The sequence below is a fragment of the Saccostrea cucullata genome, unplaced genomic scaffold (genome assembly GCF_032062105.1).
Source record: "Saccostrea cucullata isolate Sc308-1 unplaced genomic scaffold, CSIRO_AGI_Scuc_v1 ctg1655, whole genome shotgun sequence".
Taxonomy (NCBI): Eukaryota; Metazoa; Mollusca; class Bivalvia; order Ostreida; family Ostreidae; genus Saccostrea; species Saccostrea cuccullata.
Window position 1 is genome coordinate 102511 of NW_026930901.1, and position 144179 is coordinate 246689.

At 33.2% G+C, this 144179-nt stretch overlaps 1 protein-coding gene across 1 annotated transcript; it reads left to right on the forward strand.

Moving 5' to 3' along the window:
* Positions 1-30373: 30373 nt before the first annotated feature.
* Positions 30374-119967, forward strand: LOC134230510 (uncharacterized). The gene is made up of 17 exons (XM_062712347.1): positions 30374-30476; positions 33971-34219; positions 35514-35587; positions 35737-35833; positions 40957-41117; positions 63846-63920; positions 64975-65062; positions 71612-71842; positions 72280-72451; positions 93240-93337; positions 95258-95434; positions 96121-96200; positions 110236-110440; positions 110733-110907; positions 114964-115088; positions 116266-116351; positions 119872-119967. The coding sequence occupies exons 1-17, from the start codon at positions 30374-30376 to the stop codon at positions 119965-119967; spliced, it is 2292 nt and encodes a 763-aa protein (XP_062568331.1).
* Positions 119968-144179: the final 24212 nt, after the last annotated feature.

Consider the following 144179-nt stretch of genomic DNA (forward strand, 5'->3'; position numbering starts at 1 on the left):
TAATCTGATATTATGTAATATTATTAATTTAAAAACTAATTTTATGGGGTGGGATGGAATCGGCATGTCCATATGAATTACATATTAAAACCTGTCGGACATTAAATCTCAACCAAAAAAAATTTGTTTTTAAAAAAAAATTATAGTAGATAGTGCAGACCCATTCATCTCTTGGTAGTAAAGAGTAGACAAGCATTCAGTTAAAGATTAATTAATGAGTTCAATGTTAGAAGGCTAGCTGTCTCAGTCGCTCTGATTAAGCTGTACCCTTTGGGGATTAGACAGAGGAACTGTTGGTCATTTGATGGCCAGCCTTTTCTTTTCAAAATTAATTTGGTATAGATTAAGTTGTTAAGACTAATTTGATGATGGGCATTTGACAAGGTCTAACACAACCAGCACAGAAATCTATCGGTGATGTAATATTTATTATAATTGATGCCTACATCACAGGGGATGGATAAATATTTTAAGGAATGGAAAAATCATCAAAATCTTAGAATCAAGGTTGATGTGATTTTCTTGCACCTAAACTGTTCAAGAAAATTGTGTAATTTTTTGACGGGCGTATCATGCTGTGGCGCGGCACTTTATTTTTTGCTTTTCGTGAAGGTTAAATGAAAACACAAACTCAAATTACATGTATTCTCGAGTTGATATTCCAATTGCCTGATCGCGTTATGTCAGCGCAAGCGGCAAGATAAGTTTTTTTGTTGGCACAACTTGTTGAATTCAATTTATTGTAATACTCAGATTCACCTTTAACATTAAGGGGTTTCATATAACAGTTGTCGTCGTTTCGTTTTTGAAAGAGACATGTCTCTGCTTTCTGATCACACTCCACATCGCCTGCCGCCATATTTAACCTTGAAAAGGGCAAATAACTCTTTTTGTAACAATTTATAGCATATCGAACCCGAACCGGTATTCACAAAAAAATACCGCGATACGTATTAATATATATTGTGAAGATCGAAATCGGGATACACCGGTTAACCAGTAATATCGCACAGCACTATAACAAAACATGTTGTTTTAAAAATTGGTTAACGTAAATTCTGTTTAATCAAATGGAATGAAACTTCACACTTCAACAAAATGTTTTTGTTTACGAAAATGAGTTGATCTATAATCTTGTAATAATAATATGACGATGAGGATGATGTCTACGTATTTTTGAATGACCCTCGTATTATATCATCGTATCGGGAATATTTAAATTGAAGTTCAAGCAGTTTCAACATATACAGACCAGATTCTGGAATATATATCTAAAGACTAGTATATATATTCAGTTTTTATTTATTTTATCTTTGACTATTCTTTACATTCAAAGATAAAAACAAGCTAAAGTAAAAAAAAATATATTACATATTTAGAATATGATCTTTAAAGGAGAGGGTTGGCTATTGTATGGAACCCATTATTACTTACAAATCAAGAATAGTAGCACATGGACAAATGCCAAGGTAAGAATAATTGGGATGTCTGTTATCATACAACCTGACATAAATAAATGCACGTGCCTCAGATTCATGCAGTTTTTTTATTATGCCATCCCATCAGTCAAATGGAAATTAAATAACTTTGAATAATAATAATAATTTGAAATTTTCAGTTTGATTGTGAATTGTTAGGGGCCCACTTGGTTTCCATAGAAACGGAATAAGAGAATACGTGGTTAACAGAAACCTTCCTGCCAGCCTGGGATCCTGGTACTTTTTTTCTTTAAATAAAAAATTATGTCCTGCTGAGTTTGTAACACAAGATTTGATTGGTTAGCAAGCCAGGGGCCCGTTTTATAAAAACTCATAAATTGTAAGACGTTCGATTTATCGTAGGTCCATTTTTTATGCATATCGTGACTCCTAAATCGCAAATTTCCTCGTTAAGTAATATCGAAACTCTTTCGGGCTTGGAGGTGTGATAATAATCTTGGATACCGTGCGAAACCAAACCTGTCCCGCCGACGATTTATTTCAGAAATGGCAAAAAAAGATAAAGGAGTGCAAGTGAAACCGCTTCGTAAGTGGATGGGGTGTCAGAAAGAATTGACACACTGTAAATGTATTATATTTATCGCGTACGATATTTGGCGGAAATTGGATTTAGAACAAGTTAGCTTGGATTTGATTTAGCGCATATCTCTATGTTCTTCTTTATAGATATATTTGCAAGACATTTAGCATAGTACTTGAATTAGCGGATATTGCGCCAAAAACGCTAAAAAGAATACGAAGCCAAATGTAATACCTTTACATTAATAGAGGGGGAAATTTTCTGTCTTTCTAACAATAGACAAAAACATAAGTATGGGGGGATTGGGAGAGGTAATAAAAAGTTATTCACTGGTATTCCCAGAATATTTCACCAATCTTACAACAATTTCATAACATATTTATTGAGAAAAAAAAATTATTTGAATTCTATCAATTGTTTAAAAAAAAATTTTTTTAATTTGATTCCTGTATTTAAATTATAAATATGATAAACTTGACTTTAATAGTTTTATGTGCATAATGTTTTTTGTAAATATTATTCGCGGGTATGTTAAGGCAGCATATAAAAATCATTTCTCGGGAAATATAGACTTCAAATTTTCAGGAAAAATTAAGTTAGATATTTCATCAAAACCGCTGATAAACGTAAACTATTATTAATTATCATACCTCTACTGTAATTACTCTATATAAAATTAATACCAAAAAACTGTCTATTTCCCCAAGAAGAGACTATTGCCCTCATCTGAAGACTACTCACTGGAAAATCAGAGCTACTCCCTGAGACTACTCCCTCATGAATATTTATTAGTAATTTTCACCAATAAAAGTGTTCAGTGGGCGGAGCGTTTTAGGAATCTCGAGTACATGACATCATGTAATTAGCAATGTAATTATGACGTCAAAACATTTCGACATGCGATGTCAAAATCATACTTGAATTTTAGCAACAAGAAGACAACGATAATTCTTCGAAATGTCAGTGAAAAATATTTTAATTGTTTTAGGACACGATATATTACTTTTCAAAGCGAGGGCAGCGAGGCGGCGCGAAGCGCCGCTCGCGTAGCGAGCTCAATAGACTAACGTGTACGAACGGAGGAAATTCGGGTTGAAATCTGCACATTGTTCCAAGAAATTTTTATCTCACCGCGTGAAAAAATTCCAAACTCCCAATAATCCTTTGTGGTGCATAGCAACATGGTGGCTAAAAAATAGCAACAACTTACATGAAAAAATTACAAACAACGATTTAATGCCATAAAACTATCGTTTGCGTCCTAAGTCAACGGGGCTTTTTATCTGACGTCATACTTTCGTCACTTCAATGACTCGGGTATTTCCGATTTTGTCGGAAACTTCCGAAAAGTTCTGAATCTTGGTCCCGATGCCTGGGAAATGATTTCTATTTTTATCCTTGCAAGTAAAAGCTGTGTAAGCTAGTACACTTAAAAATAAATAACTGCGCTCGCCCCAACGGTTGCACCGTAGAACATATTAAAATCTGTTAAACCGCATGCATTTGTAATGATGTCTCTACAGTGTTTTTTTTTTTAAATGTCGGAAAATCTGGTAAAAAAATTAAATCACTTATGATTGTTTCTGTATAATAAAACAGTTATGGAATGGGAACTCGGGAAATAGCAAATCTATGATTCTCCTTGGCAGGAAACTATTTCCTCCCTCGGGGAACCATAAATTTGCTATTTCCCTCGTACCCATTCCATAACTGTATATTATTATACCTCTACTGATTTTTCCCTATATAAAATTAAGTGATTAGATCTGAACAATTCCCTAGAAATCGCTGTAAATCGACTAATCGCCGTGCGTTAGTTTTTTTAACTAATCCCTCAGTCGAAAGCTAGTCATGCTAATTCGCGGTTCTAGATTTACATTGTGACCTCATAAAAGAGCGACGCAAAAACAGAACGCTTCGTGACGTATTTCATATAACAAAACGCAACAAAATAAGACGTAAGTAACAAAATGCGATGATTGCATTAGAATTATGGAATTACTGTCTTCTAATTTGGTATTTGCGACGAAATAATGATTAGTAATTCTGTTAATCAATATTTTATTTTTAAAAAGGTGATCTTTACAATTTAAATTTGAATCGGTATAATAAAACAGTTAAAGTTTATCATTGAGGGAGTTAGCAAGTTTGCAGTTCCTCTCGACCAGGACTATTTCCCTCGGCGCGCTGCGCCTCGGGAAATAGTCCTGGTCTTGGGGAACTGGAATCTTGCTAACTCCCTCAATGATATACTTTAACTGTATACTATTGCATAAGGATGTCTAACGCAAAGACGTGCATCGCCAACACGGCATCACGTGACTTCTATTAGTAGCAAAATGTTCCTTGATAAAAAAGCTAACAGCAGGAGCGTAGCAACCGGGGGGGGGGGGGGCAGCCCTCCCCCCCCCCCCACTTTTTTCCCCAACCTTACTTATACTATAGGAAATGTTAATTGAAAGCCTGGTTGGCCCCCCCCCCCCACTTTTAGACTTTTAGTGATGTACCGAAAATGTAGTATTAGAATTGGTACTAAAAGTAGTTGACACTGAGAAAAAGTTTACCCCCCACCCCCCCACACACACACACACACACACAATAGGATTTTCGACTTTCGGCAACTTTTTCCTTTTTTTTTTTGGTTTTGCTTGTCAACTTTTTCAGGTAAGTAAAAAAAAATTGTCTGGCTGCCCCCCTCCCCCACTTTCAAAAACGATGCTACGCCACTGAACAGAACAACAATACCCCAGAGTTTAATAATTTCTTTAAGTAAATAATATAGTTGAAAAACATCTATTTTTCCTAAAAAGTACTAGAATCCTACTGTCCTGTCAGTAAAATAATTTTTCCACATATTCGCACGACACCTTTCCCGCTGTTTAGAATTTTATACATATGAACCGAGATGTTTCGTAAAACCATGCTTAACTAGGGCTAAACAGCACTTTCCAAGTTTTTTACAAGGCAAACTTTCCATATACACAAATTTTATGTTTTGAATTATCCAGCTTATTGTTGTTCTGTTGCATTATTTTTAATTTGTCACAACTGACAGAGGAAAGGCCGTCCGGGATACGTATATAGCTGACTGTCTTCGAAAGAGAATAAAATTAATGAAAATAAATTAGCATACCTCTTTTATTAACTGAATTCCATATGAATTTTATATAATATTCTCGATATTCGCTTTTAAACTTAACTTTACATATAATTGTAAATGCCGTCTTCGCCAAATTCTCTTTACACGACATGTTTAATTTCCGGTAGTAGACTTTAATTAAAATGACAGATATAGCATAACAAAATGAAAACATTATGTTTTTGTTAATGTTTAGAAGTTTCTTTTCATTTTCTATAGTTAACTTACAACCGTTACTATAAATACCAATTTTACGAAAACTTGTGTTCTAAAATTGGCATCATCTCGCCTACTATGACGTCATAATGTATCACTTATTTAGTCAAGGTAGAATATTCTGTATGCTTTCTTATTATAAAGCTAATAAATCGTCTCTAGTAAAATACTTCCAAAATCCAGAGAATTTTAGCGTTCAATATCTTGACGTTTTATTGAACGCTAACTTTGTATTACGTATATGAGTATGCCCGAAACATTCCGAATACGAGCGTTCAATATCGAACGCCCCCGTTGTAAACAAAAAATGTCGTCTGGTCAAATTCTCTAAGCTAAATTAAAGAAAGGAAGTGGCATCTAGGTAAGATTTGTTAATTTTTCACAAAAAAATGAAATTATTTATCAAAATATAGTACGTATTAGACCCATTAAAATCTAAATAAGCAAATCATATCGCTCGGTAGGGTCGTCGGAATGATGCGTTATTGAACGATAACAGGACAAACGTTAATTTGAATACCGATACAAAAATTCATTAATTTGAGGGGTTTTTGTGTTGGCATAATTATTATAAATTATGTGGAAATGTTTTAGCTATATAATAAAAGAGTTACTGAACTTATATTGGTGAATATTGGCACTCGTTGGCTGTTCAAATGCACTCGCAAGCTCGTGCATTTGAACAGCCAACTCCTGCCAATATTCACCAATATAAGTTCAATAACCCTATATTACTGAATATTTTGATAATGTTTTAGGAAACATCCGTTGAGTTTTGAAGAATTTTGTAGAAGAATTCGTCGCTTATAATATTTCCTACTTCTTAAATTAATTAAGGCGAGCAATGTAATTTTAACCTAAATGTTTAGAATGATTGAAGCGGGGGTTGGGTTACCTTTGACCATGTTGACTTATTTATTGATTTTTTTAAGTCTCACAAATTAAACAATGTGTGATATAAAAAACTGAGTAGTGCACATTATACTATGTCTTTAAAAAATCAAAGTTTATGTAATGGGAAAAAAGAAAAAAAAGCGACAGACCAGACTGGGATTCGAACCCGGACCCCCTGACTCTCCTGTAAGTTGTTCTTCCATTTGTGCTATCTGGTCAGCAATCCATAACTTTTGATCAACAAACACATAGTCTATTAGATTGTTTCTGTCTCGAATACTCCCAATCCTCTTCTTTTGGATTGTTTCTGTCTCGAAGCACTCCCAATCGTCTTCTTTTGATTGTCTTTTTCTCGAAACACTCCCAATCCTCTTCTTTTGAATTGTTTCTGTCTCAAAGCACTCTCAATCCTCTTTTTTTTGCATTTTGTCAATAGATGCAATACTAGTAATAAGATAGCTCGACATTTGCACATACGCGTGCCCATTTTTGATATTCGTCTATTACAAAGTTAAATTAATTTCTTCACTTCAATTAATAACTTTCAGTGGAATGTAATGAATGGTGGAAGTGCTGTTTACATTGGATAGGTGCGAACGATATTGAACAGGAGGGGAGATTTGTCTTGACAGGAAACAACCGTGACGTCACTTCCTTTTCCAACTGGTACCCGGGTGAACCAGATGATACCGCGGGACAGGACTGTGTACATCTGTGTCGCAAGGGGGTTTGGGAAAATGCCGGCTGTGGTGTTATGAATTCATATATTTGTGAATAGTTTGGTTGTTAACAATTATCAGATAAACCATGGATAAAGTTTTCAAACATTAGCGAAAAAGACTTTTAAAAGTACAAGTTGTGTTAATAGTTGGATTGTCAACAATTCTCAGATAAACCATTGAGAATGTCTTCATACATTGATGAAAAAGATCAAAGATCTACATGCTGTTTGTACATAAGCAAAATGATTTTTTTATATACGAAATCAAAACAATTATCTGTAGAAATATCAACCAAAAAATTTAATATGGATTAATGGATTGATTTATTTTGTTGATTTATATCTCGTTTGCTAATTTTTAAATCTTCTTTAGAGTACCTGGCAATAAATAATTGCTTCCTGTATTTTTCACCGACATAGGTCAGTTGCGGCCGAGGTTAGATATTCCGAGCAGAAGTGAAAAATTGTAAGAAGTGTTTTTAAATTTTAAACTGGTTGAATGTTCTGAAATTCCAATACATGTACATGTTTATAATAAAGAAATATCCTCAAGAGAGCAATACATTTACTTCATTAAAGAATTAAACATTCTAAGCTCAATTGCAAGGTATCCGACCCATAGTATATTGACTATTGAGTGTGTGGCAGCAGACCCATCAACTTAATACTAAGCCTCAACTCTAAACCTTTAAATCTTCCTCTTGAAAACTTAACAGGTTCTGTCGACAGCAAAATCCCTCAATTTGATATTCAGTTTCATTTCTAACGTTTTCACTTCACTCTAATTCATACCCTCACCCTGAAGTCACCGATACCACATAAAATTGAGTTTTCCTAATCTGAATTTTGAATAAATACTCAAAAATTTAAGTATATCTCTATTGCAAATTTAAAATCTTACATGTACCTAAGGCAAATAAAATGTCGGAAATGCGTAGGAGACGACGAAAGACCCGAATGTAAGATAGTAAAAGTTATTTTAAATCTCATGTTACTATACTCACAGATGACGGACTTTACGGTCGTTTTCCATTACGTCAGCCTTCAATTATCTATTAGTTGATTATGATAGAACAAAAACGAATAAACACCACAAAAAAATCAAACCTTACCTCCACTGTTGGAGCTTTTGCTTTATGTGTGTTTTCTGGGTGCTTTCCATATATTGATTGGTGACAGGATGGACGTTTGTCATTGTACATTCGGTAGATGCCGTCTTTCGCCGACCCAGGCCATCAACGACATTCGGCATGACTTTTTTTTAAGATCGCAGGTAATAAGTCAATCAGCAACTCTCTACCATCGGCTTACATTCACCTCTGTCTTTTCAGGGGCGTAGCAACAGGGGGGGGGGGAGGGGGGCTGCCCCCCCCACTTTTTCCCCCAACCTTACTTATACTGTAGGAAATGTTAATTGAAAGCGTGGTTGCCCCCTCCCCCACCTTTAGTGATGTACCGAAAATGTAGTATTAGAATTGGTACTAAAAGTAGTTGACACTAAGAAAAGTTTACCTACCCATTACGTAATGGGGGGTGGCACGTGCGAACTAAATGTAGAACGATGAACAAGTATTTATTTATTTTACTAAAGTAGAACGCACAATACTGTCGTGTTTAAGTTTGTACTCTTTTTTTCTGTTTAGGTAAAAAAAATAATAAATTTAATTAACTTAATAAATTGACGTTTCATAGCTATGTTCGGTATCGAAACCAGTATAATGATTTTACAGTAACATGGAGCTTTTTATTCGTCAAAAATTATTCAAGTCGTTTAGCTGGTATCCAGCCGAATTACATAATCTTTCAACAAACAATCGGAAACTCTGTGAAGCACCTGTGTGTAGAAGAAATCGCCTGAGGCTATCCGAGTGTGTACGGTAGCGTTAAAGAAGACAATAGGTGTCACTGCAGCATTATACTGAAGAGCACTCGCCGGATTTCACTGGAAGTTAGTTACGCAACATTACGGCGACAGGTAGACTCTTCTGCAACCCAGCTTGAATTTGAGAAATTCAACACCAACACATACGTAACGTAAATATAAAATCCTTCAACCTCTTCTTAGATTAAATAAATCATTTTTTTAAATATACCGACGTAAGATAAATGAAAAAGAAGAATGATGTGAAAACCAACTGGGAAAAGACACAAACTTTTTAAAGATTTAAGCAAAAATAAATTCAATGTTTTGTAAAAATTACTGGTTCCTGATATTTTGTAAAGTCGTGTTAGTGTGGGTGTGGGACAGTGAAGTGAGGAATTTGTTTGATTACCAAATCAAATAAAAAATAGTTCATAGTATAATTTCTTAACTTTTCTTTACTTTATCAGTAATTAAGAATAATTAAAGATCAAAATGTAAACCTATAGGGTTTAGCAGAGACATATTGTGTGAACATTTTAAACTTAGACAATATTAATATCATAATCATTTTTAGTTTTTAGCAGTTAAAATAAAATGAGATAAAGGTTTATTAAATCAGAATGGATATTATTAGTGACGCAGATTCGGAGACTATATAATTGGAAAAAGGACTTTAATTTTGTAAACAATTATTATCTTGTCAAAACAAATTGGATTTTGTTGTTGTTCAAATACACTATAATTTGGTAGATCATTTTGTAATGAAACTGATCCGAATAGACCAATCAAGCCCATCGATAGTAACTAATAAAATTTGAACGGAAATACAATGGTATTATTAAGAGTTTTGACTAAGAGCAATAAAATTGGGAACTTTGAAGTAAATAAGTAAAAGAGCTTAAGGCTAGAACTCCTGTGGTGCAGAGATGGGGACTGAGCTCATAAATATTAGTAATGAGTGTTTACCTGTATTCGAGGGTGGTGCCATGTTGGGGTTCATAGGTAAACGGACAGACCTACGGACAAAGCGTAGGTGGTTAGTGATGGTGAATTATCCAATGAAATACATTTTTATATCTGGGACCATGGATACCCACTGAGCACAAAATACCCTGTTTTAGTCAGAAAAGAATATTCCCGGTTTTATTCTCAAATTATTACACCTCTTTGGCATTTTATTATTCTGGGAATCATTATTTCGGACTTTTGATAAATTTTGCTATTTGGAGTTCAGTCTTAAAACTCTTTACATTTTGGGACGGATCTAGTGGAAATCATTGTGCATTGGTCTATACGAATCACCTTTCAAATTAGAAAACTATACGATCACGGAAAATTGTAAATTGAAACTATTTAATAAACTTTTGAAATCGACGCAAGAGTTGTCATTGGCTTACATCCTACAAGTCAATTTGGTGCTCGTTGACCAGGATTCTGCGAAGTTCTGAAGACTAGAGACGTAAAGGTGAGACAATTTCTCTTGATACTTAACTTTTTAGATGACCACGCAAAAATATTTGTTAATTTTATAAAATAAACATCAAAATTCTAAATTAAAAAGAAATTTCTACAATGGCAAAGGCGCCAACACATCGAGAACAGCTTGATAAAGCTTTAAATGAATTATCAATGCGCAAGGCGGAAACTGAAATGTTAAATTCAAAAAGTTTGGATGAAGAAAATAAAACATATGAAAGTTCAGGGTACTTTCCATATGGGGGCAAAAAGAACGAAGATGATGATGATAGAAATTTAAAACAATGGATGACTTCAATTTTGAACCACGTTAAATCATTAACCGCGGCTATTTCGGTGCCCATTAATCAGGTTATAACCTATTTTGAGGGGGATCCTGTAAAATTCAAGCAGTGGATTAAAGATATTGAGAAATACGCAAAAATGTCAAACATGGCAAGTGAAGATATTCCAAAAATCGCGTATGTAACATGTAAAGGGTCTGTTGGGGACTTTGTTAAGAGATATTTGGCAGAAATTGAAGTTTCGGGTGAATTACCTAGTTGGAATGATTTAAAACATCTCTTAAAGAATCGATTTGCAGAAATTACTGACCCTCAACACGCATTGGCAATTATGAGAAAAATGAGACAAACTTCCAGTGAGAGTGTGCAAGTATTTGCCGAAAGGCTTTTACAGGTAGCGGAAGATGCATATTCGCCAGAAAAGAATGACTGCACTTAAGCTATGAGAGTTGGATCCCGATGTTTTGCGCAAAATAAAATTCCAAATTTCATTAAATTTATGTTTTATAGGTATTAAACAATATCTTAAGAGCAGGTTTTAGTATATTATATTACCTGAAAGTATTAGATATTGCCGAGCGACACTAGTTTTTGAGACGGGGGTCTAACAGTTTTGTCTCATTTCTATTGTTATTCATATGTATACCAGTTTTCAACGACATTGTTTACATCGAGCCGCAACTTGGCCATTTTTCTCATTTGCACAGAATGTGTATTTTAACTAAAACTTATACATATCCAAAGGAAAATGTTGGCCAAGTTGCGGCTCATATCTAATTTTAAAAAAAATGTACCCAAACTTCGCTCGAGTTAGCTACTAAATTAGCAGGTCACCGAGTGTCAGCCCATGTGACCCGTTTGATATTATAATCACTTTTCTCACGTGACATTCAAGTGTTCGATACGCTTTCATTGTGTCAGTCGTTGCATGGAAAATTCTTTTTTATCTACATTCCATCTTCAAAATACTGAAGATCATTGTGTACATTTTATTAGCGTTTTAAAGTTTACGTTGACCTCTTTCACTATAGTGTTTTTGTTCGAGGTATTTTTAAGGAAAGAGGTATTATTTTGGTGATTATATGCTGTACATTTAGCATTGGCGGATCCAGAAATGTTGAAAACGGGCCAGTTTTAGGTCAGGGTTAGAGCCCACATGCAGTCACACCAAAAAACATTGATTTATCTAACATTGCGTATTTTTGGACGCAAAAAGGGGGCCCGAGACCCCTCTAAATCCGACAGTGTATAGCGATGTACATAAGTAATATTTTGGCTTGGGTGTATTATTAAAATCAAGGTAAGTACATTTGGAGCTAGTTTTGGGTGGTTGTTGTAGCTCTCCGTAATTTATTAGGAAGTTTTGCTGACGGACGCATATATATTTTGGGTTTTCCCGGCCACAGCAAAAACATGGACTTCGCCATTAAAACCATATGGGAAGCGGGGGATCATTTAGTGAGCTCATTGCTTACAATACCTCTAGTCCTAATATACTATATCCAAAGTTCCTAATTTCATAGCTCATATTAAGATATGAAGAATTTGAAGAACTGTGCATTTCAGTTGAAAGGTCTTGATGGGACTATTCTGATCAATGCCATTACAAAACAATTGATGAAATTATGGTTTATTGTAGCAAAATCACGATACAATTTAATTCAACAAGAGAAGTAAAAGTTTTTTCCCAATTATAAGACACTGTTAATGGCAAATCATTAACATCTGAGCTGGTTAACTAAATTTTTTTTTTATTTTTACGTTATTAATAAGTCCACAATTATTATTCAAGATGATTAAAATAAAGTGAAAATGTCATTTTATTTTAAATACACTGTAGGCACGAATTAACACATAATTATTTTCAGATTTAGTTAATTCGCTGCTTGACAGCAAACACATGAGCAGTGAGATTTTAAGCATTCCAACTTTAAAAGAAAATTAGCTAGATAAAATTATGTAGTGCTTGATAATGTAGAAGCCGAAAGAAATCCATTTTAATGCATTGTCCTTTGTACTCTGAATACCGATCAAAACTTTTTTGAAAATTAACTCTGCCAATAATCAAAAGGCATGGTCATATATGGAACTGTGTGTACTTATTTCAAATTATCCTATAGACGGGTTGCAAAGTATTTTTCATTAATGCGAAGACAGTCCATTATGTTCAGAAAATAAAAATGTATTTAGTGTCATTTTCATCTACCAATAATTCTTAAAACAGACACTACCAATTGCAACCATAGCGTACAAAATGCAGATATATTTATCACAGTTGTGTTTATTTTTATGAACTTTTTGTTTTTCTCTTAATGTTCTGCTCTCTATTTTCTATATAAATTGTATTTCGATTTTGTGTTTAAAATGGCATATAAGCCTGATCGGCCGGGTATTGATTGTTTTTATTACATAAAGTCTGTAAACAAAATAATTTAATAATTATGTGCATTTAATGCCATATATGCCACTATAAAAAATTACAGTAACTTCCTTACTTTACTTACTTACGTGGATACAAATTAATGAAATTATATGCATTGTTATAAATAATTTTATATTTTGTACACAATGAACACAAAACCGCCTTTTAAAAATTTTCATATATAATATAGATTTCATACGAAAAACCATGTGCTTATGATACATTTCCATGCGATTTAAATTTCTCCGCCCCTTTGCTGCGACCTTAAAATCGAAAGCGGTCCAGTTCAATTTTCCGGGATTCATGGCTTAAACATGTTCTTTCCAATAGCGTTGTATGTAATTATAGAAATGTAAATGACTGTAAAATCGAGACATATATATCGAAAGCATATACATGCACTAAATCATTTATTAGCTCAGCGATACATTATAATCAAAAGTTCAAATGGGTAGCCAAAAAGGTTCCAAATAACGTCCTTAAGTGCAGTCATTCTTTGGAAAATCAAATTGTTCAAAATCAGTTGGTAGACATATTTTGTGATGGTTTGCTGTTTGATTTTGTTAGAATGAAATTGTTAAGGGGAAATCCTAAAACTCTGGAAAACGCGGTTCAAATGGCAATGCATGAACAAAATTTGCGCAAACGGTTGGCATTAAGAACAAGTGACACTCTTTATGAATTCTCTTCGCATGAGCCTTTGATAAATAAATCAATTCCAAATTTGTTTGAAGATACAAATTTTACAAAAGTTCCGTCTCGTGAAATTGAGCCCATGGAAGTAGATCACTTCCGCAATCAGCGTTGTCACAGATGTGGTAAGGTAGGGCACAGGGCACAATTCTGTCATGCACGAATAGGTACGAACAGAAAAAATATTGGAAATCAAAGAAATAGAACACGCGTAAACGAAATTTCAAAAACAACAAACAAAGGGGATTACAATTTGCAGTGTTGGAATTGTGAAAATTATGGTCATATTAGCAGATATTGTCCTCAGAAATATTCTGGCCGTTTTGATAGGTCGTTCAGGCGCAGGCCCACCTATTACTCTTCAAAAAGAAACTCAGCCCATCAGGAAAACTAAGACACTCTCTTCATGTTGAAGCCGATGGAGAGGGAAATAAAAATTGTGGTAGAAAAAATGTATATAAGATTTGTTTAACTGGAAATCCAAGTTCTTGTATTATGAAATTGGGGAAAGTGAGATATAGAGCATTAGTAGACACCGGGGCTGAGGTGTCGCTTATTAGTAGAAAAATGTATAATTATCTAGTGTCCAAACCAACTTTAAATAGGAAAGAAAAACCATATTTACAAGCTGCAAATGGTGAATCACTCTCGGTGATAGGTAGAGTAGACTTAGCATTTTCTATGAATGGGTTACGCATGAATCATAAATTCTATGTCACCGACGGACTCAATCGTTGTGTCATTTTAGGACGAGATTGGTTAAATGCAAATGGGGTCAGAATATATTTTGATTTAGGGTGTTTGAGAGTCGAAAAAACATATGTAAAATTAGAAGAAGATCTCCATATATCATCTTTGGTGCGAATAAATAAGAAGGTTTTAATAAAACCGCAAACGGCAGTTGTGTGTTATGGAAAATTAAACCCCGCCTTTCCGAGAAAATATGGAGGGTTGATAGAGATTAAAAATTTACACGATTGTCTAAATGAAGAACCCGGTTTAATTTTAAAAGAATCAGTGGGTGAAATAAGAAACACGTGCAAGGTGCCAATTATGATCATAAATCAGTCTAACCGCGCGTATCAATTGAAGCCCGGAAGCGCTGTAGGTACAGTTCGATCTGTTGACAAGAGCGAGATAAATGCAATTAAAACAGCGGGGGAGATAATAAACAACAGTCTAGATTTAAGCGAAGTAGATGCGCCCGAGAAATATAAATCCTATACGACGCAAATTGTACAAAGGAATAAAGATTTGTTTGCTAAAAAGGATAGTGAGTTAGGGCACACTAAAACTGTAACAATGAAAATAGAAACTGGTGACCACCCCCCAATTAAAAACAGACCTTACAGAACTCCGCTTAACAAGAGACAAATTATTGATAAAGCCATCGATGAAATGCTTGATGCAAAAATCATACAAAGATCACAATCGCCTTGGTCTTTCCCTTTGGTAGTAGTTGGAAAGAAAGACGGAACACAAAGAATGTGTGTTGATTTTCGGTCATTAAATAAAATTGTAAGACCAGCATCCTATCCACTTCCGCTAATAGATGATATCCTAAGTTTATTGGATAAATCTAAACATTTTACTACATTAGATCTTAAAAGCGGATATTGGCAAGTTCAATTAGATGAAGAAAGTAAAGAAAAAACTGCATTTGCTTGTCATAAAGGTTTATTTCATTTTAACAGAATGCCTTTTGGTTTAAGTAATGCACCCGCAGTATTTCAAGAACTTATGAATATTGTTCTACAAGGATGCGAAAAATTTGCCACTGCCTATCTCGACGATGTTCTTATTTTTTCGAAAACACCCGGAGAACATCAAGCCCATATAGAGGAGATTTTTCGGAGAATTCGGCAGCATGGTCTTAAATTAAAATTAAAGAAATGCAAATTTTTCCAGGAAGAGACAGAGTACTTAGGTTTTGTTATAGGCCCGGAGGGGGTTAAACCTGATGAAAAGAAAATAATGGCCATTAGAACATTACCAGCACCAACTACGGTTAGGGAAGTCAGAGGGTTTATTGGCATGTGCAGTTATTACCGAAGGTTTATTCCCAATTTTTCAAAAATAGCGGAACCTCTCATAGATCTGACAAGAAAATATGCAAGGTTTAATTGGGACAAACAATGTCAAATTGCATTTGATTTTCTTAAGGAAAGTTTAACTGTTGTACCCTTATTGGCATACCCGGATGTAAATAAACCGTATGTACTTTACACTGATGCTAGTGACAATTGTATTGGGGCGTGTCTTACCCAGCAAACTAACGAGGGGGAGGAAAAACCCATATATTATCTATCACATAAACTCAGTAGTACTCAGACTAGGTGGTCCACAATAGAGAAAGAGGCGTTTGCCATTCATTACGCGTTACAAAAGTTAGATCATTATTTGCATAACGCTACTTTTACTATAAAAACTGACCACAAACCATTAAAGTACATATTAGATGCCCCCATGCAAAATAAAAAGATTCAACTTTGGGCATTAAGTATAGCAGGTTACAATTGTAAAGTTATGGTGGCATATCTCTGCCACTTGTGTGCAAGTTATTTTTCTATCAAATATGTCGACATGCAAGATAAATATGTTGACATGCAAGATAGTTATGTCAACATGCAACATAAATATGTTGACATGCAAGACAATTGCAATCAAATAAGTATTATAAAAAAATCTTCAAAAATCTCAAATATCGCCCACATGTGACATCCAACATGCTAGATGCTACTTATTTATGTTAACGTGCAAGATAAATATGTTGACATGCAACTTATTTATGTTGACATGCAACTTATTTATGCTGACATGCAACTTAGTTATGTTGACATGCAAGATAAATATGTCGACAAGCAACTTATCTATGTAAACATGCGACATATTTATGTTGACATGCAACTTATTTATGTTGGCATGTAACTTAGCTATGTTGACATGCGAGATAAATATGTTGACATGCAACTTATTTATGTAAACATGCGACATATTTATGTCGACATGCAACTTTTAAGTTGCATGTCAACATATTTATCTCGCATGTCAACATCCAAGTTGCATGTCGACATAAATAAGTTGCATGTTAACATAAATAAGTTGCATGTTAACATATATAAGTTGCATGTCGACATAAATAAGTTGCATGTCAACATAAATAAGTTGCATGTCAACATATTTATCTTGCATGTTAACATAAATAAGTAGCATTTAGCATGTTGGATGTCACATGTGGGCAATATTTGAGATTTATGAAAATTTTTTTATGATTTTTATTTTATTGCAATTTTCTTGCATGTCAACATATTTATGTTGCATGTTGACATAGCTTTGTTGCATGTCAACATATCTATCTTGCATGTCGACATATTTGATAGAAAAATAACTTGCACACAAGGGGCAGAAATATGCCACCATATAAAGTGGAATACATTGAGGGTAGATTTAATTGCTGCGCAGATTTACTAACCAGGCTTCCGTCTGTAATTAGTAGGGAAAATGAAGAGAAAAATGATGAAAACAATGAACCAGATGTAAATGACAATGCTTTTGAACTCAATGTGATTAATTCAATCAGAATTGAACCCAAGAAATTTGCTAGTTGTGAATTTTCGGTACCTGATGATTTGGTAAAACCATTTTTAGAATTACCAGAGGGTATTGATGTTAAACAATTACAAAATTCAGATGAGCAGATTACGAAATTGAGGGAAAAGTTTAGAAGGGGAAAAGCTACTCAATTGGAAGAAAAGAAATTTATAGAGATTGATGAAGTGCTTTATTATTTGTCAGATGGAGATTCAGAGTCACCAAAATTGAGATTATTCATCCCAGCGGAGTTAGAAGAACTTACTCTAAAACAATATCATGACAATTTAGGGCATATGGCTGTTGACAAGACCTATGATGCGATAAGGCAAAAGTACTATATTCCAAATCTATATAAGAAATTAATCAGTTATATAGAACAAAGTGTAATTTGTCAGACTAGGAGTGCTAGAAAAAGTCAACCTCCTGTGCCTAAGACCCAAATTAGACATGTTTTTGATTACTTTCGTCTTCCCTAAAGACTCGACAAATCGTTATTTATTTGTTAATATTTCCTACCTTCTAATTTTGAATTGTAATACCTCCACCCAGTTTCGTAATCAGCTATAGTCACAGAATCACATGTTTTATATAGATGACACTTCTTTGTCTGGAAGTTGTGGCCAAGACAGTGACAGTTCTGACCACACATAGCGGAACACAGCGCGAGAGAGTCCGAATAGTGTACTGACAGAAGAGAGTCATAAAATACTTTGTCATCTAAGCCAGTGTCCGCGAAATAATGAGACTGGAAGCGTGTGGCCCTTGTCCACGTCAACACAGAGCACAGAATAAGAGCGGTGGTGAATCCTAGCATTACTGCTTAAGATTATGTATAAAATCACCATAACTTACCATGCAAACGGACGATTTAGTCTCGAAGCCGACATTTATCAGACAATCCACTGAATAATACATTAACTTAGCTGTTAGTAAAACTTCTACCCGGTAAATGTGTATTTATTATTAACTGATTAAAAAGAATCGTAAAGGAAATATATATTGATTTTTCATGTATTCCAGTATTCAAGCAAGTCACACGGTAACATCCCCACCACACCCCACCCCGCTTGAATGAATGAAATTGAATGCTACGTTCACAGATTCGTTATTTCATAATGTCATTGAGTACCATTTATTCAGTGATTTTTCTACACCGAATTTAGGTCCAAATATCGGCCCTTTCCGCTCTAAAAAAAATACAGATTTCCTCCAATTTTCAACTGCTTTTCCCCAAAATTAAAACTTACTGTTTTGGTTATTTTAATTTTTTTATGTACGACATATCTAAAATGGAACGCTATGGTGGCAGGGGATAGTTTTTTCTTATACCAAACATATGTCGAGGGAGTACACATATACATGCGATCCATAAAAACATGTACATCGGGACAGTTTTCCAGGGGCTAATTAATTACACTACAAATGCCCATGGTTCACAAATAAGATCAAAAAATTACATGTAATCTGCCTATAAGAGTGCACCTGTACCAAAAATAAACCACGGGACTTCCCAAATCTTGGCTTATTTTCCCGCGATTTGGGCCTCAGTTGCACTTATAAAGCCAACCCCCTAGGCCCGAACGACCAGGATGAAACACCCCGTGGTCTTTAAATCAATCTATGCCCCAATGAACATTCACTAATTGATATGAGGCCAATCACCTTTCCTCTGGGATAAACACCTTCTTCTAAGACCCACTGCTTTTCAGCTGAATTTCCTCTGCAACTGACTACGTGTCTTAGTTTCACATTTACAACTCTGTATATGCTAAGCGTCATAGTGATACCAATATGTTGCACATCGTTTTTTTTCACCAAACACTCTGCTTCACTGCAAATGTGTTCCATAATTATTTCTGCTATTTTTGTACGTAAACTATCACGTCAAACAGGATTATTTCAGGTATTTTTTAAAGAAAATTGACTGGGTCTTCAGCACAAAACTATCCCCTGCCACGCAGCATTGTTAAGGCTGAAATAAGGGGGCGGGGCCTAATTTATACGGGAAATGTCTACTGTGACATCACACAAAAATACACATGTAGTCTTTTTCCTCCTAAAACCAGAAAATGAAATAATTTGCAACTTTAAACTGTTTTAGCATAATAAACAACAAATAAACTTATCAATGCATTAAAAATAGCTGCAAAATAAACATCCCACACAGCAGGTTGTAAACAATTCACTGATCGCAACGAACTTGTCGACATGACTTCATTACGTATTTCATGTGCAGTTAGATTGATTTTCTACTGTTTAATGTCCCTCTCCAGAATATTTCACTGATATGGAGACGTTAGAGGCAGATCAAGTATTCTTTTACAGTGAAAGTTTTATTGATAAACTCATGTGATAATAAAACACCCTTTGAAAAATAAATTCAGTTCTTAAAAGTTATGCGCATGTATTTTTTGCTGATTTCCTCATAGTACATGTAAGCCTTAACAGTGCTGCACACCTTTAACTTTCCAAATTCGCTTTACAATTAAGATAACTTTCCATTTTTAAAAATTGCAAACAATTTTATGTTAAAATATACTAAATATGTCTTATTTCAATGAAAAATAAAAAAAAAAAAGTTTGAGGCAAGAAAATGACCACACCAATTGTCGGCCAATGCAGCTACATATCGAAAAAATAAATGAGAATTGCAGGCCTTGATGAAATGTACTCACATGTAACATGTAATGATTTGAGAAGTCCCAGTTTTCCTCTTAATTGATTGAATTTATACATTTATAGCATACTTGCCAAAAGAAAACATAATCTATTTTTCAGCATTTTTATTGTAATATACAAAAACCTCTCTTGCATTAAAGGTTCAAGGAGTGTCCTGGAAATGGTTATCTACCATACCCCTCCAAGCATTATCTGATTCTTATGAAAATATACTGTGAAAATCTTATTTTCCTGACTGTCCTCTTTCTGAGTATTTTGCATTCAATTTCAACATTTCAGAATGATCAAATGCATGCATTTGATTCCCCTGAATATTTAAAGTGACCATACTGTCCTTACTTGGCATTTTGTGAAAAAATTTTAGACGCTTAGTAGAATCCAATAATTACAAGATAATGTACATATTTTTGGATTTTTTCATTAGATATGCAGATCATCTGTTTTCGTGAAAAGAACATATTAATTGGAATAGAATCAGAGCAGAGGTGACAATGCATATTTTATAGGCGAGAGGGGATGCTTAGTCCTCAATTTCACCTGATCCCTACCTTTAATCTTTTACGGGTTTCCCGTCAGCTTGTCTCCTAATGTGCATGTTTTTTCGTTTCTTAAACATAACGTTTTCGTTATATGTATCCAAACAGTTTTCTACAGTTTTGTTGACGCAAATACACATGTAGGTGGGTTCGGGTGCTGAAGAGTTTTTAAACCTTATAAGCTACTGCTTTCAAAATATTGAGAATATTATCTCATTTTCTTTTCATGGAAATTGTAATGAGGTAGATTATCCAGGAAATAAATAATTATTGTTCTTAATTAAATGAAAACAGTATAGTTCAGTACAGGTTTGGTTTTATTATTCATAAAAATTTAGTGTTTTCAAAATGTTAAGAAAAAGTTACTTTCTGATTGGTTGAAGTATAACAAGAGGCCCAAGGGCCTTGAATCGCTCTTCTGATAAATTGTACAACCTTTCACTTGTATTTGAAGCCTCTAACCCTAAGTATCCTATTAAAGACCCAAGTTGCATCACCTGACAAAGTTTTATGATTCTTAGCCAATTAGAACTACTTTTTGGTCTACATTCTTGGAAATCACAAAATGCATCAAGTTTGATTATTCTAAGCCAATAAATACCTAAGATACATAAATATACCCATAAAATGTCGAAAGTAGGTCATCGTGACCTACATTTTAGTCGACATTTTTCAGAGTCCCAAGATGCATCTGCTGACTAAGTTTGATAATTCTAAGCCAATAAATACCTGAGATATTCAAAAGTAGGTCACTGTATACCTACTCCTTGGTCAACATTCTCAGAAAACCCAAGATGCATCAACTGACAAAGTATGATGATTCTTAACCAATAAGTACCAGAGATACTTAAATATAGCCATAAAATGTCGAAAGTAGGTCACCGTGACCTACATTTTGGTTTACATTTTTTAGAGTCCCAAAATGCATCTGCTGACCAAGTTTGATAATTCTAAGCCAATAAATACCTGAGATATTCAAAAGTAGGTCACCATGACCTACTTTTAGGTCGACATTCTCCGAAAACCCAAGATGCATTTACTGACAAAGTTTGATGATTCTAAGCCAATAAGTACCGGAGAATACTTAAATATAGCCATAAAATGTCGAAAGTAAGTCATCGTGACCTACATTTTAGCTGACGTTTTTTAGAGTCCCAAGATGCATCTGATGACCAAGTTTGATAATTCTAAGCCAATAAATACATGAGATATTCAAAAGTAGGTCACCATGACCTAATTTTTGGTCGATATTCTCCGAAAACCAAGGATGCATCAACTGACAAAGTATGATGATTCTAAACCAATAAGTACTAGAGATACTTAAATATAGCCATAAAATGTCAAAAGTAGGTCACAGTGACCTACTTTTTGGTCGACATTCTCCGAAAACCCAAGATGCATCAACTGACAAAGTTTGATGATTCTAAGCCAATAAGTACCGGAGATACATAAATATAGCCATAAAATGTCAAAAGTAGGTCACTGTGACCTACTTTTTGGTTGTCACTATTCGAAAACCCAAGATGCATCAACTCACAAAGTTTGATGATTCTAAGCCAATAAATACCTAAGAAACTTAAATATAGCCATAAAATGTCGAAAGTAGGTCACCGTGACCTACATTTTGGTCGACATTTTTCAGAGTCCCAAGATGCATCTCCTGACCAAGTTTGATGATCATAGGTTTGAAGGTAATCAAAATATGCCTTTTAAACAATTTGAAAAAAAATGCCTGCAAAATTCTAAAAGTAGGTCACAGTGACCTACTTTTTCTTAAATACGTTTTAAGGTCCCATGATGCAGCAACTTACAAGATTTGATGTTTCTAACCCTTTCAGTGCCTGAAATAATGGGATTAAATGTTTTGAAAAGGATGTCATAAAGTTCAAAAAGTAGGTCACGGTGACCTACTTTTAAGTTGCCGTTGTTCAAGGACCCAAGATGCATCAACTGACTAAGTTTGATGATCATAGGCCTTAAAGTATCCAAAATATGCCTTTAAATCAATTTGAAAACAAATGTCCGCAAAATTTAAAAAGTAGGTCACCATGACCTACTTTTATGATCCTAGTCCTTATAGTAAGCGAAATATGAACATTTTTATTAATTGTAAATTTAGGTCAACTTTAAAGTGACCTTGAGACCATGCCCTTTGCCCCAGGGTCATGCCTTGAACAATTTTTAATCTTCAACATATCCTGATCCTTGTATGTAAGTTTGGTGAAAATCTGCCCGGTGGTTCTGGAGAAGAAGATTTTTTAGCAACGAGTACTCTTTGTTTTGTTTTCCTGATTATCTCCCCTTGATTCAGGGTCCAAACCCTTATTTTAGTATAAATCGTAGCCCTTGGGCCAAGGATACCCTGTGACAAATTTGACACTGATTGGCCAAGGGGTTCTTGAGTTATGGCCCATATTCTAAAAAGTTAACGCACACCGCACGACGCACACCGCTCAAAAGGCCATAGCATTAGCTCTTTGAGCCTTTGACTCAGAAGAGCTAATAAAAAATAAGCATATTTTACGGCCATATTTCAGCTAGTTTGCCCAGGGGTGATGAGTACAGATGAGATCCCCCGTGGATTCCGACGATGGGCTGGAAAGGGACCCTACCTTATTAGACAAGTGCTCGAACGACTTAGCTTACCAGATCGATATTAACGGCCCAAATCTTGACAAATCGTTGACAAGTTGTTAATCTTTTGACTCAAGGATTCAGTCACTGAAATTTCATTTAATATTTGTTGCGATCATTAAAAGATTTAATCTCATTTATTTATAACCGGATTTGATGGATCTCTCTTTATCCTTCCAAGGATAAATTAAAATTTTAGAATTGCTAGTTTTAAAAAACCGGCTTGGTACAATTCTCAGGGGCCAATAGATATTGCGATGTTTTCTAAAATAAACAAGAAATCTATACCCTGTCCCTTTGTTGTTAACTACTATACTGAGAATTATTTAAGTTATTGCATTAATAATCAATAAAGTTCCGCGTAAATAAATATTGAATAATCCATTTTTTATTGACATTTTAGCACTTGTAGAATTATGAAAGGTGAATAAGGATGCATTTTTGAGCTTTTAAATCAAATAAGACAATAAAAAATAAATTAAGCATATGCATGAGCGGTATCACAATTACATTAAGGTTATATTGGCTATGTGCCAGACTTTCATGAAGAATATGTTTGTGAAATAGAGGTGTGGTATCCTACTCTTTCTGAAGTATCATTTTATTTGATAGGGGTCAATGGTCGTGGGTAAGTATATTTTTGTTGGTTCGTGGGAAGTAATTTTGTTGTTTATTAATTTTTTTTCTTATTTTCGGAATATTCCTTGAATAGATATGCATAAAAAACGTTTGTTGGGAAATAATTTCGTGAAAAGTGACCACCACGAATAGTTGTCCTACACGAAAAGGAATGATTGAACATTATCCTACTGTTAAAAATATCGTTTAATTGCCTTCTCCCGAATCAGAGTAAAATTATTAAGTGGGATGGTAAGTAGGAAAGTGCTTCTTCAAGAAGATTTCAACGTATTTGTGGATGGGGGGGGAGAATAAAAATAAATAATGATATAGTGTCCTCGAATGTAAAAAAATAATTGAGTCGGGCCATTTTAGTCAATCTGTCTGGAGAGGGCAATCGAACATTTTTTTTTTACAGATGGTCTTATGTAAATGTATTTGACAATACTTCTTATAATTTAATTACTTTCGAAGATTCTTACTTAAAACTACAATTTCATAACTATTGCTAATTTTATGCTCTGAATCTTAAGTAGCAATGCTTGGATACAACCTCACCCTGATTGTGTGCTCCGTGTTGACATGGACAAGGGCCATCCTCTACCAGTCTTATTATACCGCGGATACCTTCTTAGATGACATACAAATTTTTGATTCTGTTCTGTCGATGCATGACTCTGACTCTCTAACTCAATGCTCTGCTATGTGTGGGGACGACTGTTATTGTTTTGCCTACAACTCCAAGAGAAAGACGTGCCATCTTTATTCTAAATCATGTGATTCGTTGGATAAGTCCTTAATAAGTTACGAAACAGGGTGGAGGTATTTTGCAGCAGTGTTGAAAGGTACATAACTTTGATAACAAAAATTTGCTAAGACTTAATTGCATGTTAAGACGTAATTGCATACATGCGAAAGACTCATTTAGAACTATGATTATTTGTTTTAATTAAAAGTAATGTTTTAAAACAATACACCATATTGTCAAATTTAATTGGTAAATCAAATTTTATTCATCATATACATGTATAACAACAACTTTTTGGAATTTGTTATAGTCGAGTTGATATTATAATTATGTTAAATTAGTTATGACAAAAAGAATTCCGATGATGGATTTAAGTTCACGCATTTATGAAATGTATACCGGGTATATAATATATATATTTCATATATCGTCATACAAATAGACATTCTAATTTTGTTTCTAGTGTGCAATCCCGATTCAGAAAAAAAGTTCATTTCCAATCTACAATGTTTTTTTATGTTACAATAAAATTCTGTCCTCTTAACAAACAACAATAAAAAAAATTTTAAAAAAAGATTTAAAGTTACTTTAAACTGCTACATTTTTTGTTTATAGGAGAAGGTTGGCTGTCGTATGGAACGCATAGTTACTTACATATAAAGACTAGCATCAATTGGTGGGATGCTAAGGTTAGAATTATATACCTCTTAAATCATTTCAGGCTTTGTCCTTTTTGACAGAAAGAAGGGTACATGATTCTTGGTTCCATGAAACAAGAGAATAGATCTACCCTCTTCAGTTTAATTTTTCATAAAATTCATATACGTGTGCCATATTTTGAAAACTTGAAACAGGAGGGGGTTTAACACACAATTCCGTCAAATAACCAATGTGTCTGGCTTTTCTAGGAATATCATTGGTGTAACATCTCTCCTATAAATGTTCTCTAAATGTATCTTAGGAACATAGAAAAAGGAAAAATCAATTGGCGTTATGAAACGTTTGAAGGTCACACATACTCATGAAACTAAATGCAACGATTTTATACTGAGCCTACTGAAAACATAAACCCTCTTGTCTATTTCAGTATGAGTGTGAAAAACTAGGGGCCTATTTGGTTACCATAGAAACGGAAGAAGAAAATTCATGGTTAACAGAAACCTTTCTACCAGTTTTGGATTCTGGTACATTTTGTTTGTTTGTTTGTTTGTGTGTTTGTATATCTGTCTGTTTGGTTGTTATAATGTATGTTTTATTTCGAATTTATGTTTTATGTAGCAAAGAATAATTTGTAATGGGTTAAACTTAAGGTACTTCAAATGTTAATTTATTCCCATTTGACGCCTAGAATCAGCATAAATAAAATAATATTTTACTTTTATTTTTTTGTAACTAAAGTAAGTCAATTTAGGTCCTTGGTGTGTTATATTTTTAAATGATGTGCAAATGTTCACTGTTTAATTTCTTCTATTTTCTGGACACAATTATTATGAATTTATGCACCTATACCTATAAATAAAAAATTTTTCCAAATAAATTCCGAAACGGCTGCACAAGAGTTTTTAAATACTCCTCTAGGAATACACAAGGTATACTTTGATGTCCGTAAACTATATTCATATTTCAGTTGCATAGTTATTATCGTAAATTAAATTAGGATATTGATATTGGACGATATTCACTGGTGAATTATATTATTCATGTGGACACTATTCAGTGGGTAATTGGATATTGGATGATAGTCAGTGATGGACTAGTTATGTAGATATTATTTTAAATTTTTAGACCTACTTGTAGCAATCAAATATAACCTATCATTTTGTCGTATTCGGATGACTGTTCCATGCCTATTGATAATACTATTACTGGTTTGTTAGGGATTTATTTCGTGGATAGGTAAGTATTGATTATTTATATTTTGTGGTGGACATGAATTCGTGAGTCATACCTCGTAAACAACGAAACCAAAACCCGCGAAAATCAATTATTTTACAATTACTACATGTAGTTCTAATCCACCACTGAATATCATTTAAGTAACTACGGAAGCGTTTTAGTGCCACGTGGACACTTAATTAAGGCCCCGCAAGGATTTGCGGGTGCCCTATAGTAATCACTCTGTCTGTCCGTCTGTCCGTCTGTCATTCTTCCGTCCACAAATTTTCTGTTTTTTCCTAATAACTTTTTTTTATGGTTGACCAATTAAGTTCAAATTTGGTATGGTAGTTCAGAAGGCAGAAAGACATATTTTGATGCTAAGTTTGTTTCTCTATGTCCTCTGGTTTGGAGCTGGGGTGGTGGGGTAGATTCCTTAACTTTATATAAGAATGAATTGGCAAAGAGAGATAACTGCTGAAGATGTTCCCATTGTAAACTGAATACTGCAATGAGTCCATTGGGATTAATTAGCTTTCCTCCTGAAGAAAATCCAAAGCATTATCTTTATCTGTCACATTGAGATGAATTACCACCTCTGTCTGCAAATGAAATTTGTAGTCAATTTGGAATGCTATGAAAACTCTGAAACATGGAGTTAAATATAAATGTTTATACTTTATTTTTGTTAAAATATCCTACACAATGAGTTCTGATTTCATTGAATTCTAAAAATATTTGCTTTATGTAAATTCAAGAATATTATTATCAATTTTTAAGGTACCTTGATAAAAACCTCATTCTATCATTAATGAAAAAGTTCTTCTTGTGAATTTAAATGAAAATGATGAGAGAGAAGTACAATTAATCCCTTGGGATTAATTATCTAGCCAGACTAGCCTGCTGCAGAAAATTTGGAAGGCTTATCTTTAGCTGTCACTTTAAGATTAATGAAAACCTTTTTCTGCATTTGCTGTTTGTTTTGAAGTTAAGGCCAAGCCTTCATGATATTTGCATTCATTGAAGGAACATATAGAGTTGTTCTGAATTGTTTTGAATCATTCCGCAAGCTGCACCCTTATAATTCTATCCCATGGCGGGGCCCTTGCTGACTGGTCAGTTTTCTAGTTTTTTTATTCTTCATTTTAATCTGAAAATTGTACACTTTATCTGTATAATTTACACTTTAATTTGTAAATTTTACACTTTAATCTGTAAAATTTACACTTTAATTTGTCAAGTTTACACTTTAATCTGTTTAATTTACATATGAATCTGTAAATTTAACACTTTAGAGTGTATAATTTACACTTTAAAATGTAAAATTTACATTTTCTGTTCAATTTACATAGTTAATATGGCAACTTTATGCATCGTAAGTAACACATTTTAAAGCCAACTAACCATGAATTATGCATGTTAAAATTCAATTCTGATTTTTTTTTATTTAACACTAAATGCAAATAGTAAACAAATATAGTATGACTGATACAAGTAAGACTTTCTTAGAATATAGGTGAAGAGCAAATCAAACACAGCTGGCTATATTCTCAATGAATATGATATTGATATCATCATATGCAAATTCGTTTAATGCGCTCAGCAGTTCAATTATTGAAAGCATTAATTGTATTACATTATACATGTATACTATTACCGGCAACAATTAAATTACTTTTTGAATTGAAATTTTTAGATAATCATAAATTAATAAAGTATATACATATATAAATAATAAAAGTATATGAGTTTTCATAAATTTTGGAACAGCAAAGGAATTTATATCATTGGATTCAATGACGTTTCTTGATTGCAACCTTTCAAAAATGACAGTAATTTGAATGTTATATTTTATATCATCATAATCATAGAACCATAAACTTGCAATATCAATCAAAACTGCAAATAATAAAAAAAAAATCCTCGATATATATATTTTTCTTTTTCATCCCACTATAGTTCAACTAAAGAAATTTACTGAATTGAAAGCAGATTCTCGATATGTTGCTGGGGGAAAATTAATAGGCCCATGAGTGAATCGCACATCCTTATCTATCATATAAACATGTACATGTAAAATAACAACTATGCAGACAAGTGTGAATATCTCAGTTTTATCTGTAAAATTTACAGATTCAAGTGTGTAAATTTTACAGAATAGAGTGTAAATTGTACAGATAAAGTGTAAATTTTACAGATAAAGTGTAAATTTTACAGAAAAAATATAGAAAATTTACAGATGAAATTGTAAACATTTACAGAATAGAGTGTAAACTTCACATTTTTCAGCGGGATGTAACCCTTGGTGGATTTGTTGTTCGCACTGGATAGGTGCAAACGATATTGACAAGGAGAACCTATTTGTCTGGGCAGAAAACAACAATAACGTCACTTCCTTTTCCAACTGGCACCCGGATGAACCTGATGACATTGGCGACCAGGACTGTGTACATCTGTGTCGTAGCGGGATTTGGGGAACAACCCTATGCCACGAGTTGTATTCATACATATGTGAAAAAGACTAAAAAATATTACAAATTGTATAAAATAGTCATAAGGTCAACAATAATCAGGCAAACCATTAAATAATGCAGAAACCTGTGAGTAAACCTGTTATTCGGTACATGTATATCTATTATTTACTGAATAAAAAGAATTGTAAAGGAAATATATGTTGTTTTTCAATGAATTCTAACAAGTCAAATGTAACTTGTCCTTAAATACCCCCCTCCCCAATGCTTGAAAAGTGAGAGAGTATGTAGAATAAAATTTAATATTATCATTCCAAAATGCTTGATCGACCGTAGTAAAGAAGATGGGGAATAAGGCGGGCAGATGCATATAGCGTCGTATATTAAGTAATCATATTCAGTATGTGAATTGAGTATTTAAATTAACTTCTCATTATTGAAGTTTATGAAGTTACGAGAAAAAAAACCTTTTTTGAGAGAAAAAAAATCTCGTAATTTTTTTTCTTTTATAAAATTATGGTACAATGTATTCATGGGATTCAAACCCTTAGCAATAAAAATCCGACATATCATACTGCTTTGAGACTAACGCGCTAACCACTATGCAAAATGGCTCATAATGATTTTAGACTTTTAAATCATGATTATATGATTATGATGACCCTTGACTTAATGGACTTGAAATATTTCTCGAGAAGATGCGAATATTTTGTCATAAAAGTTTTTTTTTTAAGGTATTGTGGGTCTTTGCTTCATGTTTTTGTAAACCAAAAAATGTATATTTTATTGCAAACTTTCAGGAATATCTTTCAAGAAAATTGAGCGAAGACTCACTCAAATTGAAAAAGTTTGTTAAAGTATGAAAAATGATCGTTTGTTCTTTTTAGTGTTTTAAGTGTGTATGCTTTTTTCATGGGTAAATATGTTCAGTCTTGGTGAGATTATAGTAAATTGTAGAGATTTTACATTAAGTATACTTTGATATTAGATGAAATATCACATAAAATTTGGATATAATTGAGATTAATTTTTTCACTTCATATCTGTCGCACTATAGGCACTTCGTCCGCCTTATCCCCCAACTTCTTTCACAAATTGATTACCATATCATTCATTGATTGGATGTTTGCCTTTATTGAAACCAATGCTACTTTGCATAGAATCTAACAATACCCAGATAACACTGACCAATAGTTTTGAATGGTTGTTTTCCAGCGCGGCATTTCTAGTCACCGGCAATACGTGGTCAGTAAAAGCCTGTTTACTGTCTTACAAAAAACGTGTCATCTTTGTTGTGATTTGACCGAATTGAGTCTGCCCTTATAAAACGTACTTAAGTCTGAGAATGCTCTCAAGTCCAAGAATTTTCTCAAATCAAAAATTCTCAGACTCACTGACCGTCATAAAAATGTTGAGAAAAATAAAAATTACTTAAACTCTGTTTTATTCTCAAATTCTCAGCTTCGTAATTCTTAAGACTTGAGTTGAGAATGTTTTTGAGAATTCTCAGTTTTATGACGGCGGACCCTGGTCTCCCAGAGCCAAACATGGTCCTCGCCATTATATCCATACAGGACACAGGAGTATCATTAAGTGAGCTCATTCCTCACAATAACTCTTTTTTGACATAGAGTTTTTGGATAAAGTTTTTGGATAAAATTAGATTTGATTCCATGAATTTTTTAATGTTAATGTAATTTATGGCATTGATTCCCAAGGTGTATAAGTTTTGAATTCATTACTTAACTCTTTACAACTTACTGAACTGTAATGTAACATACACTTACATATGTAATGTTCACGTCATAGAAATAGAAATTTAGCATTTCCCCGCAAGCACAATATAGCGTGCTACACTTTTCTCCAAAGTTTAACGTAAATAATTTTATGACGTAATATTTTTATACAAAAATGCTTTTTATTTTTTATGAGATTTTTGAAAGTACGAAATAGAATGGAATTTGCATTTAATTAAGATTAAATGAACTATTTAGTGTGCGTGAAAATGCGTGATTGTAGGGAAATGGGATATATGCGTGATTTTGCGTTAGAAATAGGAAATGATGTATGCGTTAAAATGCGTGACTGCGGGGAGGGGGTTAATACATTTCTTGATTTGATAAGATGTCCTGCATAAAAAGCATATTTTGATTTACCTGGTAATTATGGGGAAATGTTATTTTTTATGCCCCGTAATCGAAGGTTCAGCGTTTTATATTTTTTGACATCGTCCATCTGTTTGCCTGTCTGTTTTAACCGTGTCCTTACTTTGTGACTGGACTGTACTATTGGTTTTGTATTTAAGGTGGAATATCCCTCTGATAAGAGAGATAACTCTTCTGATAAGATAAGAGAGAAGACTTTCTGCAGACATTAAGTCATGAAATCAGTAAATTTTCATGCCAGAGTTTACAAATTTGCATTTATATGAACCATTTAATAGGCAACTCAATCAAACATATTCTAACGTACAGATAATTATTTCTAGTTTCTATTGCTATTATATTTATTAATTATTTATAATGGTTTACCTAAAACATTTATACTCAGGTCCTTTAAACGGTGTAAATTGAGAAATTTCTATCTCTTAACTTGTAAGTCTTTCAATTGTACAGAAATTTTAGATGCAAAGTTGTTTATCAACACTAAATTAATATTTTGTTTCATTAAAATATATTTTCAAGGGCGATAATGGAACGATAACTCTTGTTTATGGATGCGTATTATTTTACATGCACAGAAAACAATTTGATATTCTGATTTAAAAAGCAACGCTTCAGTATGTTTTCTAATGAAAATTAGGTAAGTATGAGAGTAAATATTATTTTTATATATACCTCATATTTATAATTTAATTGTGAGATTAAAATAATTGATCTTTCCATTTGCCATATCAAATTTTCTTCACATCATGATATGACATATAATTCATTTCTGAAAAATTAAGCAACGCTTCATACTTCAAACTATTTTCCATTTGAATTTAATGCTTTACTTGTTGCTGAAAATCAATATTTGGAATTTTTAAAAAAAGTCGTGAAATTTAGAGCAGAGGGATATTGCCTCTTAAAAGGTGAATTGCTTATTACAAGACCTTCCTTTGGGAACCACCAAATTTGACCTCTTGAACCTGGATTTTAAACCATTTTTTCAATAAAAACCAATTTCGACATCACTTAGAACTCGATAATAAAAATAATTTAGTTTAGATTCGGAGTGTTATGATATTTGAAGCATTGAGAAACACAACGAATTGTCATTAATAAATCATTTGATACACTAAATACTTAATCACGGAACAGCAAACCGTTTGTTTTGTTAACATGATTTATTAATTGGTGTTATCATGCTTGCTTAGTAAATATTTTCAGCATCAAAGAAAAAAAAAATAGTGGGTTATCAATCAAGCTAAATATTTGTTTACAAAACTCTAAATTGTTATTAATAATGCAATAGTATGAGCATTGCTGTTAAAATAACGCGGGAAAGAATAGCCTGGGAGCTCCTACCAAAAAAATTCTATAGTTAAATGTAATTAACTATCGTTAGCCAAAACAAACTATAATTAGCTAAAGTTAACTATACATAATAAAAGTTTTCAAGATAGTCAATCAGATTATTTTACTGTGAGTTTTAGATAGATATATTCTACTTTCCGAACATCCCAGATGTAATTTTCTGAAATTTATATTAAATGAACTTTTCTTTTATATTTATATAATTTATCAAACAATTAGATAACTGGTATGTAATATGTATTAAAGAACTCTTTATCTTCAAAAAGTTCTAGAGTAAAACTTCAAAGTAAATCAAAGTATCAGAGTATTTACTATAGTTAACTGTAGTAATGTTTTTTGTACAAGGGAGGGGTATTATAATCCGTGTGTTACCTGATTCCTCTGAAGTCCAAATGTGTCTTGTTTATAGCGCCTAGACAGAAGTTCTGTAAGATTTACTTATCTTCACATGAAGTGGTCAGTTTCATGGAATTTAAAAAGGTGCCTAGAAGTCACAGAATTCGAAGTGTTTAAAACTTTGGGGTTGAACGTTTCACGTTGCCGTTTTAATATACAGGTTGAAACACTATCTTAGTATTAAAAAGGAATCTGCATTTTGGTAGATTACAGCAAATACAGAGTTGTCATTATACAGTATCGTATCATTAATCCATGTTTTCAAACTTATGGCTTAATTCAGAATTCATTCATAAATATGTAAATGACTGTGAAATCACTTATTTTGGTTGGGTTTAATTTTCCTTGTTTTCGCGCTATGAAGAGACCAACGAGTTCATGCCCACCAAAATGTAAAATATCACATACATTTATTACTTAAGACTTCTTTATCCCCAAAATCAAATCCCTATAAATCCATTTTTCTCAATTCACAAAAAATTGACATCACGAAAATAGGATTTTATAATTTTTATTAAGGATTAAATCAAAAAAATGTCATAGACTATTTTCCCTGAATTTTTCAGCTAAAAATACTTAGAATTTAATTTTCAAAATCGAGAGCATGATTTAATGGATCGCTTTGAGCCTTAAGAATAAAATACAAAGACTCTCAAATCAATTCCGAGCTTTTTTAATCGACTGAGTGTATGGATATAATTCTCAGAGGTTTTAGAAGTTGCCACAGATTTTTCAATAAAATCAAATCGATATATATTATTCTTTTGTACAATTCAAAATACTAAGAATAATCCATGCTTTTGCAATCATCATTAAGTGTTTTTTTATTGCTTTAGATAATTCATGCATCGGCTGAATAACAATGGTAAACTTCGAAAAGATTTAAAAAAAGGAATTCTTGAACTTCTAGAGACATATAAGAAGCAAAGCAAAAAAGAAGACAAAACCGGATTTAGGATAGATATGGTAACGTACTATTAGTGAGGATATAATTCAGGCACTAAGGATAATAAAGATACATATATAAATTTTGTTAGAATGCTGCAATTGATGGATGACTGAAAAGAAGTTCAGATTTATAAATAAAACTTAATTTTATACTTTAAATTTTTAGCACTCTCACCATGTTCGGATGTGTCATCTATATGATTTTGTGCTCTGTGTTGACTACAGCTAATGCCATCCAGTACGAGTCTCACTATATCGCGGACACTGACTTAGATGACGTTGTATTCTATGATTCTCTCCTGTCCGTGCACCGTTCGGACTCTCTGACGCTGTGTTTCGCTATGTGTGGCCAGAATTGTAACTGTCTCGGCTACAACTCTGAAAGAAAGAAGTGTCATCTGTATAAATCGTGTGATTCTGTGAGTAAAACTGATAAAGAAACTGGGTGGAGGTATTACAACTCAAAGTTGGAAGGTATGTAATACTGATGAAAAAAATTGTATCTCAAGCCTTAAGGGTAGTGGATACACACAATAAAAAACATGCTTGGATTGGCTTATATTATGGCCCATTTTGGTTTTAAATGATTAGAAAATATATACATATATACATGTTTCTAAAATATAACAAAATTGTACACTTTTTACGATGATAAGATTCCATGTGTCTGCAACCATCCTTATATATCTATATAAATTTGCGTCACGAAATGGAAAGTAAAAAAATGATTTAACTTACTGTGAAATAACAAATAATTTTCGTTGTTTTCAAGGTGTGAAGAGATCCACGAATTCATGTCCACCACGAAATGTAAAATGTTACATACATACTCAACTATTCTTCATCCACGAATTCAAATTCCCACAAACCAAGAGTTTTTACTCAAACCACCAAAATTTGAACCCACCAAAATATATGATTTTTTCAGTATTCAATTAACGTAAAAAATAACTTTTGTTGTAATTTTTATAATCCTTTTATAACGAATTGTTAGAGAACACTGTCAAATGTGTACAGTTATAATGTATATACAGTTAAACTTGTGTATCTCAAACTCCGATATCTCAAATACCATGGATATGTCAAAGTGATTTGGAAGTCCCAACTACATATTCCTTAAGTATTTAATCTTGGATATCTCGAATCCTCGGATATCTCGAAGTTCTTTCTCAGTTCCATCAGGTTCGAGATAACAAATTTTGACTGTAGTATATCATTGTATCACAAGTATCTATATTAAAGTACAATCACTTTAAAGTACAGACCAGGTTTTGGACTATATAGATATATACATTTATCCCGCTTCAGACAAATTTGTAGATTACTGATTGATAAAAGCTAATCAAGTGGCTCCCTGAAATTCTCTGCATTACGTCGCCGTCATGGAGTAATATGAAAATTGGGCACGCGATTCCGTTCGAGGCGTTGTTAAATAAAAATGGCGGCAAAGAAACGGATTGCGTAGGTAATTTAGTTGAATTTCTTGTTACGATATTTTGTGTTGATTGTAAATGGATTAAAACTTGATATTTTCATAATATGCACATAGATTTTTAGACATTTAAAAAAAACGTCTTCAGTAGGATTCGCCTCGCCCAATACGGGTTTCCATGTCACATCCTGTATGACTCCGTATTAAGTCCCTTACTGACTGTGTAACTAATAGTACATCCAAGTTTTGTGTATTTTATCTTGGACTTTTCATTACATTCAAAAATTAAAAAAACAAGCTAAAGTAAAAACTATTAACTATATATGATCTTTATAGAAGAGGGTTGGCTATTGTATAGAACCCATTACTACTTAGAAACCAAGAATAGTACCACGTGGCCAAATGCCAGGGTAAGAATAATCGGGATGTCTGTTATAATGTTATCATAAAACCTGACAGAAATAAATATACGTGCCTCAAAAATCTTACAGATTCATTTTCTTATTATTCCATCCTATCAGTCTATTGGAAATTAAATAACATAATCTGACTATTTCAGTTTGAGTGTGAAAAGTTAGGGGCCCACTTGGTTTCCATAGAATCGGAGGAAGAAAACACGTGGTTAACAGAAACTATCCTGCCAGCCTGGGATCCTGGTACTGGTTTTTTAAAATAAAAAATTATGTCCTGCTGAGTTTGTAACACAAGATTTGATTGGTTAGCAAGCCAGGGGCCCATTTTACAAAAACTCGAAAATTGTATGTCGTAAGTCGTTCGATTTATAGTAGGTCCATTTTTTATTGTCTGACTTCACAGCGTCAGGCTGTATTAGGATTGATAATTGCTTGATCCGAAACTAATAGATCATACCCAGAGAGCTAGATTTTGTGCAAGCTGATTTACATTGGAAATCTTTTACCTGCATTTTAAAAGAAACATTTTTCAGGGAAACAAAGATTTTACTGATGCAAAATAATGCAGTATTTACTTTGTTTACTCTATTTGCATGAAACAGATTATTCCATATGATTTACTGTTTCAACGTGTCCGTGTATCTTTTTTTCTGCATTTCTTTACTACTGGATCAGTCCATTTATATTCTACGAAAGGGGTGAATCGCTCTTTTCGCGCCAAATGTCACGAGTAAGCGATCTTCGCGCCTTTTCTTGGATTGTTCTATTGTATCAATGGGGGTGCTAACGTCCATGGAATCAAATAAAGTTTGTTATTGTTACCTTCATCTTCTCATGATTCAGAAATTCTGTCTACAAATTTTATCTTATTCCTTAAAACAACATATGAATCGTATGTATAAGAATATGGACATGCAATACAAAAGAAATGATTTCTCTAATTTGTTTCCTCTCTGTTGGTTTATTCCAAATTTTAATGGACTAGTCCAATCACCACAAACGATCGACGCAGTTCAACCAGATTCCAGACGATTTGACGAAAGAAATTACCTGTGCGAAATCTTGGATTTCTTTTCCACGAAGGCCTAAATGTTGGTTTTACCTATTTTGTTCTCAAAAATTATAGTACCCACCTTTCAGTAAAAAAAAGATCAATGAACACAAACTACTACTGTTTACTTCATTGGAGAAAATACTTTCCTACAAGATATGTATTTAGTTATATCCATTCTCTAAAATGTTTACAATGAATGATTTGACAACAGATTAAAGAATATGTGTAGCTTTAAATTTAGATCCAGGGGTAGATCAATCTACTTGCAGAAAAGTCAATCGCATTATCTCGGGTCTTTTCCTCAGAGGTCGAAAAACAAAATCGAATGTATCGACATCATCGGATGTTAAAAATTTCTACATTTCCTGTTCATAGTAAAAACGGAGTTAGAAGTCCCTTCTGTAGTATATTTTAGATAATATCATTACATTGAATAAAGTTATTTCCATATTCCACAGATAATAGGTCTATATACATCATCAATGCTTTTATTTCAAAGTTCGTGAAAAGGGGGGGGCGGTGTCATGGCGTATAAATTAACAATACATTTGTGGTTTTCTTCCCTAGATAAGGCACGAGGAGTGGGACCGAGGAGTTGCGATTGGCAGAAAACCTACATACATTAACATTCTAACAACAACAGAATGCAGCAAAGGCATCATTCTTCTACAAGTTAAATAATTAAATATTTTTACAAGGTTCTCAAATAAAAAGACATATTTCACACACAAAAATGTATTGCTCAAACTGTTTATCACTTCTCTTACAGATATTGCTTGATTAAGTCAGGCAAGATTTTTGAAAAGCTGTTACTTGTGCATATCGTAACTCCTTAATCGCAAATTTCCTCGTTAAGTAATATCGAAACTCTTTCGGGTTTGGAGGTGTGAAAATAATATTGGATACCGTGCGAAACCAAACTGAAACGTACTGTCGGGCAGACGATTTATTTCCAATATGGCAATGAAAGATAATTGGAGTGCTAGTGAAACCGCTTCGTAAGTGGACGGGGTGTCAGAACGAATTGGCATAATAAAGGGGAAACTTTCTGCCTTTCTGAAAATAGACAAAACACAAGCATGGGGGGAAATTGGGGGAGAAGACATAACTAGTGAGATTTACTAGTATTCCCACAGTATTTCACCAATCTTACAACAATTTTATAACACATTTGTTGAAAAAAAAAAGTTATATGAATTCTATCAAATGGCTATTTGAGAAATGGCTATGAATTCTTTATAAACTACTAAATGGATAAACTTAAGTATAAAACTTTAATGTCTTAACATCCTTCTTTATAATACAAAGTACCTTCTCATACAAGGCATTGTTATGTCATTGTATTATGACGTCACAGTAATGAAAACCAGCTGCAGTATCTGTTTTCAGAAACATCCAGTCTATAAAGACTATTGTGACGTCAGCAGTATTGTTGTTTCCCAGAAGAATGTTTCCAATTTTAGAAACAGCAGGTTTATAAAGAAACATCCAGTCTGTAACACATTTTATACTTGATCATGTGATCCAGTTTGAGCCAATCAGATAGTTGGAACAACAAAGAAAAATAATAATTACATTTAATGCATGTATACATACTTGGTCAATATTTACACAAGTGAACCAAGTGAACACATTACTCATCATACTAGTCATTTGATCAACATATTCATTTGAGTGTTAAAGTAGAAACAATTTCTGCAAATTTTCAACATCATCGATACAAACATTGAGATATTTCAGACAAGTTGTTTTTACTGGGGGAAGGTGAAATGACTTGAATTTTTTTTTTTGATGAATGTGACACAATACATCCTCCTTTTTTGGAGCTACTTAGCCATGTATTTCGTTTATAAAATTTCATCATTTGCACTCATTACTTTCTTCTTCTGCCTTTTATAAAACACAATCTGGACAATTGACTGCTCTCTAACATTCTTCCCGTATTATAGACAAGTAATTGTTCACTTTCTGGGAGAATCATTTTCTGGATTTTAAAGCCAAACCAATTCATTTTCCTGTTGGCTCTTACTGAACTCCACCACTGCCTGTTCCTGATAGGACACTTTGCAGTTTGTATCAGTTAATTGTGAAACTCTCTAATGCTTTGAACAATTTAGTAGCATACAAATTTGCTGTGATGTTCTTACTTGATCTTGAATTTGTATAATAAGTGAAATTTCCAACTGCCAAATATTTTTCAAATTTCAAGATTGAAAATTCTTTTTGGTCTGATGAATATTAACAGGAGTTATACATGTATTGATGATTACTAATCCCTTTGCTTGCTGTAGTGTTTCGACAAATTTCACAACTGGTATTTTTCACTTGATCAATCAGATCATGGTTTTATTAAAATGTCTTTTCAGTTCTGCTCCATTGTTCCTGCTTTCTTGGGAAAACTGCATAACCTATGAAACAAAATGCACCATGAAATGAAAAGAAATATGTCCTCCTTCTTTGAGTATATATTAGTAAAATATGACAACAGAAAGAATAATATTTTGTACATGCCAAGAAACTGCTAAATGGAGGAAAAGTGAAGTTGGATCATTGGAAAGGTCTAAGCAAGAAAATAATGACAAAATGATTGCTGTCATCAACACTGATTTTAAGAATATTAAGTTATAATTAAAACAAGAGGCCCATGAGCCACGTCGCTCACCTGAGCACAGTGGCTAGCATAAAAGCAGAAATTAGTTTATTATTGAGAAGTTTTAACCCAAACGTAGTCCCAATCATTCCTGAAAGGCGAGAGGGTATGATTTGCACAAACTTGAATCAACACTACCCGAGAATTCTTCCATCTAAATACATGTATGGCCAATCACGGCTTTGCTATTCTTAAAAAAAGATTCTTAAAGAATTCTCCTATATATTTCTATGTAAAACTTTGGTCGGCCATTGTGGCCCTGCCCTACCCCCGGGGGTCATGATTTGAACAAACTTGAATCTAAACTACCTGAGGATGCTTCCATATAAATATATGATCATTCATGGCTTTGTTATTCTTGAGAAGAAGATTTTTAAAAAAAACTTTTCCTATACATTTCTATGTAAAACTTTGGTCGGCCATTGTGGCCCTGCCCTAGGGTAAATCATTTACATTTACACTTAGACTTAATCTGTAGATAATTAAATTAGTGTGATCAAGAGAATAGCAAAAATCAACTTTTTCTGTACCAAACAAAGTAAGAAATCACTGGGTTTATCATTATAACAAAACTGTGTTACTGAACATGCTGAACAGCTCTATTAAAGAGCATTTGACTATTATAATAAATGGGTTTTTTTTCAAATAAGACTTCTAAAATATTTTTTTTCAGATAACAATTCTTACCATTTAAATATGGATCAGGACACTTGTCTTTTAATGTATTGGGGTCCAAAAAAATCCTCTGCATGTTGACAAATGTTGCAACAAAACTTAATCAATAGTAAATTATTTATAACTTTACCAAAACCCAGGTTTGTTATACAATTTGAATAATTTGGACCTCTCCAACATATGGTATGCTAATTAAATATCATATTGTGCATGCTTAAATGTTCTGTATAAACTTTCTGTTATGAGTTCATATCATAAATTACCTTTCTAAAATATAACAAAAATGTGTATTCATTTTGAATACATTAATTGTTAAAGTAAATTTGATAGAAAAATATGTGTGATAATATTTGGATAAAAAAACTTTTCCTTCTTTGAATACCTGGTACTTTTAGTAGAGCAAATTATACTATGTCTTTCAAAAAAAAATTGTTCAATGTTTATGTGGTAGGAAAGGAGAAAAAAGTGACAGACAAGACTGGGATTCGAAGCCGGGCCCCCTGAGTCTCCTATAAGTTCTTCAATTAGGCTATCTGGTCAGCAATTCATACCTTTTGATCAACTCAACAACAGATACATAGTCTATTCAAGTCGTCCTCATTCGAAACACAAAGTTAATCGTCTTTTTGTGAATTTTATCAATAGAATTAAAAACAGGAAAAGCAGACATGAAGAATATTTTTCTTTACCATAGAAAAAACGACTAATACAACAACTTTTTAAAAACTTGCGACAGCCTGGAATACAAAGAATATTTGGGTGAATGGTGGATTTCCCCCGGGTTGTGCAGTATGGAATTGAACTCCCAAAACACCTTTGATTAAACCTGGATAACTAATAGGATCTTTTAGCTTGACATTAGCGCCTACTCCTTACGAATCCTTTTTTGATAGTCGTCCATTACAAAGTTAACTTAAATTCTTCTTTTCAATAAAAAACTTTCAGTGGAATGTAGTGAATGGTGGATGTGCTGTTTACATTGGATAGGTGCAAACGATATCGACCAGGAGGGGAGATTTGTCTGGACAGGAAACAACCGTGACGTCACTTCCTACTCCAACTGGTACCCCAATGAGCCGGATAATACTGGAGAACAGGACTGTGTTCATCTGTGTCGTCAGGGGATTTGGGAAGATGCCGGCTGTGATGTAATGAGTTCATATATTTGTGAAATGGATTAAAAAATGTCACAAGTTGTGAAATAGTTGGATTATCAACAATTCTCAGAAAAACCATTGAGAATGTCTTCATACATGGATGAAAAAGATCAAAGATCTACATGCTGTTTGTACATAAGCAGAAATGATTTTTTTAATATGCCAAATCAAGAAATAATAAACAAAAATTATAAGATGGATTAATAGATTGATTTTTTTTTATTGTTTTACATCTTGTTTGCGAATTTCCAAATCTTATTTAGAACACCTGGCAATGAATAGTTGCTTCCTGTATTGTTTTACCAGCATAGGTCAGTTGCAGCCGAGGTTAGATATTAGAGAGGTTGAGATCTTAAACTTGTACGCGTATGTGTACTTGTATATATTTTGACGTAAACGTACACGTTTTTTTTAAATTTGTCTGTTGAGATTTTTATGACGTGTAACATATACGTGTACACCGCGATCGGTGTTTTTAAAAGTAAACAAAACTTGATGAAAATAAGTGCTCGCGAAAGTAAACATTCTATTTAATGTGTATCAATCACATTTTCACACTTAAATTGGCTAATTTTTATCATTAAAGCTACACGTTTTCACTTACGTGTAGATTCCATTCTTCAAGTTTTACGAACGTGTAGCAATCTTGACGTTACTAAAATTGATGACGTAATACACACAGAATTTAGAGAGTACCCGTACACGTACACGTTTGAAATCTCAACCTCTCTATTCCGAGCAGAAGTGAAAAATTGTAAGTGTTTTTAAAACTTAAACTGGTTGAATGTTCTGAAATTCAAATACATGTACATGTTTATAATAAAGAAATATCCTCAAGAGAGCAATACATTTACTTCATTAAAAAATTAAACATTCTAAGCTCAAGGTATATTGACTATTGAGTGTGCGGCAGCAGACCCATCAACTCAATACTAAGCCCCAATTCTAAACCTTTAAATCTTCCTCTTGAAAACTTAACAGGTTCCGCCGTCAGCAAAATCCCTCAATTAGATATTCAGTTTCATTTCTAACCTTTTCAATTCACGACAATTATACCCCCACCCTCAAGTCACCGTTACCATACTAAATTAAGTTATCCTTATCAGAATTTTTAGTAAATACTCAAAAAATTTAAGAATAACTCTATTGCAAAATTACAATCTTACATGTTCCCAAGGAAATTAAAATGTCGGAAATACGTAGGAGACGACGGAAGACCCGAATGTAGGGTAGTAAAAGTTATTTTAAATCTGATGTAAGTATACTCACAGATGACGGACTTGACAATCGTTTTCCATGTTGGCAGCCCTTAATCATCTATTTGCTGATTTTGATAGAACACAAATAAATAAACACCACAAAAAATCAAACCTTACCCCCACTGTTGCAGCTTTTGCTTTATGTGCGTTTTCTGAGTACGGATGCTTTTCATATATTGACTGGGGACAGGATAGACGTTTGTCAGTGTACATTCGGTAGATGTCGTCTTTCGCTGACCCAGGCCATCAACGACATTCGGCATGACTTTTTTGAAGGTCGCTGGTAATTAGTCACTCAGCGACTCTCTACCATCGGCTTACATTTACCTCTGTCTTTTGGCTTGTCAATGCGTATATCACGGTATTGAAATTGATATTTACTAAATCAATCCAGAACTATTAATTAGATTTGAAACTATTCTGCAAATATCATGCTTTATACGTTTCGTAAAAAGAAATCTTGACATGAGCCCATTGTAGATGTGTCTGAGAAAGGAACGAAGGACAATTCTGCATGTGAGATGATATATTTATCTGTTTCATCGTAACTAATCTTTTAGTGAAAAAAAGTATTGTGAGCATATAGAAATAAATCTAATTATAAAAGGAAGCAAAATTAATGGAAATAAATAAAATATCAGTAACAGTTGTTACCGACTGTTGGTCTATGTTTATTTATTATAATTTATGAGAAATTCTCATTCCAAATATTGTTACCCATGTACATGTATATGTAACACCAAATCTTATAAAGTATTCAAATGTTCAAAGCTCAGTGGTCGATTTAAAATTTTGAATTGTTGATTTTTTCGAATGGAAGAGCACTTTTAGGCATGAGTTTTTTAATCGATAAATACTCAAAAAAGAACGTTTGATTATATGATTAATCTTTTCTTCCGCTGACTAGTTTCCTCACCATTTTTTATTTGGTGCGGTTGTATTATTCTCCAAATAGTTACTAATAACTATATATAATTCTAACGTGTTTTTTCTAACATCAATGAGGCTTTAATGTCACTTTTTGCCATATTTTCTATATCCTAAGACAAATTTTATTTATTTTTTTTTAATTATTGAATTCAGTATTATTTTTAATTTTAAAAAATCGCGAAAACGCGCGAATAGCGTCATGTCTCGTCTAAGCCGAGTTGAGTTATATTAAGGTTAAGGTGGTCCTTAAAGGCTTTAATTGAACTACATAAGAATGCGTCGGTTCCATGCTTTTAATTCCGTGTTCCTGCAAATAATTGATGACGTAATACACAAAACGGGTACAAAACATATAAATGATACATCTTCCTGCTTTTAAAATTGAGTCGAGAGCTACAATAGATTTCATAAGAAAGTGAAACATGTGAAACCTTACATTATTTTTCTAATGTAAAGACATTAAACCAGTGGTTCTTCAGAAGAAGATTTAGAAAGAAGAGTTTTCCTATTTAATTTAATGTAAAACTCTGATTCCCCATTGTGACCCCGCCCAACCCCCGGGGGTCATGATTTGAACAATTTAGAATCTAAACTACCAAAGGATGCTTCCACATAAGTTTCAGCTTTTATAGCCCAGTGGTTCTTTACCCTTCGGCTCAGATGAGCTAATAAAAAGTGAAATATAACATTGTTAAGTCTACTTTCATCAGCTATCGCAAGCTGAATTCAATTTCAGGCATCAGGTGATATGTAATTGGCGTACAAGTATGTATTCGCTTTAACAAAAGAATTGACATATAGGAAAAAACAATTTTCCAGAAAAAGTGACATGTAAAAATCAATTTTCATTTGTTGTTTTCTACCGTATATATGTCTAAATTTTTTAAATTTGTATTTTATACCTAAAATTTATTATTTACAACTTTACAATAAACCTCCAAAATTGATCGAAACACCATTTTGTCCTTTAAAGCGTTGATTTTTGCATGAATCTTGGCCTTGAAGTCCATCAGGGCAGGCCTGCCCCTAAAAAAATTGTGATATTTTGATAGGTTAGAATGTAAGGCATAAAGATTTTTTAGGGGCACCCCTGCCCTGGGGTCGAAATTCACAAAAAACCTACAAAAAATAAGGAAACCAGATTTTCATAATCTGCTTTAAATTTATGCCGTTCATTCTTATAGTCAGACTAGCTCAGTTGATATGCGCTGACTTTTATACCTTGGAGACGCTCTTGTTAAAGTCGGGGGTTCGAATCCACCTGGTACAACACTTATAGAGTTTTAAATTTCGCCTTTCAAAGACTATTTTAATTTTTTTATGGACTTCAGGGGCGGATCCAGCAATTTTTGAAAGGGGGGGGGGGGGTTACAGGGTTTTGTCTTTCTAACACCCCCCCCCCCCCTTACGCACTCTCAAGCAAAGATTCACACACACGTATGGACAGATCTATATAAGGTTGTGGTAAATAATATCTTTGTTTTACGCCCCTTTTTTCTTTGGAAGCAAAGAAACACATTTCAAAAAAATACTGAAGCCTTGAAATTGAATGAATTTTTAGCATTTCCAAAGAGTACAAAGAATTTTCTTTTAGAAATGAAAAAAACCCAAACTTTCTGGGGTGGGTGGGGGTTTGGTTTAATAGTTCCCACAAAAGATATTTGATATCGCGGGAATCTAATATCAAATTAAACCTCGCATGATACATATTATTTAAATGTATAAGATATATAAAAATAAGTAGAATATTTTCTACCATTCTCTCATAAAAAAGGAATCGTGAAGGTAAATGGAAGAAAGTTACTAAATGTGTGAAAATCTCTCTAGTTCAATAGATAGATGCGTTAGACGTACAAATATGTATTCTTGGAAAACGTTTCATCTCTCTCTCTCTCTCTCTCTCTCTCTCCACTTGGCAAAAAATAAAGGGGGGTTCCAACCCCCGGAACCCCCCCCCCCCCCCTCTGGATCCGCCAATGGACTTGTGTTTTTTACCTTCAATTTTATACCCTTTATGCATGCCCATTCTTGATATAAGGAACACTAAAGAGATATCAAATCGTAAAAATCCCATGTACAGTTGTCAGTGAGGCGGAACAAACCTCAGTATTAGCACACTTTCTCAGAGGACAAGAATAACTCACTCTGTGTTACTCAATACGTGTATTCTTGGCAGCATTGAGCTGCGATGAATTTCAATTGTATATATTCCTTTAAATTTAATCAAATTGATTTTGGCTACATATTTCAGTAAATGCACTCCCTTGGATTTCATTTAGACCTTTATAATTTGCTCACATTAATTACAAGTTTTTATTATATCCACGGATAAATAGCCTAGAAATGAAGAATAGAATTTCAGAGACAGGAGACATTACCTTTATGCACAATGAGAAGTAAAGACAAATATCAATTAGGCCTATTACATTTGGAGATAACAAACTCAGAAAAGCAATAAAAAGGGTTCCTCCTATCTCTACTCACTGAAATAAAGATTTAGGGGAAAAAATTGTTATACGTATTCAGCTTAATGTCATTATTCAGAACGGACATCGAAAAGCTTTTTTGTAGAAAATAAACCAAGCCCGGTTTTATAGGTCAGATCCCTATTTATAATGAAGTGATCCCTCAAAGGACAGTGTATAACCTGACATTCCTCTGTTATATTTTGATGTTAAAAGTTAAAGCATCTACATAAGTACTCGCATTAAGTGATATAGGTTGAGTTAAGGTACATTGCTTCCTGCCATTTTTTAAATAGTACAAATCTTATTCAGCGAAAACACATGTATTATGTGGAAAGAAATTTTCGAAATTAAAAACACTAAGATTTTAGAAAGAAATGGACATTGGATAAAAGATCACAAAGAAACTATATGAGCATTTCCTTGCATTTCCACATTTTTCTTTTTTAGATTTTACAATAAAAAAACTTGCAATAATTTTTATGCAATTTTAAATTACATTAATTATTATGGCAAAAAAGCACCAAATAACTTCTGTTAGATTATTGACATGAAGTCAAAATTATAATGTATTCCTAAAACAGCTGTAAAGTCAGGGTTGGTAAATTCTGACTCTTTTTCAGATAATTTGTGAATGCTTAATTTACCTAAGGGTATATAAATATTATTACTTACCCTCTATTTCAAAAGCATGTTAAAGCGTTATTTCTTGGAATAAAATATGTAAACGTGTGTTAAAGTAAGCTGGAAATTGTATATATGTGCTTTGAAAGTAAATTATTTTGATGGCAGTTTCCAATATTCTATATTGCTGTATTTTGTCAGTTCCGTATGCATGTGCTTAAATTTTATAAAGCGTTAAACAGCGATTTAAACGTTTTTAATATGTACTGTTTCAGTGTAGTTCAGTTTTTCCTCGATGGTCATGTCACTTGAAAGAGTGGGATTAAGGATAATTTTTGGACAGGGTTGGACTTTTTTAAGTTAGTGCGTTATAAACTTTTTGTCTGGTGTCAGAAGGATACGGAGATTACGAACAGTATTCAATCTCAAAGTCCATTAAACAATACAAAATAGGAGCAGAGCAAACACGGACCTCCGAAACATCAGAGGTGCATGGGATCAGGTGCCATGGAGGAGTGAGCATCCCTTGCTGACCGATCACATCCGGCGTGTGTTCATTGTCTTGATTGTGAAATAGCGGAAAAGTCCTTCGTCAATTCAGAGTTATAAAGTATTTGTAAAGTAAGGTGAAAAACGAACGCTAAGGATTTACCAATCTTTTTTTGTAAAAATATGTCTACAAATTTTACGAATAGTGCTTAGTGGTTAAAATTTTTAAATACTTTGTTAAAAAAAAAATATTTGAAATTAACAAAGTATAATTTGACAAAGATTGAGTTTAACAGGCACGTGTCATCAGGAGGACACCTCTCAATTTAATTTTACATTAAAGGGGGGTAAAGGTAGTTGCGTTGTATACAATTCAAATTACTCTATGTTAATGCATTTAAATTATTATTTCAGTTTCATGAATTGATCTAACGTGAATATTCTAGGAATTTAATGACAGCAACATTATTCATAACATCACGTCAAATACTTGTGTTTTTTTAAACAGGACTCGAGCTCTGTTATTGTCATTGTATGTATTTTACAGGGTGTGCCCTGTTTGTTTAGGGCGCACACATCACTGAACACGGCCTTTCAATTCTGTTGAGTTGGTTTCCCTTTCTCACGTTAATTTCTACCCAGTGAATTGTCTGAGTTATGGTTTTTAATGTTATTCCCTTTTTCTCAAAATAATTCTGTCCTCTTTTTTTTAAATATTATGAATAAAGTATAATTTGCGAAAGTGCAAGGATATGTACATGTATCTCTAAAATGCGTCTCGAACTTCATAGTTAAAATAATATGCAAATAAAACAGGTTTCGGTATAACTGTATTATAAATGCTTAAGCAAGATATTAATCATGTTACTTCTAGCATTTAGAAAATTTTAGAAAATATTATTTTTAAATCTGCGTCCCAGCCATTTTAACATTTTGCTGTTGTAACTGTTCACTGCAACCCCTTCCTTATCCACAATAGTTCTTGGGATATAGTCATAAAATAAATGTATTTTTTTTTTCGAAAAAAAAGGTTCTTCTGCTTGTAATAAATGAAAGTAAAAATGTTACACTCCACTTTTTATTCTGTGACATGAATGAAGCCTTGAAGCATGACAGATGAAGAGATGACATTTCATGCTTACTGGAAAGTCAGACTTGTTAGTTATCTGTCATTGGAAGCTCATATAGAGAATGTACGGTGTGCAAATGGGTTATTCTCAATTCAATTTGATCCCTTATTTTAAAGGTACTTGGACACAGATTTGAAGTCAATATTTTCTCATTTTTTCTGTATAATATCACGAATTATATATTTTAATAGCATTTCACACAAAAATTAATTAAAAATCTTATTTCATCTTATTTCATTTAAAAGTTATTAAAACTTTAATTTTTTTGGCGGGTTTGATTGACACACTTTCACAAATTTTAACTTTATTCTTAATGCTTAGGAAAAGTGGCAATTTTGATGTGTTTTAATGAGAAATATTAAAACTTTTATCAAGAAAAATAATTTTATTCAGAGTAGAAATGTTAGAAAGCAAAATACCTTCACAAGTATCGTCATTCCGAACTAAGAGATGCGTACAGAGTTTAGCAAATCGAGCACACTCGTGTTATGAATACAGTTTTTGTAAACAGGGCTCGAGTTCTGTTATTGTTTATATTTAGAATTCACCGGGTGCGTTCAATCGTCACAGTCTGCTTACCACAACTGCACGGACTGACAATATATTGTGTGTTTGTTTTGCTTTTGAACATGTCTACACTGAATTTTCTGGATTATAGTATTAATATTTTTCATTTATGCACAACAAATTTGCCACTTTTCCTAAGAATTAAGAATAAAATTAAATTTTTGAATGTGCAAGGATATGTCAATCAAACCCGCCGAAAAATTTGAAATTTCAATATCTTTTAAACGAAATAAGATTTTTAATTAATTTTTGTGTGAAATGCTATTAAAATATATAAGTCGTAATATTATAGAGAAAATAATAACTTCAAATCTGTGTCCAAGTACCTTTAATCTTACGATTTCCTAATTTTTTCCTGGGTGAATTTTCTTAACTTTTTATATGTGAGTTACCAATACCTAATCTACAAATCTGCATGTATGTTTAAACTGTTGCAATTAGTTCTAATCTTTCTGTAGACTGACTAGGTTAAACTTCAAGGTGTAATTGTTATCGAGATGATACTCGATGTCAAGATTCTAATGCGAAACGTGATAATACGATTTCAATAGCCGGTCACGATAAAACACTTCCTTATATATTTCACGGTCATCAAAATTGTGCATGAAAATCAAACAAGAATGATACACTTTATTAATTCCTTTGAATAACTGTTGGCTGCATTAAATATCAATTTGAATCAGACACATGGATCACCTATCACCAAAAAAATATTTGACTTAATGAATATAAGGGACCAGGCAAAATTTATCACAATGATGGGACCATGTACAAAACAAAATTTTCATTTTAAAAAAAGTACGTGTCCCATGGCATTCGTATTTAGAAAAAGTTCTGTCCAATGCCTTACGACTTTAAAAAAGTTACTTTCCCATGGTTACATCTTAGGTTTAATGAAATAATTGGAACAAACCTATAAGGAGTCTTTCATATTACAGATATTAAAAATATCGATGAAAGTTTTCTGTTTGTTCATTTTCACACTCTGTAATATTTTTCATTAATTTAAAGATTTATCTTGTCATTTGTATCCTTTAAAGGCTTTTTTAAAAAAATAAATAAATAAACATAATATTTATTTTTGGGTTAGATACCGTAACTCATTGAAAAAAAGAATGTGTCCCAAGTGTACTTAATGCTAGAAATGTTTTTGTCCCATGGTTTTCTTTTATGAAAAAACTCATATGTTTTTATGCGATAATAAGAATTTAATGTGTTGATGAAAAAAGGGACCTGTCGTATTTTCGAAAGTAAATAATAAGCAACTTTATACATTTAACATGAAAAACATGAATAATTTAAAAGACGTACGTCATGGAATGAAGTATATTTGTATATTGTAATCACAGGAAAAAACATTTTAATGTATAATCTTTTTAATGTATAGATAACCTTCAATTCTGAATAACTTCTCCCACGTTAATCCACATACATCAAAACTTAAATTTATATGTATAGAGCAGCCCAGTTCTCCAGGCTGCAATAGCATTTCACCCCCTTTTGTATTTCTTTGTAGTTGGTTTCAACGTGTTACCATTATATAATATATTAAAAACAAGATAAATTCTCTGTTTTTAGTGTCTTTTTGCTTGTCCCCTTACCCCATCGACGTTTCAATCTGATATAGTCTTACTGTGCATTTTAATATAATTTATACATGATAAAGATTATATATAAAACTTCATTTTTTATTGCAGTTAACTTACATTATGATTTTGAAAATTTTATTATCTTGTATAATCAAAATTTGAAAGTAAAATTTCTCCATTTTTTAGAAGGCATTATTAAAGATTTTCAATTTCGGGTCAAACTACTGATGTTAACCACAAAGTGTGGGAAGTGTCAACATCAGATACATAAACTGTACTTGTAAACACATTTATCTAATATATGATCTAAGCCTAGATATTTTACACTGTCATTTTATCAAGATTTAATTTTAATATAAACGAATTTCAAGATATCAAATGAAAATGTCCCAAACACGACGAAAGTAAATGATTGGCTAAGTTTAAAGCTTCCCTGTTTTGAATTAAACATAATCTTAAGATCTTTGAACTCAAGAAAGATTTTTTAAATAAAAAATTAGCGTACACATGTACTAAATGTTACAAATAGCTTATAGTAATTAAACTTAGTGAATCTGATGGATACATGTATAAATTTGTTAAAAAAGAATTATCTGTAAATTTGTTATGTATTTGTTAAATTGAAGATTCAAAATGTAACATATATTATGAAACACCCTGTATTATCCTAGAATTTTAACTGTGAAGTATAAGTATACTTAATTTTCTTTAATGATTTATACGAAAACCATGACCATACCTTTTGTGAAAATAAACTGATTTTTGATGAATCATCTAAAGGTATTACTTTCATTTAAGTATGATTTATTGTATGTATATAAATAATGTATATATGTAAAACAAATATTTTTGCTCGGAACTTATGTACATGAATATGATTGTATAAAAACTATCTAGTTTAATCCCCATGTTTATATGTTTTTCCCTTCAATGATGTAACTTTTCCTCTCTTATGTAATGCATAATGTATTTCATCTATATGATTATAATCCTAATATACGAGCGTTTTTATTGACTTTCTCTTTGCCCCAAGAGGACCCTTAAATCATCCATTAACAAATTAAACTGAATATAATGAGCTTTATTTAATAGGTATCAAAATCGCAAAGATTCGAAAGTTCTTAGACCTTAGTTGACACGAAGAATACTTTTCAACATGCACACTCAGTGATTTTTGCTTTACATATCTCTTATCCCCATGTCATTTTAATATACAATGTATTATGGAACAAAATTTTAATTAGTGCAATTGTGTACCTCTTTTTTCAAGTTTTAATCGAACAGGTAGGTAGATCTTCCTATAATAAACAGTTAACATTGGCTTAATGCTGATTTGGAAGTTGGGTATAAATTTGTGAGTTCGGTATTTAAGGTATTTTTAGTTTCGATTTCAGGATGAGAAAATTTTTGTGAGCACATAATTTAGAATGGCATAGTTAGATACATTTTGTTAAGTGTCCAGATAGCTAGATACACTTTGTTAAGTGTCCAGATCTTATCAGCAAATGAACAGTACAGAAATCATAAATCCTTTTGCAAAACACGATGTAAATATAGATACATAATTTCTCCTTTCCTGTTTTCACGACAAACAAACAAAATAAAATCAAAAACAATATGTATACGAAGAACCAGCCTGCAGTGAATTGTACGCGAAAAAAGTAATCATTTGCAGTAGCCTTTAGTTCAATATCAAGATACATCAAGACGTTTTATTAGTTAATGCATGCATTTATTTTCTTTCAAAGGGTGATTTGTTGCATCCTTTTTAAAGATACCACACAGTCTTTAACACTTTTCAATATTGGTTTTTTTTGACCAGAAAAAAAGACTTAATGGTACACAGGCAAAAGTGGCTTACATAAATTTTATGTGAATTCTTCGCAAGAAAAAGACACAAGAAACAAGACATATGAAATGTATGTGAAATCTTCGTGTGATTCTAACATAAATTTCATATGAATTTTAGATGAAGATCATTTCGCATAAATATCATGCAAAGATAACTTCACATGAAGGTGCAAAAAATATTTGTGTGAAATTCATATAAATTTATTTTCACGATTTTCACTTGAAAATATATTTATATAATTTTCATATGATTTTCACAAATTTTTCAAATAAAAAGATAATCTCATGAATATCATACAAGCAACTTTTCCCTGTGTAATATAGTTAAAGAATTATATGAAAAAGTTCCAATATTAATGAAACAGCATACCCTTCCTACATGGATGACAATAGGCTTATGAAATTTATGTATCCCATTTGATTAGATATGCAAGAGCCTAATATTCTTATAAAAACAATTGCAAATGACAACCAAAAGTCGAATGACCGACTTTTTTGGTCCTAATTGATAGGCCATTATTTGAATTATGTACGGATTTTTTCATTTGCCGATCATGACAAGGAACGCATGGTGGTTGGGACCGGTCAACAGGGATCCTTATCCCTCTATATATTTAGTGCCCATCCTTGACGATTTAAGTGATCCGTCTCTTCTTCTTATTCTTATGGTGAGCTTGGATATTTTTCAGTATTTCCTTAATTTTATATATATATCAAAACAAATCTTAGTGACCTTGAAAAGCAAAAATTTGTTTAAAGTGAATAAATTAGAATATTATTTGATGAGTGCGATTTACTGTAATTACAGGATAAATCTTCTGATTACTTCTGAAGTTAAAAAAAATATTTGTTTTTCTAAAGAAGGAAGTCGCCTCCTATGAACTCGGTAGCATCAATTTTTCTTCCAATAAATATTTTGTTAGATTACAATCAATATCTCCGCCCCTTTACTCACAATACTTTAATATCCCTGTGTGCGAAACACAAGGTCTGAAACAAGCCCAACATGTCGGTAAGTGCAATACCCAAACATTTTTTTTTAAATAAAAGGCGCATGCTGTATTAATTTCTTTGGGCTAAGATTTTTTTTTCTCCGTTGTAGGGATTTTCTTTTACAAATCTCTTAGTAAAGTTAATTTTTCAATTATTTTTTCCTCTAATGATGTTTATCTTTTACGTCTACTAGGGCATGGATTCCGAGACGATTGAAATGGAATCGCCTTATGAGAATCAGGTAAAATTCCTACATTGTATGTCTTTGAATAATTATTGCATACTAAAATTAGATTAATTGACGAACTAAAATGCATAAAAAAGCGTCAGTTATTTCCTGTTTAATAAAGATTGTATTCTGATGCTTGTATGTGTAACGCCCAATCGAAAATTATTATACAATCATTTGCCGAAGAAAAGCATCAAAGAGTGAGGGTGCTTTTGATTAACATTCAGCAGGAATCTGGGCGTACTTCAAAATTGAAGATTTTATCGATGTGTCACATTTGATTTTAACATTTTTCTATATCGGGTTCCTGTGCTATTGAAAAGGATATTTTTTCCCAAAAGTGAATTTTTATTTACTAAAAAATAATATGCAATTTTGCTAGATCACACATTTGGTACAAAATAGTGCATTTTAAACATTTTTTTCTAATTCAAAAGATTTATTTCTATATTTCATAAAGAAAGTTATTTTCTTCAGCAAAATTTGAAACGTTAATTGTTTTCATTTTAATTCAAAAAAAACGAAAATACATTTGTATAAAAAAAAAAAAACAAAGATCCAGAGAATAAAAAAAAGTTTTCCATAAAATATCTAACTGTGTAAATGTGGTGCTGTCCTCTTTGTGTAGCGGTGATAGGCCAGTAATATAGGCCACCTGTACTGTATACTAATCGAGCCTCGCAATGGATGTTACTTTTTTTTAAATATAAACAATCAATTATATTTTTCAGTTTCATTTTATCAGGAACCTATATACTGACCAGTATATAGGTCACTGGTTTTATGTACTGATGTGTTAAGATTTTGAAGTAAATAAATTTTGGTTCAGGTTGATTAAATCTTGGGCGAAATCAATTTAAATTTTCTATATTTTCTATGATGAACATGTGCACTTATCATCAATGCCAGTGTTTATTTTTTGTGAAACATGTTATTGCACCTCCTAGGAAAAACGGTCATAAATGTTACAATCTGACATGGTATTTCAAACATGAATCAAAGATAAGCCAATGGCTGAGTTTGTAAAGTCTGACAAGATATATTCATCCCAAAAAATCATTGATATTTAAACCGTAAATGTTTCTTACAAATGATATCTACAGATTTTGCGTCAAATACGCCCATCTACACTTGTGGAATACCCTTACATTTTAAAAAATTAAAGGCGCATGCTGTATTTCTTTGGACTTAGGATAATTTTTTTGGACTTAGATTTTTTCTCCGTTTTAATAACATGGGGATTTTTCTTTTACAAATCTCTTAATAAAATAAATTTTTCAATTATTTTTTCCTATAATGATCTTTATCTTTTACGTCTACTAGGGCATGGATTTCAAGACGATTAAAATGGAATCGCCTTATGAGGATCAGGTAAAATTACTATGTCTTTGAATAATTGTTGCATACTAAAATTGAATAAATTGACGAACTAAGATGCATAAAAGCAAAGCGTCAGTTATTTCCTGTTCAATAAAGATTGTATTCTGATGTTTGTTATCTGATGTTTGTTAGGTTACACCATCGAAAATTATTAACTCGCATTCAAATACAATCATATGCCAAAGAAAAGCATCAAAGAGTGAGGGTGCTTTTGATTAACATTCGGCAGAAATCTGGGCGTACTTCAAAATTGAAGATTTTAATGATGTGTCACATTCGATTTTAATATTTTTTTTTATTTTTTTATCGGGTTCCTGTGTAATAGGAAAGGGATTTTTTTAGCCAAACGTGAATTTTGATTTGCTAAAAAATAATTTGCAATTTGGCTAGATCAAACATTTTGTACAAAAAAGTACATTTTTAAACATAATTTCGAATTGCTCCCTATCTCTGGTTCTTTCCTACAACTTTGAAACGTTAATTGTTTGCATTTTAATTCAAAGAAACGAAAATGCATTTGTAATAAATAGAGAAAAGATCCAGAGACTATAAAAAATGAACTTTTCCACAAAATATCCAACTGTGTAAATGTGGTGCTGTCCTCTTTGTGTAGCAGTGATAGGTCAGTAATGTAGGCTGCCTGTACAGTATACTAAAAGTGAAGTTTTTGATTCGAGCCTTGAAATGGACGTTGATTTTTTTTAATATAAACAATCAATTATTTGTCCATTTCATTTTTCAGAGACCTATATACTAACTAGTTTATAGGTCCGTGGTTTTATGTACTGATGTCTTTAGATTTAGAATTAAATATATTTTGGCTCAGTTTGTTTATATCTTGGGCGAAATCAATTTCAATCTTTTATATTTTTTATGCTGGTGTTTTATTTTTTGCTGAAACATTACTATGTTATTGTACCTCTTAGGAAAAACGGTCATAAATGTATGACAAGGTATTTCAAACTAAATTAAAGAAAAATCCTATGGCTGTGTTTGTAAAATCTGACAAGCTATGTTCATTCAACAAAATAATGGACCGTTAAAACATAAACATTTCTTAGAAATGATTCCTACAGATTTTACATCAAATATGCCCATCCACGCTCGGGGACTTTTTACAGCGAAAGATTGTTTTTATACAGAAAACTATACTGCGACACGTGATCTCGGTTAAAACGGTCTCATCCGAAGGACCGGTCTCAATCAGATGTGAACCCCAAGTGACGATTTCATTCAACTTATTATTCTGCTACACTAGAGAAAACTTACTCGCCAATGTTTCACACGGCAACTATTGAATTCCGTATCCGTCAGGAAGTATGACATTTACTTCCGCATTAGTAAGACAGTACGATAATGTGTTTGACTCAGTTCGGCTTTTTTTTTTGTCAGCGCATCTCATGATAAATAATTTCTTTGAAGATTTTTAGGAAACAATATGCAGGTGTTGATATTACCAGGAAATTCTTATTTCTTTATATTTTCTGGGAATCTCGGCACTTTTGGCCAAATTTTGAGTATAGATGATCAGTTTGTCATCTCAACTCCTCTTATAAATCAGTGCACAGAATTTCGTGAAACTTTGCAAAAAATTAGGGCAAAATGTTTTTACAACACTAAGGTGCTCATAGATGTTCGAGGACATTGCAATTCTTGACTTAATTTCTTGCAGTCATTATAGATGTTAGATAATTACATCACTTCTCCAACTTTAATTAAACATTTTGGCAGTGGATGTGTAACAAATATTGTAGCGACAGAAAAAATTGAATTAAATCTTAATGCGCTACACCAGTGAAATTTATAATTTGACAAAGGTGTTTGTGTATTAACAAGAGGCCCATGGGCCTTATAAGTAACCTGAGCATCATTTGACAACTTTCCAACAATAGAATTTGTTTCGTGTTTTAAATCAAAGGTCATGAAATTCACCATTTTGAAAGAGGCACCAATTATAATTTATTTGTATATCTTATCTATGTAATGACGTACTTTTATTGTGTAAGATAGTATGTGCCTGTTTCGGATTAAGCGGCTTTAATAATATACATGACCTTTTTCAAAATATTAATCCGTTTACAATATAAAAGTATTTGCAAGAAACTGATTTTTACTGTAATAAAGATATGGAGATAACAAACAGTATTCAATCTCAAAGTCCATAAAACAATACAAAGTAAGAGCAGAGCAAACACAGACCCCCTAAACATCAGAGGTGGGATCAGGTGCTATGGAGGAGTGAGCATTCCTTGCCGACCGGTCAAACCCGCTGTGTGCTCCTTGTCGTGATCAGGAAATAACAGAAAAAAATCCTTCGTCAATTCATTGTATAAATAATGGACTAACAATTGATATGAAAAACGTCAGTCAGGATTTGATTCAATGATAAATTGTATTTGCTGACAAGGTAATTGTATCGACCATAGAACCTACGAAATGATGACTTTAAGCGAAGCTGCTCATATTCTTGTTTCGTCAACTTGCTTGTCAATAATTTACCTCGTTTAAGAAATTGTTCATACGTAGAGCATGGTCTTGCGTATCGAATCAACTGAGATATATATACTCCATATGCAGGTGATGAAAGTATATTGTTACATAAGTAAGGGAAGTTGACGATAGAAAAGTTAAAGTCATCATGTTTATCATATAGCTAGGTTTTTGGATAACTATTTAGTGTCTTTTTCAAGTAAAATATGGTGGAAATCATTATTAATTAACAATACGTCGTCGATATATCTAAATGTCGAGTGTTTCTTCTTCACACACATAACATTTTGCATAAACCAGGAATATATATCGTAATCGACGTAGGAATGGAAATTACCATTATTAATTGTCAACAATACTTATTTATCGTCGATATATTTAAATGTCGAGTGTTTCTTTATTTCTTCATTGCACGACATAACATTTTGCATAAATTCTGCTTCATATGAATATAAAAATAAGTCTGCTAATAACGGAGCGCTATGGTAATTAAAAACTTGATAACGCATGTTGTTGATAAAATTCCAAGAGAGGTTGTTGACAGAAATATCCAAGTGATCTATTTGTCCGATTCTGAGTTAATCGATGTACCGATTGCAGAGGCAATACCTCCACGACGTCATAGATATAGTGCGGGGTTGTGTTGGAACACCAACAAGAAAAATATTCATGCTGTTCCCGCAGAAATACAAGCACATACCTTTATTATCGATACATTTTATTGTCCATTCATTCATTACACTCCACAAAATGTACGTCATTTCCTGATTATGTCGTCATAAGTTTGTGTATGCCGCAAAGGCACGGATCAAACAATTTATAAGCGGCAGGTGCGTGTCAAATATTATATTCTGAGGTTAAGCCTAGAGACATTTCTTATATTTAGTTACCACTAGTGTTCAGTTTTAGTACATGTACAAAGGTACTCACGGTCAACATATGAAACATTTTATTCAAATTTTTAGAACTTTTAACAATCTGCTAAAAAGAATTTCCAACATGAAAATATTTTCTTTATATTTACAAACTTTTGCTAGTATATACATTTAAGAATATGTCTTCAATGTCGCCTTTTTCTAATCCATCATCGCAAAATTAAAATAAACTGTCTTGGAGAAAAAGAAAATACATGTATATAATTTACATAGATATAAATATACATATGTCGGTATAAATTTATTGAAATCAATTTTATATATTTAAAAAATGTACAGTATCCTTTTCTACCCCCTCTCCCAAAGAAAAAATAATTCAAGAATTTTTAAATTTATTTTATGAAATAATTCAAATTATAACAATTTTCGAAATCTCTTACAATCAAATTGAATTTGTTTTAACAAAATAATTTTGAAAATGTACCGTTTAATGAGGATTTAGGCCTATAACAAAAAAAATAAATTTGGAAAAAACATAGTTCCTTTATTATCATAAGTTATTTCTTGTACAGGTACCATTGCTTATCATGACTATTCAATCAAGAAAAAATAGCATGCATTTAATATAAAAAAAAATCTGTGTGACTATATATACTTTTTCAATGTGATTTTTTTTGGGGGGGGGGGGGGTCAAATAAAATAAAATTTATCAGAAATAGTAACAAAGAGAAAATGCAAAAGTTTCTTTTTATTTTATGTGCAACCACGCCCATCTCTTCTTGTTGCCCTTTTTTAAACAAGACATTTTGGATATAAATTGTCTGCGCGTCATCGCACATTAGTTGGCGCGGTATCTAATTTATTTTTACCACGTTAGAGATCTTTGCAAAATTTTGGAAATTTTATTTCATCATAATGTTTAAATCAAAGAACAAAGAGAAAATGATTTTCCCACAGGAACCGCTGACCCTGGAACCACATCTTTCAAAATTTGGAAATTTTATTTCATCATAATGTTGATAAATACCAAAGAGCAGATTTTCAGACTATGTAACCCCCTCCCATCCCTCAAGTACCTCTGTCCCTGGGGCCCAAAAATTAACAATTTTGGAAGAAGCAGCTTACTTCGTCATAAATATTTACTAAGATCATTGGTATAATACCCACCATGGAGCAAAGGAAAATATTTTTAAAAAAAGAAACTCTTGCACTTTCAATATAAACATTAGAGCCCACCCTAACACAAGATGCTCTTACCCAGGGGCCCTGAAATTCACAAATCTCAAAAGGCATTCCTCCTCCTCAAAACTATGTACATAGTTTATTGGTTTAAAACCAAGATGCAGTATTTAAACGAGGATGTTAAAAGAATTTAATTTCCACTAAATAATCAAGAGCCCCACCCTAACACCAGAACCCCAAAACAAGGGGCAATGAAATTCAAAATTTTGGAAGAGGCATTCTTATTCAACATAATTATGTACTTGGTGAGTTTAATTAACTCAGGAGCAGAAAAGAACATTTTCAAAGAAATAATTTATTATCACTATATTATCTTTATATCCCTTGTACTAGAACCCCTGACCCTGGAGTAATGAAATTCACAGAGGCAGCCTTATTTAACATAACTATGCAATTGGTTAGTTTATTTAATGCCAGCTAGAAGAGAAAAAGAATTTCAAAAAATTTATGCATTTTCACTATATAATCTATATAGCCCCGCCCTGTCACTAAAACTCTGACCCTAGGACCATGAGATTCATAATTTTGCAAGAGACAATCTTATCCAACATAACTATGCATTTGGTTAGTTTATTTAACGCCCAAGAACAGAGATGATTTTCAAAGAAGGATGTATTCACTATGACAAAAGAATTGACCTATAGGAGAGAACAATTTTCCAGCAAAAAGTGACATTAAAAAATTTATCTTTATTTGTTGTTTTATATCGATCGTATATATATATCTAAATTTTTTTAATTTGTATTTTATACCTTAAATATATATTTACAACTTTACAATAAACCTCAAAACTTGGTAGAGACACCATTTCGTCCGTTTAAGCGTTGATTTTAGCATGAATTTTGGCCTTGAAGTCCTTCAGGGAACGCTGTCACTAAATAAACTTGTGATATTTCGATAGGTTGGGATGTAAGGAATAACTCAAGATAGAATTTTGTTAGGGGTACCCCTGCCCTAGGGTCAAAATTCACAAAAAAAAATACAAAAAATAAGGAAACCTGATTTTGATAATCTGCTTCAAATTAATACTTTTCATTCTCATAGTCAGACTAGCTCAGTTGATACATGCGCTTTTACACCGTGGAAACTTTCCTTTTCAAGTCGGGGGGTCGAATCCACCTGGTATTACACTTTTAAATTTTGCCTTTTCAAAGACTATTTCACTTTTTTTTATAGAGATTTGTGTATTTTCTTTCAATTATCTATCCTTTAGGCATGCCAATTCTTGATACAAGAAACACTTAAGAGAAATCAAATCGTAACAATCCAATGTACGTGTACAGTTGTCAGTGAGGCGGAACAAACCTCAGTACAAGCACTTTTTCTCTGAGGACAAGATTAACTCACACTGTGTTATTCGATACAGGTATTCTTGGCAGCACAGAGCTGCGATGAATTTCATTTGTAGACATTCATAAGAATATTATCACATTGATTTTGGCTACATATATCAGTAACTGTGCCCCTTGGATTTCTTTTAGGCCTGCATAATTTGCACAAATTGATGACTTATTTTATTATATCAATGGATAAATAGCCTAGGCATAAAATTAGAATTTCAAAGACAGTAAATATTACCATTATTCACAGTGAGAGCTAAAGACAAATATCAATTTTTGCATTTGGAGATAACAAACTCAGAAAATCAATGAAAGCCCGGTTCCTCCTGCCTCTACTCGCTGAAATAAAGATTTAGGAAAAACAAATTGTCATACGTATTCAGCCTAATGTCATTATTCGGAACGGAAATCGACAAGCTTTTTGTAGTGAATAAAACCAAGCCCGGTCCTTTAGGTCAAATCTAATGAAGTGATCCTGTATGCATTTAAATTTCACTATATATTATCTATAAAGCCCCGCTCTAGCACTTGAACCCCTGATCCTGGGGCCATGAAATTCACAATTTTTGATGAGGCTGTCATTTTCAACTGAACTATGCACTTGGTTAGTTTATTTAATGCCCATGAGCAAAGATGAAGAATTTCAAAGAATTTATGCATTTTCACTATATAATCTATATAGCCCCGCCTTAGCACTAGAACTCCTGACCCCGGCGCCATGATTTCCACAATTTTGGTAGAGGACCCAATGCAGATTACAATCATACCAACAGTTTGACTGCTTGGTGTCCATTTTCAGGAGTATGGAACAGGATTTTTAAAGATTGCACAATTTAAGTTTTTCAAGCGGGGCTATAAAAATGTCAGATGAGTAAAGCTTTTCAGTATTTTTCTTTAAACTAACCTGATACAAGAACGTCTGGATACATGTATAATGAAATACCATAACAAAATGTTACAGATGTGTTAGAATTGTTTTCTAAACCATTGTACATGAATAATGTAAAATTATTGCTTAATTTAACGACTTGTAACGAATTGGACAGTCTTAAGGCCGGTACACACGGTAAAGTTTTCTTTTACATGTAGGTCGTAAACCTAACGTTCTGCAGGATGTTGGGCTCTCATGTCCAAAGGTAAGGCAAGACTTCCAATATTATAAACATATAGATTCCATGTGGTGGAACAATGTTTTTTGTAATACATGTATAATAAGAAACAGCGCACATTATTAAGGGGAAGAAAGACCTTTAGTTGAAAAAACACCTGTCATTTAATTTTTTTCATATTATGTAGATCTCTAATATAGTATGTCCTACATACTTTAAAGCATATATATCAATAGGTTTCTAGACTTATTTTTGAGATTTTGAGTAACAAATACTATACCCACAGTGTCTAAGTGGAGTTTTAATTCTCAATGTTTCTCGGCCCATAATTGGTCCATAATGGATTTTTTTTCAGTATAGATAAAAATATGTAAGCTAACATGTGTCTTTAAAAATATTTCAGAGTATGAATAGGGTTAAAAATTCGAAAAAGCAATATTCTTTTGTCACACCGCATCAGGAGACAGAAAATTGCGTACTTTTTAAGACACCTTAAACAACAAAAAAATTAATTTGCAAAAAATCCTATCATTTAATATTTGAAAATTTACACTGAAATGCAAGATCGTCATATTATTGATTAGCTTTAATAATATCGATTTGTGAAGCTGAGCTCAATGTTGCACAGGATATAGTTAAACAAGACAAGAGCTTGAGAAAAATGTTTCATGTTTACATTTCTGGAGTACGGGGAAACCCAACAATGACGTCACACTTTTGTGGAATAAGCGAAATAAGTGTGACCAAACATCCTTCGTCCCCTTAAACGAAATAACATATAACGAGCTAGTATTTTCAAATAGTTTTACCGACCAGTATACAAAGAAGAGAAGGTCAAATGAAATATTTGCAGAAATTTTCACAATCTTGTCCATATATACTTTGTGTTTTCTTCAATAAAAAATGTAAGTGGTGTTGATTGAACTTGAACTGAAATGGTTTACATGCATTGATTATAAGAAATAAATGTGCATTGAGGGTGTACACGGTAAGGCTATAAACTTAAGATCCGTGACTTATAAGGAAAGCCTTATCGTGTGTATCGGCCCTTATAAAAATATTGTGCATTTGAGAAACATTTTCAATTAAGGTCATTGGCAACGCAGGGTTTCCGGAGAAAAAAAGGTTTATACCCAGGTTTTTTCAATTATAAAAATAGTCATCGAGAGTGATCTCCCGTATGGAATTCTCTAGGCGGTGAAAACCAATAAAGCGCGTTTTTATCTGATATGTTCAACTCTACAATAATAAAAGAACAGCAGAGATGGGTTTGTTTACATTGTGCTGAGGGGGCAGACAGTCAACAGGTCGTCATTTAGAATAAGTACCTGTATGCTGGGAAGTGCAAAGAAGTGACATAATTATGCTGAGAGTGGTGATAGCTAGGTTAAGACCAGATGAGAACGATTCTATAGGTTTTTGAAGGAGGCATCATTAAAAGTTAATTATAAATCCTTGCAAAAATGTTTAATGACAGTTCCTTTCAAATTAAGTAAATTATAGTATAGAAACAAACAACCAGTCTCTTGGTCATTATGAATAATAATTAGATGTTAAGAGAAATAACTCAAAATCAAAGAACAGTGCTGGCATCTCTGTGTTTTCTTTCTATATTTGCAATTTGAGCCAAAGTATATGTTTGTCATCAGAAATGAAGATTCAACATTGTATTTCATGTATAAACTTTATGAAATAAATGGGTTATAGAAAAATCTTATGGTTAAAATAATATAGGACAATTTTATCAACATTTTACATAGGAAATGCATTGAGAATTGTAAAAACATTGATTTGACAAAATCTTTAAAGAAAGGCTGGCTTGATGGGTAAAAAGGGCATGAATTGAACATGTTTGGTTGCATTAAACCTATTCAAAAGTTCGTGAAAAATTCTATACAAAATCCAGAAACGTTGCCAATGTCCTTAACGGTTCTTGTTACATCAAGTTCTTAATCAATTTAAAGGCATGCAGCAAAAGAATGTGATAATAATATTACAAAAGAGGTTTATCAGTTGTTAAAATTTACACAGATACGTGGTACATTTTAAATGAAATTCGTCGCATAAAATATTGCTTTTGAACAGAGTAAATAATTTCCAGGTGATGAGAAATACATAGACGAAATAAGAAATAGAACTAATTTATTTTTTTTACAGATGTATTATTTTGATTCTTCTGACTCTGATGACACTGACAAAGATTACGAGGATGAAAGTGACGAGAAGAAGGGGGTAAATTCAAAACCTTCATAGAATATACAATTTTGATTCTGTGATATTCAAGAAATATGTATCGATCGACTTTATAAGAGAATAAAAAGTAAAGCACGTTTCTTTCAATACATGTGATCTTTATCAACATCTTAAAACCGGCATTTAACATTGTAGACCAAATCAACATTTAAATAGTTATGAAACCTGCATCTGACGTATTTAAATGGAATATATTTTAGCAAAATGATCATTCTTTAACCATAATTAATGTATTGACCTTAATTCCCTGCAACACGGATCTACAAAAGCGCTCGATTTTAACCCCTTTTAAAAAAGAATAGTTGACGAAAGGGTTGATTTATTTCGATAAAAAAAAAGGTATTTTATTTTGAAATCATCCCTTCAAATGAAATGATTTTCTGAGTTCTGTCCAGAATATTTTCATTATCGCTCGGGATAGAAATCTTTTTTCTTAGGGATAAAGTTTAAAAAAAAATGAATAAATAAAAAAGGAAACATCTTTTTAAAAATATGTTTCTCAGTTTACGACTATTCAAAGATCTAGTAGATAAGCATAAACAGAGGTGTATGTGACAGCATAGCAAAAGCGTATAATGTCACTATTATTAGCCAAAATCTATAATGTCACTATTATTAGCCAAAAAATAAGGAATGTTTATTTTCATTTAGAAAAAAATATTTGCACTTCTTTTTTCATCTAGAAAAGGTAATTTGGAACTTTTATTTTCTATTCCGAGCACTTTGTAATATAGATTTATTATAGTAAAAACTTAACTGTGGTGAAAGTTTGGAACTTTAAGTTACTGTAGTAACAATTTTGCAACTTGCATATACTATAGAAAAAAACTTTCACTTTACTATAAAAAAAACAGTCTTGATGTATAAACCTATACAATAAAAATTTGATTAACTATATAAATTATAGTTAACAAAATTTTCCTAGAGTAGTTTTTGTTAGAGTAGACATGCATTTTTTTTCAGGAATAATCAAAACGTACATGTGATTTATACTACATTTATAGTCTTTTGTATCATCTGTTTTGTTTTTCAGGATATCCAAGACCATTGTTCCGTGCATAATATTCTTGCAGAATGCAAATATTTTGCTGGTATGAAAATAAAAGAGTGCTATGATGGAGGTAATTAAATTTGATAGTCCATTAGTAAAGGAAGACAAACAAATCTTTTGAATATTAGGGCATAAAACTACACTGTGCATGACTATGCGTTTATACGGTTTGTCTCTACAATTGGGATGCGCTGTATTGAGTTGTGGCAAGTTGTCCTCAATTGGGTCGAACTGTCTTTAATATCGTTAGGGGCGACTTGTCCTGATTCCGATTTGTGGTCGTTAAAACACATTCTTTTTAAAAATGCTTTTCCATTATCAAAAATTAATTGTGATAACAAAAAATAAATAAGTAGAAGTGCAACTTCATAGTTAAGTGGGATTGATTAATTCGCTTTTGTGTCCCATTCTAGAATTTTTTATCTTAGAGAGACGTTACCGTATGCCAGTGAAAGACTTCCAATTTAGAACTTTACTTGGTTGTCATGGCCATTGAGCAGTGGGGTTTCTTTATCGTGTCAACGCCTTCACTGAAAGGGGACCTCGGTTTTAAAAATCTCTTCCAAGGACCTGCAATTTTCACCTTAAAGTGTCAAGGGCTTCGCACAGTGAAAGTTGCATTTTCAGCCTTGTGTATGGGCGTCGGAAGCAAATTGAAAAGGGGGGGCTAATTGGAGGTAAACTCCAATTTTCAATGCCCATATTATGTGTATATTTGCAAAAAAGGCCCGTCCGGTTCGGACACCTTTGTTGTGTACATGTAGTAGGCTTGGGGCGAATTACTTTGTAAAGTAATGCATTAATTTACGATAACTTAACAATTTGGGCGTTAAATTACCATTACTCTATTTTCTTAAGGTAATTCATTACATTACCATAACTTAAGTAAAGTAATGCGTTACCATTACCATTACTTTTGGAGATTTTTAAAAATAGAAAAATTATACAAAATTTTTTTTTTATAAACATGCATCCACCTTTCAAAACCAATCATGATAAATGATAATTCAACTTTGATTTCAGGTATTTGTATATATTACACCGTCAATAACTTAATTACATTCATAGAAAGTTTAAACTTTTAAATTGTCAGTAATGTAAAACATGAACAATATGCATTTTTTGTGTAACTGTTGATGTTAAAAAGCAATTTAACTTTTAGGACACTTTAAGCCCTGTCCAAAATTTTTAATAATGAAGCTTAAATCGATTATTTGGATCATGTACGCTATGAAAAAAATAAATGCATTGACAAAGTTATACAATTTATAGACAGTATGTACATTTTGCTTTGCTAAGCATTAATGTCTGTATGTCTTCTATTTTCTTTGGTTCCGTGTTTTTTTTCATGTCAGTTCAAGCTAGACCAGCTTAATTAATGTTTTATAAACACAGTCAAGAGAAAGGGACTGGTAATTTGGAGCATTTCTCCAAACAATGCACTGTTTAATTGTTACATAACCCATAGTGTGTTTTGTTGACACTCTAGCTGTGACAATTATTAATTAACATTAATTAGAGTACTTCATACACGATTTTATTAAAAAAAAACTATTTGAAATAATTTTTTGAAATCAAATCTTATGAAAATAAGCTTGAAGACTCAAAGTATTAAAGTGTTGGTATCTGATGAAAAGTCTTCTCACAAGGATTACATATGTGAAGTATGAAAGCCCTAGCCCTTGCCATTCAAAAGTTATAGTAAAGGTTAAAGTTTTTTCATCAGTACGAAGTTCTCCAAGGTCAACTTCAATTGGTCAAGGTTGTTGATATCAAATGAAAGTTCTTGCCACAAAGAATACATATGTGAAATATAAAAGTCCTATTATCTACTGTTCAAAAGTTGTGGCAAAGGTCATAGTTTTTTAAAGTAGGTCAAACTCCAAGGTCAAGATGAAAGGGTCAAAGTTCTGGGTATCCAATGAAAGGCCTTCTCACAAGGATAACATATTGACGTATGAAAGCCTTAGCCCGTACTGTTCAAAAGTTATGGTCAAAGTTAAAGTTTTTTCATAAGTTCGGAAATCTCCAAGGTCAAGGTCAAAAGGTCAAAGTTGTTGGTATGCAATGAAAGGTCTTGTCATAAAGAATATATATGTGAAATATAAAAGTTCTAGTATCTACGATTAAAAAGTTATGGCCAAAGTTAAAGTAGGAATTTTTTTCTGTAAAAGTGGGTCAAACTCCAAAGTCAAGGTCAAAATGCCAAATTTAGTGTTACCCAAAGAAAGGTCTTATCACAAGGAAAACATATGTTAAATATGAAAGTCAAAGCTCCATCAAATCAAAAGTTATGGGCAAGGTTAAAGTTTTTTTGACGGACGGACAGACGGACAGACTGACGAACAGACGAATGAAATTTAATGTCCCCTCGCTCTCGCGAAAGCGGGGGACAACAATAACCTAAACAATTCTTTCCATGTCCATTTTGATTTTAAAATAGGTACATGCAAAATAATACGGTGTAATGCTATGTAATGGTAATGCCAGCATTACAATAATTTAAATGAAGTACATGTAATGAATTACATAACCATTACATGTAATACAATTTTTTGGCATTACACATTACTTTGAGTTCATGTAATTCATTGAAATGCATTACCATTACAATAAGCAATACCCCAAGCCTGTTGTGTAGTCAGTACTTTCGTAGTTGAATTATGTTCATCCTAGAATATAAATTTGAGCCCGTATTAGAGAATTTGAAAACTGCAAATTTAGGAAACATTTTTGTATTATTTGGTTTTTCATGAGTTTATTTCTATTCAATATAAGCATCGAAGTAATGTTCCGGAAAAAGTTCTCTTCTTGAAGTGATTTAAGGGCTTTCTAATGATGACTGAATTAACGAGGCTCGATCTACATATACTTGATCTGAGCATACGATTTAAGCAGCATCGACTCGGGCACGTCCATTATTTATACACTGAATTGACCACGGATTTTTTCCGTTAATTCCTGATTATGACAACGAGCACACGGCGGGTGTGACCGGTCGGCAGGGGATGCTCACTCCTCCATGGCACCTGATCCCACCTCTGATGTTTCGGAGGTCCGTGTTTGCTCTGCTCTTATTTTGTATATTTGTTTTATGGACGTTGAGATTGAATACTGTTCGTTATTTCCATATCCTTCACAGTACCCTTGACTGCCGTCACAATTTAATACAATAACGTTAAAATCAAACCTGTCTCTTCTTCCTATAAGGGTGTAGTTTCAATCCACATTTTGATGAAATTTCTTAAGTCGACATAATCCCCTATTTTACTTTAATTTGATATTTTACTTTCATTCACAGTATTCTTTACATTGTTCTATCTGTAAATTAACAATATAAAAGATTCGGAGAGTTGTACATGCAAATATACACTACATCTATTCCCATTATGCTCATTTGTAGCACGAATATGACTGTCCGTTGAGTGGAAGTATATTATATTAAGGTTACTTTACTTATCAGTTTCGATGAATAGACTCCAGTATCTAAAGAAAAAAAAAACAGGCACTTCCAAAAAGCTCAAAAAAATATTTTCAAGAGTTTAATGAACGAAATGCATCGTAAAAACCAATCAATCTGCAGTGGTTGGAGACTTAATGCATGTACGCTGTGATTGGTTTGGCAGAAGGGCGAACAACAGGCACTTAGCATTGTTTTTGAAAGTGGGGGGGGGGGCAGCCAGAGAAATTATTTTTTACTTACCTGTGAAAGCTGACAAGCAAAAAAAAAGGAAACTACCCAAACTCGAAAATCAACTTCCTTTTGCGTCTAATTTTTTTGGCATACAAAACTACATTTCCCTGATATCACTGTACTGTGGTTAACTTAAGGATGTACAACACACCTACCCCAAAAAAATTCCTGTCGTTTAATTTTCGTTATTTTTGTATATTTAGTACATGACTATATCTACTGCATGTATGCATATTTTGGACAAAATCGTTCGAGTGGTTTTTGGACAGGAACATCCGAAAGTTACCCCCCTTTAATTGTTTACAAGGAGAGAATTTTTTTAATCAATGAACTAAATAAACCTTGATTTTCTAAAAACCAGGTTAGATATTAATGTCAAATTTCATTGGCTTTTTCCTTCAACCATTTAAAACAAAAACATAGTCATCTTATTGATATATATGTCATCAAAACAATTTTTAAAGACCTTAAACTGAAAAACTTTGAATTTTCTAAGCCTTGAAAAATGCGTATTTTTCAAATTCAAAATTTTTTTGTGAAAAAACCTGTCGTTTAATTTTAGTAAAAAACTTTCTTTAGGTAGCTGGTGGTAAAAATAATCTTCATAATTTTTTGTATAATTTTTGTACGACCAGTTTTGATTTAATAGCGGAAAATTACCCCCTCCCCTTTCTCAATAAATCGCGTTCCAGCGCGTTTTTCAGACGCGGGTCGATCACTTTGTTATATGAATCTACAAATACAAATTAAAAAAAATTAAATTGGAATATTGCTTTTGCTTGAAAAATATATTAACTTACAAATTTAAAAGTTTTCATTTGTAAAGCGTATTTAAATGTAGATTTTTATGCAATTTTTGAATACTCCTATCACCCCCACCCCTTCCTTTTTTGCGTCGCAGACCATTAGTGTTTGACGAAACGTCGTTTACAGTGCATACTGGTATATTTCGTCAAGAATAGAGGAGGTATGAATTAATTTTCAAATTCATGAATGCAGAATAAATATTGACTACTCTTTTTATATGTATGAGGAAAAAATTACTGAAAGATTTTAGTGTTTAGTCCATAAACGTATGCGTTATGCATTCCATATCACATAAAACCTGGATACAAATATTCAAGTAATTAGTTTTGTTGAACGTGAATATGTTGATTTTTAATTTTATTTCTTTAATTTTATTCATTAAAAAATGGTGCATGTTCAACTTTTCTGTGATATAAATGAAATAATTGTAGTTTCTTTCATGTCATTATTTCAAACGAGACAGTATGTGGCCGTGGGGATACACGACATTTGCATGGTACATGTATACACCCCTCATGATATTGTACGCATTTCTTTCAATGTCGTCGCTTCTAAAGTTAAAATGAAAATTCCATATTCGTCCACATTAACTTCAAAATATCAAACATTAAACTCTTCATCTATTTCAATTTAAATCAAATCGCACATTGTTAATTTTTTTAAAAATCTTATAGACTATGTTTTGTTTTGATTCGAGGAAATGCGAACCGACTTTGTTGACATAAAGTCAAAGTTACGATTTGCTGCAATAGGATATTCATAAATGCAGATAATTTCAGTACAAGTGAACGATTCTTTTCAATTCTATACTTACATTGTGTATATGAGGTCTATAGTATTCAATTCTCGAATTTATCAAGTCTTGCTGTAAATGTATCTGATTCTGTGGAAAACCGTGAATAAAGGGAGGAAAATAAACATCTCCTACATTTTCAGAGTTGTTCCTCTTTGATCAGTAAGGGTCTGAGAACGACATCGATTTTACATTGTAAAAAGTTTATTGTTTATTTATTGTTGTTTTATTTAATTAAAAAAGAAAAACAATCCATGTAATTATATCGTGTATGCACAAATTGTAATGAAGATCATTAATCAGAATATTATATAGCCAACTGTACATAATGAGAATTGCGGCAATGTAAAATAAATTTTTCAGAATAAAAAAAATGCTGCGCTTTGAAACAAATACAATTTATTGTATATGAAATGAAATGGTATTTTATGTCTTGCTTTTTACGGAGTTTAATCGGGTTAATTAAAAAATACTTATTGATTGAATATGGTACGCACAATCACAGCCAAGTGATAGTCCCATATTCCAATTTTCTTTCACGATTGATATACATCGTTTTACTCGTCGTTTTGACGCTTTATTTTTGACGTTAAATTTGACGTCACGTCAAACGTTCAATTGAAATCGCAAGAGTTATCTCCCCCAGTGTGTTGTACGTCTTTAAAACAATATAATACTATAGTTAGCTTTAGTTTACTATAGTTAACTATCGTTATAACTTTGACACAGTGAAAACTTTGATTTACTATAGCGATTACTTTGACAATTTGAAAAACTTGGACGAAAACTTTGACACTTTGAAAAACTTTGGCGAAATCTTTGACACATTGAAAAACTTTGACGAAAACTTTGACACTTTGAAAAACTTTGGCGAAAACTTTGATACTTTGAGAAACTTTGACGAAAACTTTGATACTTTGAAAAATGGGGGCCAACAAAACCTTTCAATGGACATTTTCAATAGTAAAGGTAATGATGGGAAAAAAGTGGGGGTCAGCCCCCCCCCCCTTCCGCTGTTGCTACGTGCCTAAACAATTATTTCTTACAATTAAAATTTGAAAAAATGGCATTCAACATTAATTTAAATCAGATCGGTGATTATTCAAAATCTGTATTCATTTGTAAATATCAGTGAATTATTTTTTTATTTTAAAAAATAAATGAAGCTAACAACCTGCCTACACGTAGCGTTTCGTAATGTATAAAGCTGATCATAAAAATCAAACATCTAGTTATGATTAGTAGTAGTATAAAACATTACTATTATTATAAGAAGTATGCGTGTAGAATAAAACTTTATTATTATTACTTTGAAACTTTTAAAGATAAGATCAAAGAAGGACAACGTGTAGTCAGGGGGATTGATTGGAGCTATGGTGATCAAGACGGAAGAGAGGGGAACATTGGAACGGTAATAGAAGTCTTTAAGGACGCAAAACAGGTGCGAGTGCAGTGGGACTCATCGAATGATGCAGGAGACCAAAAAGACATGTATAAATACAGGACAGGACTGGAGGGGAAATACGATCTGCGACTTTTCGATAACTCACAAACAGGTACTTTACCTTTTTAAAGTATGATTGACAAACATGATTCCTCACTTATGACTAGTTAATAGATTTTTAAATGTAGATTTTATAAAACAATATTTACAAATGTTTTTTTTTCCAAAAAATAGTTATATAAAGAAAATTAAAAAGTTTATCCATCCTTCTTCACATATTTCATAGATATTCGCATGATGCCTTCGTTTACAGCACTTATAACTTGAAAGTGTCTAATTTAGAAACAATTCTCTTGTGTTTATTTTCAAAAAGTACGCAAAATAATTCAGAGCTAATATTAGTCTTTCAATTCTGAAACCATTGATTAATTTGGATGCCTCTGAGATCTGTAACATAAAAAGTTGGTATGTCCCTTTCAAGAGGGTTTTATTGACGATCAGCATTGAAATTTATTTTCTATATGTTGCTTGAAACATTCTTATTATAAGGTGTACATCACAAGTTTTATGGATGTGATGTCTGTGAAGAAACACCAATAATTGGAATGCGATGGCGATGTTTGTATTGCGAGGACTACGACTTGTGTACGGAGTGTTATATGTACGACGAACATAATATAAAACATCCGTTTGAAAGACATCAGGGAATGAAAACAATGAGGTATAGATTTTCTTGGATTTTTAGGGCACCTGAGTAAACTCAGGTAACCTATTGCTATCTATTTTCGTCCGTCGTACGTCGGTCGTAAACGTTTAAACAGCTTCTTATCTGGAACCACTGAACCAATTTCAACAAAATTCGGTATACAGCATTTATTGATTAAGGCAAACAAAAAATTTGAATGTCATGGACCCTGCTCCCCTACGACCTGAAGGGTGGGGCCAAAACAACTAAAATTAATGCGATCTTTAAAAATTTTCTTCTTTAATCCTGGACATCAAGGAGTCAAATTGTTTAAATGATTGTAATCAGCATTAAGTCCTCTACCATAATTTAGAAATTCATGACCCAAGGGTAGGTTTTCTAATGCTAGAGCGGGACTATATAGTTAATTTAGTAGTTAGTGTGGATTCATGTATACATAGATTCAAGTTTGTTCAAATCATCCCCCCTCTTTCAGGATAGTGACCACTTATGCATCTACTGAATAGAGTTTTCCTAGCCACAGTGCTCAGATTAGCGATGTGGCCTATGGACCTCTTGTTTGTGTTCCCTTACTCTGTCTATGGTTTTTACGTAATTAAACTATAAATGTTAAGTTTATAGTAATGATGTGCAACGATGATCCAAATTTAATTGTTTGAAAATTATTGCATAATGGTTAGGTGACCTATAAGGCCCATAGACCTCTTGTTTTAATATGTAATCCTTCTATGAATTTGCAGTCAACTTGTAATAATTTATTTTGATGTTGCATGACATCCGTTACGTTATTTCGGGGAAAGTTTTTTCGTTAAAGGTATACTGTTTCTTTTTTTGTATTATTTTAGGAGCGAAATGCTTCAATTATTATTTTGTTTAATATCCTTTACTAGCTTTGATTCTAACTATCGCCGAGATTTTAAGTTTTAGTATATTTAGGTCACCTGAGTATCTCAGGTGACTTACTGCTATCTGTTTTGTCCGTCGAGTGTTAAAATTTGAACATTTTCAGCTTCTTCTCTAAAACCACTGGACCGATTTCAACCAAATATTGTATACAGCATTTATGGGTGAAAGGGAACAAAACTTGTGTATTTTATAGTCCCCACCCCCTAGGGCCTGAGGGTTTGGGCCAAAACCACCAAAATTATTGCAATCTTTAAAAATATTCTTCTTTACTTCTGGACATCAAGCAGGCAAACTGTTCGCGTGAATGTAATGAGCATTGAGTCCTCTATCAAAGTTGTGAAATTCATAGCCCCAGGCCAGGGGTTTTCGTGCTAGGCGGGGCTATATAGATTATATGGAGATAGTGCATTATTTCTTTGAAAATCTTCTTCTCTGCTCTTGGATATTAAGTAAACTAACTAAGTACTGAGTACATAGTTATGTTGAGCAAGAGTGCCTCTTCCAAAATTGTGAAACTCATGGCCCCAGGGTCATGGGTTGTAGTGTTAGTGTGGGGCTCTATTTACATGTATCATATAATGAAAATGCATATATTCTTTGAAAGTCTTCTTCTCTGCTTCTGGGTATTAAATGAACAGACTAAACACATAGTTATGATTAGCAAGAGTGCCACTTCCAAAACTGTGAATTTTATGGCCAAAGGGTCAGGGGTTCTTGTGCTAAGGCGGGGCTTTATTGATTTTATAGTGAAAATACATTAATTCTTTGAAAATCTTGTCCTTTGCTCCTTGGTTTTATGCCAATGATCCTAGTATATATATTTATGATGGTGCATCAAGCAAAATGGTAATTTTTTATACCCCCTTGGTGGGGGGGGGGGGTCATAAATGATGCTTTCAAATCCGCTCTTTAGTGTATTTGACCATTTTGTTATAAAATTTGCAAAATGTTGAAATATATGGCCCCAGCGTCAGTGGTTAATTTGAAGTGAGGTGCACAACTGGTTATGAAGTGGAAGTGCATATTCTCTTTGCTACTCTGATCTTCATCTGGATATTAGGTAAATAGAGTAAGCATGCTTAGTTTATAATTATGATAAGCAATGGTACTTGATACCCAGAGGCAGATCAGAGTTACAATATGCATTTTTACTTTTATATATTATAACCAGTTGTGCACCCCATCTTGAGGAAGCACTGACCATGGATCCACATATACACAAATTTGGGAATGTTAATCATAGATTTTATTTCATGATAAATGGTAAATAAATACCAAAAAGCAGATTTCAAAGCATTAATTTATTTTCAGACTATGTAACCCCCCCTCTCCGATGATCCAGACACAGGGGGGCATGAAATTAACCATTTTGCTAGATGCCCCTTTCTTCCTCATAAATATATATACCTGGATCATAAGCATAATGCCCAGGAGTAAAGGACAAGATTTTCAAATAATTAATGTATTTTTCACTACATAATCAAAAGAGCCAACCCCTTCCTTACACCGTATGACAAAACCCCTGACACAGGGCCATGAAATTCACAAATTTGTTTGAGGCATTGTAACTTTATACTAAATTTGTTTTTGTTAATACCAAGAAGCAGAGAAGGAGATTTTGGAAGAATTAATACATTTTCACTATACAATCAATAGAGTCCTGTTCCTTACACCACAACCCCTGACCCTGGGGTCATAAAATTCAAAAAATCTGGTAGAGGCACTCTTGCTCATCATTACTACATGTGTGTACTTAGCTTATTTAATACTCATGAGCAAAGGACACGCTTTTCAAAGAATTAATGTATTTTCACTATAAAATCAATAAAGCCCCGCCCTAACACCAGAACCCCTGACCCCGGGGCCATATAATTCACAGTTTTGGTAGAGGCTCTTGTACTCATTATTACTATGTACTTAGTTTATCTAATATCCAGAAGCAGAGAAGAAGACTTTCAAAGAAACAATGCATTTTCACAATACATGTATAATCAATAGAGCCCCGCCCTTACACCAGAACCCCTGACCCTGGGGCCATAAAATTCACAATTTTGGAAGAGGCATTCTTGCTCATCATGACTATGTACTTAGTCTATTTAATACCCTGGGGCAGATGAAGAAGATTTTTACAGAAATAATGCATTTTTTCTTTATAATCAATTGAGCCCCGCCTTACCACTGGAACCCCTGACCCTTGGGGCCATGAATTTCACAATTTTGGTAGTGGCCTCAATGATTATTACATTCATGCCTACAGTTTGGCTGATTGATACATGGATCCAGGAGTAAGAAGATTTTTAAAGATTGCTTTAATTTTTGTAGTTTTTGTCGCACCCTCCAGGCCCCAAGGGGGGCAGGGACTATGAAATTCACAATTTTTGTTCCCATTCACCCTTTATGCTTTACACCAACTTTGGTGGAAATCTGTTGAGTGGTTGCAGAGAAGAAGCTGAAAATGTTCAAATGTTAACACATTTAGTGTGTTAACGGACCAAAATATATAGCAATAGGTCACCGGAGTTTACTCAGGTGACCTTAAAAGGTTTGATCTAGCCTTATCTTCCGTAACCTTAACTTAAAATCTAGGCAATATTAAAATTGTTGTATAAAAATTATTGATGCAAAATTTGTGAACACTTCTCGTTTCCAAGGTCTCTCATATATCCTTTAGAGCATTAATATGTTAATTTTGAGTTTTGGACAATTATTCTTAAGCTCACCTGCGCTCAAGTGCATAGTTTGTAAATTGTTCAAATCATAACCCCCGGGGGTACAGTGGGGTCACAATAGGGAATCAAAGTTTTACATAGAAATTGATAGGACAATTCTTTAAAAATCTTCTACTGAAGATCCACTGGGCCAGAGGAGCTGAAACGTATGTGAAAGCATCCTGGAATAGTATAGATTCTAAATCGTTCAAATCATGCAGAGTGGAGACACAACAGGGAAGAAAAGTTTTACATAGAAAGAAATAACTAGAACTGTCCAATGGGGACAAATACCCGCGCTGGGTTTTTTCAGAGTAGGTGTCAATTCACAAATATTTTATGGATCTATGAAGAGGTGTTCACTTTTTTCTAAAAACAATTGGAGTGAAAATATTATTGATCATTAAATTTTGTTTAATTAATGAAATTAAGGTGCAACCAAATAAAACATCAATATTAATATATTGTAATAGTTTTGAGCTCACCTGAACCGAAGGCTCACGTGAGCTTTTCTGATCAATTTTTGTCCGGCGTCCGTCCGTCTGTGTGTCTTTCTGTAAACTTTTCACGTTTTCGACTTCTCAAGAACCACTGGGCCAATTTCAACCAAAATTGCCACAAAACATCCTTGGGTGGGAATTCAATTTTGTTCAAATGAAGGGCCATGCCCTCGATCAAAGGAAGATAATTGGGATTAAGGAAAATTTTCTAAGAACCACTGTGCCAGAAACTGTGAAACTTATGGGGAAGCATTTCTGCAGTTAGAGTAAATTCAAGATTGTTAACATCATGACTCCTGGGGGTAGGACGGGGCCAAAATGGCCGAACCAAGTTTTACTTAGAAATATACTGGAAAAGTCTTTTAAAATCATCTCAAGAATGACAAAGCCACATTTCATCATATTTATGTGGAAGCATCCTCAGGTAATATAGATTCAAGTTTGTTCAAATCATAACCCCCGGGGGTAGGGCGGGACCAAAAAGGCCGACCAAAGTTTTACTTAGAAAAATATAGGAAAATTCTTTAAATATCTTCTTCTCGAGAAAAGCAAAGCCATAATTCATCATATTTATATGGAAGCATCCTCATGTAATGTATATTCTATTTTGTTCAAATTATGATCCCCGGGGGTAGGACGGGGCCAAAATGGCCGACCAAAGTTTTACATAGAAAAATATAGGAAAATTCTTTAATAAATCTTCTTCTCAAGAAAAGCAAAGCCACTATTATCATATTTATATGGAAGCATCCTCAGGTAGTTTAGATTCTATTTTGTTCAAATCATGACCCCCGGGGGTAAGGCGGGACCAAAACGGCCGACCAAAGTTTTAAATAGATAATAGAAATATTTTTTTTATTTAATTAAAAAAAAAATAAATTGAAACTAATTGTCATGATACTCTGCAAATTTTCGATTAATTGTTGAAAAACAATATACAGAATCAAAATAATGTAAAATAATAATGTAACAAACTAGAGCCGAGCTCATTGCAAAGCAACGAGTAGGTCTTCCGTTTTAGCTGTAGGCAGGATTACCTTGGTTCAAGGTTATACAACATCGTAAGATCACTCATACAGGTAAACAATCTTGTAAGGGATAAAAACTATTGGTAACAATGTTTCCCTCTGTAGGAAGAAGACAAAGAAATGTATGTAACATTGAACTTATCCAAATGACCTTGCAAAAGCCATGACAGACTCTGGTTATGAGCAAACCCCATTTGTATATTACTGACTTTTCATATTTACACACTTTCTTTCAGTCCATACATCAAGATAAAAACATCTTATTCTTAGTCACCTTGAATTTGAGTAAAGGTCATATCACACTCTGCGTAATACCAGGAATGTTTCACAAGAAATAAATGGTAACAAAATTAAAGTTTTTCATCAAACTTATCCAAATTGCTTTTAATGAAGGGCATAATACACACTGGTTAATAAAAATCCAAATGTTTTGGTAATTGCACTGGAAAGGATCATCCATGTTTATTTAGACCATAGAGTGAGTCAAAATAATTTATTAAGTTCAATACAATTATTTCAGGATTCATTGTAAACGTTTTTTGTCCAGTTTGGATAAAAACAAGATGTGTTTGAGAAAAAAAAGATGCCCCGGTCTTGCATCTTATGGCAAAGGTTTAAGTTTTTTAGCTCTTCGGCTCAGGTGAGCTTTTCTGATCACATTTGTCCATCGTCCGTCCGCCTGTCTGTCTATCTAGCTATCTGTCCGTCTGTAATCTTCCACATTTTCGATTTCTTTTCCAGTGGGCCACTTTTGACCAAACTTGGTACAAAGCATCCTTAGGTAAAGGAATTTAAATTGATAAAATGAAGGTACAAGTCTCCTCACATTCGAAATAATCAAGAAAAGACAAAAACAGGGTGGAGTCATTAAAAAATATTCTTCTAAAGAACCACTGAGCCAGAAAAGCTGACAGTTATGTGGAAGCATCATTGGGTAGTGTGGATTTTAGACCCCCAGGGGAAGGGCGGGGCCACACTTGGGAATCAAAGTTTTACATAGAAATTGGTAATTTTTTACCGCTGTAAAATTTTACGAATTTCGGCCAAAATAGGGTGATTTAAATTTTTGCGTGTTAAGTTTTTACGTATTGAACATGTCCATGAAAATTTAAATCATTAGAGGATAAAATTCCAGATCAGTGATTTTTAGCATTTTGAATGAGTTAAGTGCGAATAATGTGTCCGAAAACCCGATGTAAGAGAGAGAGAGAGCGCGAGAGAGAAAAAGAGAGAAGTTCAATTTATTGAATTATAACATTGTAAACAATGCAACAAATTATGTAATGTATATTTTTTTCAGTTAATTTACATACATAAACTATGTGCTCTTCCTTTAATTCGTGTTTTATAAAAGGCATTGTTAGGCACACGTGCTCGTCTGGTGTTGACCGAAAACAGAGACAACCAAGCTATCATAATTTAATTGACAATATTACAGTGTATTAAGAAGTCGAAGTTTTATTCCAAACATATGAAACAGAAGAAAGGGCCAAATATTTAAAACACGGGTATAATTGGAAGATCTGTAATTACCAGAAATTATGCGTCTTGTAAAAATAAACAAAAAATGGTAACCAGGTAGATCAAACTGATTAATTAAATTGAAGATGTTTGTATAATTTATACTAGATGCTGTCATGAGACAGTAATACCCGCACTAAGGTGTTTGCCTCTAAAACACGCTCCTACATATTGGCCGGCTTTCCAAGGAAAAAGTCAAAATAATTCTATAATTTACATAGGCGTCGGAACCGGGGGAGGGGGGGGGGGGGGCTAGGGCCGGTGCTTTTTTTCCAAACATATACTGAGTATAGATATTGAACATTGCTTCATAGGTTTAGCCCCCCCCCCCCCACTTTCCACAGATACATGGCAGTATACATTTAGGTAAAAAATGGGAAAAAGGTAGTGTATAGAAAACAAAATTATGGTACTGAAGTTCGAATTCAACCCCCCCCACCCCCACCCCCCCGAAATGGGATTTTTGTGTTTGGGAAATTGATGTTTTCGTTTTCTTTTTTTCTTTTTTTTTTTTTTTTGCTTGTCAGGTTTTTTTTAGAAGGTATAAAATTTTTTTTTTACACCTAGCCCCCCCCACTTTGAATTTGCTTCCGACACCAATGATTTACATGTATTCATTAAACTGAGTATGAAATTCTCAGACCGGCCCTGTGACCTTTAACTCAGAACCTCTTATATTTATTTTACATGCTTAATTCATTATATACCAGTTTGAATTCTATTAATGATGTAAATTAGATTTTGATAAATGTTTTGCTCATAATAGGACCTTTTTAAATTTATTAATCCCCCCCCCCCCCCGTCGACACCACAATCACACAGCACATACTGTTTGGAATAGGCTAGATGGAAAAGTTTTGTTAAAACATCGTTTGTTATGAATTAATTTAAAATTTGTTCTTGTACTATACATGTTAACATGTAAATTTCTACATCACATCACGTTGCGTCACCCATTATCATATTTTTAGATTAAACACCATTTGGCACACCTCGGCCGATTCCCACTTCATCTGATAAGGTGACGGAATCGACGAAGGTTTGTCGAATGGAATTAGCACAAATGGCTGCAGTCTGGTGTGCATTGGATTAATTCATTTTGTGTTATAACTGGATTTATATTTCATGAAGTTGACGAGACAAACATGTATGGCAGTCGGTAAGTACAAGTTTAAGTATAGTGGGGAGTAAAATAAACCCAAACGATTAGGTTAAAGTTCAAAAAGGGTCAAAGATCATCGCATGGCACACTAGACGAATTTCATATTGTGAAGTTATCTGCCATTGTCGATGTGACATTCAGTTACTGCCAATACTGGTGCGGATCCAGAATTTTTTTTCGGGAGTAGGGAGAGGTGTTCACATCTCAGTCAAAAAATTTCCAGCCCAGAATTTCCTGACAAGCAGGAGAAAAAAAACTGAAAACAAATAAACAAAATAAAAACAATGATAGTGTGGTCAATGTTTTCTCAGTTAGGGGGAGGATGTCCAAAGTCATTTTTTATTTGCTTCAGTATATAGTCTTGTTTAAATAACAAAGCAAATTCCAGGGGGGGGGATGGGGGGGATTCCAATCTTCCTACCCACTCCCTGTCCCTGAAATAACAATCTATTTTTTGATTCCAATTAAATAGTATATTTTTTTTCCATTTGACTAATTATACATATTTTGTTTCTTGTGTTTATATTATGTCTGTCTATTTGTCTGCAGAAATTATAACCTTGCCCATAAGTTTTAAGTGGGATGGGCTACACAAATGGCTTCTACATTTTATAGGTTTATTTCTTGTGACAATTAAGACCTTTTATTTGGATACCATTAATTTTTACCTGAAATCGCTTGACCTAGGATACACATTTTTACAAGAAAAATACCAAACTTTAAACTTGGCCTAAATTTTGATCAATAGGTGCTAGGGCTTTCATGCTTAACATGTGTATTCATTGTGAACTGTCAACAATTATAAATATGTTTGACCTTGACCCTAGAGTTTGAACCACTTAAAAAAAATTAACCTTAGCAATTAACTTTTGAACAGGAATTACTAGGGATATCTTTATTTCACATGTGCATTCCTTGTAACAAGACTTTCTTCTGATACTAACAATTTGAATCCTTTGACCTTGAACTTTGAGTTTGACATATATTTGAGAAACTTCAACCTTCGCCACAGGCTTCCATACAGGGACATCAGTGTTTCACAAACACATCTTGTCTTCATTATTATTTGGTGGTGTCTCCATATGAGGGAAAAATTCCCAAGAGAGATGTATTCACAACAAACAAACAAATTACTAAAGAAAATATAAAACATGAATATGTTGGTCATGCATATCTCTGCATGAAAAAAACAGCTTTTCAAATACTGCAACCATATTCTAACCCTTTCAAAACACTCATTTGAGCTTTTCTGGTTTCCTTAACATGTAACGTCTGTCGTGACGTGTCGTCCATCTGTTTGTCTGAAAACTTTTTACATTTTTAACATTTTTAGAACCACTGGGCCAATTTTACCCAATTCATATAGAAATATGTATATTTGTATGTCAGACTGTCCATCTGTCTCAATAAATTTAACCTTGGTCATCACGGTCATATCTACTGAATATTAAACTTATGTATTAGTATTTACCTGTGAGAATGGCATGGTTTTTTATGCGCCCGGATTGATAGATCCCGGGCGAATATTGTTTTTGTCCTGTCTGTTTGTCTTTTTGTCTGTCTGTCTGTCTGTTGTCAACTTTAACCTTGGCTATAACTTTTGAACAATAAGAGATAGAGACTTCATATTTGGTATGCATACTCCAGTAATAAAGTCCTTTCAAATGACATCAAGGTCAATGACCTTGTGACCTTGACTGTGACCTATATGCTAAAAATAGCTCTTTCCACTGTTTGTCATAACTTTTTAACCATAGGAGATAGGGACTTCATATTTGGTATGCATACTCCACTAATAGAATCCTTTCAAACAACATCAAGGTCAATGATCTTGCAACCTTGACTGTGACCTATATGCTAAAAATAGCTTTTTACACTTTTTGCCATAACTTTTGAACCATAGGAGATAGGAACTTCATATTTGGTATGCATACGATATCGATAAAGTCCTTTCAAACGATGGCAAGGTCAATGATCTTGTGATCTTGACTGTGACCTATATGCTAAAAATAGCTCTTTACACTTTTTGCCATAACTTTTGAACCATAGGAGATAGAGACTTCATATTTGGTATGCATACTCCATTGATTAAGTTCTTTCGAATGACACCATGGTCAATGACCTTGTGACCTTGACTGTGATCAATATGCTAAAAATAGATTTTTTGAACTTTGTTGCCGCCGGGCGCATAGTGTTTCACAAACAAATCTTGTTTTTTTTTACCTGTGACCTAGAAGTTTGACCTACTTGCAAAAAAATTAAATTGTTATAAATTCATCATTTTGAAGGAGAAAAGTTAGGGCATTCATATCATAATGCATGTATATTATTACCTGTGATAAGACCTTTCCAAATAAATCATGATTTTTACTCTGTGACCTTGACCTTGAAGAGGTCAAGCCTCTACTTTTCAAAAATGAGAAATGAGAAATGAGAAAAGGTCAAGGACAGATTAACGGTTCTCAAGGGAAGGTCATTTCACAAGAAATAAATATTTAAGGTGGCTCATTACATCCACAGTTTATTTCAGATTTCATTACAGCAGTAGTTATAAAGCAAAAACTTTCAAGAGCCCAAGATCCCTAATTTTCGGTGCCAGCCCCCTTTTAAATGATATCAAATGAAAGCTCTTTCAGTTATGCACAACCTTATTCAACATGTCTTAACAAAAAATTTTAGTTTTCAAGATAAAAAGGAAAATATGTGTACATTTTCGCTCTTTTAGGCGTTCTAATTTTTGACCCCTATTTATCGCTATTTTGAATACAGAAATCGAAAAACAAAAAACCGATATGCACAACTTCAATCCTTCTACTATCTAAAACCAGTAAAATTTCTTTTCAGCTTTTGTGGTATTGGAGGCTTTATCTGGAAATGAAAGCCTGTAATTTCTCGTTCATACGGAAATAACTCATAAGCGGAAATAAATTTTTGAAATGTTAAACAGCATTCTGATAGAAATTATAACAGTTTATAATGTCGAAAATTTGAGCAAAATCCATAGAGTGAGAACTGAGTGAGATATGAGGCCTCAACGTTGGCATCTAGAAAGTAGAAGAAAAAAATGCATGATAATCTTTACCAACAAAATCAGTAGAAGATCTTCCGTTAATAATCATCAACGTTGCATTTTAGCTCAACAAATGCCCTTCATCCACAAACAAACACACACATATCTTTCATGTAGAACATGGTGCTCTGAAATAATTTGTCACTTCATATGTTCAACTTAAAAAATGTATCACTTTAACTAATTAGTCTTAAAAGCTGGATGTATACTAACTTGATTTAAAAAAAATGGAAGGCTGACCATCAAATTACATATGCTATTGAAACTGACCAGCGGTTCTTCCAATTCCTAAAGGAAAACTGCCTGATCAGAGGTGCTCGAACAGAAATGTTTGAGACAGCTAGCTTTCCTATACTGAACTCATTAATTAATCTCTGACTGGATGCAAGTCCACTAATTTCTGTCAAGAAATGCATGGATCCTAACTATCTCCTTTGAAGTGCAATCAAAATCCCTTATTGTGTCATTCTGAGATTAAATCTAACAACAAAAATTTAGTATAAATTTGTTACAAAGATTTATACTGAAAAGAAATTGTGTGATCTTTTTGCATCATTTTTATATGATTATTGCATGATTCTTAGATTTTTAGGGAATATCTACCAATATATATATATATATATATAGCTGTATATAATTTTCGGGACGCCCTGTCCCTTCCTCGGGACAAAGAAAAAAATTAAAAAGTCATAGGAACAAAGGAAAAAGAGAAACAAAAACAACTAGCACTACTGCTACCCATACCAAACCATTCTCACAATTTGCTCATGAGCAGCTCACGTGAGGACTAACCAGATTTCCTCACCTGAGTTGCTCACGTGAGTCTCATGTGCAATTTAACATGCAAATTAGGTGAAATGCTCACGTGAGCAGGGTTTTGCACATTAGCATTTTTTGCTCACGTGAGGAATCATTTTGCTCACCTAGAATATTGCTCACGTGAGGCTCATGAGTCTCATGAGACTCATGTGCAACAATTGCTCACTTGAACAAGCAACAATAGAACAAAATTCAGATTACAAACATTATATAATTATATATGTAATTTTAAATTTGATTCATCAATTACATTTTAAGGACGTTCGATCCTGAGATTTTGAGCGTATTTTGGTCAGGTACTTTATTATAAAATTCTGCATCATTTTTAAGTTCTAGAATTAAATCTGAATTCTACAGTGCAAATTTAACTATATCCAATGAAGAAACCGCGATTAAGTTCCATTCAAGTAGAATTAAGCTAGGGACTATATTTTGTGGCGGAAGGTTTTTCTAGACGAAAATGATCAGTTTTTCCATTTTGAACTATAACAGTACTGTTAATTTTGGATTCCTATTTTCCCATCCTGGTTGCACACAAAGCTGTTTTTTGCAGTGAAATGTGTTATGCTAGTTCTGGAATATCTATTAAATTATTTCTTATGAATTCTATCAACAAAGTGTGACAAATATAGTCAATATATTCTGAAAATCCGGGAAAAAATTGAGCCAATGTTAACGTAAAATTGACACTTATTTAGTAATATCTGAAAATTTACATCATATACTCCAGCTTTTGATGTCCTTTTCTAAATATTCAAGATAAATTTGACCTATTTTCTTAAAATCAGAAAAAGTTTAAGACTTTAAAATAATTTTCTTGCTTATTAAATTTTCAATGCCAGAAAAATCACTTGTTATTAGTGCAGAAAGGTCAAATAATTGATTATGCGAAGAATTTTGAAACTTTTTCTTAGTCACAATTTTTAAGTGTCTCTTTTTAAACAAACTTAGAGTTCATGTTGTTTCATGCTTTAATTGGATAAAAATATTGGAGGTAAAACGTCAAAAATTTAATTTTTAATTAGGACACAAATTTCAGTGCAAGAAGGTCATATTAAATGTACTGTAGCGCCAAAAGAAGCGTATTGACCCCCATTTTTTGATTTGAATTTTGATTAAGCTATGTATGTAAAAACTAAAAATATACTTTGCAAAAAAAGTTTAAGACTTTAAATATCAGGATCGAACGTCGTTAAATAATCTTGAGCAACATGTACATGTAAATAGATGCATGCATAATTATGTTCGGTGAACTTAATTCATATTTTAATCTTAAAATGAAATGAAAAATTAAATTAAATTATTATAATTATGTACAGTACACATCAATCAAAGTATTATTATCCAATAGTTCCATTTCCAGTAGATTAACATAGAACATCCAATGTAAATGTCCAGTCAACATTTTTGACTGCACTAGTACTAGATGGATTAAAATTGTCTTAATTAAGTTGTCTTGGAGGTTAGGTAGATGTTTCTGCCTTTACTGAATATATGAGTGGATGCAGTCATACTTGGGTGTAAAATAATCATCCAGTGGTCATAAGAATCATAATCCATGCAATTCATTCTGTTCCATTCTTTTTCCTTGCATTAATTTCCTTTAAATGAGTGCTAACATCAGAACTCCGTCATGTATGCAAGCTCAGTTAGGGTCCGTTATTAATCTGCAGATCCTTTGATTCCAACTTTTATCTGCAAAAAATTTGAAGTTATAGTTAGTATATTTTCAAGGTTCCATTGGTCATGAAAAGCCAGTCAATAGAAAAATCATATGCATCAATATTTAATTAGCAACATAAATACATGTACATGTAATTCATCGCTAGAATACTAGTACTGGACTGAGGCTGTCAATTGTACACTCTGGCCTAATCTGTTCTTACCATATATATTTATAGTTCTTAATTAAACTGTAATTCCTGATAAAATTCTGCATTAAATACATGTATATCAAAATTAAATACACTGATAATTAACACACAAACATATTATTTTTCTAATTAGTAATATCTGAAGTGAGAGGGGGGATAATAAATTTCAAAGCACTTACCCTAATCTCAGATCAGCAAATCTTTGTAATTTTCCTTCATTGTGGCTGCAAGATGGTAATATCTAATTGATCTTTAATCATTTCCTCATCCCATGGACATACTGGATACATTAGTAACTTTTAAAGGCTGGCTTCTAGTTCAATATGGTGATGACATGTATTTCCAAAAGCATATTTCAGTTCTTTACTGTATTAATCCAAATACCAGGTACTTTCAATGTCCTTCACAAACATTTTGTATTGAAATTTTGAACTGGTCTGAGAAGGCGCACAAATCCTGACTGGCTCTCCTCATTGGATAATGCCCTACTTCAAGTAACAGTGGGGGACACAACAGGATGTTTAGGTAGAGGAAAGCATTTTCAAATTGATGGGAATATGAAGATTAGAAGCTCAAGAAATTAAGATATTCCTGCCTGGTCCCCAATCATTTGTGATGCTATCAACAGGAAGTGTTAACACTTAACACATGGTCAATTTGTAATAAAGGCTTGGGAAAGCTTGGACCACATAGAGTGTCAAAGTATTGTATTTCCTCACGTGAGCCTCACGTGAGGAATTGAGACTTGTAATTCTTTGGTTTTGGTTCTACTTGTAATACTGAATTTTGACTATGTCCAATTTCCTCACCTCTTGCTCACGTGAGAAAACTGAACTTAGAATATAATCACTACCAATGTAAGGCTGTTCTTAGGTGAGCAAATTGAATAGAATTTTGCTCATGAGCATTGAGGTGAGCATAATTTTGCACATGTGCATTTTGGTTAGTATTTTCCTCCCTAACAAAGACTAACAATCTGCACATGAGCAAAATCCAATTCTACCTGATTTGCATGCAATTCTTACTTGATTCTCATGTGAGTCTCATGAGCTGCTCATGAGCATTTGTTAGAATGTTTGGTACGGGTAAACACTATATATTTACAAACTTAGTTACTTGTTGAATTAGAAATTTTTAAAACACTATTAAAGAAAGAAATCCGGACAGTGCTTGATTATTTTACCCTTGGGAGAGGTAGATTTTCTCTTATAAATAACATTTCCTATGAATTGCTGTAAAGTATATGATAAAAAAAATAATAACTTTTCTACATGTAAACTTTTTTAAATAGGGACACTGTAATACTCTTACATTTTCTGGGATTGTTTAATTCAATAGTAAAAGGTTTTTTTCCCCAAAAATTTACCTAAATTGATGGTCGTGGTTAATTTCGCTACATACTTTCTTCCTAGAATGCATAAATTGGCCAAGTTTAATGATTGTAAGTCTAATAGGTTTCTATTTATAATCCAAACAAAACCACAAAAGAAAAAAAACGCCTGTAAAATGCAGAAAAATCATCCAATCATGATAATTTTTCAATTCATTACTTCCGGTGGTAGGACAGGGCCTTTATTTGGATTTCAATAGTTATTTCAACAGGGAAATCTGTTAAAGAACAGCATGGTCAAAGCTTTTCAAGTGAGGGATGAGCCCTATGGACATCTTGTTTCATAACTTGAATTTGTCCATTTATCAAAGAATGACTGAAAATATCTTAAATTTATCCTTAATACATGTAATCACTGCCAGTCAAATATAAACGCAATATATAAATTCTAACTCTGTCTACGGCCGTAATAATAAGGCCTGTGCAGCAATGATTCTCTTATTTTTGGAGCAAGAAGGATATGGAGATAACGAACAGTATTCAATAACAAAGTCCATAAAACAATAAAAAATAGGAGCAGAGCAAACACGGACCTTCGAAACAACAGAGGTGGGATCAGGTGTCATGGAGGAGTGAGCATCCCCTACTGACCGGTGCGTTTGTCCGTCTCTTTCTTTTCACATTTTAGCTCTACTGGTTAGAGAACAGAAGAGCTTATGCGATAGTTATGTTCAGCGTCTGTCTGTCTTTAAACCATTTTTCAAAATGCTATTCCTCCTACACATTTGATCTGATTCCAATATAACTTGACACACAAGTAGACTACATTTAGATACATAATTCTCGTATATATCGGTTTTTGATTTGGATAAAGTGTTGCCGTGGCTACAAAAAAGAATTTTTGTTAAAAAAAAACATTGAAATTGCTACTCCACGTACAGATTTGGCCTTATTTCAATATAATTTGTCACACAAGTAGACTACTTTAAGATGCATAATTCTGTATATCGGTTTTTAATATCGACAAACGATATTGCATTGTTACTAAACATGTATATTTCTATTAAAAACATTCAAAATGCTCCTCCTACAGTTTTGCACTGAATTCAATATAACTTGGCACACAAGTTGACTTCATTAAGATACATCATTCTGTGTTTCGTTTTTTGATTTTGATGAACGATGTTGCCGTTGTTAACTAAAATTAGAAATTTATGTTAAAAACATTCAAAATGCCCCTCCTCCTACAGTTTTGCACTGATTTCAATATAACTTGGCACACAAGTAGACTACACTAAGATACATAATCCTGTATATCCGTTTTTGAATTCGATAAACGATGTTGCCGTTGTTACTAAAAAAAGTTATTTCTGTTAAAATCATTTAAGGTAGACCGATCCTCAGGTTTATAAAATTAGCAGTTAAATAATCAAAAGTACTCATAAAAGTATCTCTGAATCCACAAAGTTATGTAAATTTATCGACAGGATTTGTTAAAAGTTAAAATTTAAAGTTAATCAAATTATATAGGGAAAAACGTCAAATCTCCAATATTTTTGCAGAAAAAGCGAATTAGAATATCAGCCATGCATTTTCTAATTACAAATTGATCAACTAATACATTTCAGGTTAAAAATGATAGGTATCAATGCATTCTGAAAAATTGCCATGATTTTTATACTTATTTGGTATTTTTTGTATTCTGTTTCTGTCATATATTCTAAATTACATCGTGTAAAAGCACAAAATGAAATGCTTCCATTAAACTTGACTTAATGGTAGCTTATAGGTGCTTAATGGTGGCTTAAAGGCCGCCTTTAAACCACCATTAAGCACCTATAAGCCCCAAGTAAGCTTCCATTAAGTAACATGTAAGCCACCATTAAGCCAAATTTCTAACTTAATGGTAGCTTAATGGTTACTTAATGGTGGCTTACAGGTTCTTAATGGTTACTTTTAGACCACCATTAAGGTAGACTTACAGGTGCTAAATGCCCCAACTCCATTAAGCTACCATTAAGTCACATTACGCAGTCGATTATATTGTTTATATGGGTGAAAAATAATTTTTTTAGCGATTTGTAATCATTATTAAAAATGTAGAGTTCGTTTTATTTTGATTTGGTAAAAATAATGAAAAAGAACGAAATTCAAAATCCAAATAAAAAAATCGCCGTAGTGGGGGCGCGAACCCATGACCTTTGGTTTTGAACGCAAACGCCTTCTCCATTACGCTATCGCCGCTCCTGATTAAATATGGAAAATATTAAATATTTAACCTTTATTTTTTTCAAAATTTGTTTGGCCTTGTTAAGGCCGATGTTTACGAAACGTGGTACATAGCATCCCTAGGTAAACAGGAGTGTAAATTGTTAAAATGATTAAAGGATCAAGACCCTTCACAAGGGGACATAATCAAGAAAAGACAGAAAATGGTAGGCGCATTTAAAATCTTATCCTCAAGAACCACTGGGCCATAAAAGCTGAAATTTATGGAAGTATCCTTGGGTAGTGTAGATTCTAAATTGTTCAAAACATGACCCCGGGGTTTAAGCGGGGAATATGGAATTAAAATACTACATAGAAATATGTAGGAAAAAAGGTTTAAAATCTCTTCCTCCAAAACCACTGGGCCAAAACAGCTGAAACTTCTTTGAAAGCATCCTTTGGTAGTGTAGATTCTAAATTGTAAAAATAATGACCCACGGGTTTGGGCAGGCCAGTGAAGGGAATCAAAGTTTACACAGAAATATGTAAAAAAAAAAAAATAATAATTAATTAAAAAAAAGAAGAAAAAGAAAAAAAGAAAAGAAAGAAAAAAAGAACTTTAAAAATCTTCTCAAGAACCAGTCGTTCACAACAGTTGAAACTTTTGTGGAACACACTGAGGTAGTGTAGATTCTAAATTGTTTTAAGAATGACCTTTTGGGTTCGGGCGGGAACATAATGGAGAATCAAAGTCTTACAAAAATACATAGGTACAAAATTTAAAATTCTTCTCAAGAACCACTGAGTCGGAAAAGCTTAAACTGATGTGGAAGCATCCTGGGTTAATTTTTTGCAAATTTTAGTGTAGATTGTTCAGATCATAACCCTCGGGGTTAGGGCGGCGCCACAATAGGAAATCAAAGTTTTAAATAGAAATATATAGAAAAACAAGATTTGTTTGTGAAATACTGATGGCCCCGTATGGCAACATACACTGTAGCAAAGATTAAACTTTTTAAACACGAAAATACAATTTCAATGAATCTGTTATAACAAATTAAATTCGTTATTACGAATTCAGTGAATTGTTATAACAAATTAAATTTGTTATTACGAATTTAATAAATCTGTTATAACAAATTAACAATAAATCTGTTATAACAAATTTAATTCGTTATAACGAATTCTAAAAAATTGTTATAACGAATTCAAAAATATTTTTTGATAGGTCCTAATTGGGCTTCCGTAACATTCATACATTTAGATTTTTTAAGAAAAGTTAATAGTTCATGGTCTCTGGCTCTTCTCTCCATCTTTTAAAAAAAATATATTGGTTTCTTTGAATTTAAATACACAAGAATAACGTTTCAAAATCATTGAGAGAAGACCGAGAGATAGAAAAATTTTAGAAAAACGTGTCTAAAGATGTACCTTTTTGTACCAAATGTCTGATCTGGCCAATTTTCAAGTTATTTTTTAGTTAATCAGAGCTCAATTTCAGGAAAATATTTTCCTTTCCTGTTGCACAAGAACCCAAAAAATACGCAGCTAGGTTAAGGCCGCCCATAGGAAATACTAGTAAACCTTAAAATATTCCGAAAAAATTAATATAATGTTAATGTTTTATTTATTAGCATTAGTTTTAATTTAATGGGAACTATACTAATGCATATGTATATATGGGGTCTCAACCGAGTTCGGCCAACGCGATTTCATGTGCATCAGCTGTTTGTCACGTGACATGTTTAAAATTAGAAAAAAATATGTACGGATGCAAAGATCGTAAAAGTTCAACGATATACAGATAATTTTTCACTATGAAATTGATTGTGTTTTATTGAAGACAAATTTCTTAACCCGAAAAGTGCTGGGAGCAACTTCTCACTGCCCGGGAATTATATAAAATTTAGCCGACTTTTGATAAAGTATGTGCATTTACACTATACGCATTTAAGAAATGTAAAACTACGGAAAAAATAGACAGCGCACAACTTGCTCCCAGCACTTTTTAAAATAGTAGGGACAGTATCTACATGTGTATAAAATATTATAATTTATAATCAAGCGGATATCGTTGAACTTTTGAGATTTTGAAGGGGTTGTACATATGATTGTAGTACGTCTGTATATAAAAGTGCATGACTGCGGCTTTATAAGAGACTTAATAGTACTTAATAAATAAGACTGTGAACTATTGATTGATGCATTCAAAACTATCAATCAATTGTAGTAAGATCACGCTTATATAGATTTAATTTTCATATTTTCAGTTCCACTATTAGCTTTATCTGCGTCTCAAGTACAGAGAAACTACGTGTCAAACTTGCCTATGACGTCATAACTGTTAGTACAGCGAGATTAAGTTGGCTTTGATTTTACATTCGATTAGAGTTATACTGACTAGATAAGTTACACATTGACTAATATTAACAATAATCATGAGAAATCAAAGTATGTAAGAGTATATGAAAAAGAAAATTATTATTTATTGGCCGAGATTCATTTGTACAATTTCACCGTGACGTCATAATCCAGTTCTGCATACACTGCTCTATCCTTGGGTAGCCCTTTACCTAGTTGCGTAAAAAAATGTTAAAATTTCATGTGACATGTCGTTAAAATTTTCACTTTTCAAGTACGCCCAGATTCCTGCCGAATGCCCATCAAAAGTGCCCACGTTCTTTTAAATTTTTTTTTGGTCTAACTCCAACGTCAAGGTCAAATGGTTAAAGTTCTTGCTATCAGATGAAAGGTCTTGACAGAAAGATTACATATTAATAGTCTGTAAGCACTAGCCCTAACCCTTTAAAAGTTATGGTCAATGTTTACTGTTTAAAAGTAGGTAAAATTCCAAGGTCAAAGGGCCAAAGTTCTTAGTATCAGATGAAGAGTCCTTTCACAAGATTTACATATGTGAAAAGTTGTGGCCAAGGTTAAAAATTTTTCACAAGTAGAGAAATCACCGAGGTCAAGTTTTAAAGGTCAAGGTTGTTAGTATTCAATGAAAGGTCTCTCAAAAAAGAATACATATGTGAAGTATAATACTGTTCAAAAGATATGGCCAAAGTAAAAGTTTAGAATTTATTTGTAAAAATTGGTAAAATTCCAACGCCAAGGTCAAATTTGGTGGTATCCAATAAAAGGTCCTGTCACAAGGAATACATTTGTGCAATATGAAAGGCCTAGCTTCTCTAAATCAAAAATTATTGGCAAGATTAAAGTTTTTGCAGAAAAAACAGAGAGACAGACTGGGGCATAAAAACTAAAAATCCTCTTCTCAAAAACCACTGGGCGAGGAAAACTGAAACTTATACGGGAGCATCCTGGGTAGTGTACATTCTTAATTGTTAAAATTGTAAACCTAGTGTTTTGTAAATTGTGTTGCCATGCCAACTAACTCTAAAAATCTGAAATATTTTCAAACCGCTACTCCACCTACAGTTTAAGTAGATTGCAAAAAAGGTTTCTACAAAAGACTGAAACCAAGAATTATTGTTCTAGTCATTGCTCCTCAAAATTTCATTTTATGTCCAAATGCTACTTACAATAACTTTTCTCTTTTGTTGTCTAAAGTATAGACCGACATTTTCGTCAGAGACCTCTAGTGGTAAAAAATACAACGTCAATTAAAAAAACTGAATGAAAAATCAACGGATTTTTGAAAATTTTCTTTTCAGTGACAATGTAGGAATTAGGGCCAATGTAGATTATCTGAGAGGGAGTGGAATTTTCATTGGAGCACATGTGAAATCGAGAAAAGGTCCAAAAATTGAAGGTAACACTTATTTTTAAATTTACATACATTTTTTAACACTGAAGATATAATGTATCATATTTCTTATATCCATGCCAACGTATTCAAAAATCAAAAAGTTTTTTCTGTGAAAGTTCTAACTACAATAACAACGAAAAAACATTAAAGTGCATATTTTTTTTCAAAATTTTCCTAATTCCTTGTATAACTTAAGAGTTCATATAATTGCTTTTGCGACTCTTATAATTTCTAATTTTGTGGTTTACTCCATAGGGACATGTCTTCTGGATTGTTACATTAAAAATAAATAAATGAATCAATTAAAATACACTTTAAATTCTTAAAATAAAATGCTTCTGACGCTTTCAGTCAAGAAAAAAAAACACTTTACAAAAGACATATAAAAAAATGTATACATATACTTGACAAGGGACGAAAGCTGTCAACTTTGGAAAATACTCTGGTCAGCTACAGCAGATAGTTTTACTTAGTATGCCCCCATTTGAAGAAGGGAGGGCATATTGCAATGGCTTTGCTGCTGTCTTTTTGACTTCGAAAAATTCTAGTTTGGGGCAAAGGACATAAGTGTTTGACAAACATCTAGCTCTTGTTAAACATTTGTTATGTAATACATGATTTTTGCATCCCTGATATGAACACATTCACGCACTCTTTATGACCTACCCTGTATCAGCACCCTTTATTACACTTTTCCAGAATGTCTCTCTACTTTACACACGAAATACTGTTTGCTATCACATCCAATATTTTTTTTTCATTTGAAATTATTTGTCGATCCAAGGTGTTGTTTGAGCTTCCCAGAGATTCTCTAGTTTGCTATAATTGTGTTGTTTTGTTGTTTTTTTTTTTGTTGTTGTAAGGGGGGGGGGGTTATTCTTAACCTATTTAATGTGGGAGTTAAGTATTGTATCTACCTAGTACTCCAAGAACTTCAGATTTATTGTGATCTTTGGATCAAAGGGTAAGGTCATTAACGACCAACACCTCTTTACCTTCTCTCCTGCAAACCGAAATTTATATTGAAACATGTTTCTAGATACATGCACTTCATGTTTCTTTTTCCTTTTGGGTTTAGCTGAGGGGTTAAGGTCGATTTCAAGAGCATAGGTCAAGGTTATTTTATTACATAGCTAATATCAACATTTTAAAAAATGTTTCCAATGACCTTGACTTAAGTTTCTTGACATTGAAAAGTTTTTTTTGCTGCATGAACATCTAAACATCTGGTATACGGGATACGGGTCGTTTAAAACATTGTGCGAGTGCGCATGTGCATGCATGCCCTGACTTTAATTTTGATTGTGGCATAATGTAGGCATTCATTACATCTTTCATATTCGAAATTTCATCCTGTGTTATTGAGATTTAAAAAAAGTTTAAGGCATTTAAAGTTTAGCCAATCAGATTGCAGTACACGTACATGTGCGTGCGTTCTTGCTATGATTATTCTTATATATCGTGCTGTAGATTTTTTAGAGTTATGACTATATTAAAAATTTCAAAGGATTTTGTCAAGACTTAAGTTTCAACCAATAGGATCGAAGTGCATGTGCATGAGATCTTGCCATTTTGAACACGTCATGTTTATACTACTAATATATCCTTAGGTTATGAATTCCAGAGCAATCCTCTAAAGATTTACGTGTTACGTGTGACACGTGCGCGCACATGCGAGCAAAATGACCTTCCTTACGCAAATCTACAGTGACCATAAGAAAGTTTCACTTAGATTAGATGAGTAGTTAAAGAGAACACTCGTGGACAAAAAGTGTCCAGGACAAAGAAAAATCCGAAGAAAGAAACAAACAATATGTTTCTTCGTTTGGAGAACATAACATTCAAATATATGATAAAAACAATACATGACAACATCTATATTGCAACCTGTATCATCCTGCGACCATATATTATATATTGCAGGAAGAGTGATCGATATGGAAAATAGCATACCGCTATATAATTGCGACGCAAAAGTCATCTGGGAAGATGGGCCTACTAAAAGATGCAGAGTTGGAAGAAATGGAGAAGTGGACATAAAGTTTAAAGTACCGGCAGAAGTACCATACATTGAAGACCATTTACAAAAAATCACTGAAGGTATTAGTCTCGTTCAACCAGACTTTCAGCTTCTCCGTTAATCAGAGAGTCTGGTAAAGAATCACGGTAGCGTTTTGAACAATCAGAGGGCTCTATCTTGTTTTTATTATGACGATCCTTTTGAAAACAAATTATATATATTTTTTCTTCTAGATTGTGACTTTATATTAATAAACTGGTCTTTAATATGGGACACCAAACTAGAAATTACAATATCAAGCAAAGGAATGTGTATTATGCAAGTAGGGCTACACTACTTTCACTTTTGCTTTCGTACAGAATATTTGCAAGACATTTTTAAAAACAATTACCTATAACTTGTGGGCACAATCTCATGCCATATTCTTTCCTGATTTATCACAGTCATTTATTTAACTAATATTTAAGCTAGTTTAAAAACTTTTTGATGTCATTACATTTTTGGGGCGCAATGCAAAGCTAAAACCGTACCTTCTTCTTTCACTTGTATAGTTATCTAGCAATAAGTTTTTAACTAGTATACAATTATTTATAACTGTCCGAAATCCCTTAATTATATATTAAACAGCTTAACTTTATACAGTAAAATGATTGTTAAATTAAAGTGTAAAGACCTTTTATTTATTAAAATGGTGTGTAGATTTAAAAAAAATCAAGAAAAGTGCATTTGTTACAATAGCTACACAGTTTATATTTCATCTTTACAGACACTGCAGTTGTAGGGCTAAGAGTTTTGAAAAAAACAAACGACGAGCGATCAACAGTTGGCACAATCATTGCAATAAAGGTATGTTGGGGGAAATATCATTTGCACATTCATTGCCGGCTAGTTACATTTTTTCTACAAGTTGAAAGGGGACAGTCGGAAAAAGATTATCTCTAATTTAATGTTTGGCTGCGGGAAGCACATATATGTCCTTTTACCACTGGCAGCAGCAGGTACATATATGTCTCCCGTGACGTCATAAAGTTTGAGACGTCTTTTTACTCCCTTAATTGAAATTAATATATTGTATTAAAAAAATTGACTGCGATTTTTGTTAAATTAAAATATTTAAGAATTTTGAAAGAATGATTAAAATTATTGCTTTTTTTAATTATTCATGTATTTCTTTATGAATTGATTTGCAAGTTTAAAATTTGCAAACGAAATACTTTTTCGCATTTTATTTCTAAGATTTTTTATATCTGTAAGGCTTAAATATTCGTAACAATCCATTTTTTAGAAAAAATATAATCGTATGTGATAAAAATATTAACTAGTTAAATATTTTATAAAATATCTCAAAGAAGAGCTAGTGAAAACATTCCTCCTTACTTCCATTCGGGGGATAAAAGCAAATTGCAGTGTATATTTCTTTATTCATTTACACATCTTTTTTTCCAAAAATAGACTGCCCCCCATGACTTTAATTTTCAGTTTGAATATTACAGCGAAAATTATGTGCATCTGTTTAAGATTATAGAAATAACTAACATGTGAATAATTTCGATTACTCCCACTTTAGCAAACCATTTTCTCGATCGACCTAACCAGCAGGACCCTGTCAAACACACCTTAAATGGAAGTATCTCAGTCGAATATTTCAATCAATTACCTGCACCTGACCTATTTTAAAGTTTTAAAGTTATTGTCTCCCCACAAACTTTTATTAAAATAGAACATTTGGTGTTATGACTACCTCACAGTATTTTTTGCGTTAGTGTGAACTAAATTAAAGCAGAGTCCTACATAAAACTGTAAAACATTGGTAGTGAAGTATTAAACTTGGGATGAAAAGAATCTGCCATGCTTTGTTGTTGGATATGATTTTTATATATCCAACTCCTGTGTTTTATCCACTCGCCATGACTTGGGATATACACAATTCGCTGGATAAAAATCATGCCAAACTACAAATCATGGGAGATCCTATATTCATGTATATACCTCGTACAGGCACGTAGTATCCGGGGGGGGGGGGGGTTGCCCCTCCCCCCACTTTTTTCCCGAATATTTCCTTTACTATAGGAAATGTCTATTGAAAAGATGGTTGCCCCCCCCCCCCCACGTTCTACAACAGTATATACATAGCAAGAAAATATAGGAAGAAATTGGAAGTGAAAGGAAGTTTGCCTTGAAAAAAGTTGGCTACTACCTCCCCCCACCCACCCCCCCCGACCCCCCCCCCCCCCCACCACGAAATAGGATTTTTGAGTAATGTTCAATTTTCTTTTTTTTGGGGGGGGGGGGCTTGTCAACTTTTTGGGTAAATTAAAAAAAAAATGTTCTCAGGTTGCCCCCCCCCCTCTCAAATTGATGCTACGTGCCTGTCGTATAAGACTCTGATTTGACGTTATAAATTTTGAATTTACCGGATTGCACTAAATACAAAATTTACACCACGGCAAAGTATTTTCTGCCACACATGCAGTAAATCAATTTTTTTCAACATGACATAAGCATAACCAAACGCAAATTTATAATACATTTCTATTTCGTCCAGCCAAAAAACACTTTAAATATTGGAATTAACATCGTACTCTAGCTAATAGTATGCATTTGATTTAGCAGATTCTGAAAAAGGATACAATGTTTTCCTACTTTTTTGAGTATTTTATTTTTGCTATTGATGCTATAATTTTCCTTTCTATGCCGGTTGCACCGCCTTTTCCTACTGTTTGTTGCCGTAAAGTCAAACACCCGCAAATTTCAAGATATGGTAGGGTTATTTTGGGGAGGGGGCGAACTCGTCAGAAAAAATTTATTCGTTACTGGAATTTTAACCTTTTAAACTTTGAAACCTTTGCTATATCTTAACTTAAGCTGCACAACCTCACAAGGGTTTAGAAATTGTCTACATCTTTTCTTTCTATCTTTTACTTAAGTAAAGTAACACTCCCCACACTACTACATAAATCAACTTTTAGATGCAAATTTATTTAGTCAAATGTTTTATTATCAAGATAAATAAATACATACTTGACAAGGATTTAAAATGAATTTTGAAAAGTGTATGACCTCCGGTTGTCAGTTAAGTGAATAATCCCAATAATACTTAAGGCGTACCAAGCTGTTTCAATATTTAACAAAATGAAACACTGTTCATGCAATCGTCGATGTGTTATAAATACGACCAGGGGTGGTAATTAGTCCCTACCGGTGAAACCGGATGGGACTATAGGTTTTTTTCAGTCTGTCCTACTTGGTTTTCTGTAATTTTTTTCTGGATACTTGCAGATATTGAGCTGAATTTTGCTATTTGAGTATATCTTTATGAGTAACAGGTCAAGTTTGCAGGCTCAAGTGAGCTTTTCCGACCCAAATTTGTCCGTTGTCTGTCGTCGTTATCCTTGTTTACTTTTCACATCTTCATCTTCTTCTTAAGAACCACTGGGCCACTTTTAACTAGAATATTCACAAAGTATCCTAAAGTAAAGGGGATTCAAGTATGTTCGAATTAATGAAGCGCCATACCTTTTTGAAAGGGGGATAATTTTTATTAGAGAAAAAGTAATGGCGTTCTTAAAAAAATCCTTTAAAGAACCTCTGAGCCAGGAAAAATGAAACTTATGAGGAATCATCCTCAGGTATTTTAATTTCAAGTTTGTTCAAAGCATGACCCCGGGGGTTTGGTGGGGCCAAAAAGGCCGATCAAAGTTTTACAATATATAAGAAAAGTCTTTTAAAAACCACTATGCTAGGAAAATTGAAACTCATGTGGAATCATCCTCAGATAGATTCAAATTTGTTCAAATCATGACCCCTGGGGGATAGGATGGGGCCGCAATGGCTATAATCAGAGCTTTACCTGGGAATTAATAGGACAAGTCTGTAAATATCTTCTTTTCAAGAACAATTGACCGGTCACGGTAGCCTAGTGGTAGAGCGTTCGCTTCGTGATCGGGAGGCCCGGGTTCGATTCTCGATACCTAAGACGTAATGTTGCAGGGGTGGTTTATATATAGGATGTAATAACAACCAAACTCCTGTCTAAGGGTTCATATATGTTTAATATGGATGTTCATCAAGTAAATGAATGAATGGCCCTATAAAATAAAACAATAACAATGAATATCACATGAAATAATAACAAATGTATACATGCATTCTATTTTACCTATTTTGATGTACAAAAGATAAATTTAACAGTTAAGAGTTATCTCTCTTAATTTAAATATTTAGCATATAAATAAATCACTGTATAGTTAATCTTTATACACATATTTTACAATCACATTTCAATTAATGCAATGATATAATATTATTACTTTAAAATATACAAAAGGGAACATATGCTAATTACCTATCTATGGGACAAGGCCCATTCCTTAAAACACCAAAAACTACTGGATGCTTCAGCTTACATATCTAATAAGAAATACTACATACTGTACTATATATTACAACACTCATGGTTCTAATAAATATATATCTCTGAGATGTAAAACTGAAGATTAAGCTTTAATTCATTATTTAAACTTTCACTCTTCTTTTAAACAGTGATATTAGCTAAATAAAGGTATTATAAAGATAAAGAATGTTAATAAAGTAAATACTTACTTCCAGGTCTGTTCTAAAGGTCTCAAGTCATGAAAGTCTTTAAAATTCTTTGTCTATAAACTCTAGTAAATTTCAACACTGCCAACCTGGCCAAAACCTCTGAGTAGTCTAACTAAAGCAACTGAAAACAACTCAGAACCACAACCAATAAAAAGACAGAACCCCAAGAGAAATGACCTTGAACTTTATCGCTCACAAGTATTGGTATAGGGGTGGATCTAAGTTTTATATTAAGCTCAATTTCATTTACTCGGTATATCAATAATACACCTATTTATTCCATATTGTATGTTTCATAATATATACAATTAAAAACACACTGCTACATTCTTCCCCTCCTCCGAAAAATGACGTCCTCGTCATTCTCATACGAAGAATGTAAAATTAAAAATCATATTAAAATCATGCTGAAATTTACAAATTTAAGTTTTCTTTACAATATCGAGTAAAGTTTTTAAAATCTCACCTCGTTCAAATCCTTCACAGCGCTCGTCCTGCAAGATGTTCTGTAGCAATGTTACTTTCCAATGCGGATCAATAGCCTGTTGTACTCGAACATACTCTCCACTCCTTAACCAATCTGGCTCTCTTCTAGCCCTAGTTGATCTGCGTGGAGCAGCAATAGGTGAACTTATATCATCTGGTTCTGGTTGAACTTCATCTGTTACTTCAGCTTCTCCTGTAGGTTCAACTTTATCATCCTGTTCAGCCTCAGGTTCAGCTTTATCTTCTTGTTCAACAGCTGCTGGTTCAGCTTCAGATTCTGGATCATCTGCTTGTGGTGCAGGTTCCATAGCAGTCTCATTATCTGTATTCTCTAGCAATACATCTTCTCCAGTCTGATGGGCGTCCCCAACTGTTTGAAGATCTTCATCCACAATACCACTTTCTGTCTCCACTTCAGGTAACACAATGTTAGGGGCATCAATGTGATGACCTTGTGTTCCACCTGGTATTGTTATAATGACTGCTTCCTCATCATCTGTATCTGACTGGGTATCAACAGCGGACTGTGTGTCCCCATTTTCCCTCTTATTCTGTCTAGTCCTTGGCTTTGGTGTGGGTTTCCGCATAGCAGGAACTGGCTTCTTTTCTTTGGAATCTATCTTTGGTTTAAATTCTGTAACATGTCCAATGGGTAAGAGTAGATTTCTATGCAGTATCCTTAGTCTACCAACTCCATCTTCCCTCTGGACTTTGTAGACTGGAATCCCTTGGTTAGGTTGACTAATCACTAAATATGGTTCTTCCTCCCATTTGTCTGCGAGTTTGTGTCGGCCATCAAATGCAACTATCTTCACCAGGACTCTATCGCCGACCTCTAGTACAGCTCCTCTGGATCTTAGATCATAGTTATCTTTTTGCCTTTGTTGAGATTTTCTTGCAGCTTCTGATGCCAACTGGTAAGATTTCCTTAAGCGTTCCTTCATGTTGTCAATGTATTTTGTAAGAGTTGATGACTTCTGATTTTCTTTATATAATCCAAATTCGATATCTATGGGGAGATTTGGTTCTCTTCCGAACATTAGATGATAAGGCGAAAATTTTGTAGTTTCCTGTTTCATGCAATTATAAGCGTGTACAATGGGAGCTATGTAAGATTTCCAGTCTGCTTTCCTCGATTGTTCTAAAGATCCTAACATGTTGATCAAAGTTCTGTTGAAACGTTCACATAATCCATTTCCCATGGGGTGGTATGGTGTAGTCCTTGATTTAGAAATTCCAAAAAGTTGACATAATTCCTTGATAAGTTTACTCTCGAAATTTGCGCCTTGATCAGAATGAATACGTTTGGGGAGTCCATAGTGAACAATGAAGTTGTTGAAAAATGCTTCTGCCGTTGTTCTAGCTGTAGTGTTTCTAGTTGGAATGGCGATGGCAAAGCGAGTAAAGTGATCTGTTATTACAAGCACATTTTCATATCCTCCCTTACCTCTCTCCAAACACAGGAAATCCATACAAACTAATTCGAGTGGCTGCGAGGTGATGATGTTGGTAAGCTCTGCTTTGTCCTGGGCTGGTGTTTTTCTAAGTATACATCTTCTGCATTCTGAAATCCAGTTTTTAACATCTTTGTACTGTCCGGGCCAGAAGAATCTATCCCTAAGTAATCCTAAAGTCTTCTCTCTTCCAGGATGTCCCATGTTGTTGTGTAGCGACTTCAGTACATGGCCTACTAAGCTTGATGGTACCACTAGCTGATTGACTTTATTTTCATCCACCTTAACTTCTCTATACAGGATGTTGTTCATAAGCTTCAATTTGTCAAAGTTTCTAAACAAGATGGTGTCTGCAAAGGATCCTGATAAATCACTTTTCTTTGGCTTGTATCCATCATAAATACTCTGTATCCAGGGTAATAGCTCAGGGTCTTCCTGTTGAGCCTTTGCAATATCAAACCTCATCAATCCATGAGGATCCTGTAACTGGGCAGTTGGTTGTTCCGAGATGGAAATCGATTCTATGCAAGGTGTTGTTTGTGACCTGCTGATGGCACTAATAGAATCAGATGAGATGGTGACCATTTCCTTACTCGTTGACTCCAGTCTTGATAATGCGTCTGCTGCTGCGTTGTTCTTCCCTGGTCTGTATTTTATGTCGAAATTGTAGGCGGATAATGCTGCAACCCATCTGTGACCTGTTGCGTCTAATTTGGCATTGGAAAGGATGTAGGTTAATGGGTTGTTGTCTGTAATTGCAGTAAATTTGGATCCGTATAAATAATCTTTGAACTTCTCTGTGATTGACCATTTTAAGGCTAAGAACTCAAGCTTATGGGCCGGATAATTCCGTTCTGCAGGTGTAAGTCCTCTGCTCGCATATCCAATGACTCGCTTCATTCCTTGCTGTTCTTGGTAAAGAATGGCACCAAGTCCTCTGGAGCTTGCATCAGTGTGAAGTTCAAATGACAGTGTCATATCTGGATAACCAAGTATTGGTGGTGATGTCAAGTGCTGGCGTAGAACATCAAAAGCCTCTTGTTGATCTTTACCCCATTTCCATTCGACTGATGACTGTTGTTTTCCTCTTTTCTTTGATGATTGTGGACTAGGTGTTAAGTCTGTGAGAGGTCTGGCAATTCTCGAAAAGTTCTGTATAAATTTCCGGTAGTAACCGATAAATCCTAAAAATTTGCGTACTTCCTCGGGTGTTCTTGGTACTGGCCATGATTTCACTTTATCCACTTTGTCAGGGTCTGGTGATATTCCCTCGGCTGAAATAATATGTCCGACATATTTAACCTTAGTCTGGAAGAACTGGCATTTAGATGGAGATAGTTTCAATCCAGAATTCCGTATTCTTTGTAGAACTTTGTCGAGCCTTTCAAGATGTTCCTCAAATGTCCTTGAAAACACGATGATGTCGTCCAAGTAGATTAGGCAGATACTAAGGTTAAGGTCTGAAAATATGTCCTCCATCAGTCGTTGGTAGGTCGCAGGGGCATTGGCTAATCCAAATGGCATCCGCTCATACTCAAAGAATCCAAGTGGACCCACGGTAAAGGCTGTGCGCTGCTTGTGCTTTTCCTCTATCTCTATTTGATGATAACCACTCTTCATGTCAAGGACGGTGAAGTATTTGTTTCCATGAAGAGAATCCAGGATGTCATCAATTCTAGGAAGAGCATATGCATCCTTTACTGTCCTTTGGTTTAATTGCCTGTAGTCAATGCACATCCTAAGCTGCCCATTTTTCTTTCTCACTAAAACCACATTACTGGCCCATGGCGACTTTGACCTCCTGATGACTCCACTTGTAAGGAGTTGCTGTATGTGGTTCCTCACTTCATCAATCATGTTAATGGGAATTTTTCTATGGCGTTGTTTGAATGGCACTGTATTGGTAAGTTCTATCTGATGTTTCACTCTGGCTGTAAGTCCAATGTCCTCATCATTCTTGGAAAATATATCATTGTAGGTCTTTATGATGTAACATCTTCATCTGGCTTCTGTCGTGCAGAATAAAAATCAGCAAGGACAGCCTCAGTTCTCTCGATAAATCCATACACACTGTCCAATCTTGCGAGAATGTCTGATAGTGTTGCTTCAACACCTAAGTTCATAACGGTTCTACTCGCTTCTCCTTTAAGTGAATGTCTAATGGCTTGAAGTATTCTCTCTGTTGGATATCCTTCTTGAATTAAACACTGAACTTCATAGTGCCAAACCTGAAATGAAGCTGCACCTTTTCCTGAAAACAAGGACAATTTAGGAATACCAATAGGCAAAACAGATTGTTCATGATAATCTACCATCCAATCAATAAAACTCTGAGGTGAATCTACATTTGGTTTAACATCTAATTCTCTAAAAGCTGTGACAATATTGTCAATCTCTTTCGCTGAAAACTCCATGATTTTACTGCATGAAAAATCAGTATCACCTGATAGATGGAAACTCAGAGCGTCTATGGTGACATACAAAGTACACAAAATGATTCTGAAAATCTGTGTGAAATACATAAGTGAATAATTTCAGACTCAATCATTTTTCACAACACAATGTACATGATAGGAACACAAGCATGCGACATAAAAACTATAAAACATTTGCATAGTCAATGTAAACAAACCCCTTCCTGTAAACAAAGAGTATTTCCGGTATGTAAAGATGCACTTCCGGTTTGCAGAAAATGTAAACAAATATGTGCAAATTTCAAAGACAAAATACACTTTCAAATTGCTTGTCAAAGTATATCAAGTATTTACTAATAATTCCTGAAAAGAAAATAAATCTGCAATAAAAAAAAATACTGAAAGAGAATTTCAATTACATGTTGAAAGCGCTAACTCTTTGATAAGAATTTCTTCAAATGATAAGCTTGTCAAAAAAATAACACAAACACGTGAAGTTGACGAAGTCTTAATTGTCAACAAGATTTGGTAATTTTATGGACTAAAATTTATTTATGCAGTACCAGACGAACAAGCGTGACTACAGTATATGGAGATTAAACTTTACATGATAATTTAAATCAATTTCTCGACCCACTTACTACAGGAAAGGAATAAATATTCCTCTAATTTCTGAAGTTCTTCACAAACCCATGAAAATAAACCGACTTCCGGTTAAATTCTCGAAACGGATTCCGAACCCGATCTCAATTATTGTGATCACAACACGAAGATGGCACGGATCTCGGTACTAACTTATTTAATACTACAGTAAATTAAATAACTATACAATATAACAGGGTGTATTAAGGGATGATTTTGACGGACAAACGCTGATCAGATTCTGGCAACTACATCTTTACTCAAAATAACTGCAAGACTAGCAAACCATTATGAAAAACAACTTACCAATCAAACTCACTGGATAAACTTGTAACACAAACTATATACACCAGTCAAATGTTACTGTCAATAAAGGTCAGTAAACTGTTTGGTCACATATTAGTGCAAAGAAATAAAGCTAGAAAGAGAACTGGGGAATCTGAATGCTGTGCTCAGGACTTTCTCACATGACTTTCACAAAATTTACCTAACTTTTGATTTATTCAAATGAAAATTATTTATCTGAGAGAAAAAAATAAAATAAAATAAAATATTTACAAAATTCACAAAAAAATAGTTAGATGTTTTCAATCAAAAATTAAAAATAAATAGATAAATAAACTGTGGCCAAAATACAAAGATAACCAGTACTGGATTTGATTTAACCAAAAATTTGAATAAAACAAGAAAAATTTACCTTTTACATTTTAGAAATCAATCAAGATCTAAATGAAAAAATATTCACTGCTTTTACAAATTAAATTACAGCATTCACATAATTATGAGATCTATGCAAATAATTTAAAAACAACAATATGGCATGCCTGTAAAAATTAAATATGTACCCTGAAAACAGTTTCTATCTGTACGTACACAATACCTCGACTGGCCAGTTTCGAATTCACAGAACGGTGTGCACACAAGTTCGAATTGACATCTTATGGAAAGTCACTCTCCAGCGAATCACTCACGGTGTGTTTACCATGCAGTCGTCCTGGTTCCGGTTGAAGGCATCCAGCCCCACGTTGGGCGCCAATGTTGCAGGGGTGGTTTATATATAGGATGTAATAACAACCAAACTCCTGTCTAAGGGTTCATATATGTTTAATATGGATGTTCATCAAGTAAATGAATGAATGGCCCTATAAAATAAAACAATAACAATGAATATCACATGAAATAATAACAAATGTATACATGCATTCTATTTTACCTATTTTGATGTACAAAAGATAAATTTAACAGTTAAGAGTTATCTCTCTTAATTTAAATATTTAGCATATAAATAAATCACTGTATAGTTAATCCTTATACACATATTTTACAATCACATTTCAATTAATGCAATGATATAATATTATTACTTTAAAATATACAAAAGGGAACATATGCTAATTACCTATCTATGGGACAAGGCCCATTCCTTAAAACACCAAAAACTACTGGATGCTTCAGCTTACATATCTAATAAGAAATACTACATACTGTACTATATATTACAACACTCATGGTTCTAATAAATATATATCTCTGAGATGTAAAACTGAAGATTAAGCTTTAATTCATTATTTAAACTTTCACTCTTCTTTTAAACAGTGATATTAGCTAAATAAAGGTATTATAAAGATAAAGAATGTTAATAAAGTAAATACTTACTTCCAGGTCTGTTCTAAAGGTCTCAAGTCATGAAAGTCTTTAAAATTCTTTGTCTATAAACTCTAGTAAATTTCAACACTGCCAACCTGGCCAAAACCTCTGAGTAGTCTAACTAAAGCAACTGAAAACAACTCAGAACCACAACCAATAAAAAGACAGAACCCCAAGAGAAATGACCTTGAACTTTATCGCTCACAAGTATTGGTATAGGGGTGGATCTAAGTTTTATATTAAGCTCAATTTCATTTACTCGGTATATCAATAATACACCTATTTATTCCATATTGTATGTTTCATAATATATACAATTAAAAACACACTGCGTTCGCTTCATGATCGGGAGGCCCGGGTTCGATTCTCGATACCTAAGACGTAAGCAAAGGTTGTGACTGTTCCTTCGCCAAGCGCTCGGCACTAAAAGTGAAAGTCACGGGTCTTTCGGATATGACCTTAAAAACGTAGGTCCCGTGTCACGGTAGGCGTTGGCACGATAAAGAACCCTCACTGCTCAATGGCCCTGAGTGCCGAGTATAGGTCTAAATTTGAAGCCCTTCACCGGCATCGGTGACGTCTCCATATGAGTGAAAAATTCTCAAGAGGGACGTTAAACAATATACAATCAATCAATCAATCAAGAACAATTGAGACCGAAAAGATCAGAAACTGACTGATCCTTGTCATGTATAAAAGGCAGTGTGTAAATAAGGACCCTAGCATTAGAATGAATATGTTTGGCAGCATTCGATTTCATGTCAGATGAATTGTATTTCATAACAGTGTCATTTTTTCTACTGCAGAATTTTATGACTTAAGACGAAACTGTTACATGTAATACATTTATCCTTGTTTCATCCAGCTGTTAATACAAACTGTAGCTAAATTACCTCATTTTATAAATTACTCGAAAGGGATATCAAGTAGTCAATAGACATTACCCTTACATTAAAATGTAAAACTGCCTCAAAAAGGGAAAAGCAAACTCGAAATGTTCTGACAATACGATGCGACAATGTGAACATTTATTCAATATATTCATGCAGGGTGTCCAATAATATATCATACCATTTTAAATTATTGTCAGAAACGCAAGTCTTGATCAATTTTCTTTAAAATTTGTCTCATTAAATATTTGAGTAAATAGAATTTTTAGCAACGGATACTTAGTTTAATTTTTACACATAGTTTGAGTAATGTAGTCACTTAATTTCGACTAAAAATTGCATTTGAAGTTTAATTATCAAATCCAGTCTTAATATAATGTTACTAAACCTAAATCTCGAATCTTACATTGTAAAAGCTAAATATCCAATGAAAATCTAGAATATAACTAAAGAAAAACGCATTGTTGTCTTAAGTTATGGAATTTTGTTTAATATAAAGACATTATCATTATTCACTTGGACGTCATTTAGACGACATTTGTTAAAAACAATAGCATTATTCAAAGTAAACTCATTTTGTCGTGTTCCTTTCAATTTCCATCAAGTTTTGTGAAAAAAGGTAGACAGTATATGCAATCTTTATAGTGCATTTGTTGTAATTCAATATTCATTACAATAAATTTTATATATTCATGAAATGGTATCATATATTCTGGCACACCCTGTATATTGTACTACATGTGCATGTATTGACGAGAAATAGATTTATATTAAGGTAGGATTCTTCTCGTATTTCTTATATTTAAAAATTTATGAAATTTTCACAGAATCAAGAAGACAATATCAGTTAGTTAAAGTATTTACTAAAAAACAAAAATAATTTTTATGCATTTTTGGCTCAAATTTGTACTTTGATTGGAAACGTTTAAAAGCTTACATAGTTCTAGTTTGTTTGTAAAATCATACCTATTTGATATCTCCCAAAAGTTGAATCCCTTATTATTAATTTAACTTGCATTTGAAAATTTCTTCAAGTCTTTGATTGTGTAAAAATTATAACCAAATTTATTGTTCTATTATAACTTTAGGAAGCAGAAAAGAAGATATTTTAATACGCCACCATTCCGCTCAAAATATAGTCCATGCTAGTTTTTAAACGCAATTTACCATTTCTATTTAAAGTTCTACAATTCTAATGAGGAAGAAAAATAATGTTTTTTAAATCCCGTACACCTAAATATTTTAGACATCTGTGACAGCGACTGGGAAAATGGGACCGAACCTTTTATAGAGTTATTAAATAAAAAGACACTTTGAAAACAGGGAAAATGCACTTTTTCATGATATTTAATCTGATCTTCAAATTTAAATCCAGGAAAAAGTAGTGAATAAGATATACACTTTTTTCTAAAAATAAATTGAATAGAAATTTTAGAAGTGTACAGAATTGTGACCATTGTCGTCATGGCAACAAAATAAAATAAGACTTCTTATCATTAACAAAATCATCTTTGCAAGAGTTCAAAAACAATAAGTGTTTATAAAAGTTTCAATATTTCAAACACATCCTGTATTCATAAATTTTCAATTTTAAAGGAAGCTATAAAAACTAACATAAAATATTTTCTGGCTTGGAAAATGTCATATAAAAGTGTACAAACCAAGTTTATCAAGTTCATTTTCAACAAAAGGTAAGTCGCGAAGTAAGGAGTTAATCCTTACGTCGCGGGTTCGAATCCCACTGCGGGACGTGGAGACCGGTCCTTCGGATGAGACCGTTAAAACCGAGGCCCCGTGTCGCAGTAGGTGTTGGCACGAAAAATATCCCTTACTGCTCAAAGGCCCTGAGTGCTGAGCATAGGACAAAATTTGTAGCCCTCCACCGGCAAGTGGTGGCGTCTCCATATGAGTGAAAAATTCTCGAGAGGGACGTTCAATATACAATCAATCAATCAATCAACATAAGGTACCTATTGAATTTCCTTTAAAATATGTTCACAGTCTTTGATTGTGTAAAAATTGTAACCAAATTCATTGTTCTATTATAATTTTAGGAAGCAGAAAGGAAGATATTTCTAGATTCAAAGTTTTCGTCAGTACTTTTTTCGTTTTTATTACATTGTTACTTTCATTGAAATACAATTTATCTACAATGTTTAATTCTTCTATGAAACTAAGATCGTGGTCATCTAAATTTCTCTTGGTATAGAACACGTTCTTCTTGTGTCCATGATGCCTCATCTTTTCGCTTTAGATTGACCGCCATATTAGATCACCAATAAAAAAAAAAGAAGGGAAGTAAATTGAAACCTTCCTTTTCATTATTTTGGCGCTTTATTTAAAACTAACAAAAGAAAAAAAATTATTAGCAGCTTTTGAGACAGACCACATAATTAATAATTAAATAAATTTCAAAAGGAAACTATAAAATTAATAGGCCTAAGTGAAAAAAAAAAACCGAAACTAAGCAAACACGTGTTAAGAGTTTTTAGCAATCCTTGCTTGTTTCTATGACGTAAGTTTGATCGCCGATTTCTCATTATAACGTTTGCTGCATCTGTCCCCTTTTCCTCAGTCGCGGTCACATATAACGAAATATACTTTGAATGTTTCATCTAGTCAGAAACCAGAGAAGAATCATACCTTAAGATATTTGATTATTTAAATAGGTTCTGTTAGTGAGGAAAGCTGATATTGTGAGGACATTGTTTAAATGTTAAACTATTTCTTTGGATTTTAAAAATAGAAAGATGCAGTGAAGACTGATCATAAAGAAAAAGGACAGCGTCCAAAGCAACGAAAATCTGGCATGTTTCCCAGGAAGTATCCAGGAGACGATCCCCAAACAGAACAAACTTCAAATTGTGTCACTGTTCAATGGGATGACGGTGAAGAGGAGTGTCTCGAAACCTATGCAGTAGAAATATTATTGTTTGATAACAGCCAAATAGGTGAGAGACAGAAAGCACATATTATTACGCTATCAATAGTGACATTCTGTAAATTATTATATATTTGTTATATAATGCAGGGGTTTATCATCTTATTACTAGTATATAATGCAGGGTTTTATCATCTTGTTACTAGTATATAATGCAGGGCTTAAAATTAACCTAATGGGCTTTCGTCAGATATAAATTTAACATCGGTCTTCCATACATTTAAAATTATATAAACATGTATATATATATATATATATATTTATTTATTTATTTATTTATACTTTATTTATTTATTTAACAGGAATCAGACACAGTGCAATTTGTAGAAAATGTAAATCGCATAAAAGAAGAATAAAAGGGATCCGATGGAAGTGTTCCAAATGTCCAAATTATGATCTTTGCTCATCTTGTTATATGTCGGTGATGGACGACCACGCTGATCATTTATTTTACCGAATCACTGATTCAACAAAAGGGTAATTGTTATAATTTTTATTTAAAGGTTCTCAGAACATTATGAGGATATAAAAAAGGTAAAACTATATTTTCACTCTTGAAATATTTGTAATATTTTCATAAGCTGGAAACATTTTCGGTACCTCACTTGCGTCTAAGGCTCAAATGAGCTTTTCTAATCAAAAGTTGTCTTTGGTCGTTGTTGTTGTCGTCGTTGTAAACTTTTACAATTTTCATCTTCTTTTTACGAATCACTAGGCCAATTTCAATTAAAGAATGTCGGCTTACTAGGCGATGTCCCCCCTTAGAGAATTCTAAAAGATTATAAAAGCAACATTTTTCAACATTTTATGGCTTTAATCATCTTTTACACATTGATTCTGCATTTCATTGCTTTAATATTTTATTAATAAATCAATTTTTTCACTATTGCTTTTAATATATGTGAAAACAGTACAGAAAAGCTACAGGTATGATTCGAACTCTCTCCATAGCGCAGGGTTTTGCACAAGACCGACCGCGTATTTTTTTTTATAAAGACTGACTGCACTAAACAATACGCTAAAAAGTACATGCACTATCGGTGTTAGTCAGTGTGACTTTAAATGATCGTGTTTGTTGAAGCGTATACTTCTTTTAGAAATGTTCGATATTCATATAGAATGGGTTCAGATTTCATTTTTTGAATAAATCTAGGGATGGACACTATCAGACTTCCTTTGGATTCTAGATCTGACCTATATTTTCCAAACAAGCAATTCAGCTGCATCACTATTCAAGATATTCTGATCAAATTTTATACACATACAAATTTTCATATTGCTTCACTAGTATTTCCTCGGCGGGGCATTCATGTCCTATGGACATATTTCAAGTTTGAATTAATATATTTTGTTTAAAATAAGTAGCAATAACATGCAAGTTTTAGAGTTATTTGACAACTCACTATGTACTTGGTTTTTTTTATATCTATGAAGATTGTCTCAAATTCTGAGGGTTTTTTTTCTGTGTCCTACATTTATTGACATGTTACTTAATCTGTGTTAAACTTGTCGAGTAACTGAAAAGATTAATTAATTTTTTCTTTTAAAAAATCAGGATTATCTCTTTTATTCATAATTATTAATTTACACTGAAATTATGTATGCTTTTAATGCATAATGTACACTTCAACTTCATGCACCAGCAGATTCAAAGGAAAAATTTTCATTAGAAATAAGCAGTAAAGATAAAAGGATTATCCAGTTAAAAATAGTTTGAAAAATATTTAAAACAAATTTTCGAGTATGTTTTCGAGGAAAAAGTATTATGGGTATTGTTTGGTATTTTTAATAGTAAAAAGGGATATGACGTACTGGCAATTGCGTCATCTCACTCAGGGTCTTTTCGTCAGAGTTCCTAAAACAACATCGAATGTATAACATCACCTGATGTTAAAGGTTATGCTTTTCTTGTTTTTTTTTCAAATATAGGATAGAGGAAGTAAGAAGTCCCTTTTATAGTATATTTTATGTAATATCATAGCATTGATTAAAGTTAAACTCCATATTCCACAGATAAAAGGTCTTCATGCATTTATTTCGAAGATCATGAAAAGGGGGGTTGTTGCCATAGCGTCTACATTCGAGGTCGTTTGTCAGCTAGTCAGAAAGGCTCGAGAAGTTGCGATTGAACATAGTGGGAGAACTTGTTCTTTTATTACCAGTCCCTGGTAGAGTTTTTTGATATTAGAACATACTGGGGTTTTCAAACACTTAAATTCATTTGGTTACTGGTATCTGTTACATGAGAACACAGCGGAGTTGTTTGTTTAACACTCTGAGGTTACTAAGATGTCTGATATTTTCTATCAGAACATATTTTTGTTCTTGTCTAACACTTTGTGGGGTTAATGTTATCTTTTATCTATATAAGAACATAATGGGGTTATTACACTTTATGGGGTTAGTGTTATCTATTATCTTTATGAGAGTACATAGTGGGGTTGTTGTCCTAACGCTTTATGGGGTTAGTGTTGCCTATTATCTTTATGAGAGTACATAGTGGGGTTAATTGCTGTCCAAACACTTTATGGGGTTAGTGTTATCTGTTATCTTTATGAGAGTACATAGTGGTGTTGCTGTCCAAACGCTTAATGGGGTTAGTGTTGTCTATTATCTTTATACGAGTACACACTGGGGTTGTTTGTCTTATAATTTATGGGGTTAGTGTTGTCTGTTATATCTATATAGCATAGTTGAGTTGTTTGTTTAACACTTTCTGGGATATTCTTGTCTATCATCTTCATGTGAATACATGATGGGTCATTTTACTTTGATGCAACAGTTATCCTCAAATAAAAACATTTTTTTTTTGCATTGTTACTGCTATGCAGTAGTTGAAAAATGTTATTGCTTTATCCGTTCTAAGTTCTTCAGATAAACGGTAACAATTTTAAATACTTATAATTAGTTGCCTGTAAAGTTGACATGACATTAAATAATTAATTTTTAACCCCACAAATATAGATCTTTAACCCCACAATTATAGTCCTTTAACCCCACAATATACCATTTGTTTGAATTCCTAATAAAACCTCTCAAGTCACCACTGTACTAATAAAAACCCCACAAAGCAAAATGATAAACCTGCACCTTCCGTAAAATGCACAATGTACCTCTCAACTGTACAGCTGTGTCCGTTCGTAAGAAATTTTTGTCACAGTTTTCTCAGCAAGTACTCACCGCAGATGCTTGAAATTTTAAAACAATCTTCTCCTAGGCTTGCCATACGTTGGGATACATTTTTGTTAAAATCTTATGTCAACTTCCTGTTTGTCTGTGCATCTGTCCGTTTCATACATAACAAATTTTCGTCGCAGTTTTCTCAGCAAGTACGCATCGCAGTTGCTTGAAATTTAACACAATTTTCTCTTAGGCATGTCATACGTTGGGATTCATTTTTGTTCAAACCCGATGTCAACGTCCTGTTTGTCTGTGTGTCAGTCCGTTTCATACATAACAAATTTTTGTTTCAGTTTTCTCATAAACTATTTATAGCAGATGCTTAACTTTAGTACACTCTTTGTTGAGGAAAGCCATATGGTGGGATCAATTTTGAAATGAATCTGATGTCAACTTCACATTTTTCTGTGCATCTGCCCGTTATTGAACTTGTGTAAAGTAAAATGATAGTTGTTGATTTACATCAGAGCGGGGGTATTACTAGTGAACATTGGCTTACAGATTTCATGTTTTTATTGCTCTAGTAAACTCATTTTCCACTTAATATACCTTACTATCAGTATATAAAAAAGTAAAATGATCAGTCAATTAGGAAAATAAAAAAAAACGTTTTGAATATGACATTACTAAGAACATGATTTTAGAAAAATATAAATCATCCGTTAATTTTGAAAATTAAGAAACATATTATCTTAAAGCGGGGGATTGTCTTTGCCTTGATCGCCCTCTTTCTCTGCAACAACGTATCCGTAGGTGAAGGGGATTCGAGTTTGTTCAAATGAAGGGCAACGCCCTCTTCTAGGGGGAGAGAATTATGAATAAGTAAAACACTAAATGCTCCTGTGTCTTGTTTGAATAAAATAAATCGATGGCTCAAATCAATTCAAATGTATTATAAACAGAAACCAAAACAATCTAAAAACAGTTGCTGTGAAGCTGAAATTGTGCCTTCACTATGACGGTCGTTTTTTCCCTTATTAAAGTGATCATAACATGATCAGTACGGAAACAGGAGTAAACTCCTTTAGCTCAAATGCTCAACATTACTCGGCAAAATCAATACCAAAAACAGTTGTTATTGTTGCAAGTGTGGTAGCAATCTACAAAAAATTATCATAATGTGAAAAACACCCGCCCCTCCCACGTGCACACACTTGGCACATTGCTTCAAAGGGTCTTTTATTTATTTATGATTGTCTGTTTTATTGTCAACTTCTCACTCTGATAATAAAGTGGTTCATGTCAGGCTTATTAAAAAAAATAATAAAAAATACAAGAGTGAAATTTCATATGTAATTTTAAACTGCATTTGTAATGTGAAAATCCATTTTTAATTGCATGGAATTTCTCCAGAGGAAAAGAAGGCAAAACAAATAGAACCAAATTAGAAAAACCAAGGACATGCAGCGAATTAAAAAGAAAAAGAGCCAAAGGCATATTTATAGGTGCTCAAGTTCAGCAACTGAATGATAAAACAGGTAGGATGACTCAAAAGTAAATGTACTGTTGAAGTTGATTAAAAAAGGTAACAGATGAAAAAAAGAAAAAAAGGCACAAAATTTTAAATTTATCTTCAAATATATAATCCCCCCTGTCATGACGAGCGGCGCATAACACCTCTAGCGTAGCAAGCACTGTATACAAGGTGTATGAATAGAAGAAATTCGGGTTAGAAATCTGACATGGTTCAGTCCACGTGAAAACATTATCTTTTGTGGTGGATTAAGAATAGTACAGTTGTAAGCATAGCATCAATAATCTTAGATAAAAAAAAAATACAAACAATAAGATCCATAAAACAATACAAAATATGAACAGAGTAAACACGGACCTACAAAACATCAGAGGAGTGATCAGGTGCCATGATTGAGGGAGCATCCCCTGCTGACCGGTAACACCCGCCGTGTGTTCCTTGTCATGATCCATTCTCTACCATCGGCTCATATATTCACCTCTGTTGTTGGTTCGCGTATACACAGTGTTGAACACGAGATATAGTGCGTTTGTTTTAATTTGTTATAATTCAATTTCTATGCTTATGTCTGAGTTTTGAGATAGATATTTACTAAATCAATCTAGAACTATTAATTTGAATTGAAACAATCCTTCAAATATCCCTTTTATACGTTATGTCAAAAATCTTGACGTGAGCCCATTGCTGAGGTGTCTGAGAGAGAAACGAACGACAACTCTGCATGGGAGATTGGTCATGATCGGGAAAACAAAGACAAATCCTTCTCCATTTCAGTGTATAAGAATTGACTAACAATTAGTATGAAAAACATCGTTCAGCATTTGTCTCAATGATAAATTGTATTTGCTGACAAGGTCATTGTATCCACCATAGCATTTATGAAATAATGACTTTAAACGAGGCTGTTGATGTTCTTGTTTCATCAACTTGCATGTTAATAATTTACCTCCTTTTAGAAATTGTGCATACGAAGAGCATACTCTTGCGTATCGAATCAACTGAGATATATAAACTACGTATACAGGTGATAAAGGTATATTGGTGCATAAGTACGGGAAGTTGAGGATAGAAAAGTTGTTATAATATGCTGGCGTAGATGTTCATGTCTACATAAATAATTGAAAATAAAAATCATTATTAAAAATTTATGTGATTTATTTTCTTTTTCTTATATTAATCAGGCCGTGTGGGAAAAGTAGAAGAGCTTCTCCACTTCAAAATAAAGAATTATAAATGTAATGTTGTTGTGGAGACTAAAAATAGTCAGGTTAGTTCATACAACAAAAAGAACATATGTGAAATGTTTCGATTAACAATAAATTATTGCAAATGATTACTTTAATATATTTTGGCTCAGAAATACGGAGGACAGATTACGGATTATCAGTGCGTCAAATATGGAGAAGAGTTTTTTCATTACTATCCTTCACATCTTCCCGATTATGGAAAAGGTATGAAGATATTAACTATAAATACATGTACATATCTTTAATATAAATTTCAACTAAAAGATTAATAATTAAAATGTTATGCACTTTAACATACCACAATGTAAAGGTTATTTTTAGCTCACCTGAGCCGAAGGCTCAAGTGAGCTTTTCTGATCACATTTTGTCCGTCGTCCGTCCGTCTGTCTGTCTGTCCGTCTGTCCGTCTGTAAACTTTTCACATTTTCGACTTCTTCTCAAGAACCACTGGGCCAATTTTGACCAAACTTGGTACAAAGCATTCTTGGGTAAAGATGGATTTAAATTGTTAAAATGAAGGGACAAATCCCCTCGCAAGGGGAGATAATCAAGAAAAGACAAAAATAGGGTGGGTTCATTAAAAAATCTTCTTCTCAAGAACCACTGAGCCAGTAAAGCTGAAACTTATGTGGAAGCATCCTGGTATAGTGTAGATTCTAAATTGTTCAAATCATGACCCCCGGGGGAAGGGCGGGGCCACAATGGGGAATCAAAGTTTTATATAGAAATATATAGGAAAAATCTTTGAAAATCTTCTTCTCAAGAACCACTGGGCCAGTAAAGCTGAAACTTATGTGGAAGCATCCTGGTATAGTGTAGATTCTAAATTGTTCAAATCATGACCCCCGGGGGAAGGGCGGGGCCACAATGGGGAATCAAAGTTTTATATAGAAATATATAGGAAAAATCTTTAAAAATCTTCTTCTCAAGAACCACTGGGCCAGAAAAGCTGAAACTTATGTGGAAGCACCCTGGTATAGTGTAGATTCTAAATTGTTCAAATCATGACCCCCAGGGGAAGGGCGGGGCCACAATGGGGAATCAAAGTTTTATATAGAAATATATAGGAAAAATCTTTGAAAATCTTCTTCTCAAGAACCACTTTGCCAGAAAAGCTGAAACTTATGTGGAAGCATCCTAGTATAGTGTAGATTCTAAATTGTTCAAATCATGACCCCCGGGGGAAGGGCGGGGCCACAATGGGGAATCAAAGTTTTATATAGAAATATAGGAAAAATCTTTGAAAATCTTCTTCTCAAGAACCACTGGGCCAGAAAAGCTGAAACTTATATGGAAGCATCATGGAATAGTGTAGATTCTAAATTGTAGGAATCATGACCCCCAGGGGAAGGGCGGGGCCTCAATGGGGAATCAAAGTTTTATATAGAAATATATAGGAATATATAGGAAAAATCTTTGAAAATCTTCTTCTCAGGAACCACTGGGCCAGAAAAGCTGAAACTTTTATGGAAGCATCCTGGTATATTGTAGATTCTAAATTGTTCAAATCATGACCCCGGGGGAAGGGCGGGGCTACAATGGGGAATGGATATAGAAATATATAGGAAAAATCCAAAAAAGCTGAAACATATGTGCCAAAAAGGACCATGGGGTAGTGTAGATTTCAAAATGTCTAAGTTATGATCAGTGGGGTAATGTGGGGATGCATTATGTATAACAAACTAGGTGAAATCTGGTAAAGAACAGAATGGTCAAAGCTTCTCAGGTGAGCGATGTGGCCCATGGGCCTCTTGTGTTTAAATGTTATGCACTTTAACATACCACAATGTAAAGGTTATTTTGTTTAAATTTAAATTTGTAAAGGTAAGTCTACACATTATTTTTCTAAAAGCATGCCGATTACAAACCTGGTCTTCGTAAGAAGAATTTTGTAAAACTTATGATCATGATTTTGACTGCGATCTTAACCGAAGGGTCTTGATTTAAAAAAAAAATATGTGTGCCTTTTCTAACAAAATAATTTTTTTATTAGCTCACCTGAGCTGAAGGCTCAAGTGAGCTTTTTTGATCAAAGCTTGTCCGTTGTCTGTCGATGTCGTCTTCGTAAACTTTTCATATTTTCGTCTTCTTCTCAAAAACAACTGGGCCAATTTCAACTTGCCACAAAGTATCCTTGGATTCAAATTTTGTTCAAATGAAGGGACACACCCTCCTCCAAGGGTAGATAATTATGAAGTAATGAAAAATAAATTGCATCTTTTGAATATCTTCTTCTCAAGAAACAATGGGCATGAAAAGATGAATCAAAATCATTACCCCGGGGAAGGGAGTAGCCACAAAGGCTTTTCAAAGATTTACATAAGAAAATATTGGAAATGTCTATGAAAATCTTCTCCAGAACCATCGGGCTAGCAAAGATGATATTCATGTAAACATATCCTCAGGTATTGTTGAATCAAGTTTGTGCAATCGTGGCCCCCGCGGGTAGAGTTGGACCACGGTGGCGGATCAAAGGTTTACATAGGAATTTATAGTAAGAAGGATATAAAACAATACAAAATAGGAGCAGAGCAAACACGGACCCCCGAAACATCAGAGGTGGGATCAGGTGCAATGGAGGAGTGAGCATCCCCTGCCGACTGGTCACACCCCGTGCTCCTTCGCAGCTGGGTTAAGGCCGCCCATAAGAAATAAGCCTTTTAAAATATCCCAAAAAATCAATATAATGCATTGGCGTCGGAAGCAAATTGAAAGTGGGGGGGCTAAGTGTAAAAAAAATTTATTGAACCTTCACAAAAATCCTGACAAGCAAAAAAAAAAAAAAAAAAAAAAGGGGAATGTCTATTTCCCAAAACACGAAAATCCTATTTCGTGGGGGGGGGGGGGGGGGGGGGGGGGGGGGGTTGGTAGGTTCAAGCTTCAGTACCACACTTTTTTTTCTAAAAACACCACCACTTTCCCAATCCGGTTCCGACGCCTATGTAATGTCGATATTTTTTTTATTAGCGTGAGTTTTAATTTAATGGAAACTATCAGCTGTTTGTCACGTGACAGTTTTAAAATTAGAAGAAAATGTACGGATATAAAGATCGTAAAAGTTCAATGATATACGGATAATTTTTCAGCATGAAATTGATCGTGTTTTCTTTAAGACAAATTTCTTAACCCGAAAAGTGCTGGGAGCAACTTCTCAATGCCCAAGAAATATATAAAATTAGTCGGCTTTTGATAAACTATGTGCATATACACTATACGCATAGAAGAAATGTAAAACTACGGAAAAACTCAACAGCGCACAACTTGCTCCCAGCACTTTTCAAAATAGTAGGGACAATAGCTACGTGTGTATGAAATATTATAATTTATAATTAAGGGTATATCGTTGAACTTTTGAGATTTTTGAGGGGTTGTACATGTGATTGAAGTACGTTTCTGAATAAAAGTGCACGACTGCGGCTTTATAAGAGACCTAATAGTTATCAATTAAATAAGACTGTTAACTATTGATAAATGCATTCAAAAATATCAATCAATTATAGTCAGATCATGCTTACTTAGATTTAATATTCATATTTTCAGTTCAGCTTTATCTGCGTTTCAAGTACAGAGAAACTGCGTGTCAAACTAGCCTATGACGTCATATCTTTTATTACAGCGAGATCAAGTTGGCTTTGATTTTACATTCTAATAGAGTTGTAATGACAAGATAAGTTACACATTGATTAATATTTACAATTATCATGAGAAATCAAAGTATGTAAGAGTATATGAAAAAGAAAATTATTATTTATTCAATGAGATTCCTTTGTACAATTTCACCGTGACGTCATAATCGAATTCCCGAGGCTCTGCATACACTGATCTACCTTGGGTAGCCCTTAACTTAGTTGCGTTGTCATGAACAGGAAATAACGGAAAAAATCCGTCGTCAATTAAGTGTATAAATAATGAACTAACAATTGGTATGAAAAAAGTCAGTCAAAATTTTACTCGATGATAAACTGTATTTGCTGACAAGATCATTGTATCGACCACAGAACTTACGAAATGATGACTTTAAACGAGACTGTTGTTATTCTTGATTCGTCAACTTGCTTGTCAATAATTAACCTCGTTTTAGAAATTGTTCATACGTAGAGCATGCTCTTGCGTATTGAATCAACTGAGATATATATACTCCGTATGTAGGTGATGAAGGTATATTGCTGCATAAGTAAGGGAAGTTGGCGATAGAAAAGTAACGATAATTAAATTGACATGTCAGTAAAAATAGTAATGATTGAAAAATAGTACTTGGCGAAATTAACAGAGATTTTTTTAAAAAGCCCCAATACTTATAAAACTCTAACATTAGAGCATCCCCATCTCGATAATCTAAATTAGCCATATAATGATAAGATCTATTTAAAGCTTCTTCATGCGGAAAATAATAAATTCACATTTAATATTCTGTATAAAAATAAATATGTGAATCAATCACAGAAGAATTATTAATATACACAATAATTGTGATTAAATATTCATGTTCATGCCGTGTATTTCATATATGTACAATGTAAGTGAGAAAGCCTTCTTCCTCCAATAAATATTATAATTATTTCAATTTTTATGTGCGTAAATTTTCTGTTCATAAATAACTTTCGCATACATGGAAGGACTCCTGGCACACTACCCAGAATCAATATCTACTGCCTTTTATAGTTCCATTGTTTATTGATAATCTCATTTCTGAGTTAGCTCCACCCATTAAAGTAATAAACCCTGCCCACTGGGACTGCTCTGGGACTGCTTTGTGTCAGGTTGGGTCTGGTCGGTACTGTATCATTGGTATTGTTTCAGCTTTCTAGTTTGACCCCTTTCTTTCTTCAAGGTCACGTACAGAAATACACAATTTTACCATAACCTGAGGACTTTTTGAAAGAATTTAGGCTTCAAACTTGGAACATGTAGAGGACACATAGATGAAGAGTGTATTTGATCAAAATCTTTTACGTTGAGCCACTTATTATAAGGTCAAGTACAATCTTGCACATGTCATAAGTCATAACTTGAGACCTTTCTTGACATAAGGATTCAAACTTGGATCAAGTAAAGAAAACATTATTACATTAATCCTATATATATACTACATCAAATTATTTGACCTTGACCACTTTCTTCATTTCATGTTAAATGGAGGGAAAAACTAGACCAGACAATAACTTTATTTCTTGCTTCATACTTGAAAAAGACACAAATGGTAATCTAACAACCAAGCTATATGATAAACGTGATGACTTTAACTTTTCTATCGTCAACTTCCCTTACTTATGCAGCAATATACCTTCATCACCTGCATACGGAGTATTTATCTCAGTTGATTCGATACGCAAGAGCATGCTCTACGTATGAACAATTTTTTAAACGAGGTAAATTATTGACAAGCAAGTTGATGAAACAAGAATATCAACAGTCTCGTTTAAAGTCATCATTTCGTAAATTCTATGGTCGATACAATGACCTTGTCAGCAAATACAATTTATCATTGAATGAAATGCTGACTGACGTTTTTCATACCAATTAATAGTCCATGATACACTGAATTGACAACGGATTTTTCCGTTATTTCCTGATTATGACAATGAGCACACGGCGGGTGTGACCGGTCAGCAGGGGATGCTCACTCCTCCATGGCACCTGATCCCACCTCTGATGTTTCGGAGGTCCGTGTTTGCTCTGCTCTTGTTTTGTATATTTGTTTAATGGACGTTGAGATTGAATACTGTTCGTTATTTCCATATCCTTATTTATTTCCTTTTAAAGATCTTTGCTTTGTTTTTTTTACCTTGTTTTATTTGGTAAGAAAACAATACACATTAGTTTTATTTAGATTTAATATTAATGGAATGAATCTTGAAAATAGCGATTTTTCCTGTCAAATAAATTTGCACGCTCTCAGTGACACGGTTTTCTTCCTGATAATCATGTTTTAAGTTGAATTTATTCTGGTCACTTTTGATTCCCTTCAAATAGAGATGATTATTAAATCTGACCTATGAGTTCTATAAGGGACACAGACTCAAGGAGTCCATTTGGTGCCCCTCGGATTATCCTCAGATATATTAATCATATGTCATATGTGCAGTCTTCAGATTCCCAGTTTTGGTATAAAACCAATACATCATATACCAAATTGAAAGAGTGTAAAGTTTCTATTACAAATATATTGGATGATTCCTTTTGCGATCCAATGTCTTCGGTTTCAAAATGTTCTGTGCGAAACTGTAAAACCTGTGACATTTTGATAACTGACACTTCTTTCATTAGTAATCTTACTGGACGGAGCTTCTATACCAAAACTTGGGAAAATCTGAACTGCAAATCTTCTAATGTTGTCTATGGAATAGAATGTAATCTGTGTGGACTTATTTATGTCGGTGAAACCAAGGGATCGCTTAACAAAAGAATATCAGGTTTTCGATTTCAAATAAATCATGGTGGTCAGCAGCTTTTATATAAACATTTTAATTCACCTGATCATTCTATTTTATCAATGAAAGTTAGAATTCGGGAAAAGATTTATCACCACACAAATAGTCGGTCGTTGAGTACACCTTTCCGTAGACAATGTGAAGAAGTTTGGATTAGGAAACTAGGGACAGCCTTTCCCTATGGATGTAATGACAATGTCGATAGTGTGGGAAATCTTATAAGCCCGCAGTTTAATAATGTAAATGTGATGGGACTTTTTAACAATATTCAGAGACGTAAGCGTAATTATGGACATCGTTCGTACAATAAACCTGCAATACACGACGTCTCTTTTGATTCATTACTACCTTATGTAAATCAACAGTAAGGTCTACATCATATTTCAACCAAACTTTACTCTGTCCCTTTGAAACTTTTAAATAGTTTTCTTGAAAAGACCAAGGAACATCCAAATTTAGATTCCCCGACACCTGAATATAGGCTCGGTTCTGTGATTATGGATATTGCACATCATAGGCTTTTTAAACCCGCACGTTTCACGGTAGAAAATGCAGCTAAAACAATCCGTCTTTTCCTTAAACTTCAATATGCCAATAAAGGAATTGACGCGGTAAATATTAGTAATATTCTTAATCACAAAAGGGTCCAGTCTTGTATTCCACCATATTTCAAGTTAAAGACTACACCTTGTATTTCCTACAAATATACATCGACCATTGCTTCCAAACTTTTCAATTACAAAAATACTTTACATGGCTCGGATATCGACTATCTGACTTTTCAACTTTATACACAACAATTCCGCACGACAAATTAAAATCCAGGCTTTTTGATATCATTGACAGCTGCTTCTTCAACAAAAATGGAACTCGTAAGTTTACTTACCTCGTCATTGGTCATTTGAAAAATTATTTTGTTAAAACAGATTCTGATTGCACACATAAGTATTCTGAAGTTGACATCAAGAAGATGCTTGAGTTTCTGATTGACAATATCTATGTGGTTTAAAAAATTTAGACAGGATCACAGCTTTTTATAGAAACTACAATACTTGTTGAAAATATTTATATACTAAACTTAGAAATTTAAGTTGGTTATGACCTTACACTAGTGACATTTATATGTAACATCAATACTTCAAGTCAATGTGCTAAAATCGCGTGACTGCCGCATCACGTGACTAGTCTAAATACAAAATATAATCGTCCTCGATATGTAGTTATTAATCATTATTACAATTATACGATATAAATAATGTACTAAAAATAATCGCCATCCCGATTACGAATACATTTTTAAATACAAAATTTAGCCGATATTTCCATTGCGCACCTTAACTGTACTGCGCAGTTTAAAACTGGCTACCGTTGCCATGGAAACATGCAAAAAGCGACGGATTTGTCCGCGATGTTCTCTCTGGACCCTTGGACATTCTTCATGAAACTTTATTGATTTAGAGATAAATATCTGTAATTATGCTCATTGGATTCAAAAATTGCAAATTGTCAATAGTTTCCATGGAAACAGGGGAAAAGTGAAAAATCTTTATTAACTTTGATTTTTTAATCAAAGTACTGAAAGGACTGATACAAGTTGATGGTTGTCCAAGCTTAGCTAATGGGTATTGTTTTAGTGATGAAAAAAGTAGTCTTGTCCAGTTTGGGGCGACATACGCTATTGCATGCAATAGCAGACTTCATAGTTAAGGAATTTCCACACTCACAATTTTATGGGTTCAAAGTACAAAAACTGCATATATTTTCATTCAATATACTTAAAACTTTCCATTTATTGCAAAAAATGTATAGGTCACCATATTATTTAAGATACAAAACATAAATAAACAGAACTGTATGTCAACATCAAAAAATTGTACATTTTTTTTTAAAAGTATTGAGAAAAATATGTAAAAACTGGTTAATATGCATAATTCTGATGCTGTGTGATCCTAAATACTTCCTATCTAAAAGATACTTTTGAATTGTGAATATCAGGTAAACTATTTTACAGAAAAGCAAATGCCTGAATGAAGAGACCTTAGAAGGAGTTATTGCCCTTGTAAACATTATTTAAAGATTGAATAATTGATTAAATATAGAAAATATGCATTTTTTGAATTCTTTAACTAAACAATATTTATCATTACACCTATTGTAAAGCATTCTTCCAAGAGATATTTCTCTATAAGGTACAAATTTAAACTAATTACAGTTTTTGCAAAAACCTATGACATCATAGGAGTGTGGAATTACCTTAATATTATTTTTCCGCCGAAAGTTTTTTTTTTGTTTCACAAGTTTTCGAAAAGATTTATAGCTCATTAGAACATACTCCGTAAATGATTTTTTCGTTTGACCCTGCGTATATGGATTTCCACCCCTTTCGGAGTTATTGCCCCTTTTGCAAAAACATAGGTAAAAAAAATTACAGAGCTCACCTCAACGAATGTTGTCTTTAAGTAAGGCAAAGTCACACAATTAACCAACAAAAAGTGTACATTTCAAAAATGAAAATATTTAAGCAATTTTGATCTGATACTTTGAATAAACCAACATAAAAAATTTAAACTAGTTCTTCTTCATGAAAATGTAATGAAAATCCAGAATCTAAAGCAAATTTGAGAGTTTTCATCTCTTGCTGCAACGTTTGTGCAAGTTTGGTTTATAAAATGTTATGTAAGCCTTATAGTATTTTGGTATAAGACTTGAATCCATAATATTTACCTGGTCTATTATCTGAAAAATGCATGTCGAATTCAGCATCCGAAGCAAGTTCATTAGTTTGCATCCTAAGATTTATCGTCCATGCAAGTTTGCTCATTATAGGGCTCATAGTTAATTGGAAATGAAACATGCATCAAAAACTTACATTTTTACTCATCCACAAAAAGTAGGTCAGATTCAGCATCTGAAGCAAGCCTGGTAGTTTGCATCCTTATATGTATCATCCATGTAAGTTTGGTCAATATAGGTCTTATAGTTACTTTAAATGAAACATGCACCAAAAATTTAACCTGTTCACTCAACCGGAAGATGTAGGTGAGATTCAGCATCCGATGCAAGCCCGATAGTATGCGTCCTTAGATGTATCATCCATGCACGTTTGGTCAATATAGGTCTTATAGTTACTTGGAAATGTAACCATCACCAAAAACTTTAACCTGATCACTCAACCGGAAAAGCAGGTCAGATTCAGCATCTGAAGCAAAGCAACCTCGATAGTTTGCATCCTTAGATGTATCATCCATGCAAGTTTGGTCAACATAGGTCTTATAGTTACTTGGAAATGAAACCTGCACCAAAAACTTTAACCTGTTCACTCAACCGGAAAAGTAGGTCAGATTCAGCATCTGAAGCAAGCCCGGTTGTATCCATTCTTAGATGTATAATCCATGCAAGTTTGGTCGACATAGGTCTTGTAGTTACTTGGAAATAAACCTGAACCAAAAACTTTAACCTGTTCACTCAACCGGAAAATGTATGTCAGATTCAGCATCCGAAGCAAGCCCGATAGTATGCATCCTTAGATATATCATCCATGCAAGTTTGGTCAACATAGAGCTTAGAGTTACTTGGAAATGAAACCTACACCAAAAACTGCACCAAAAATGTTAACCTGCTCCAAAAACATTAACCTGGTTATTCCTTTGCTGAAATTGCAGCATCTGAAACTTTAAATGGTGCAGTGAAAAACACTAGAACCATCCTCCATACATGTCTAATCCATATAGGACATAGAAGTAGTTAAAAGAGAACTGCTCCAAAAAACTTAACCTGGGACGCCGACACCGACGCCGACGCCGAGGGTATTACATAAGCTCCCCCAACTTCGTTGAGGTGAGCTAAATATTGCTTGTTATCAATACTCCTCTGAAATCGTTGACCGTTGAAATTTATATGAAACCTTCATTTAAGCTGTCGACTAATTGAGAGGACTCTCAAATCGCTTCATTGCAAAAGTATTCGGTGACGACGTCAATGAGTTATTGCCCCTGAAAGTTTTTGTCCCCCGCTTTCGCGAAAGCGAGGGGACATTAAATCTCATTCGTCTGTCCGTCAGTCTGTCCGTCTGTCAGTCTGTCCGTCACAAAAAACTTTAACCTTGCCCATAACTTTTGATTTAGTGGAGATATGACTTTCATATTTCAGATGTGTATTTCTTGTGACAAGACCTTTCTTTGGATACCACAAAATTTGACCTTTTGACCTTGACCTTGGTCTTTGACCCATTTTTACATGAAATTTTCAAAATTCTACTTTGGCCATATCTTTTGAACAGTAAAGACCAGGCCCAGGGATCATGAAACAGACTTAGACTTAAGTCGAAATTTCAATTAGCTATAAAATCTTTAAAACTTGTTAAAGGAAAATCATAATTTGCACACAACAGCAGACTGATGATACAAAATCGGAAGGCATTTTCATTTTGGGCTGCTTAACCTCTGAAAAAATTCAGCATCTAAGGCATTTTTTGACTTAAGCTTAAGATGCTTCATGATCCCGGGGCCAGGTCATTTATACTTCACATATATAATGTTTGTTTAAAGACTTTTCACTGGTTCTCAACAACTTTGACCTTTTGACCTTGTAGATTTTCTTACTTGTGAAAAATACTTTAACTTTGGCCATAACTTTTAAACGGTAAAGGATTGAGCTTTCATACTTCATATGTATAATTCTTGAGAAAAGACCCTTTATTGGATACCAAGAACTTTGACCCTTTGACCTTGACCTTTGAGATTGACCTACTTTAAAAAAGCAAACCTTGACCATAACTTTTAAAGAGTTAGGGCCAATGCTTTCATACTTAACATATTTGATCCTTATGACAAGACCTTTCTTTGGGTACCATCAAATTTTACCTTTTGGCCTTGACCTTGGAGCTTGACCCTCTTTTACATGAAAATTTTAAAATTTTACTTTGGCCATATTTTTGAACAGTAGACACCAGGACATTTATACTTCACATATATAATGTTTGTTAAAAGACTTTTCAATGGATAACAACAACTTTGACCCTTTTACCTTGTCCTTGTAGATTTCCTTACTTGTGAAAATACTTTGACCTTGGCCAAAACTTTTGAACGGTAAGGGATAGGGCTTTCATACTTCACACATGTAATCCTTGTGAGAAGACCCTTCATTGGATACCAAGAACTTTGACCGTGACCTTTGAGATTGACCTACTTTAAAAAAGCAAACCTTGCCTATAACTTTTAAAGAGTTAGGGCTAGTGCTTTCATACTTTACATATTTGATCCTTATGACAAGACCTTTCATTCGATAACAATAACTTTGACCCTTTGACCTTAACCTTGGAGTTTGACCTACTTTTTAAGAAATTGAATGTTGGCCATAACCTCTGAATTGTTAGGGCTAGGGCTTTCATGCTCTAGAAAAGTATTTTATGTGGCAAGACCTTTCATTTGATACTAATTACATTGACCTTTTAACCTTGACCTTGGAGATTTTTGTAATTATTAAAAAAACATTAACATTAGCTTACTTTCAAATTTCACAATTGTTTTCCAGTGAGAATACCCTACTTTTGGTACCAATTAATTAAATTTGCATTTAAGAAAAGCTTAATCTTTCCTATGTTGCCATACGGGGGCATCAGTGTTTTACAAACACATCTTGTCTTGAGTCTAGCTTTTTATCTCACCTGATCTGAAGGCTCAAGTGAGCTTTTCTAATCACATTTTGTCCGGCGTCCGTCTGTCTGTAAACTTTTCACATTTTCGACTTCTTCTCAAGAGCCACTAAGCCAATTTCAACCCAAACTTGCAACCAAGCATCCTTGGGTGAAGGGGATTCAAGTTTGTTCAAATGAAGTGCAACGCCCTCATTCAAGGGAAGATAATTGGGAATTAATGAAAATTTGGTTGTATTTTTTAAAAATCTTCTCAAGAACCACTGTCCCAGGAAAGATGAAACTTATGGGGAAACATCCTCAGGTAGTGTAGATTTTATTTGTTCAAATCATGACCCCTGGGGGTAGGGCGGAGGCACAATGGCCAGCCAAAGATTTAAGTAGAAAAATATAAAAAATTCTTTAAAAATCTTCTTCTCAAGAATACCAAAGCCATGATCGTTCATAGGATTACTTTTGGATTTAATCTTTTCAATAATAAACCAATTCTACTTTTCCTTGCCACAGTGCTCAGGTGAGCGATTTTCAAATGTTCATTTGAAGGGGCATGCCCTTTTCCAAAGGGAGATCATTATGAATTTATGAAAAAATCATGGCATTTTTAAGAAGTCTTCTTCTCCAGAACTACTGGGGCAGGAAAGATGAAACTCATGCGGAATCATTCTCAAGTAGGGTAGATACAAGTTTATTCAAATCATGACCCCCGGGGGTAGGGTTGGGCCAAAACAGCCGATCAAAGGGTAACATTGGAGTATATAGGAAAAATCTTTAAAAAACTTCTCCTCAAGAACCACTGGGCCAGGGAAGATGAAACTCATGTGAAATCATCTTCAGGTAGTGTAGATTCAAGTTTGTTCAAATCATGACCCCCGGAGCAAGGGTAAGGCCAAAATGGCCGACCCAAGTTTTACATAGGAATATAAAGGAAAAACCTTAAAAATTCTTTTTCGAAATAACCACTGGGCCAGGAAAGATGGAGTTTGTTATAAATCATGACCCCCGGGTGTACTGTGTGCCCAAAATTGCCGATCAAACTTTTACATTTGAATATTTAGGAAAAATCTTCTTTTCAAGAACCACTGGGCCAGGAAAGATGAAACTCATGTTGAATCATCCTCAGGTAGGGTAATTTCAAGTTTGTTCAAATAATGACCCCGGGGGTTGGGTGAGGCCAATATTACCGATCAAATTTTTACATAGGAATATATAGAAAAAATCTTTAAAAATCTTTTTTTTCGAGATCCATTTGGCCAGGAAAGATGAAACTCATGTGGAATCATCTTAAGATTGTTTAGATTCAAGTTTTTTTTTAAATCATGATCCCGGGGATAGGTTGAGGCCAATATTACCAATCAAATTTTTACATAGGAATATATAGGAAAAATCTTTAAAAATATTCTTCTCAAGAACAACTGGGCCAGGAAAGATGAAACTCATGCGGAATCATCCTCAGGTAGTGTAGATTCAAATTTGTTCAAACCATAACCTTGGGGGTAGGATGAGGCCAATATTGCCGATCAAAGAATGAATCGTTTAAACGTCCACATTTGGCCCCCCGATAATTTACAAAAAATAAGTTTGAAGATTTCCTACATGTTTTTGTCTCAATCTTTCCATCAAACATTGTAGTTTATTAATTTCATTTTCAATTTTCACTTCCTTGCACTGTAATTGGGTGTTTATCTGATTAATATAGCAGGGGTACGTTGTTTACATCGATTTCCCATATACTTTAGGCCACACCCCAACTTTGCAAGCCCATTTTTAAATACGGTCAATGTAAAGAGTTTAACTTGTCATTTTAATTCATGAAAGAAATTGAAACAGTCGTGCGCTCACATTCTATTTTCCAAAAAGGTGAAAATTCACGGGTATCTGTCCCTATAGTAAAGGCAACTTGTTTACAAATTTCAACCCGCCTTTGACCTCATGAATAACAAAGCATTGAACACGTTAAATCTAGTCACTTTCATGCTTTGAGCAGATCAGTGCGACATCGTGTACAGTGTTCCGAGTTATCGATTGTGAAATCATTTTCAAATGGGTAATGTACCCTGAGATAATTTTTTTTATACCGGTTTATTTTAGATGTGTTAATATTTTTGATTTACTTGTTATTAAACGAATTTTCAGTTGATTATGTTTGATTTGTTTTCGGTATATAAAAATATATTTTTGAAACGTGTAGTACAAACCTAGCACTTACTGCTTGTATCTTAATACAGAATTAAAAAAAAATACTGTGAATATATATATATAATATATATATATATATATATATATATATATATATATATATATATATATATATATATATATATATATATATATTATAAATTTTCCCTTGTTTCTAAGTATACATTGTATGTAGTCTATGTACATCACATTGAACAATGGAACGTTAAAAAGACCTGTATATCGACGAAAAGTCACTACACGAATTCATTGCACAGAATGCACCCCTAATATTGAATAGAGGGAAACTCCTGGATTTCTTCTGACGACACTACAAATGTTATATCATTTTGTATCTGCACAAAATCTAACAACAATTAAAGATTTGAATATAATTATTAGTAACAAAATCGAATGAAAAGGGGCGTAAAAATTATTTGAAATGATATATTATTTATTTCAGAAACGGACGAGAGTTTGTAAAAATCAAAATGTACACGAGTGGATTTCTACAAATAATGATTCCTAAGAAAAAAAAGAAGATCATATCACAGTAACTTGTCTGTGCATGGCATGGATTAATAATGCAATCTGGACTGTACTTGTCTAACTCTGATTTTTTTCAATATTAAGCAGCGATAATTTTGACGTTAAACCGACGTTAAATTTTTCACTTTCGTGCGATTTTATTTTTTATGCACAACAAATCAACTTTTTATACATAATGATTTATATCATAATTCAACAATTTTTTTGTAGCACACAAATTACGCAGAGTTATATACGACAAATTTAAAAAAAAGAAGATGCTTATATTTGGTCGGTCTCTAGCAAAGAGAACAAGCAAATTCAAAGAATTGTGGTCCCCCGCTTTCGGTATCTTTGTGGGCAAGATATTATTTTTAGGGTCAAGGTCAATAGGTCAAAGATTTTTGTATCCCATGAAAGGTCTTGCCATAAAGAATACATATATTTAAAATATGAAAGTCCTAGTTTTTACCGTTCAAAAGTTGTGACCAAGGTTAACATTTTTAAAAAGTAGTTAAAACTCCAAGGTCAAGGTCAAAGGGTCAAAGTTCTTGGTATGCAATGAAAGGTCTTCTCACAAGGATTACATACGTGAAATACGAAAGCCCTAGCTTTTACCGTTTAAAAGTTATGGTAAAGGTTAAAGTTTTTTCAGAAGTATGTAAATCTCCAAGGTCAAGGTCCAAAGGTCAAAGTTGTTGGTATCCAATAAAAGGTGTTGCCTCAAAGAATACATGTGTGAAATATAAAAGTTCTTGTATCCACCCGTCAAAAGTTGTGACCAAGGTTATAATTTTTAAAAAGTAGTTAAAACTCCAAGGTCAAGGTCAAAAGGTCAAAGTTCTTGGTATCCAATAAAAGGTCTTCTTACAAGAATAACATATGTGAAGTATAAAAGCCGTAGCCCTTACCGTTCAAAAATTATGGTCAAGGATATAGTTTTTTCATAAGTAGGTTAATTTCCAAGGTCAAGGTCAAAAGGTCAAAGTTGTTGGTATTCAATGAAAGGTCTTGTCACAAAGAATTAATATGTGAAATATGAAAGTCCTAGTACCTACCATTCAAAAGTTATGGCCAAAGTAAAAGTTTTGAATTTTTTAGTAAAAGTAGTTAAAACTCTAAGGTCAAGGTCAAAAGGTCAGCTATGGTGGTACCCAAAGAAAGTCTTGTCACAAGGAATACACATATGAAATATGAAAATCATAGCTCCACTAAATCAAAAGTTATGGGCAAGGTTAAAGTTTTTGTGACGGACGGACAGACTGACGGACAGACGGACAGACAGACAGACGGACAGACGAATGAGATTTAATGTCCCCTCGCTTTTGCGAAAGCGGGGGACAAAAAGAGGGGTTTTAGGTGTCACTTAGGTGTCACTTAATTATAAAACTTCGTACACTTCGAACACTCGCTAATGTATTCACACTAATCGAACGCTTGATAGACGCCCCGCCTACTTATTCAAATACTAGTAATGCAATGACCTACATAGCCGTAATAGCGAAGTTTTACAGTGAAGTATGCCACTTTCTTTAATCGATATCATGTATATATTGAAAGCTTTTTTCTTAAAAAAATCCTGAATTAGTATCTACATAGACTATCCTTGAAGACTTTAGCTATAAGATACAATGTTATGATTTAAAACGGTAAAATTCTTAATTTAAAAAGGGGCGAGATTGCAGCGTTCAGAAGATTCATCCTTTTTACATAGGAATATATAGGAAAAAACCTTTAAAAATTTTCTTCTCAAGAACCACTTAGACAGGAAAGATGAAACTCATGTGAAATTACATGTATCCTCAGGTAGTGTAGATTTATATTTGTTCAGATCATGACCCCCGGGGTTAGGGTGAGGCCAAAATGGCCGACCAAAGTTTTACATAGGAAAATATAGAGAAACCTTTTAAAATCTTTTTTTCAAGTACTTTTTACTATGTAAAAATCAAAGAAATTGGAAGAGGCCTGGCCACTTGATGTCACCGATCTCAATGATTTTGTAGTTGTTGGCTTTCTTTCACCTATCTTGCACAAATATAAATAAAAAACAAAAAAATAATTAACCGTTGCCATGGAAACCAACCACGGCATTTTACAGTGGTCTACAGCTGTGAAATAAGCCCATTTTTGACCCTTTTTCATCCCACAGTAAATTAAATTCTAGCGTAAATAGTAAACATTAATTATAAATTTTATTTTTCTACAGATAGATCTCTTTATAGCTGCATTCATTATTACTCTATCATAAAAGGTGTTTGCATAGTGTACATGTAATTTTGCATTACTTGGCATTTTGCCAAAAAGTGCATTTTTGCTGTTTTTTCATGCATGATTTTCAAGCATTTGGCTAATACATAGCATAAATGCAATTATAAACAGTAAACAAGCATAATCTTGACTTTTAAAAAGTAAAATAAAATTTATGGAGAAACGTCACAGTCTAGAGCAACCATGATGAGAAAGTTATATGTTTTTGGCACTTTGCCAAAAAATGCAACCTACTCTATTTCTGACTGAATTTTTTTTTTAGAAATTATCAAGTACTGAGAAGAAAAGTAATTGTTACTTAATATTAAGCACAATCTACTTTTAAAAAAAAAACATTTGATAAATAAAGGTTTAACTTCAATCAAAAGAGTAATCATATCTTTAAAATTGTACATTTTTGCACTATGCCAAAAAAGTACAATTTTTGCAATATGTCATGCTTGTTTTGAAAACTTCAGAAATGCATGGAGAGAATGCAATAGGCAATAGTTATAAGCAAAATTTAGACCTTTTCAAGTGTCTGAAGATTTGTAATGAGAAATTGCACATCAAATAAATCATGGCAGGATTACTTCCAACACAAGTTTCATACAAATGTATGGTTTAGCACTCAATTTCATTTTATTTGCGATAACTTTTTCATTCAATTTTGCTTGTGTTTCAGGGCAGATTAAATATTTATCAAAAGATCGGGAGAAATGCAATATGTAATACACATGCAAACAATGTTCTACTGTCTAAAAAAAGATTTATAACGAACAAGAAACATGACACATTAAAAAAATTCAAGGGCTCATTATTCTGTCTATCAGATTTTGTACATATTAAATTGAAAATGTTTAAAAAAAAAATATACATTTATTTACAAATGTACATATTTGTGGTATCTCTCTATTACATAAACAGGCAGAGAGCAAATAACTTAATATCTGTATGAAGTTATTCACAGGTCATAAGTTCATATGGGGCCTAATCACATACGTACATGTAGTACATATAGTTAATTACTTGCTATACTTTTTTTAAATTAGTCGTTTACCTAAATCTTCATTATAAACTATAATTTCTTTCATTTAATTCTACTCGCAATAAATTTGTAAATTTGTTGGAAAATATCAAAGCATTGCAATCATGCCACAAACAGCTGACATACTTTGGTGTTGTCATAACAATGTAAGCTTTCGCCAGTGTCTCTATGTCTACATCATAAATATGCCTAACTGAAATCCTAAATTTAAGGTTTTTGATCAAATTTTATACTTGATTGCAAATTCACTGTGGTTCGGACAAGTGTATCTTGGTATTAAAGTCTTGAAAACTGGTCAGGGTGGCAAGGCTAGATATCATTTGACGTCGAACTGTTGGTGTCTCAGCTTTTAATTAGGTAACTCTCAGTTAAAGCCTCAATAAGTGCCAGTGACTCGTAATGGGACTTTTATAATTTTGAAAGCATTGCATCTTTTAAGGCATCACTTTCTCCAGGACATATTGTCTTAAGGAGGCTCATTACACCACTTTTTGATGACGTACTACACAAAAATATAAACCTCCATTATGTAGACCGGTTCACTCAGGGGGCGAGTAGTATAGGTATCTCTAAAATATGACCCTGACCTTTAAAACGCTTTAAAAATAGATGAAACATGCGGTGTTGTAACAGTGAAAAACAAAGTAACGGATTCATTATGCATAAACCAAGAAGAATTGCTTTTAGGCAGAAACAAAAGAAAGCAACAGTCAAATCTTCACCAAACAAGTAATGTCAATTTCATAGCAATGCATGCAGTGAACTATCAATCACTGACATGTATGTATGGAGGAAATTCAAGTTAAAATCTACAACCTTGTTGGAATTAAAATTTTATTTAATTGCTCTATTCACTGTGTTGGTTTTAATTCATATATTTCTTTTATTGATTCAAATGTATACTCTTGCAATTTAAAGCTATATTCTGAATTTTAGATGTAAATATCAAACGTTCCATAGTGTTTTGAGTCTTGGGTAATTAGGAGAGATAACTCTTGAAAGTGGACCTTCTATACCAAATATTTTTTAAATTGGATTTTTCATTTTGTTTAAACTTTCTTCATTCAATTTGACACATGTAATTCATTGAAATACATTCATTGTCTCTTCAGAACACATTTTAAAAATGTTTTATGCATAGATTAAAGAGATAATTACATTAATTGTTTTCAATAAGAAAATTATTTTTTCTAATAAAATTATTATTAGGTATTATGAGGTATTTTCACTGTATGTACTTGTCTTAAGAAGATGCCCATCATTTGACACTGAAAGTTCTGAAATTCTGTGAATAATAAACCTGAAATAAAACAGTTCACTAAAATAAAACAAAAACTAAAAAATCCTATAAAAAATATTTATGATATCAATACCCCATCTGGATATTTGACATCTACATTATAAGTGGTGCTGTATTGAAATCTAAAATAAACTGTGGATGTAATGAGCCACCTTAAAAGAAGAGAGAGGCATTTATTTGCTTTGGCAGCATATCTTCTTCTTGTTTGCTCACTTGAACTAACAAATGACCCTTAAAGTGTTCTAAAATGACTCTTGTTGCACGCTGCAAGTTTTTGAAAGACGATCGATACCAGAAATTGATGCCTCTGAAACTTGGCTTTCTTGGCTATCCATTGGCGTTTCTTGACTGGATTCAACATTTTAACTAAAAATACAAGGAACAATAAAAAAAAATAATTTTTTTAAAAAATAAGTAAATTTTTTTTTGCCCTTTGTTGAGATTGACAAATGACATTAACCTTTCAGTCTTTACTTTTACATTTGTCTGTCAAGCATAGGGTTATCAACATATTGTGCTATCAATATACCTGATGTATTTTGATTTCCATTTTCATTATTGACCTGGCATGTGACCTCAAAATCAATAAGAATTATATACTCTTTAAAGGGATCCAGTGTACCATGTTTAACGTCTGTCAAGCAAAGGGTTTTAAAGATTCTAAAGGTCAATATCCTCGTATGTACAGTTTGACCTTGACCCTTGACTTTTGACCTCAGTTTCTGATAAGTCTTATAGTCCAAAAGATTTAACAGACAAATGAACAAAGAGACACCAGGCAAAGTGATCTCTGACACAAATCTATACTTTGTCTCAGCAAATTAATGGACACATATTTTGTTAAATTTTAAAAGCCAAAGTCAGCTGCGTCTGTTTACATTGTACATACATGATGAGCAGCTACTAGAGCTCTACATCTTAGCTAAGTTGTAAGGAGATTGAATTTATTTAAAATGTATACACTTAACAGGAATTTATAAATTTTCCTTAGATATAAAATGCAACTGATCATATTGCACACAATTATATTGAAATGGCTTTCTCAAAGTAAATTTTTTTATTATATAATTGAATTGGTTAAGAGCCTAGGATTCAACATTGTAGAAAAAGTACTATACATTTATTGACTGAGATCGAGGGCAACTATGGTTTTCTCGGACCCAAGAATTGCCTGCCTGAAGCCGTTAGGCACACAATTTGGTTCAAGGATCCGACAAAACACATATTATCTATTCATAGCAGGTCAACAAGAGGTTAATCTTATGTAAATGTACTCACCAAACAGATTCAAAATCATGATACTTTTAAGTAAAACACATAGAGCGCAACGTTGTTCAACAAAGATATAAAGCAATAATCCTGAACAGAAGTTTGATAAAGCAAAAAAAAAAAGGTAAGCTCTTACAAACTTGAAAAAAAATCGATCATGCAGGAGTGGAAATCAAACTATTATCCATTTTAATTTGAAAAATAAAAGAACAATTCCAATGTTTGTCTATTCATATCACACAAGCCTAAATGCTTAAGAAAGTTTTTTTTAGGGGGGGTGGGGTGGGGAAGAACTCAAGATTTATCTCTGAAAAGAAGGGGTCATCCCTCCCACTGATACTACATGCCTAGTTTGTATATTTATTTCTTAATTTTGCTCTAAATTCCACAATGAATATTCCGATTCACTTGATATGTTTAACATATACACAGCGTGTACAAATCGCGTAATAATCATGTGTTTAATCTCTTCAAAAACGGTTGTTGAAAAATAGAAACATAATCAATATGCTTCATAAGGATTCTTAATAATAGATATCACAATATCGGTAAATGAAATTCAAACTCAGTATTCATCTTCTTAGTTGCATTAATACATTCGAAGTTTTTCTGAGTTTATATGCACCCCAAAACGTGATAACAATAAAGTAAGGTTGTTTTGAATACCCGGTAGTCTTTTTCCCAAGAAATTGATTAAATGTGTATTTATATACATCTACTCGTATATTATTGTGTTTTTGGCAATGCCCAGGAAAACTGCAATTATAAATGAGAATAAAACTAGCTATGTCCATGAAAATCGTCATTTGAAATTTAACATGAGTGATATTCTTCGATGTCTATAAATACTTGTTTTGAATTCAAATAAATAAAAGCTGGTGACTGCACTTCTCAAATACGAGCTACATGTATCGCTTCCTAGAGAAAACACGCTTTCCGGAGGTATATATTCACCTGTGGCGGAATGGAATCACGTGACATATTATCTATTCTTAGCAGGTCAACAAGAGGTTAATCTTATGTAAATGTACTCACCAAACAGATTCAAAATCATGATACTTTTAAGTAAAACACATAGAGCGCAACGTTGTTCAACAAAGATATTTTCACACAATCTGTATAAATATTATATTATATACATATTATATTTCAATCTCGACTTTGAACAAATCTGCGCTCGATGTTTACGAAAGCCGAGAAGTAGGTACCTGTCACAAATTTCTTTTGTTATTCATGAAAATCAAAGGACCCCACCTTCAAAACACAGCTTCGCGTGTTGTCTAGTTCAATTATTTGACATTTTTTAACGTTGACGCCAATACTACAGACATGAGAGAATAATATAATTTACTTTTTAAGTTTTTTAATGAAAGTTTAAAATTTGACGAGTAACCGGGGACCACAGATAATGCCTTATTGAGACTTCTTCTTTATGCTGAAATGCACTCACGCAATAGCTTCTGTCTAAAATGTTTTGCTTTACCACAAACCTTTCTGACAACTTTTTCTAATATTAAATGATAGAATTCCTGAGTCAAAACATTTTCCCAGAATATCAAGAGATCAATATTACAAAAATGTATTGCAGTGCAATATTTTTTTACACTGTATGAAATTGTAATGGTTTGGGCCGTGAATTTCGGCCTGGATAGCCCAGTTGGTAGAGCACCTGACGAGATACAGGGGTCCCATGTTCGATTCCTGGTCAAGCCATACATTTTCTCATTTCCAGTTATACAATATACCGAAATATTGGCCCAGCTCTTAAAAATTGACAGTGTTAACTAATTATGGAGGAAATTTACTTTGCAGTTTGCATGTATAAGCATTGTTGGGGGAAATATGTAATCAGTGGTAATAGATATATTATAATTTAAACTACTGTAGTAAATGTTTATATATTCTTTTTCTATTGAATATTATCCAATGAAACATACGGTTTATACAGCTATATAGTTGTATATTACTTTATTTATACTTACGTGTACATGTACCAACACGAAGAATTGTCCAATACAGGCCATAGTTTCGAGGTTTCTCAGTATTGATCGATGCCGTCCACCTGATGAATCCTTAAGTGTCTCATTGTTCTTTGTTTCCTCATTCTTTTATATTTTTTTATTGGTGTGACGCTAAATGTTGAGGAATCCCGCAACATTTCCCTTTTCTGCTTAGGCGATTCTTCTCTACAGCTGCTCAATCATCAATGCAACTCAAACTGATTTTGGCAAATTTTACACGAATTTGAAAATTTACTGTATATCAAACCCGTTTCTGTCAAAATATTGGTTCACAAAGTTGATGGTAACGAATCAATGGGACTAAAAGTCTCTACATTAGAACGAATGAAACGAAAGAAACATAAGTTCCATCTGCATGATCTGCTGAGACAATTTGGAATAAATGAAGGTCGTTCTTACTCTCCTTCAATACAAAAGAGTGCGTCAAGAACTATAACTCTGTCGTTGTTTTTCTCCAAATTCCCAAGTAATTAAATTTTAATTCCAGATTTATCTTAGGTTTCTCCATAAATTTAAAATTTCCATATTCTAAGATAATATTTATATTATTTTTCTAACATAAATGTTTACACTAGATGACTGGACAAAACATTTATTTTTCCTCTCAAGTCTGGCATTGTTTAACAGTGAAATTTACTGAAAAATACTAATTACACATTATTTATGAGCTAGGTAAATATGATTTTTGCTTTGAAGCGTTTAAAAAAGACTGATAAATCTGTGTTTGTGTTTGTTTTTTAGATATATCTCTTTTTTATGAGATTGTTTAAAGTTTCATATACTTCCACTGTCGGTCGTTATGAAATATGTTTCCATGACAACCGTTGCTAGGTCAAATCTTTGCACACGTTTTTTACCTGTTATATACCAATATCTTATAATACGCAAAGTTTCATTGAAATCTGAGACATTCCGTGGCCGAAGGTTTTTGAAAGTTACATAGAATCAGTGTTAAAGCCATGATGAGTAATATTTATATTGAATCATCCTCAGGTAGTGTAGAGTTCGTTCAAATCATGACCCCCCCCCCCCACCCCGGGGGGGTGTTAATATTTAAGGTTCCCCCATCTAACCTCAGTAAACCCCCGCTTACCTCAGTAAACTTTTTCTTCTGATCTGATGTGTGCTTTTTCCTAGCCGATGTGCGCAGGTGAGCGCTGTGGCCCCTCGGCCTCTTGTTTGCAATTGAGGTAATGATTTGATAGAATTAAACCATAACCGTGCGCAAAAATATACAGTATTTTATGGGTGGCACTGTAGTTTCTGGTCTTTCAATACTTATTTTTTTTTTTTTGGAGAGCTACAGTCCTAGCAAGAGAAAAGACAATGCACAATAAAGTTGAGGACTTTTATTACCCAGTAGAAAATTTTTATTTGAAAATAAAATATTGTCAAATATGAATGCGTCGCCTGCGTGGTGCGGTGGTTAGATCGTCTTTTCTAGAGTCGCCAAGGTGTAAATCCTTAGGTCCCTAACTCGAATCCCACTGCGGGACGCAGAGACCGTATAAACCTAGGTCCCTATCGCAGTAGTTGCTGGCACGTATGTTCTCGAGAGAAACGTTAAACAATATACAATCAATCAAATATGAATGCCCTAACATATATCATTTAGAAATTATCACTGAAGTTGAATTCTTTGTAAAATAAGGTTTATGGTGAAGTTCAAAGGGCCAAAATTCATAGCAAAGCAAATATCTTGACACAGGTAATGCACATGTCAAAAAATATGAAACACAAACGCTTCTCAATCAAAACTTGTAAGGAACAAGATGTGTTTATGAAATACTGATGCCCCTTTATGGCAACATAGTGAAGATTAAACTTTTTAGAAATGCAAATTAGATATATTGGTACCTAAATAGAGTCTTGGCACAACAAATACGATTGTGCAGTATGATAGCCCTGGCACCACCTGTTCAAAAATTATGACTCGGGATAAATTTTGGAAAGGTAAGTCAAACTCCAAAGTCAAAGTTTTGGGTTTCTTGAGAAAGGTTTTTTTTAACAAGTATTACATATGTGAAGTGTGAAAGTCTAATCCATATTCGTTAAAAAGTTATCACAAAGGTTAAAGCTTTTTTTAAAAAGTAGGTCAAACTCCAAGGTCAAATTTCTTGAAATCCAATGAAAGGTCCTCTCACAAGGATTTTATATGTTAAGTATGAAAGCCCTAGCCGTTACAGTTTAGAAGTAAAAGTCGAGTTTTTTTCTATAAGTACAGAAATCTCCAAGATCAAGGTAAAAATGTCTAAGTAGCTGGTATCATATAAAAGATCACGCAACAAAGATTACAAATGTGAATTATAAAAATGCACGTCTTTACCATTCAAAAATAAAGGTCAAGGTCAAAGTTTTTTCACAGGTTCAGGAATATCCAAGATCAAAGTTGTAGGTATTCAATCAAAGATCTTGCAAAAAATATATATGTGAAATATAAAAGTCCCAGTACATTCCGTTCAAAAGTTAAGGTCAAAATTATAGTTTGGAATTTTTGTGTAAAAGTTGGTCAAAGTCCAAGGCCATAAAGTCAAATTTGGTGGTATCCAAAGAAAGATTTTGACCTAAGGAGTACACATGTGAATTTTGAAAGATAAAGCTCCACCTAATCAAAAGTCATGGAAAAGGTTAAAGTTTTGTGACGGACGGTCAGATACACTGACAGACGAATGAGATTTAATGTCCCCTTGCTTTCTCGAAAGCAGGGAACAAAAATAAAAAAACCAACAACAATGAATTCCTCTGAAAATTACTTGTTTATTTAATTCGATTTCTTGAAATGTGTAGAAATTCGGATAATACGGACCGTAGATATCGGCCTCGATAGATCAGCGGTAAGAACACCTGACTACTTATGCAGGGGTTCCCAGATTCAATTACCGATCCAGATGTATGTTTTATATTGATGCATTTCTCCTTTCCTATTTCATTTAATGGGGGCTTGTTTTTGCTACAGTGAATATATGTAAATTAGGAAATCCAGGCAGGGTCTTGGAATTTGTGTTTTCGAGGTAGAAAAATGTTAAAGGAGGAAGGAATGTAAACGTTCAGGCTTTACGGACGGTGGATGTCGACAAAAATGTGAAGGAATGGAGAAATGCTTGAGGAAAGCGTATGACCGGACTAAGAATCGAACCCTGATTATTGTAACCAAGGACGATTAAAACAGATATTAGACTAGTTCAGCTAGTAAATGAACAAGTCTTCGTTAGTGGGGTGTGTGTGTTTTCCTACGGCCATTACAATTTATTGCAATTCATATTTCGTAAAGGATCTCAATTTTCATGGTTTTTTCAAAAGTTCTATAATTTTGTTATCGATTTATCAATTTTTTTTCAGAATGAGGCAAGGTATTGGATTTTTTTTTTGAGAATTTACTTAAAATATAAAGATTTTTATTCTTTTAAAAAGATATTCAGGGATATGTGAAAGTAGAAGATGAGGAGAAAAAGGTAAGTTTTTAATCTGTTCTGTTAAACATTACTTAGATTGACTTTAAGGCCGAAAAGTAAAAAAAAAATATTTTTACAGATAAAGTTTGATGTTGAATTCTTGTATCAAAAAGACACTCGACCACCATCCTCAGAAGTGCAGCATAGCATTTATCTCATATTTGCACAGCCTAGTGAGAATCAATCCCAAAATGACGAAGACGAATTTCAGCTTCTAGAAGACGTGAAAAAGTTTGCACGTAAGTGAACGATTAAGGGGGTCCGACAGGGGTTTTATTTTGTGAAAACTGCAGTAGCGAAACTCTTCATTTTTATACCATATATAACTTACATTAACTTAAGCGTTCGTGCAAAGTTTGGGCGAAATATACCGTCCAGGTTTTTGGGGGGACCGTCGCAAAATATAGGAATTGCTCATTTTTTTTTCACTTTAAAGCAAATTATACAAATACCGCAATAGCCTTTTTGTTCAAACTATAATATAAGATGAGTAATACTATATTTTACATTATGTACACATGTATATGAAACCAAAATTCTACCGTCTTGTTACCAAAGGGGGCATCTAAAAAAACCAAAACTTCACGAATTTACTTATTTTTATAGAGTACTACAAAATATGACAGGAAAAAGGTATTATATAAAAACAAATGATAAGAATAATGAAGAGATTCTCCATATTCTATGTTTTAAATTTCATGACCGTGTGCTTATTATTTTTTATTTAATAACATTTTTATTAACCTTTTCTTTAAGAGCTTCATTTTATCATAACATCGAAAATACAGTAGAATGACGTCGACCTCCCTATCAATTGCAAAATAGGTTAAAACTTCAGTTATATAACATTGTATTCACATTTTTAAACCTGTAATTTCTTAATTTTGTTTAGTTTTATTAATCAAGTGAAAAAGTTGCTTTAAGAGAAAATCCACCGAAAAACCAGGCAAAAGGTGGCACATCGCATGTCATGGATTTTAATTATTTTTGGCATCTACGTAGACTAATAAAAGTAAGTGTTTACACATGACAACATAAAAAAAATTAGTGGTCTTCTAATCCTGTTTTTGGTAAATACCTAATTTTAAGTGCAAAAAGGTCAACGTGAGGGTAAAAAAAATACTACGTTTTTATTCTGTTTTATATGAAACAGAAACTCAAAAGCTGGATGTGTCAATCAATATTATTTATAACATAGACTCTTATCTTTCATTTTATCATGAATAAGAATCCAGATTGTATTTATTTACAAAAATTTATGTGGTCCAAAATTGAGTTTAGCAAGTAAACTTTTTTGAATTCTGTAACCAATTATCGATACGCTATAAAATCCAATACAGTACTGTGACAGAATTTTTATGCCCCCGTAAACGAAGTTTCGGAGGTATATAGTTTTTGTTGTGTCCGTCCGTCTGTCTAGCTGTCTGTTTATCCGCAAAAACTTTAACCTTGCCCATAACTTTTGATTTAGTGACTTTCATATTTCACATGTGTATTCCTTGTGACAAGACCTTTCTTTGGGTACCACCAACTTTGACCTTTTGACCTTGACCTTGGAGTTTGACCCATTTTACATGAAAATTTTAAAATTTTACTTTGGCAATATCTTTTAAACAGTAGACACCAGGACATTTATACTTCACATATGTAATGTTTGTTAAAAGACCTTTCACTGGATACAAACAACCTTGACCCTTTGACCTTGACCTTGTAGATTACTTGTG

What these genes read in the sequence shown, in the direction of transcription:
- LOC134230510 (XM_062712347.1), top strand. Translation starts at nt 30,374, where the DNA reads ATGTTTTTGAGAATTCTCAGTTTTATGACGGCGGACCCTGGTCTCCCA. An exon ending in AAAAGGTCCAAAAATTGAAG is followed by an intron (nt 93,338 to 95,257) that starts GTAACACTTATT and finishes TATATATTGCAG; the next exon opens with GAAGAGTGATCGATATGGAA. An exon ending in GTTTGATAACAGCCAAATAG is followed by an intron (nt 110,441 to 110,732) that starts GTGAGAGACAGA and finishes TTTATTTAACAG; the next exon opens with GAATCAGACACAGTGCAATT.